Raw genomic sequence first — 144,179 nt, forward strand, 5'->3', positions numbered from 1 at the left:
TCCCCCGCTGGAGTTCCCACCCGAAACCTCTGTCTCTCCACCTTAAAATTCACCTCTTTAACCCGGTTCTTAATATCTTCTCCTTTGGCTCGACATCCTTTTTTGTCTGATTACACTTCTACAAAGCACCTTGGGATATTTAGCTACGTCAAAGCCGCTATATAAACGCCATTTGTTGTTGAATTAAGCAGGATCGTGATGTATGGGGAAGCAGTTGTGTTGGAAAAATACAACTTAACAACAGGTCAAGGTTATAAAGATTTTATACAATTATGGTGAACACTTATAAGATCAATGCACAGTAATTACAATTATTTAATCTTCTGGGGGGCCTCAAGATTTTCTGCTCGTCCTTGGGATCCTTCAGGAAGAAGGACATTTTCAATTGTGGCCAGTAAGTTGCTAGGTCTAAACACATCCTCAAAGAAAAATGGTTTGGAACAAGGGGGCACCTGGACCGGAAACGGACTCGTTTTCTTGGTTGAAATGCAGCAACAGCCATGTTATCATGGTTACTTTAAACAGGTACAGGAGCTTTCTGAGATACCTTGAGCTATACTTGGTAAATATATATTTCCTAGAGCTGCAGCTCTGAACTGCCAATGTTTTTTTTTTCCTGCTAGCATCCTGATCCAGGTTTTATATAGTTTTACTATCTTATATGCCTCCAGATGTTTGTCTGTCTAGGATACTGGGGTGCAGTTTTGAACACTCAATTTATATGATGTAAACAAAATACAGATAGAACATGACCATTTGAGTATCAACAATGGCAGAATTACAAGTGGTGAACATAGAACAACGATAAATAAGCTAGGCCACTGAGTGGGGTGCAGAGATTTTGTGGGGCTCTTGCCATCCTTACATTAAGGAGAAATGTACCTACAAGTCACAATGTTCAACTTCTGGTGGAGTCAGATATGATCCAGTAGGTTCATTACAGGATCAATAAATGCATAATTTTCTACAGTTTTAAAAGCTAATTGAATACATCAGGAAATGCTGCAGGTTAGATTCCAGATATGTGAAGAATCAGGTCAAGACTAGAGGACAAGAAAGGACAAAATACTTTATTCTTCAGCTGATAGTTCAAATGCAGCATAATTTCCACCTCAATGCTATGATGCAACTGTTAGTGTGCAGATTAACATTTTACTGACAAAAATGTCACTTCTGTATCTTTTGATCATTTTTCCCCCCAATTACAGATTCCAAACTAGAGTTAATATTTATTTTCCCCAGGGGAGAATTTTATTTTAACAATGGGAAACATTTTCCCCTTGTTTTGCAGAAGCTATACTTTATTTTGTAAGGTCAGCATTTTGTAATGTGTCTGTTGTACAGTTCAACTGACCAGACACCAATCTTCAATGATGTACAATACCTCTCCAATCAATGGACTTTGGTATTTCAGTCCAAGAGTATAATACATATACATCATTCACTTGTAGAAATCTTACTATAATCATTCATTCATTGTTTAGGTCTCCTAGTTAGTTCAATTTCAGTATTGAGCCATTTATAAGAAGCAAACGTGTCTTTTTTATTAGAAATACATGTGTTTACATATCTCAGTCCAGCTTTTTGCCACCAAAAAGTGTGCAATTTAAACATAATGATCCAAAAATTAAAGATTCATTACAATATACAACTAAAGTATATTACGATTTACATTTATTTAATTGGTCCCATGAGTAGAAATAATTGGTTTCCAAAATGCACACCTACAGGTTTCTGCGAGAAACAGAACTGATTGATGATCACCTTCCACCTGCCTGTAATTCCCAACATGGTGTCTTGCAACCTTCACATTGTTTAATTTCCATCCTTCAATTTCCTAGACTATATACTTCTAAAGGCTAACAAGAGTGTTTTGGCATATAATCATCTGTTCAAAGTACCAACAAACAATTCTATCTTACAATTGCTCAACAGATCCAAAAAGACAATCTGTTCCAGTAAACAAACAATCTATATAAGAAACTGCACACTCACTTTCTCAGAGTTCAGTGTAGTGTTTTAATTATACAAACACTGTTTCTTTAAACAGGAAACAAAACCCAATTTATAAGAGCACTTCTTTAAAGCTGTGGATTTACCCATATTGTAATGTATAGCATTTGTCTTTTTATTGCACCCTTTCCCCAAACTAACTAAAGCTCTATATATTTAATACCTTTCTGTCTGGTTTAAACTAGAAAAAAATCTCACTCCAATGACTGAAAAATAATTTCCTTCTCCTGGGTTTGAGTTTTTTCCCTCACTTTTTAAAGCACAGTATTACCTGAGACAGATTGACTCTGGGAAAACTCAAGTAGGAGCAAAGATAGATGTCAGCAGATGCATTATAAGCATCGAACTGTGACAAAAGATTTCCATCTTAAATGAATAATCCTTCAAAATATTTTGGTAATCAATGGTGTGTCAGACACCCAAATGTAAATCACTTCTGAAAGATTTCACATTCATTTTGTTCTATTGTTTGTATCCAGTTAGGAGCCGTACCGATCCTGCAAAAGACAAATAAATGGTCTGTTGAAAGGGGAGGTTTTTGTAACCATTATAAACTTACTGCTATCAAATACAAGTAGCACAAACAAACTACTTGTAGCAAGCCCAAGCACTAATCTTTGAACAATTATAGGTCTTAAAAGAAATAGATTCTGTCAAGCAGCTCTGAAACTCAACAACTCTTAACTACATAGTTGGAGAGTCATGCGTCAGAGATGCATAATGCCTGATGAACTGAATTCATGCCAAGGTGGGTCAGTTTCTGCTCATTGTCCGACATAGATCACTTAATATGAACTGAAATTTCCTCATTCGAGGAAGAAATTGAAGTGCTCTTACACCGCATTCAATGGCAACATTTCTACACTTTTAGATTGATTGAGACTACAAGTTCCTATGAATTACTAGAATTATTTTTCCTTTTTTATTTGAGACCAGCATTCACACAGTGCACTGGAGCAAAACCAAAAAGGAAGGTAGTGCACCATGAAAGCCAACTTTTATAGCTAACATCTACCAAATGTGCACTTGAAGTGCCAAATCCTGCAGGGTTACAGACCTAAAGCTGGAAAGTGGGATTAGGCTGGATATACTCTTGTTGGCCGGCACAGACACGATGGGCCGAAATGGCCTCCTTCCATGCTGTAAACTTCCATGAAATGAGTTAACACACAGTATAAACAAAAGACGTTGAACTTGTATTCCAATCAAGCTGCTGGTCATAACAACCTTGCATGGAAGATGTGCAAGTCCAATGTCTACCTATGTCTAACTGAGGAACAGTATATAGAGCTTAAAGGATGAACTATAGTTCATCAGTGACTCCAAATGTTCTGCTTATCACTGTGAAATTGACAGGAATCATTATTTTACAAGGTTATTCCAAACACAAGGATAAGATTTTCACAAAAGAGGAGGGAGAGGGAAGAGAGGGAGAGATTGCAATCTTGTTTCAATTTCTGTCAAATTATGGCCACGTTTGTGCTATAGTCAACCCATGACATAAATTGTGTTCAGACTACCCAAATTAATTCGACAAGAAACTGCATAGAAGCGTACCGCACATTAATCTGCTTTTCCCCCCCGAGCCCGCTCTTATCCCGGCATTTTTCCCCCACAGAGCCCGCTCTTATCCCGGCATTTATCCCCCACAGAGCCCGCTCCCTTCCTGGCTTTTTTTCTTTTTACACGGAATCCGCTCCCTTCCCGACTTTTTTCGAGTTTGCTCCCTTCCCGGCTTTTTTCCAACAGTCCCAAAGGCCAGCACCGTTCCCAGCTTTTTTCCCTGCAGTCCCGAAGGTCTGCTCCCTTCCTGGCTTTTTTTCGTCAGAGCCCGTGAGTCACAGCGAACGACCAAAAAAATACCTTAGACTGCACATGCGCAATTACTTCAACTTGGTTGGCAGCAGTCGCTGAAAATTAATTTCACCCTTGCCTCCTCCCACCAGTACAGCTGAATAAAAACCCACCGGTGTGAGGATGATGTGCTAAACTACTGCCTCACCCAGTCTCTCCCCACCATTTTTATTTAAAGGCATATTTAAATAGGTCACTGATAACATTTCTTTTCAATGTAATTCTTTAGCAAAATTAGTTCTCACTTTAGAGATTTGACTGAACATTTTTCCAAACTCCTGAAATTACAAATGAAGATTAAAGAATGTGCTTAATTTTCGCTCACAGATGTTAAAACTTGACTCAATTTGATTAAAAAAAAACAATTTTGATTAATACTGCTGGATTTCTTGATTGGAGCATGATTTTAGCTGCTTAACCTGACCAGTCCCTTTAAGGCCATTGCTTAAGTGCTTCCTGTTGGAATTAGGTAATTGTAGCTGCTTGTAATTGTAGTTGAACTCATATTGTTTGTAATCTTCAAACTCCAGAACACTGGTTTCCTGATTGATATGCATCTGTAACAATGTATGATGGACACATACCCAATGCAAGACTTTTAGATATAAAGATAAACACAAACAAAATATAGACAGATTGGGCACAAGAATTTACCTGAAAAAAGGTACCTAGAGATTATTTGTTATATAAATTATACCGACCTGAATGGAAGTCATCACTCCATTGGCCAGAACAGATAGCTTCCCGGCCACAGATCGAACACCTTGCTTAAACTGTGCCATGTCAGGAGCTGATGGCAGAACGTTGGTCAGAGACATGTTTGCTTAAGAGAATAACAAATCAAACCAAATAATGAACATTCAATCTTGATCAACCTTAAATTATTTACCTCTGTTAAATACAATCACTATAAAATAAGACTGAACACTCAAAATACATGGGCTTCTTGGTCCTATCCATCAGTGTGCTTGGTAGTGCATTCGTATAACGTAAATACACATGAAAGCAGGACTTTCCTTCAAACAAATCTGGTTCACAAGTTGGCAACACTATATTGCAAACCTGTTTAATCCAGCAAGATATGAACATTGTATGAAATGCTATTTTATTTTTCTCAGAGCAGGACTCCTTAACTGAAAATAAATCTCCCCTTTTACCAAAGAATACTCCCTGTGCCATGCACCAGCCAGTGACCAGAGTGGTTCGATGACCTCTATCTATGTCACCAAAAAGGCACAATAGCAATGTGGAAATTATACTGTTATAGCTTTGGTCTTGCCAATGAAAAGGACAACTAAACATTTTCACAAATACTCTGTTATACCCAGTGGAAAGTGGAATTTATTATTCGGGGGGCATTTAGTACCCATCCAGTCTCTTGCAGCCATTCACACTTCCTGTTTAGAATGAGCTTATTTTGTGTGAGTTGTAAACTGAATGTGGCACTAAGTGAAAAACTAAACAAATAAAAAGAATGCAGAGGAACATTACTTTAATGTGTTGTTTTAATTGTAAACCACATCAAAAGACACCAGGGAGACATTCAAGCCAAAGAGCTGTGGCAGTAAATTAGGAGAAACGACCAGAGAAACTTCAGCTTTTCAACTTTGAAAGAAGGCAACCAAAAAGGGATCTTATCCAAGCATATGATAGTAAATCATATAGAAAAAGTAAATCCAGAACATTGTCTAAAATTAAATTGTGATAGTCGGATGGGGGGGAGGGGGAACAGGTTCAAACTAGAAAAGGCAAATTTAAGACTTAATGTCAGGAAATCCTTCATGCAAAGGGATCAACATGTGGAATGGACTTCCAGGTAGGGTAGTGGAGGGAAAATTCCTGGACAGTTAAGTGCTGTGATGTGGGTATGTGGAGAGTAATCAGACACGTCTTCCTCAAACGTATAACTCGTGACTTTGTGAAGCTGTAATTCTACAATATCATGGGATTTACAGTGCTATACAATCTGCCCCATTTACACTACGAGCAGATTTGATTGTCAAACCACTCATGTACAAGCTTGCTCTGTTTAGTAAAGTCCTGATGTGTGATTATTTATGGCCGCTGGAGCTTCAATGTATGAGAGAAAGAGAATCTTTGTTTCTTTAAAAACAAATATTTTAAAATCCGACAACAGCAAATGGTAGATTCTACCCCTGACCTCGGTATCTATAGATAATAAAAACAGGAAATGCTGGAAATACTCAGTAGGTCAGGCAGCATCTGTGGCCAGAGAAAGAGTTAAGGTTTCAAATCGATCACCCTTTGTCAGAACTCAGTATCTATAGACTTTGCCAGGAACAGAAGTAGGTCATTCAGCCACTTGAGATTTCATTTAGAGCACGGCTGATCTGTACCTCATATCCGTTTACCTGCCGTTGAACCATATCCGTGACACCATTGCCTAATAAAAAAAATCTGATCTCAGTTTTGAAATTTTCAATTGACCCAGCATCCACAGCCTTTTGCGGAGGAGAGTTCCAGATTTTCACTACACTTTGTATGAAAAAGTGTTTCCTGATTTCACTCTAAATTATAATATTGTGCCCCCAACAGAGGAAAGAGCTTCTCTATATCTACCCTATTGAATCTTTTTATTATTATAAACTCAATTAGATTACCGCTCAACTTTCTATACCCAAGGGAATACAAGCCTAATTTACACAAGCTCTTCTTATTAATATAACCATTTAAGCCCTGGTATAATTTTGGTGAATCTGTACTGTACCCACTCCAAGAACAATACATCCTTTCTGAGATGCAGTGCCCAAAACTGAATACAGTACTCCAGATGTTCTCTGACCAAGGCTCTGTACAACTGAAGCAACACTTCTTTCTCTTTGTATTCCAGCCTCCTTGAGATAACGGACAACATTTTATTAGCCTTTCTGATTGTGTTTTGTACCTGTGCACGAGCTTTTAGTGATTTGTGAAAATGAACATTCAAATCCCTTTGCTCCTTCACACTTCCTAGTCTATCAATAAGAAAATTTTCCGATTTGTCTTTCTTGGATCCAAAGTGGATGACTTCACATTTGCTCACATTGAACTCCATCTGCCACATTTTTGTTAACTCACTTAATCTATGTAGAACTGTGAATTTAACAATTAGAAATAATGAAAAATTTGCATTTATATAGTGCCCTTCACATCCTCAGTGCATCCCAAGCTTTACAGCCAAAGAAGTACTTTTGAAGTGCAGTCACTGTTGTAATGTAGGAAGCATAACAGCCAAGTTGTACATAGCAAGCTCCCACGAACAGCAAATAAGATGAATGACCAGAAAATCTGTTTTATTGATGGTGGTTGAGGGATAAATATTGACCAGGACACTGGGGAGAACTCCACTGCTCTTCTTTGAATAGACCCATGGGATCTTTTATGTCTTCCTGAAAGGGAAGATGCGGCCTTGTTTTTTTAACATGTCATCCAAAAGGCAGCAACTCCATATTGCAGTTAAGTGTCAGACTGTATTAAATACACAAGTCTCTGGAGTGGAATTTGAACTCACAACCTTCTGACTCAGGTGAGTGTGCTACCAACTGAGTCAAATCTGACACCTGTTACCCACAAACCTGAGACAGAGTCTCATGCTCTACTGACTAAGCTAATTGCTCTTGTTTAATTTAAACCTTCATTCCCTTTGGTAATTCTGGATAGAAACAAAGTTCGAAGAACAAAAAATCTTTTTAATTTACATTTTACACATAAATCTCCTGTGGCAATTAGGGGATTTGACACCTGGTCTCTCCTACGTAGCAGCTTCAATCTATTTACCATGGTTCGATGTGGATCTCCCATTACATTGCTCACAGGTTCTCAGATGGCGGATTTGATGGCTAGCTACTGAAGGGAAGCTATGGTTAATCTGAGCACTCTCGAGGGACAATATGCAGATAATAAATTTATCATAGTTTATGTCAATCTCATGTTTTTAATATGAATATTTTCAGTTACCTTACAGGGTTTTGTGGCTGGGGAAGAATGGGTGAGGCTTACAAAATGCAAACCTGGCATATTCTGAAAATTACCAGTCTCGCTGTCAATCATGAAAACAATCTTGGATGTGTTAAAAGGCGTCCCCTAGTTCCTAAATGTAATGGTGCTCATTAAACTCAAGAGAGCAGAATCCTTAATCTGAATTCTGGAGTTAAAATGAAGAGGAAAAGACTGTTCTTTAATGATTGGAAAGAATCACAATTAATTGGGAAGAATCAAGGTATTTGCCGGGAGAAAAATAGTCAACAAAGACCAACCCAAAGGTTCAAGTTCCAGCCAAGCACTCCAAATTCAAGTTGAGTTTCACTAATCGATTTAGGGTTAGGCGACTGCAAAAAAATGTTTTCCAGAGACTTTATAACACTGTACACACAACTCTAGGAGTAAGAATAGCTTGTACATTATTTTATGGGGATCCCATGTTATAAATGCTAATTTTACTGCCACATTTTCAGCTGGGAGGAAAATTCAAGATGGTGGCTCAAGTAATTAATTGTTGATTAGTATTTCTTGCTTCTTGTCAGTTTTCAAAAAGAAAAATCGAGAGATTTGATTGTTCAGTGTTTTACTGCTCATTCTATCCTTGTCTGTGTGTACTGACTGAATTGAATGCCTTTGATTCATTGGGCTCAATTTTCCCCAGTATTTGCACCATTTTTTTGGAGCAAGCTGCTTTTTCTGGCTTAACTTAAAAATCCCCAGTTTCCCCAATCAATTTGCACCAGTGTAACTCAGTTAGTTACGAATTTTTTAAGTAAATTTTTTTTTTCAGCCAAAGGGGGCGTAACCAGCCACCTATGCCAATTCTGGCCATTTCGGGAAGTTTGGCTAGCTGAGAGTTCTGATTAGGCCAGCGTATGTGACCTGTCCTGAAAAACCTTCCCTAGAGTTAGGGAATTCGGCACGAGACAGAGACAGACAGAGAGAGAGAGAGAGAGAGACCGAACCGACAACTGAGAATGGGACCAGACCGGACATCCTTCAGGCGGGGTTGGAGGTAAGGTGGTGCTATGTGTTTTTCAATTCTTTTAATGTGTTGGGAGGTGGCTTCACTTTGCAGCCTCAGCTCGCATTGTGCCTTGGTTACCATGGCAGCCCGATCTTTTTGGCGCACACCAAAGCTCCACCCCCTCAGGTTAGGCCACGCCAAAATGAAGAGATCCAACGGCGAAACTTACAACACTTCTGTTTTGGTGTACTTGGGCCCCAAAAAATCGAGTGCGCCAAAAATATGCTTTAGGGAAAATTGAGCCCATTGTCACTAGATTTATGTAACATCCCCACATAACTACACCTGCATTCCAGAGGGCCTCCACAATTGCAGGACCACAACAGAAAAACACTACATGTAACCCAATGAAGACAATTTAAGCAATCGGATATTTGATTGCTGATTTAACAAGTGAAGTCGCATGACAGCCAATCACTCATTTTTGCCCCATGCATATAGTCTTAAGAAGGATGCCTCCAAGTTGTGGTGCAACAGACATGCACCAAGTGCAAGACTTGTATAGATTAGCGGATCTCCTGTGGCTCATAATAAATTGGATGATATGCTGTTTTGTAACAACAGAAGTGTTACGATATATAATGGTTGGTGTGGTTGTAGCGGGTGCTGGTAAGTGGGCTGCAGCAGGCATTACTTGGTGCGTGCAGTGGCAATGCAGTGTGAGGTCTACATTCACTTTGTATGTGACTGCCAAGGACTCGTGGGAATTTTTTTTGTGGGCTCAAGTCTTCATTGGGTTACATGTAGTGTTTTTCAGTTGTGGTCCTGCAACTGTGGAGGTCCTTTGAAATACAGGTGTAGTTATGTGGGGATTACATAAATCTAGTGACAATAACTATGGAAATAGTTCTAATGTAAACGTATTTGTATATGAGCCAGTCAATTGCAAAAAATTTGTTTCGACTTTACATCTGCTTATAAGTATGTGAGAAGTGGGTTAAATTGATCTATAGTTAAGTGTGACTGAAGGAGTGACACAGGAATCTGTGACCACACATATTGCCTTCATATTATTACTAGCAGATCTCCCATGATGTTGCTCACAGTAAACAACAGGCTTGTATGTAAATCAGCTGAAGGAAAGTTATCAAGAAGAAATTTCCCCATAATTGTGACAGAGAAATGTAACACAGAAAGTGTGAGGTGAAACAGTAAATGTGCACACATGTAACATTTTTAATATATTGATGTAACACAGATGGCTATGTCATTCCATTAGTTTAAGGAGAGTCCGAAGTTTGGAGAAGCAGCAGCAATTCAGGGACTTGATGGAAGAAAGTAGAAGTGCCGATTATCAGGGACACAGGGAGGCAGCACAGCGGGATCTCTGGTTAAGAGCTGGAAAGCCATTCCTCAGCATTCTGGAACACTTTAACCACTGGTATACAAAAAAAATTCAAGTGAAACTAAACAAATCTTTCAAAAGGAAAAAAAGAGACGAGGTGCATCAATTAAAAACACTTTCTGTAGGTGGAGATAGAAAATAATCACAATACAATCCTACGGTCAGTTTACATGTGTATCCAGTTTGGAAGAGTTAGTTTTTCTTCAGACATATACTGCTAGCTTCTTACCTGGTGTTTGCTTCTTTTCGCCCTCAAATAGATCAGCTGAGCTGATAGACGAACTTCCTGCAAATCGTTCCAGCTGAGTTTTGGCTTCATACTGCAGGCAAAGCAAATCCAAGTTTAAAAAAAAAAGGAGGATGCTTTGGGGCAATTGACACCATTAATTGTTGTTAAAAGAGGACTTAATACATATCAATTCTGGCCTTAAAGCTGAATTATAAAGCTACATAACATTTTATAGATACATAATCTGAATTTCAAATCTTTTTAAAAGGAAATGTTATTTATTAAAATAATTCCTGTTTCTCCACAGGAAAGTCTTCCAGACACAGGATATGGCTTAGTTTGCATCTGCAATAGCAAGAATTATACAACAGAATTCTACTGTAGAAAAAGCTAAGTTTGGAGCTCTTGGAATGAGGACCAAAAACTGGGTCAACTATATAAATATCTGACAGTTCCTGCATCAAGTACTTTCAAGCACAAGGCATTTTATTAGACAAAGATAAACTCCTATAACTTGCCTGACCCTAACCTCTGAAGAATATCGCAAATTGCCACACCAGGCATCCTTATTGGTTCTGAGTGAGATTGCCAAATTCAGTGCCAATTAGTAATGAATCAACTGCAGTTTTGCATTGTGGGCCCACACTCACTAAGTTCTGGGCTCAGAGTGCTTTAGCTCAATTCCCACAGGATCTTTGCATACGACAGAGGTGAAAGGTAGTGCGTTCACCCACTGTGACACTGATTTCTCAAAGACATCAATGTCCTTTTCTTTCAAAAAGACAAATGAGAACTTAATTATTTTAAATCTGTGGCTTGATATCATTATATGTAAATATTTCATTTCAAGTAAGTAATTGGAGGGTACAATTTTTTAATTAATGTTTCTGCTAGCACCTATACCAATCTCCATTCAAGGCACTGCAACCAGACATGTATTCTATTTGGTGCTGAGGTACCAGCATATTCAACAGGAATTTGTTTGCATAGTCACCAATTATACATGCCAGTATAATTCCTAAAACTCCATTAGGCACAGTTCAGAAGTCTCTCACCTTGAATTTCATTACTGAGAAACTGGTTAACTGGTTTGAGTTGTTCTCGACTGCTGAAATCTGTTCTTACAGGCAATCATTCAGTACGGAAATGTTACTGTTTCATACTGTCGGCACTGAATGCTGCATGCACCTGCACAGATAGTAAAATTTAACTCAATAGACTGATCACATATATTCAGAAATTGGAGATCCTCACCTCTGCAAAATCCTGTTTCCCAAAATACATATCCGAAGAAATGGCTTTGACATTGCCAAATTTCTTCTGCGCTTCCTCAGAGACCACTGCATAATCTAATTCTGGTTTACGACGTGCAGGCCTGGGGTAAGATGGGAGAAATTAGTCACCAACACTAAAACTAGGAGCAACAAAGAGAGTTACAAAACAGAAGCCTCTTGTATAGCATCAATCTTCATTACAGCCACATGTGTGTAAATATTTCTCGAGTTCACTTTAGAAACATAGAAACATAGAAAATAGGTGCAGTAGTAGGCCATTCGGCCCTTCTAGCCTGCACCGCCATTCAATGAGTTCAATGCAACTTCAGTACCCCATTCCTGCTTTCTCACCATACCCCTTGATCCCCCCTAGATCCCCTTAGTAGTAAGGACTTCATCTATCTCCTTTTTGAATATATTTAGTGAATTGGCCTCAACAACTTTCTGTGGTAGAGAATTCCACAGGTTCACCACTCTCTGGGTGAAGAAATTCCTCCTCATCTCGGTCCTAAATGGCTTACCCCTTATCCTTAGACTGTGTCCCCTGGTTCTGGACTTCCCCAACATTGGGAACATTTTTCCTGCATCTAACCTGTCTAACCCCGTCAGAATTTTAAACGTTTCTATGAGGTCCCCTCTCATTCTTCTGAACTCCAGTGAATACAAGCCCAGTTGATCCAGTCTTTCTTGATAGGTCAGTCCCGCCATCCCGGGAATCAGTCTGGTGAACCTTCGCTGCACTCCCTCAATAGCAAGAATGTCCTTCCTCAGGTTAGGAGACCAAAACTGTACACAATACTCCAGGTGTGGCCTCACCAAGGCCCTGTACAACTGTAGCAACACCTCCCTGCCCCTGTACTCAAATCCCCTCGCTATGAAGGCCAACATGCCATTTGCTTTCTTAACCGCCTGCTGTACCTGCATGCCAACCTTCAATGACTGATGTACCATGACACCCAGGTCTCTGCACCTCCCCTTTTCCTAATCTGTCACCATTCAGATAATAGTCTGTCTCTCTGTTTTTATCACCAAAGTGGATAACCTCACATTTATCCACATTATACTTCATCTGCCATGCATTTGTCCACTCACCTAACCTATCCAAGTCACTCTGCAGCCTCATAGCATCCTCCTCGCAGCTCACACTGCCACCCAACTTAGTGTCATCCGCAAATTTGGAGATACATTTAATCCCCTCGTCTAAATCATTAATGTACAGTGTAAACAGCTGGGGCCCCAGCACAGAACCTTGCGGTACCCCACTAGTCACTGCCTGCCATTCTGAAAAGTACCCATTTACTCCTACTCTTTGCTTCCTGTCTGACAACCAGTTCTCAATCCATGTCAGCACACTACCCCTAATCCCATATGCTTTAACTTTGCACATTAATCTCCTGTGTGGGACCTTGTCGAAAGCCTTCTGAAAGTCCAAATATACCACATCAACTGGTTCTCCCTTGTCCACTCTACTGGAAACATCCTCAAAAAATTCCAGAAGATTTGTCAAGCATGATTTCCCTTTCACAAATCCATGCTGACTTGGACCTATCATGTCACCTCTTTCCAAATGCACTGCTATGACATCCTTAATAATTGATTCCATCATTTTACCCACTACTGATGTCAGGCTGACCGATCTATAATTCCATGTTATCTCTCTCCCTCCTTTTTTAAAAAGTGGGGTTACATTGGCTACCCTCCACTCCATAGGAACTGATCCAGAGTCAATGGAATGTTGGAAAATGACTGTCAATGCATCCACTATTTCCAAGGCCACCTCCTTAAGTACTCTGGGATGCAGTCCATCAGGCCCTGGGGATTTATCGGCCTTCAAGCCCATCAATTTCCCCAACACAATTTCCCGACTAATAAGGATTTCCCTCAGTTCCTCCTCCTTACTAGACCCTCCGACCCCTTTTATATCCGGAAGGTTGTTTGTGTCCTCCTTAGTGAATACCGAACCAAAGTACTTGTTCAATTGGTCCGCCATTTCTTTGTTCCCCGTTATGACTTCCCCTGATTCTGACTGCAGGGGACCTATGTTTGTCTTTACTAACCTTTTTCTCTTTACATATCGATAGAAATTTTTGCAATCCGCCTTAATGTTCCCTGCAAGCTTCTTCTCGTACTCCATTTTCCCTGCCCTAATCAAACCCTTTGTCCTCCTCTGCTGAGTTCTAAATTTCTCCCAGTCCCCGGGTTCGCTGCTATTTCTGGCCAATTTGTATGCCACTTCCTTGGCTTTAATACTATCCCTGATTTCTCTTGATAGCCACGGTTGAGCCACCTTCCCTTTTTTATTTTTACGCCAGACAGGAATGTACAATTGTTGTAGTTCATCCAAGCGGTCTCTAAATGTCTGCCATTGCCCATCCAGTCAACCCCTTCAGTATCATTCGCCAATCTATCCTAGCCAATTCACGCCTCATACCTTCAAAGTTAGCCTTCTTTAAGTTCTGGACCATGGTCTCTGAATTAACTGTTTCATTCTCCATCCTAATGCAGAATTCCACCATATTATGGTTACTCTTCTCCAAGGGGCCTCGCACAACGAGACTGCTAATTAATCCTCTCTCATTACACAACACCCAGTCTAAGATGGCCTCCCCCCTAGTCGGTTCCTCGACATATTGGTCTAAAAAACCATCCCTTATGCACGCCAGGTAATCCTCCTCCACCATATTGCTTCCAGTTTGGTTAACCCAATCTATGTGCATATTGTTGTAAACAACTTTAATGTTGTAAATGGGATGTACATAAACTAATGAAGTACAGGATTAGAATTAAACATTAAAGTAACAAATAATTTGCTACCAAATATGTTGGTCAAAAATAACACTATTTGACGTCTAATAAATTTAGAGACTAAAAAGAAAATTAAATTTACGCTAACTCTAAGGTCGATTTTGGTACTGAGTTTAAATAGATTTAAATAAAACAAATGAAGAAAAAGGTCAGTTTCTCTCATCTGTTGAAATCATGTAGTGTGTTCAGCAATGAGGCACAATAGCAAATAAGATATTTTCATTAGAAGCTATACCCATCATTTAGCGATATCTTTGAAATAAATGTGTCCTTCTTTCTACTGCTGCTTTCTGCCTTCCAAAAGGAATCACTGCTGTCAACGTCCCATGTTGAAAATGTACTTCCCATATCCAGCGGATCATCAAAATACCTAAAGAGAGTTAGGGAAGAGGGAAAGTTACAGGTCTCAAAAAATATGAACTCTTTCACTGTAGGAACAGAATGGATTCTGGATGCATTAACCTTTTTGACCCCGCCCCCAAATTATTCTACCCTATCTGTATTTCAGTGTAGTCATCATCAGCAACTGCTGTGTGTTAAAGACAGAGAGTCATCATAACAACAACAAAATACCACTTCCTTTAAAATGTACATATGCACAAAATAAACTCAGTATCAGAAACAATAGGGGGAATTTTAACCTAAACAAACGGGTGGGTTGGGTGCTTGTGGGAAGTTGAAAGTGTTAAAAATGTGAATCCTGACCTGAACCCGCCGCCTTCCGGTTTTAATGGAGGTAGGACAAGACGGGCAGCCAATCCACTGCCAGGAGCTGGGCCATCTTTTTAAATCACAACGAGGCTGGAAGCCACTGCTTTAACCTTCATGTTGATTTTAACTTTAGCTGGTCAAGTTTTGCAGGCCCTGGGAAACCCGCCAGCTAATGCAAGGCGAGGACTGCTGGATCCAGGAGGTAAATGTACCTCCATGATCCAGGCTCTCTGCCTAACCCACCTTCTGCGACTGGAAACCCCCCTGAGGCCTCCGATCCTGTCTCAAGGCCTCCAATCCCCTTGCCATCCCATGCTCCTCAGCCCTCCAACGTCATTTGCCTCCAACTGCACCCCTACCCTGCTCATCCTCACCGTTCCTCTGGCCACCAATCATTGCCCCCACCCCCCATGCTTCTCCTGGCCCATGATCTCTGCCTGCCCCCACCCACCCCATGCTAGTTCCAGCCTGCGATCTCTGCCTGCCCCACCCTTGTGTTAGTCCCTGCCCACGATCCCTGCCTCCCTCCCCCACCCCCATGCTAGTATAAGCCCACGATCCCTGCCTTCCCCCGCCCACCCCATGCTAGTTCCAGCCTGCGATCTCTGCCCGCCCCACTCCCGTGCTAATCCCAGCCCCTGATCACTTCCGACCACCCCCCGCTCCCTGCTCCTCCAGCTTCCCCTGCGATCCCTCTCTCCCTCCTCTCATTAAATTCGGCAAGGCCTGCAGGAAACCAGACCACCTTGGAGCCGAACCCCCACACCCACACACCCGCTCGCCACTCACCTTCAGCACAGCGTCTGGCTGAAAGATATTATTTGTTTTCCCAGAGATCTTGTGTAATAATGATTGGAGCCACATATAAGCTGAGCTCACGTCTATGCCAGTAATTATCAAGATTCAATATTTAGAAAAGCCATGACTTTTTCAATGCAGAAAAGTCCCATTTAGTTAAAAAGAACAAAGTGCCAGTCCAGATTATGTGCTGGAATGAGACATGGACCCAAGACCTTCTGACTTCGAGGTGAGAGTAACATGGTCTGCATATCCTTTGAACATTTACAGGTCTGGTTTTACGTCGTAAATATTTTCAGTTTTTCCAGTTTAAAAAAAAAGCAAATTTTTATCGTGCTCTATCCCGTCTCGCTGAGACCTCGGAAAGCTCCTCACAAACAATCACTGAATCTGGTGCAGAAACAGTTGTTCAGTAAGCAAACATGGCAGAATCCCATAAACAGCAATAAATCTGTTTTTGGTGGTGTAGGTTGAAGCAGGAATGTTTGTCAATGGACTGGGAGAACTTCCTACTTTGCATTGAACAGTGTTATAAGATCTTGAATGCCCACCATCTCGGTTACTAATACACACCTAATTTGCTGCAGATTGGACTACTTTATAAAAATCTTCCTAACTTTAGTCCCACAAAATCTGACCATTTTCAGGACTTTGACCATGGCAATATGACAGACAAACCAGTGTCAATAGCTGCAATTAGGAACAAAGGATATTTTCATCAGAAATATGGGCTAGAACCTGTACTTTTTTTGCATGCTTAATGCCCACTTAACCACTGAAATGACATATAACACCCATATATTGCCCATTTTGGCACAAAATGGAAACTGATGGGCATTTTTAGGAAACTTATCGCCGAGCGTTACTTTCCCCATGTGCTTAACGCCGGGAAAAAATATTACCGCCTGTCCATTTTTTGGGGGCGGAATCATCAGAACGGGCAAAATCAATGCCCATATCGCCCAGCGTTACTTTCTGCACGGAATTAATGCCGAGATTCAATAATACTGCCCGCCCACTTTTTCTTGTCATAAAGAACACATCTGGCAAAACTAATGCCCAGGAGATCGCCCACCGTCACTTTCACCACCTCCCACACATATCGCCCACAACATCGCTCGCCCAAAAAACGCCCAGAAAAAGTGGAACGGTTCTGAACGAACGGCAGCGGTGCAGCTGGCATTTTTTAAATTGCAGGTCGCTTCATTCGGGGGAGTTTGCATTGACTCTGGAGTACTTCTCAGGTGAAGTGAACATCTCAACAGACATATTTTCAGACTCTGGACTATTGGGGGTTTACTCCAGGTGTATTTTAGTGAGGAAATCATTGCTTCTGATCAATCGCTATTATACCTTCAATGCAATGGGGCCACAAAACAATAACTGTGCTTCAGATGTCTTGACCACGCAGGAGGGGAGCAACAATACAACCCTGAGCAAGTAGGTAAATTCGTGGTCATGTGCTTGATGCTGCACAACTGGCTATCATGAGGGGCCAAGAATTGCCAGAATGCACTGATGCTCCACCTCATGAGAGGAAAAGGACGACGAGGGGCTGGACGCTGACCTAGGGCCAGACAATCAGGCCCATGACCCCCTCCAGACTGCAGGAAAGGGCCCGTAGTGGCTACATAGCTGCAAGACTCTTACGTGAGGAGCTGATATCTGAACGATTTGCCTGAAAGAGCGTTGATGTGAGTGACAACGCTGACACACTGCTGTATGTGTTCAGCTCAGACATCAATGGTGCCAGTTAAAGTTTACGTTGCTTGATGTTAAATTGTATTTAACCCTTTCTTCTTAAGGAATCACCAGTATGTAACGGTGCAGTTATCTGAGACAATGCACAACAAGGTTATGTTCAATAACAAAAATTTTATACCAACATTGTTCTGAAATCATAAGCATCAACACCCAACCCCCGCCCACACCCCACTTTTTCCACCATTGACATCAATCAAATGTTCAACATGTCCAGCAACACAGAATACAAAGGCAAAGCAGGAGGGTGGTCCCCAGCCCCCATACATTACCACAAATTGCATACACCCAGATGGAGATATAACACAGGCATCACCTGCGGACATGCACCTCACTTTCCTTCCCCCCTCCCCTTCTTCTCCCCAACTCTACCCCTTCCTCTCCTCGCTCCACGGCGCCTGGCCGAGGAGCTCCTCAGGCAGTGCCTCATTTGGGTGGCGATGAAGGCAGATGTGGTCGTTGCACGGGTACGGGAGCAGGGGGTGCCAAGGGGGCAACATTCTCTGATGCAGAAGCAGGATCTTGGTCCTTGCTCTCATCTGTCGTTCACAGTGGTGGTGTGGAACCTAGGGGTGGAGTGCCGCGCTCGGGGGCCACTGGGAGACCTTTGGCAGCAGTGTTCCTGGCTATCGCATCCAGGGCCTCCGCCATCTGCGGAATGTGCTCGGTCATGGTAGCCAGGTGTGGGGATATGCCCCCAATGCTTCGATTAGCTCGTCACCAATGTCTACAGTCCTCCTGGACAACTGTACCATCTCTCCGCTGTCAGCTGGCGCTCATGGAACAGACCTGCCGTGTCTACGAGGCCTCCGTGGGGTCAGTGCCGTCCTGGGGATAAATGGGGTGCCCTGTGGCAAGGTGCTTGGGGCCGGTACCTCCAGAGTGGAGGTGGGAATGACCAGAGGACCACTAGATGGCCTTGGGGTGGAATGGCTTCTGGAGCGTGGCGCTGCAGGTTCCTCGAAGTCCACGCTCTCATCCATGGAGAACAGACCCAGCGGATTGACGGGCGAGAATCGGAGCTCCTCAGCACCAGATGTAAGATCGTTCGGAGAGTCGGGCCCCACGCCCCCACCCTCTGGCCTCTGTGGTCTTGCCTTGGGACGCGTTGCTGGCTGAGCTGCAAGACACAAATGAGGTTGTTAGAGGAGAAGGGGGTGCTAGGGTCACAAGGGGAGTCCAGCGCTACACACAACATATGCACGACAAAAGCACTACCGCTCTCAAAATCATCGCAGACATCACATTTCATGACCATCAACATATTTGCATTCCAATAATTTTCATTAGGCCATCATTCATTTCTATGACAATTTTAGAAATCATCATATATGAGTGGGATATGAGTGGGTGTGGCATCTATTGATTTTACATCACGCAATGGTGTAAGCTTTACTCACATGGCTTCACTTCAGGATCTGTAGATGCATCCGTGGCTGTCCGGGGGTGCTTCCCCACGAATGTGAGCACCCGCTCCTCCATCTCAGTGATGTCGCTGGAGACTGGTGGCCCTCCCACCCGTTCGCCGCTGCATGGACCTCATCGTCGATAGCTTCCACTGTAAAAGGTGACAGGATGACATGGCATGAGATCATTGCGTGATATCATTGCTAGGTACTGTCACAGAGACTGATACAACACATAACTGACAGATGTAATCATGATTATTATGAAAATGATCATTCTTTACCCAAAGACGTGTACCTTGACCGCAGACTTTGAGTAAAACATTCCCGGTAAAAGTGAAAGACCTCACATCTGATGATAGTCACTCATGACTGTTACAAATCAAATTATATAAATACATAAGTACATGTAAATCAATGTAATACTTACTCTTGCGGATCCCACAAGGTCGTTCCATCGTTTGCGGCATTGGTTGCCCTCACAAACCTCGTTGGTTGCCAATGAGACCATCTCTGCTATCTCGATCCATATCCTCTGGTATGCCTTTGGGGTGAGCTTCCCACGCCCTCCCTGTGTCAAATCACCCCAGCGTAACTTGACCTCCTGTAGGAGGGAGGCATTTGCCTCGTCTGAAAACCTCCTGGCTCTTTTGTGTCCTCCAATGTGCTCCTCTCCCACCTCACTGCTCTCTCCAGCGTCCGCCTCCATAGCATGCTGTGATGCCTCCTCCTCCTGTCTCCATTATAGGCCAAATTTGGGCAAATATGTGGCTGGCAATAGCTAATTTGTTTGCCTACTTGCTGTGAAATTCTAAAGTCTCCCTCCTTCCTCCCAAAGCAGCCGCACCACACCCACACACGCTCCCTCTGTCTCCTCTTCTGCGCATGTCATGATGACCCTTGACCTCCTGAATCGCAGGAATCGAGCTTTGCCATGCCATTGCTAAGGACGGCCACACTTTACGGCAGAAGGTCAATAAAATGTTATGCTACCGCCCATTTTATATCATTCGTGCTAACACCCATTTTCAAAAATGGAGACTAGGTGCTTTGAGAATGGGCGAGAAGCCGGCGATCTGAAAACCTTTAACGCCCACGCAGGAAATATCGCCCATTTTTGGGTGATAACCACAAAAGTGGAGGTTCTAGCTCATGAAGGGAAGTATCTTAATGGGAATAAAGCACATTTTAAATGCACAATTTTGTGGGTAATTTCCCCATTACCTATAATTTGAAAATAAAAATAGATAAAAAGGTTATACTTTTGTTAAATAAAGCTCAAAATTATCAACTGGTTTAGTCCTCTAATCGCTGCTATTGACACCAAATTTAATAGACAATGCATCTTCATTACTGATGGGGCAGATTGTAATTTTATACTTTCATATGACCTTTCACACCACTTTATGGAACATTCATGCAGCCAGATCACGATGGAATATTTTCTGTGTTATAATGCTGTCCACTCCATATCATCCACATTTGTGGGAATTCACAATTTTAAACAATTAATATCCATCCTTACTGCTGGGTTTAATACTCAAATTAAAAAAGTATTGAACACATGGATGATAGCAGTTTACAATGATCTTGAATTATATTTGGGTAGAATACTAGTATATTTGTAAATAAATTGGCTGATGGAGACTCACTGTAAGTTATAGAAAACTAATGTTATATCTGTATATTCTAATACAAATGATACAACTAAGATAACCATAATTATGAAGATTACCTCTGTTCACTAATTGTATTGACATTGTAAATGAGAGTATAAATAATCGATTCTTGATTTCACTATTTCCCCATGTTGTTTACACAGCACTGAATAATCAAAGAACTTCACTCAGGTAGCTTGAAAGTACTCCTTGCAGCATTATTCTATTGGTAGTGGAGACGGGGGTGAAAAACAAGACTCACTGAGCCAGATTTCAGAGCTGCAAGTCCAAGTTAGCTGAACAGCATAATTCACTGTAATAACCATTAAAAATAATCATAACTTGCAAAAGTATCTGTTCAATGCAAGGTTAGGGTCAGAAAATGTTCGTGACTCTCCCTGAACTGCATTCCCGCTATTGTAGCCAGTTCTCGGGTTAGTACAACAGCTTAGTGTCATTTACCACGTGTTGGGTCAGATGTAATCTACCAAATTCAAAAGCCGAGCTTTATTATGCTTTATTCTGCTTGCTTCCTGCTCTAAATTAGCTTGCAGGGAAACCACTTACATAGATCAACAATTTATATAAAATGTCATCTCTCCTACACATAAAGCAACAAATTCACCAACTATCACTGTGGGCTTCTGGAATTCCACAAGCCGAAGAGTTTGCCACTGAAGCGGATCAGATCAAGCGTATTTGGATTGTTAGAATAGAGTGGCAGTTTCTGCTGTAAATGCTATAAAAACACAAGATAACATTTAGACGACAGGTAAGCTCAACCAGCAACAAGAGACATTGTTGGAAGTCCAGCAAAATGGTGCAGGTCACTACTTACACACAGCTATCAATTCCACTATTTGACAATGCACACTTCATGGACTGGGATAGATTACCTCTTGCTTTTAATTTCCCTGTTCCTGTGTAGTGCTACAACAGATTAGACAACAGGATCCAGCAAAATCTTCCCACCAAGGATAACAGAGTTCAATTCTCTCAGCTAGAATTTGAATCAGAGTCCAATGGCGCACTAGGATAACTTAGTTTTCTTTTCAAAAGAGTAGGGCATCATCAATCGTAATCACAATCCAGTGATAACTGACATAGTTCTAACTAATGTACCAAACAGGTATCACATTGACATCAAGAAAAGAGAGATTGAAGTTGATGGCGTAATGGTAGGGTGTACAGGCAGCCAGGATCAGGAATGCATGAAAATAAAAGTATTAACCCAAATGACCTGCTGATTGAAGATAGTGTTAATGACTTTTGAATACTTCTTTTCTGAACAGCAAGACTTTCATAAGTCCTTTTGTTTTCTTCCCCCTTCTCGTGTGTCCCTGCATCACACACTGTGTGCAGACAAGGTAGGTAGATGGGTGACCCGATTCCTAGTTTGCATCAATGCCACTCTGAAACCATACATTACTAAGACATGCACAAGAGCAATTCTCGGCTGAAGGGAGAATTAGAGGAAGAATTGATCCATGCTGTTGACAGGTCTCTCTCAGAATGGCATTAGCTAACACGTCACCTCCCTATCTGCTCTCAACCAAAGTCAGGTTTGTAACACCCATAGACTATTTGTTTATTCAGTGACTAAAATGTTCCAAAGGGAACAAAATTTACAAAACTATAAAAAAATTATTCAGGAAAAACATTTGCACCCATTCAACGATTTACAACGTGCTAAAAAAGTTTATTTGTACTTCAGGTTCTTGCATCGTAATCACTCGGGTTGCAACCTTCAATGTTTTGCTGAGGAAATAACCAGCAGCAGTTACTGCCCAAATACATTCTTTTTAATTTTATCTTTTTGGTCACATCATGTATTTTTTCCCCCAGGCAATATATTGTAACACTCTTTTCTTCAGGATCAAACATAAGACGACACTTCACTTACCTGGAATGAGAAGTAGTAAATACAGGTTCTTCATCTTCATCATACTTTCTCCTGGAAGATTTTGCAATAGTGGGTGTCTCCTGTTCTATAGTTTTCATATCTGATAATACAGAATGGGAAACTCCACTGCAAGGAATAAAAGTGAGAAAAAGCAGAACATTATAGGGTAGCACAGAGCTCTACTTTGTTGCATTCAGTACCTAACCAACAAGAATTGATAGGCAATTTCAACATGTAAAAAAAGACGACTCAGGCTCGAAACCTTTCGCAACATTATTAAAATATATTACAACGAAACCCTTCCCCATATAGTTTAGAATATTGACAACATTTCTACATACGACGCAATCACCTACAGCGCTCCACATAGGGAGCCAAGAACAGTCTTCAGTTAAACTGGGGTTAGAGGGCCAGGGACAACTGGAGCAGTGTGACCAGATGTACTTCAGTTCCTATTTTAAAGGCATACACTCTGTCCTTATTTTTATAAACAGCAAAATTCTCGGTTCATTTGGGAAACAGAGAAATAAAGTTGGTTCAAGAATAAGAGTTTCCTTGCAGTACAGGCTGAGGAGCTCAAAAGTGAGACACTACAAATCTCCAGTAGCTGGAGAATGTAATTACAACATGGTACATTTACAGAGGCAGTTTCCATTATAAATGTGAACATAAGAATGTATATGGAATAAAGATGGCATAAGTGTGCGACAAAAACAAAGTAAAGAAAATGTAGATAAGTGCATACAAACGAACATTTTTTTAAATAGATAACTGGACACAGCACGAAAAGACAAATTCGGATCTGGTGGAGTAAAATGACTCAAAAGCTGTGTTTCATAAGACCAAGTAACACACCAATTTTATTTTACACTTTTTTTAAACAAGCAATGCAGTTATTAAAATGCCCTTAACCTAAGTCAGTCTCACTGAAGATCTGAGCTGTGCAATGAAAAGGGACATTTGAACTATATTACTAAATGCAAACTAACTGCCTAAAGATGTATGAGTTGTTAAATTGGAGCTCTGCTGGGTAAAACAAACAGAGCGCTACTTTGTAAGTAGACCAAAATGTTTTATAGTTTAGGCATCTTCCATCATGTCTGAAAAACAGTACTACATAGCGTTTCAAGTCAGTTAATGTTAGTGGCAGTGAGGGTTTATTTTTAATGGCTGAGGGAGGAGATTAATCCCAATTTGTTTTAAGCTCAGTTGTCCTCAGCACGTTGCTGTATGGCTGTTGTAAGAGATTTGGGGGTTTTATTTAATCAAAAATTGATAGTGGTTCACTTTAACAGAAATCAAATAGAATAGAAACTCTGACCATAGTATTCTTGATATTGTGAGTATAAGGTTATGTGCAAGGCCAAACACTCGAGTGCTTGGGAGCAAGGCAATAATTAAAGAAGGGAGAAAGGGATAGACTGAGTAATTACAGGCCAGTCAGCCTAAACTCAGTGGCGGGAAAATTATTGGAAAAAATCCTGAAGGTCAGGACAAGTTTACACTTAGAAAGACACGGATTAATCAGACAGTCAGCACGGATTTGTTAAGAGAAGGTAGTGTCTGACTAACTTAATTGAATTTTTCGAGGAGGTAACCAGGAGGGTCGATGAGGGCAGTGCATATGATGTAGTGCATTTGGATTTTAGCAAAGCTTTTGATAAGGTCCCACATGGCAGACTGGTCACAAAAGTAAAAGCCCATGGGATCCAGGAAAAAGTGGCAAGTTGGATCCAAAATTGGCTGAGAGGCAGGAAGCAAAGGGTAATGATTGATGGGTGTTATTGTGACTGGAAGGATGTTTCCAGTGGGGTTCTGCAGGGCTCATTATTAGGTTACTTGCTTTTTGTGGTATACATCAATGATCTAGACCTATAGGGGGTATGATTAAGAAGTTTGCAGATGATACTAAAATCAGCTGTGCGGTTGATAATGAAGAAGAAAGCTGTGGACTACAGGAAGATATCAATCAACTGGTCAGAACAGTGGCAAACGGAATTTAATCTGGAGAAATGAGAGGTAATGCATTTGGGGAGATCTAACAAGAAACGGGAATACACATTAAATAGCAGGACACTGAGCAGTGTAGAGGAACAAAGGGATCTTGGGAGTGCATGTCCATAGATTCCTGAAGGTAGCAGGCCAGATAGATAAGGTGGTTAAGAAGGCATATGGAATACTTCGCCGAGGCACAGAATACAAGGGCTGCGTCTATTTGTACTAAATGAAAGACAGACGTTTCTGATTGGTCCCCTTGGAGGATAAGCCACACCCTGAAGTTCCTCTGGAATGTGTAACTGGAACCGCCCAGTCCAAGTTCAGAGTGACTTTCCAATTTGTAATTCGATCCATTTTGACTTCAGAAGTCACAGGGGATAGATCTCCCCAAGAGCCACCAAGTTCTAGCCGAAGTCCCTTACCCCAGCACAAGTGCATCCCTCCGCTAGCTGAAGTCTCTTATACCAGCACAAGTGTTGTCTCCACCAGATGAAGACCCTTACCCCAGCACATGTGCTGCCTCCCACAGCCGACGTCCCTTACCACCCCCCCCCCCCCCCCATAGATGGGGCATTGTGTGCGGATTGTTAACAGGTTTATTGGGTATGAAGTGAATAATGACAGTGTCGTGACTTCTGAATTTTATCCAGCCCAACGATGTCCCTTGTAACGCATGCACCAAACTTGCACACACCAGGGGGTTGGAAGAATGTGATCTGTCTTTTCTGAGTTCCCGATCTCCCCCCACCCACCACCCCACCCCCCCATGTCTCTCCACCATCCCCCTCCCCCACCCCACCCCCCTAAGCTCTCTCTCTTTCCCCCCACCCCCAAGCTTGCTCTCTCTGCCCACCCCAGGCTCTCTCTCTCACCCCCCAAGCTCTCTTTCTCTCTCTCCCACCTTCCCCCCACCACCCAATCTCTCTCTCCCCTACCACATCCCCCTCAAGCTCTCTCTCTTTCCCCCACGCTCTCTCCCCCCACCCCCCAGGCTCGCGCTTTCTCTCTCCCCCCCCCAACCCCACCCCTCCCCCAAGCTCTCTTATCCGCCATTCCCCCCCCCCCCCCCCCCTCCCACAAGCTCTTTCTCTCCCGCCGCCTCCCCCCCCCCTTCTTGCTCTCCCTGCGCTGTGGGAGGCTCGGGGCTCGGCGCTGTGGGAGGCTCGGGGCTCGGGGCTGTGGGGGGCTCGGCGCTGTGGGGGGCTCGGGGCTCGGCGCTGTGGGAGGCTCGGGGCTCGGCACTGTGGGAGGTTCGGCGGATGCGTTCGGCTGCTCAGTGGAGGAAACATGGTGTCGGACGCATGCACAGAAAAGGGTCAGTAGGAACTGCGATGGAGGGGGCGGAGACGGTGATATTTGTCCTAACTCTCGCTTCTGCACATGCGTCCGGAGACGCATGCACAGAAGGGAGACTTAGTACAAATAGTTACTCTGGAATATGAGCGGGGGGTTATGCTTGAACTGTATAAAACACTGGTTAGGCCACAGCTGGAGTACTTCGTGCAGTTCTTGTCACTGCATTACAGGAAGGACGGGATTGCATTGGAGAGGGTACAGAGGAGATTTACGAGGATGTTGCTGGGAGTGGAGAATCTTAACTATAAGGACAGATTGGATAGGCTGGATTCGTTTTCCTTGGAACAGAGGAGGCTGAGGTGAGACCTCATTGAGATGTATAAAATTATGAAGGTCAAGATATAATGGATAGAAAGAGCCTATTTCTGTTAGCAGAGGGGTCAACAAACAGAGGGCATAAATTTAAAGTAATTGGTAGAAGGTTTAAGAGGGGATTTGAGGGGAAATATTTTCACGCAGAGGGTTGTGGGGGTCTGGAACTCACTACCTGAAAGGGTGGTGGAGGCAGAAACCCTCACCACATTTAAAAAGTACTTGGATGTGCACTTGAAGTGCTGTAACCTGCAGGGTTACGGACCTAGAGCTGGAAAGTGGGATTAGGCTGGATAGCCTCTTGTTGGCCGGCATGGACACGTTGGGCCGAAAAGGCCTCCTTCCGTGCTGTAAACTTCTATGATTCTATTTACAAATTCCCGTTGCTCTCTATTTTAGTTCTCGCCTATCTCAAGTACCATTGGCTAAGGTAGGCAAGTGATGCCATCAGGTGTCTGCCATTCTTGAGTCATACATTGCGAATCACATGCAAGTAACCCAATATGATGCACCCTTCAATTTCCCCTGCACCATGACTCCCTCCATCCCCATGAGAAAAGCCCTTCTCTTAGCAGAATATCAGACGTTCTGGGTTTTCTATGCGAGTTCAAGCTCCATCGTTCAGTAGTGCAGTACCAGCTTACTGTGCCATTTAATTTAAATGTTCTTTCCACTTCGCTACCCTTTACCTCCCTTCTCCCAAATAAGCAGTGTTGTAGTTTAAGGTACTTACGCTCTGCTGCTGAAGCCCATGCCCAGTCTTTCTGCTTGTTCCTTCTTTTTGCCTTCCAGTTTCTTCATCTTCTCATCTTCCCTCTTTCTTTGTATTTCCAGGTCTTGGTATGCAAGCCGAAGAGATGAAACTCTGTAACAGAACATTTCTTTGCTTACGTTCTCCACTTTGAACAAGCACTTAACCAATACGTGAGAATCTATTTCAATACATCAACAAAATCCACAATTAGGCTGAATTTTAGAATGAGGAAATGAATACTACATGCAAACTACGTAGTCTCAGAAAACCAGAGAATGTTCAAAAATCTAATTGAATTAACAGATGGCTTGGTTACCTCGCTTCTTTGAAACAAGTACTGAAACTGTCTCAGACAGTCTCCAGTCAGGCATAACCTCTGATACAACACATGGGATGGAACTTTCTTTACCTGGGCGGGTATGGGGCGGACACTCGTGACCCCGTTGTTACTTCCATCCTGCTCCAGAATTCGAATTTGCACTAATGGGGCCTCTTAAGCCCATCTTGTGTGTTACCCTATTAAATGGTGCGGGTCTGATGATGTCATCAATGACTCGTTTTCAGCAGGGTATTTAAAAGGAGCCATGGCCACATTGCATTTGCTGGAGTGTGCAAGCAGAACACTGGACAAACAACTGCTGCAAACAGTTCCACAGATGACTGCACAGAGGCAGAGGGCTGCACTCAAGTTCTCCGATGACTCCCTCCATACGCTTGTGGAGGGAGTCAGAGCACGCAGGGAGGTCCTCTTCCCTTCGAATGGGTGGAAGGGACCGCCCCAGGTGACAACAAAAGCCTGGCTCCAAATTGCAGAGGAGGTTAACATCAGGGATGTTGCCAGGATAACCTGGGTGCAGTGCCGGAAACATTACAATAATCTCATTAGATCAGGAAAGATGAGTGCAAAGCCACACTCAACTTTATCCTGCTGTGCCTCTCATCACATCCCCATCACTTTGCCTTCCCTACCATACTCATGCACATCCTTATTCTCACTAACATACTTTGCACGTACACCCATCCCTCTCTCTCTTTCTACATTATCATATCTCCATCTGACTAGCCACACCTCACACTCACCCTCATCCTAATCCAATCATACCAACTAACAACACACAAGGAAGTCACTTGGCATTGGCATGACACTCCCTCATAGTCACCCTCTAAAGATCTAACACATCCATTCCTTACACTCATTCCATCACGCTCATTCAACCTTCGCTTCTTTCCCTCCTTTCAGCAAAAGAGAGCCCACAATAAGAGGGAGACAACCAGAGGTGACCCTCCATCATTTGTCACCATTACAACAGCAGAGGAGGCTGCCTTAGAAGTACCTAGAGTCGCCGAGCAGCTGGAGGTGGGAGGCAAAGAAAGGGGGACATTTCAGCAACCTGGTGACAGAATTACATATCATACAGCTACATGGCATACATCAGTCACTCACATGGGGACTGATGTCAGCAGCCACTGAATGGTCATCATATACATAATGGTATCTGTACCCATTCTTCATGACATATTTAACTCATCTCTTTACTTTCAAGAGCACCCTCCCACTGTCCAGGAGGAAGAGGAAGACGATCCCTCGGAGAAACCTCCAGCTCTAAGGGCGCACCACAAGCAGACATTAGCGCACCCAGCACCAGTGCAGATATGCACACCTGGGTGGAAGGCGAGATAAGAGTAGTGTTGTCACCTGGTGTCTCACAATTCACAAGTGAACAAGAGCAGATGGTGGAGACCGGTACAGCCAGAGGGCGCAGGACGCTCCCAGCTCTGCTCCGCTGCATGCAGACGCTGGACCTCGGGGGCCATCCAGAAAGAAGGCAATCCTGGAGATGCAGGAAGAAGTGCTGGAGGCTTTCACAAGTTTTGCGAGCGCGATGTGCAGAGAATGGAGGAGTCCACAACATGAGCAGGCGATGTAAGCTCTTCCATGGATAGGATGGCCACCTACCTGGAGCAGTTAATTAACCACTCACAGGAGCACATGGTATCTTTAGAGAATAGATGGCTATCTATGGAGGATAGATGGCAGAGGTTCATAGACCTCGTCTTTAGGAGGGTTGTCAGCATAGAAGTGGGTCCTCATGGCCCCACTAATGTGCAGCAAGGTGCTCTCCAGCTCCTTGCTAGCAGGAAAGTGCGGGTAGCCCATTAGAGGGATGACAGTGAGAGGGGACATGGAAGTGGGGGCTCCTCTCAAAGCACTCTCACTTCTCCCCCATGGCCATTCCCTCGGTAAGAGCCCCAGATGCCACATCAGACAGCAATGGCCGAGTCTGCCCCTACACAGTCGCAGGAGGAGCAGACTTTGGCGGGCCCTCAGAGGCTCCAAAACCCAGAGGACATCTGCCAAGAGTGTCGAAACAGTCGCAGCAGGGAAGGGAGCAGGCTGCCTCTACCTCTGCTGAAGCCACAGGGGTAGCACTTTGTAAAAGCACGTCCAAGAGAAAGATGACACAGAAGTAGATTCACAAGGGTAGCCAATTGGGTGTTTTTATTCAATGTTTATGTTTCCGTTAATGTGCTGTCAAACATAAATATCTTTATTTTCATCATGTTCCGGTCTTGGACAAATGTGTGTGCACCTTTGGAAGTGGCTTAGTGAGTTGCGAGACATAACGGTACCTCCAGCAATGGTGGTCAGTGTGAAAAGAACGGCTTGGTCATTGTAGGGATGCTTTATGGTGTTGCTGTGGGGTGATGCCAATCTGATGCACATGTGGCAGCCATATGGGTGTACTACGTTAAGACAGAGGATGGGACAACCTTGCATCTGGCCTGGAGGCGGCGGAGGTTGAACAGATTCCCATCTGTTCTCTAATTTAGCTCCACTTCGGTGGGGAGCGTGCGGAGGGCGCGATGTAGCATTGCAGCAAGGAAAATCGAAAAGAGCGTTGGTGCGATGACGCAGCCCTGCTTGACCTCAGTCCGGACGTGGATTCGGTCTGTGCTGGATTCATTGGTCAGGATCAAGGCTTGGCATGTCATCCTGGAGCAGGCGGAGGATGGTGACAAACTTTTGAGGGCAGCCGAAATGGAGGAGGACGCTCCATAATCCCTCACGGTTGACAGTGTCGAGGGCCTTTGTGAGGTCAAAGGCGGCCATTTGCTGTTTCCTGCCTTTCTCTTGTAGTTGTCACACGGTGAAGATCATGTCCGTTGTACCCCTCGGTAGACGCAGTACGCAGACTACAATATGCAGACGCTTGCGTCTATTACACTCGGAGGCCGAACTCCAAGCCATCGTCAACACCTTCACCGAGGTGTACGAGAGCATGGGCCTTATGCAAAACATCCGTAAGACAAAGGTCCTCCATCAACCTGAACAAGCCACACAGCACTGCCACCCGATGATTAAAATCCACGACGAGGCCTTAGACAAAGTGCACCATTTTTCCATACCTCGGGAGCCTACTGTCAAGCACCGAGCAGACATTGACGCTGAGGTCCAACACCGCCTTTAGTGCACCAGCGCAGCCTTCGGTCGCCTGAGGAAGAGAGTGTTTGAAGACCAGGACCTTAAACCCAGCATCACGCTCATGGTCTACAAAGCAGTAGTGAAACCCACCCTCCTATACGACTCAGAGACGTGGACTATATACAGCAGACACCTCAAAGCGCTGGAGAAGTACCACCAGCGCTGCCTCCGCAAGATCCTGCAAATCCACTAGCAGGATAGACGCACCAACGTCAGTGTTTTCACTCAGGCCAACATCCCCAACATCAAAGTAGTGACCACGCTCGATCAGCTCCATTGGATGGGCCACATCGTCCGCATGCCAGACACAATACTTCCAAAGCAAGCGCTCTACGTGGAGCTTCGACATGGCAAATGAGCCCCAGGTGGGCAGAAGAAACGCTTAAAAGGACACCTTCAAAGCCTCTTTGACAAAGTGCAACATCCCCACCGACTCCTGGGAATCCCTGGCTCAAGACCGCCCAAAGTGGAAGAAGAGCATCCAGGAGGGCGCTGAGCACCTCGAGTCCCATCACCAAGAACAAGCAGAAGTCAAGCGTAGACAGCGGAAGGAGCGTGCATCAACATAGGCTTCCCGACCACCCTTTCCTTCAACCGTTGTCTGCCCCACCTGTGACAGAGACTGTAGGTCCCGCATTGGACTCCACATTCACCTGAGAACTCACTTTTAGAGTGGAAGCAAGTCATCCTCGACTCTGAGGGACGGCCTATGATGCGTTAAGCTGGTTATGATGAGACCATCCCTGGCCTCCCAGGCAGCAATGTGCACAGGTGCTAGTGGGATCTGGCCCCCCCCCCCCCGATTCCTCCAGCTCTTCCTTCTGCTCTCGAGAGACTGTGCAATCAGTGCTTTGCTCCTCATGCAGTGCTAATCCTCGCTGCTGCGTGATGTTGTGCTAAGTGCAGCAGATCAAAACCATTCTGGGTACCCTGGCTGGTGTACACTGAAGGGCTCCTCCAGATCTGTCAAGGCATCTGAAATGCATTTTCAGCATGACTATTGTCTGCTCCATGACACATCTGGTGGAAATGTGGCTTTCATTATATCTCTCCTCGACCTCAGTACTTGACCTCAAGGGTGTCATGAGCCACGTCTTCAGTGGATAGCCTGTGTCTCCAAGCAGCCAGCCGGAAAGTCTGTTTGGAGGAGCCGAGGGATGGTGAACTGACGAAGGACGAAAGGGTCATGACAGCTAGCAGGGAATTTGGCACACACGTGCAGGATGATCTTCTTATGATTGTAGACCAGCTGCACATTGAGGGAGTGGAAGCCCTTGCAGTTGGCAAACAATCCTGGGTGATGATGGCGTGCCCTGATGGCCACATGTGTGCAGTCGATGATGCCCTGCACCCGTGGGAAGCCAGCCAGAGTGGCAAAGCTGAGCACCCGCTCAGTACCACTGGCTTCATCAGTGGCAAATTGATATCATTGGTTGACTTGTCAAAGAGGGCATCGGTGATCGTGTGATGCATCTGTAGGCAGACGACTGCAAGATGTCGCAAATGTCTGCTGCAGATCCCTGGAGGGAGGAAGTTGAGGGCACTGGTGACATTTACAGCCACTGGTAAAGCATGTCCACCTGCTCCTCTGGGCTATAGGTCTTCCTCCAGCAATTTGCAAATGTCTGCGAAGACCTGGTGGGATAGCCGCAGCCTCTTTTGGCACTGCTGCTCAGTCATGTTGAGGACACTCCTCCTTTGCCTGTGTACCCAGTGTTGGGAGTATCGCATCTGGCGTGGTGCTGCCGTGTGCTGATGCCCTCTGTCCTGTGCAGCATTGGGTGGTTGAGGAGAAGGTTAATGTTGTTGTTGGTGCTGCTAGTGTTGGGGCTCATTGTGATACGATTGAGGACCAAGATGAGATATTGGCCCTGAATTTACAGTCAGAGGCTTCCCACAGGAATTGCCTCCGATGCGCAAATAAATGGTCCGGGAGGTATGGAGTCACAGTTCTGGGGCTCTCCGGGTACATGCGGGAATCTCGGGGTGCACAGTTTGCAAGCACCCTTGGGATCACATGAGCTGGCCCAACAAATGACAGAAGGGAATCCCCTTCATACTCATAGGGATTCCATATGAACGGAAATCCCATAAATATGAATGGGAATACCTCCCAAAATTCACCTACACTTCAAATTTTAAAAAAGCATCACATATTTATAATGAATTAAAAAGGCATTTAATTAAACAAAAAATTAATTTACCTGCTGTAAAGGGGCTAAAAATAAACTTCTTATTTCACAGGTTTTTAAATGTATAAATTAATAAAATTTTATTTTTCTATTTTTTTAAAACTCTTACGCTGGTAAAAGTAGCCCTTACGCCTGCTTTTACCAGGCGTAAAAATTTCATGGGCATGCGCTGGGCAAATAGTCCAACTTTCCGCCTGCGGATGCCCTTTTCTCGGGGATGCGTTGGATCTGTCAAAAAAATTCTTGACAGATCGCAAGTTCTGGGTTTTTGCACATGCCTAAACCTGGAACTCGCGCAGCCCATACGGGCGCATGCGCACCTTGTACGTGCTTGTAGGGGCCACAAATTACGGCCCAGTACAAACGGCACCCATGCTGATGGAATAGATGGCAGGTTAAGTAGAGATGACAGAAGCAATCTGTCAATATTGTGATAGTTTCTACCAATGAGGTGAGACTGGACGGCGACTTTGTTGGAAACACTTGGCAACCTGTAGAAAGCTAAATCTGTGCTGGGAATGCAATCGGCAACAGCTTCTGCTTGAGGAAATTGATCCGCTGTGAGGTGGGAGCTTTTACAGTATATTTTATGCTGTCAACTAATCAGCTGGATCAATGGCCATTCAACTCCCATCTCAGGTTGACAGACGTGGTTGCCGAGCTGCATGAATCCCATGGTAATGCAGGGAAATTTGAAAGGTAGGCTAACAAAGGCGCTTCTTAAGGGTCCGATAACAAGCTGATAATGATTTCAATTCGGTCGTCCACCTCTGCTGTTCAGGTTGCTGCTGCACCGGTAAACGTGCCAGAGGGAAAGACGCGTGGGGGTGGGATGACGGCAGGTTCCCGACCCGTTCCAACTTATTTCAAATTTCCCACCTGACCCGCCTCTGATCGTGCCCGCATGGACCCCAGAAAATTTCAGCCCTAAAATTTTAAATGAAGAACTGCTTGTATTCGGAGACATATTGTTCTCTCTAAGCTTTGTGGGGTTGTTACTTTGTTCCTAGCCCCATATCAAAGAAAATACGCCCATAGACAGTATGAATATATTCAGTGCTACTTGCTATCAACTTTAATTAATCCACGGGCCAGTCATATTTAACAGACCACTACAGGAGTATACTTTAATGATATAAACTAATACACAGTGTCACAGTCACCCACAATGTCTGTGCCCAAGATAGGGAGGAATTAGGTTCATGTCTGTGAACCTCTACAGGTGAGTTACTGGATAATGCTTCGGTTTCAACCTTTATATTTGAACGATCACTTGGAGTAACCAGGTGAGTGGTACCCTTTCACATGCTAGACCACCAATTTTACTGTGCTATTTACATTACATTATGTAACAGAAGATCAGTAACTGGTTTTGACTGCTTAAACTTTGCAACAGATGCAGATGCTGGTGAATTTTCCTACAATTCACTGTGCAAAAACAAATAAGCTGGAAACACGCTGGTTCTTTTCAAAACGTTGATATTCCTTCAGGCGTTACATCACACAGCACCTACAAAACAGCAACAGAAGCATGGCACCACACTGATGGGAACACTCACCTCAATATTACATTATACACAATAATGTAATCTCAAGGGCAATTAGGGATGGGCAATAAAGGCTAGCTTTGCTAACAACGCCAACATCCCTGGAACAAATAAAAAAAATTATGGACACCTTTATTGAATTAACAATGGTAATCCAATCTCAGAGGTGCAAGTTACCAATATTAAATCTGGTACTTCGCACGGTTTATGTACACCAACCGAATACCTCAACTAGATTACCACTTTGCAATTCATCTAGATATCCATCAATGTTTATGCAAATGTTTTTTTACTTCTTAACTGACACTGTCTGTAACCCTGTACCACTTTTAAACCTTGGTGGTGTCTAGCATTATGAGGTTTGGCCCTTTAGTTTCTCAGCATATAAGAATTGATCACCTTCGAGATTCACTATACCTTACTTTGAGAAATTGCTCCTAAAACTAATTTTTAAACGCATGATTTCCTCGGGGTCAGAAACCATAGTATTGAGGAGATTCGAGACACCGGGACTATCAATTTTTGACCATTTTCACTGCAACAGAAAAGGCTAAGAAGGCTTAATGGAGGTTTTTATTAAAATTATGAAGAGTTTCGATAGGGGGATTGGGGACTTATCCAGTTGGAGTGTTAGTGAAAGGGGTCACTGAATTAAAATGGTTAGAAAGAGAGTGAGGATAGGGTTCAGGAGAAAATTGAGTTGTTGGAGCACGGAATACTTTGCCACATATTTTAAGGGAAGAAAGATAAATATTTGATGCTGAAAGTAATTACAGAATTATATGGAAACAGCAGAGCTGTGGGATTAATTTGGTGTTGTTAACACTTCCAAATACGGGACAGAAGGACCACCTTTTCTCATGGTGACCCAAGTGCCACCAAACACTGCTAAAATATCAAACCGACAAATGCACCGGAAGCAATGTGAAACACCACGCTACTCTGACATAAAACTAAAATACAACCGAGGTAAAACAAAAGCTCAAGTAGCTGAAAATTTATTTGGAAAACTGGTCAGCAAATTACATTCGGACTCCTCTGAGTCATGCCTCCATAATAAGAATGTTTGACTGGACTATTTCAGTTTGTTGACTTTACTGCCCTGTCGCATCATTCTTTCAACATGACACAATGCAGTTCTGCTATTATTTTAAAATAGACCTTCAGTTATTTTTATATGCTTAATACTAATAAAATAGGAATTTGTAGTACAGAGGAGTAAGATTTCGATGAGAGTTCAGTAATTTTTCATATTCTGAATTTTCAATTCAGATTCAAATGCTTTTGTAAACTAAAAGACCTAAATATTCATTTAGCCCTATTCATTTATTGTAAGTTTAGACTGTTTGTTAGCATATTTACTCCACTATCAATTTTTGACCATTATGGCATGCTTCTCATTCACCATCTTGTAAAACAATAAACCTCGCCACCCTATAACAGTTAACGGGCTAAGTAACACTTCTTTTTGGTCAAACTAAGGCTTGTTCAATGAACATACAAAATCAACGTACAGGAAAAGACCAGCTGGTCCAGCACGTATGTTCCATACTGCCACGGTGAAACTTATGCACATTATGGCCCCTATTCCCCCCTCAACCAGCCATGCAATCTCCTGGGAAAGGAATAAAAATTGGATGCTCCCGAGGTCAAAGTTCTGGGAAATTCCTCTCTTATCCCCACGTTGCAAGAGACCACAGTGACTGGAGTTGGCCGGCTCTCTTTTCTACATAGACTGGCTTAGGCCTAACCCATCTCTCTCAGCAGACATTATGCATGGGGTCTTCATTCTTTTGTACTCTACGTTGATAGGAAGTTGGTGGTTTGTCCTCTCTCTCCCTGTCCAGGGATTGGCCTATAGGGCCACCAACTAACTCAGTACTACCCTCACAAGTGAATTCCTACCAGATAACACCTTGTTATGTATGCAGGAACACAGATTAATCCACCATCCCCTGTGAGAGTGCACACTAGAAGTGCTTGAAATGAGATGATAAATTACCTATTGCCATAGATTATTATGGATACAAATTTCAAGTGATTCCATTAACATAGCAATACTTGGTCTTAATGGCACCAGTCTACCTCTCCATCATGGAGACAGAATTAACCTGTACAAATTCAAGTTCATATGCTAGTCAGAGTAGGAATCGCAGGATAGCTCAGGTGAATACGTGGCTTGAGGAGTGATGCAGAAGGGAGGGATTCAAATTCCTGGGACATTGGAACCGGTTCTGGGGGAGGTGGGACTAGTACAAACCGAATGGTCTGCACCTGGGCAGGACCGGAACCAATGTCCTAGGGGGAGTGTTTGCTTATGCTGTTGGGGAGGAGTTAAACTAATATGGCAGGGAGATGTGAACCTATGCAGGGAGACAGAGGGAAGTACAATGGGCGTAGAAGCAAAAGATAGAAAGAAGAAAAATAAAAGTGGAGGGCAGAGAAACCCAAGGCAAAAAGCAAAAAGGGCCACATTACAGCAAAATTCTAAAGGGGCAAAGTGTGTTAGAAAGACAAGCCTGAAGGCTCTGTGCCTCAATGCGAGGAGTATTCGGAATAAGGTGGACGAATTAACTGCGCAGATAGCAGTTAACGGTTATGATGTAATTGGCATCATGGAGACATGGCTCCAGGGTGACCAAGGCTGGGAATTCAACATCTAGGGGTATTCAACATTTAGGAAGGATAGACAGAAAGGAAAAGGAGGTGGGGTGGTATTGCTGGTTAAAGAGGAAATTAATGCAATAGTAAGAAAGGACATGAGCTTGGATGTTGTGGAATCGGTATGGGTGGAGCTACGGAATACCAAAGGTCATAAATCGCTAGTGGGAGTTGTGTACAGACCACCAAACAGTAGTAAAGAGGTTGGGGATAGCATCAAAGAAGAAATTAGGGATGCATGCAATAAAGGTACAGCAGTTATCATGGGTGACTTTAATCTACATATTGATTGGGCTAACCAAACTGGTAGCAATGCGGTGGAGGAGGATTTCCTGGATGTATAAGGGATGGTTTTCTAGACCAATATGTCAAGGAACCAACTAGGGAGCTGGCCATCCTGGACTGGGTGATGTGTACTGAGAAAGGACTAATTAGCAATTTTATTGTGCGAAGCCCCTTGGGAAAGAGTGACCATAACATGGTAGAATTCTTTATTAAGATGGCGAGTGACACAGTTAATTCAGAAACTAGGGTCCTGAACTTAAGGAAAGGTAACTTCAACGGTTTGAGACGTGAACTGGCTAGAATAGACTGGCAAATGATACTTAAAGGGTTGACGGTGGATAGGCAATGGCAAACATTTAAAGATCACATGGATGAACTTCAGCAATTGTACATCCCTGTCTGGAGTAAAAATAAAACGGGGAAGGTAACTCAACCGTGGCTAACAAGGGAAATTAAGGATAGTGTTAAATCCAAGGAAGAGGCATATAAATTGGCAAGAAAAAGCAGCAAACCTGAGGACTGGGAGAAATGTAGAATTCAGCAGAGGAGGACAAAGGGTTTAATTAAGAGGGGGAAAATAGAGTACGAGAAGAAGCTTGCCGGGAACATAAAAACTGACTGCAAAAGCTTCTATAGATATGTGAAGAGAAAAAGATTAGTGAAGACAAACGTAGGTCCCTTGCAGTCGGATTCAGGTGAATTTATAATGGGGAACAAAGAAATGGCAGACCAACTGAACAAAGACTTTGGTTCTGTCTTCACGAAGGAAGACACGAATAACCTTCCGGAGGTACTAGGGGACCGAGGGTCTAATGAGAAGGAGGAACTGAAGGAAATCCTTATTAGGCGGGAAATTGTGTTAGGGAAATTGATGGGATTGAAGGCCGATAAATCCCTGGGGCCGGATAGTCTGCATCCCAGAGTATTTAAGGAAGTGGCCCTAAAAATAGTGAATGCATTGGTGATCATTTTCCAACAGTCTATCGACTCTGGATCAGTTCCTATGGACTGAAGGGTAGCTAATGTAACACCACTGTTTAAAAAGGGAGGGAGAGAGAAAGCAGGTAATTATAGACCGGTCAGCCTGACATCAGTAGTGGGGAAAATGTTGGAATCAATTATTAAGGATGAAATAGTAGCGCATTTGGAAAGCAGTGACAGGATCGGTCCAAGTCAGCATGGATTTATGAAGGGGAAATCATGCTTGACAAATCTTCTGGAATTTTTTGAGGATGTAACTAGTAGAGTGGACAAGGGAGAACCAGTGGATGTGGTGTATTTGGACTTTCAAAAGGCTTTTGATAATGTCCCACACAAGAGATTGGTATGCAAAATCAAAGCACAAGGTATACTGACGTGGATAGAGAACTGGCTGGCAGACAGGAAGCAGAGAGTCGGGATAAACGGGTCCTTTTCACAATGGCAGGAAGTTACTAGTGGAGTGCCGCAGGGCTCAGTGCTGGGACCCCAGCACTTTACAATATACATCAATGATTTAGATGAAGGAATTGAGTGTAATATCTGCAAGTTTGCAGATGACACTAAACTGGGTGGCGGTGTGAGCTGTGAGGGGGACGTGCTAAGAGGCTGCAGGGTGACTTGGACAGGTTAGGTGAGTGGGCAAATGCGTGGCAGATGCAGTATAATGTGGATAAATGTGAGGTTATCCACTTTGGGGGCAAAAACGCAAAGACAGAATATTATCTGAATGGCGGCAGATTAGGAAAAGGGGAGGTGCAACAAGACCTGGGTGTCATGGTTCATCAGTCATTGAAAGCTGGTGGTGAAGAAGGCAAATGGTATGTTGGTCTTGATAGCTAGGGGATTTGAGTATAGGAGCAGGAAGGTCTTACTGCAGTTGTACATGGCCTTGGTGAGGCCTCACCTGGAATATTGTGTTCAGTTTTGGTCTCCTTATCTGATAAAGGACGTTCTTGCTATTGAGGGAGTGCAGCGAAGGTTCACCAGACTGATTCCCAGGATGGCTGGACTGATATATGAGGAGAGACTGGATCAACTGGGCCTTTATACATTGGAGTTTAAAAGGATGAGAGGGGATCTCATAGAAACATACAAGATTCCGACAGGACGGGACAGGTTAGATGCGGGTAGAATGTTCCCGATGTTGGGAAGTCCAGAACCAGGGGACACAGTCTTAGGATAAGGGGTAGGCCATTTAGGACTGAGATGAGGAGAAAGTTCTTCACTCAGAGTTGTTAACCTGTGGAATTCCCTGCCGCAGAGATTTGTTAATGCCAGTTCGTTGGATATATTCAAGAGGGAGTTATTTATGGCCCTTACGGCTAAGGGGATCAAGGGGTATGGAGAGAAAGCAGGAAAAGGGTACTGAGGGAATGATCAGCCATGATCTTATTGAATGGTGGTGCAGGCTTGAAGGGTTGAATGGCCTACTCCTGCACCTATTTTCTATGTTTCTATATCAGAAACAGTCATTTAAACCAAAAATCCCTACTTGGCATAATATCCAGTAATCCCTAGTTATGACAATGCACAAGGATACAGTGACTCATAAATACTGTACTCCAGAGCACAAAGGACACTAAAAACATTTAGTAGCTCTTAAGGAGCACTGAACCAACTATATGATCAAATCAGTGTGTGACTGAGTTGTTGGATAATCAGCATTTGAACCTTCACTGCTCTGTGCAATAGTAAAATCAATTTTACTGTTAAACTTGTTGGTGAGTAATTCATATTGATATAGAAATTGCACTTGAAAAGGAAATTCTAATTTTACATACACGGATTCTTCCTTCTCGAACTTTTTCTTGTTGCTCAACTCTTCTTGTTCTTTTATTCGATCTGCAGCCTGAGCCTGTTTATCAATTTCATTGAAGCTGCGGCTAGTCACTTTTTGTGCCCCTAAACCAGTCTTCTTAGCACCTAGCTGTTTAAAAACAAGAAAGTACAATTAACTTATTTTATAAATTGCTCCAATAGCACCTCATACAATTAAACCTGTCGCAATGAACTTTTTCTTTCTTTACATTGAGTTGGCTCTCATAAATGTTTTGAATTAGGAGTATTACAAAGATAACAATGGGCTTATTTCACACAAGCATTGGTATTACTCATGAGTCATTGGATGATAAACTATTTTTTAATAATGAGTGTGATACCATGTACTGTATTATTCTGCTATTCAGGTGTAGTTAACCAGAGTCCAATTCCTGTAAACAGACAACCTGAGGTCAATTAGAGATCAAATGCTGTAGATGATGAAAACTTGCTGATTGGCAGATGGTTGTAAATTCTCAGATCCAAGTCCCAGCATTAAATGACTGATTTTCTTAATTTCTGTAATACTTTGACATGTCTGAAGTGTGCCACTTCAATCCAGGATATGGAAGAGGATACCGGAAATGAACCAGGGTTCTCAGTTTGTGATTGGTAACATGTGATTTTTGCTGTTAAGTGCATCTGTGGTCGAGTTTAACCACAGCTAGTAAGGCTTTGTGAGAAAGAGGAAGAAAACACAGGATTCCAATTAAGACACAATAAAAATGCTCTATCAATCACAAAAGCACACAAGATCTTCAATTCAAAGCTAAAATTGTGCAATAGAAATAACTCAAAATACACACCATTTTCTTTGCTGCAGAAGGCTTCTTTTTTGTTATGATCGAGGACTTGACTTCTGTCAACAAATCCAAATTAGGAATTAATATATTTCCCTACTCCGAAATCACTTCAAGAAAACACAGGAAACATATTATGCCGAATATATTGAAATTGATCTTTTATCGTAAGTTATACAATTCCAAAATGCATTTCCATGCAATAGCAACTTTACTGTATTACAATGCTCAAGATAGTGTCCGAATTACAGATTTACAGGCCTATATTACCATTAAACTATACTATAAAATTGACTTCATAAAAGTATTTTGTTTTCTGTACAAGCTTATTGCACAAGCAATAATAGCACAATGAGAAAAGAACAGTGCTCATAGCTATGAAAATTAAGAGATGCAAATTACTACAGGTAAAAATTAAAATAAGCATTTCACCAGTTAGTTTTGTGGGAAGATAGAATGGGCAATGATACAAATGAATAAATTAACCCTTTCCAGCCACTTTTCAAGAGAAAGCCAGCTTATAACGGAAGCAGAGCTCACATGAATACCCTTTCCCGCACCTTTTGTTATGCCATGCAAATGAATGATGCTTTGCTTCAGTATTGATCCAGAGAAATTAATTACAAACATTAAAGTGTGAAATATTAGATGAAATAAATAGTGAGAGAGGAGATATTAGGGGTTTAGCAGCTTTAAAAATGGATAACTCCCCAGGCCTGGATGAAATGTATCCCAGGCTGTTAAGCGAAGCAAAAGAGGAAATAGCAGAGGCTTTGACCATCATGTTCCAATCCTCTCTGGCTTCAGGTGTGGTGCCAGAGAATGTTGTACCTTTATTTAAGAAGGGAGAAAGGGATAGACCGAGTAATTACCGGCCAGTCAGCCTAACCTTAGTGGTGGGAAAATTATTGGAAAAAATCCTGAAGGACAGGATGAATCTTCACTTAGAAAGACATGGATTAATCAAGGACGGTCAGTGCGGATTTGTTAAGGGAAGGTCGTGTCTGACTAACTTGATTGAATTTTTCGAGGAGGTAACCAGGAGGATCGATGAGGGCAGTGCGTATGATGTAATGTATATGGATTTTAGCAAAGCTTTTGATAAGGTCCCACGTGGCAGACGGGTCACGAAAGTAAAAGCCCATGGGATCCAGGGCAAAGTGGCAAGTTGGACCCAAAATTGGCTCAGAGGCAGGAAGCAAAGGGTAATGGTTGATGAGTGTTTTTGTGACCGGAAGACTGTATTTAGTGGGGGTTCCGCAGGGCTTAGTACTGGGTCCCTTGCTTTTTGTGATATACATCAATGATCTAGACTGAATATAGGGGGTATGATTAAGAAGTTTGCAGATGATACTAAAATCAGCTGTGCGGTTGATAATGAAGAAGAAAGCTGCGGACTGCAGGAAGATATCAATCAACTGGTCAGGTGGGCAGAACAGTGGCAAATTGAATTTAATCCAGAGATGTGTGAGATAATGCATTTGGGAAGGGCTAACAAGGAAAGGTAATACCTGTACACATTAAATGGTAGGACATTGAGAAGTGTAGAGGAACAAAGGGGCCTTGGAGTGCATGTCCACAGATCCTTGAAAGTAGGCCAGGTAGTTAAGAAGGCATACGGAATGCTTGCCTTTATTAGCAGAGGCATAGAATACAAGAATAGGGGGGTTATGCTTGAACTGTATCAAACACTTAGGCCACAGCTGGAATGCTGCGTGCAGTTCTGGTCACCACATTACAGGAAGGACGTGATTGCAATGGAGAGGATATAGAGGAGATTTACGAAAATGTTGCCGGGAGTGGAGATTCTCAGCTATGAGGACAGATTGGATTTGTTTTTCTTGTAACATAGGAGGCTGAGGGGAGACCTGATTGAGGTATATAAAATTATGTGAGGCCTAGATATAGTGCATAGAAAGGACCTATTTTCCTTAGCAGAGGGGTCAACAACCAGGGGGCATAAATTTAAAGTAATTGGTAGAAGGTTTAGAGGGGATTTGAGGGGAAATGTCTTCACCCAGAGGGGTGTGGGGGTCTAGAACTCACTGCCTGAAAAGGTGGTAGAGGCAGAAACCCTCACTATATTTAAAAAGTACTTGGATGTGCACGTGAAGTGCCAACCTAAAGCTGGAAAGCCTCTTGTTGGCCGGCACGGACACAATGGGCCGAAATAGCCTCCTTCCATGCTGTAAACTTCTATGATTCTATAAAGCATACACTGAAATGGTTATTCAACATTGAGGAGACACAGACAAGCAGAGAAAAGAGTAGAATTATTGTTAGTGACATTTGCAGATGAATACTGCATGTTTCACTTTGTGCTATTGTAGAGGACAGAAGCATGGGGTTAAATCACGTGTTACAAATCAAGGAATGTGATATGAAAGCTTTTGTCTGCTAATTTTGCCAACTTAAAGAACAGACAGACAGACAGACAGAGAGAGAGAGAAAGGGCGAACGAGAGCAAGAAAAGGGAACAGAAGACAGAAAGAATGAAAGAGAAGTGGAGGGAAGAAAGAGATGGGGAAAATGAGAGAAGGAATGTGGAAGTTAGTGAAATAGAAAGGGATTGTTTGATTCACCTGGATAAATAAACTATATAAGTGATAGTTGAAATGATTAGAACAGGAACAAAATGCAAGCTGGAAAGTGATAAAATAATCAGTTGACCCAAAAGCTTTATTTTTTTTAAACTAGCAAACACACTGCAAACAAGTTCATTTAGTGCTTTAAATCTTTGTGGTGTTAAATAGCAGTTCTCTCCCAATTCGTGGAATTGTGCCCAAGTCCATCTGTACACTTTGGCTCAGAAAATCGAAGCAGCCAATGGTAGATCACAAACACCTGAACAGTCACCTTTGTTAGGTGTGACTCCTGCAGAAACTAAACTCATTGAGTCAGCTAAAATAGGGAAAAACAAATGAGAATTTCTGAGTAACAGCCCAAAACATTTCTTTACCTTACTATTTTCCATATACGCTACATTACAGCATTTTTCAGAATTTAAAATCTTCAAATTACACATTAAAATGCAATATAAAATTTAACTTGAAAAAAAATCACAGTAAAATTCAGCACAAGCACCTGCCTTTATACATGCTTTTCTAAAATTTCTGTAATCTTTTGAGAAAAAAAAAAATCCCGATTTTAAACAACCAATTATCTTTTATCAGCTTCAATCCACGAGTGATGCAAAGATTTTCAGCAATATTCAATGTTCATTAGATCAAAGCTGGTAACCTTTCTAGCAGTTATGTTTTAATCCTGGAAACAATTTTTTTTGTCTGTCTCTACATCGCATGTTTTTATAATATACTAAGAAATTTAGTCCCACTTTTAGTCTAGTGTTTTGTTCCCAAATTTTTGTCATATTAGGGTACATTTTCATCTTTAGCACTCACAGCACAAAGCTGAAAATCAAGAGTTCAGGCATGCGCTGCCCGTGATGTTCAGTTCACAAAAATAAACTGACAGGAAATTGTATGAAGTGCCCGCCCAATTTTCTGGGGCATGAAGCTCTATGGCAGAAGACTAAATAGGGAAATTTATCCCATTCTTGTTATAATCAGAAATGTAGTTTTGTTTTTCCATATTTTTATTTTAGCCTCCCTGGAGGCTTTTTTTCCCCCCAAAATGATTTGTCAATTAATGATGGATTGAGAAAAATATAAACTGGTAGTTGAATATCAATTTCTAATAGCTGTTGTAAATATTGTACACTACTGACCAGTATATTTGCAGGCAGGGAAGTGGAGCTGAGCCCAAGAGCAGATCAGCCATGATCTTATTAAATGGTGGAGCAGGCTCGAGGGGCCAAATGCTGCTCCTATTTCTTATGTTCTTATTATTGTAGTGCTTGAAATAATTTTAGTTTTAGTCTTGGGGGGTAAAGGTCCTGAGTCAAAATTGAGACACGCACGCGCACACACATTCTCCAGCTCATATGAACTCAGCACATCCATCCCAAAATGCCTGGCTTATGTGGAGAAAGAATTCTACAGAATCCTACAAATTGTACTGGAAACCCTCGGCAAGACCCAGTCATGGCACTGATGTCATTAAGGAACCTTCCACTTTTAGAGTCATAAAGAATCTATGGAAGTCTAATACATGTGTGCATTTTAGAATATTACACATGTCAGACTTCCCATAAAAATATTTTTAAATATTTCAAATACATATTTAACATTAGTTATTCTGTTACTTTAAAAAATATACAGATCTATGAATCTACACCAGTTATGTACCATAATGCACTCAAACAATAAAGCAATGCAAAGGCTAAACAATGTACCTAATCGTTCCTTAGGAGAGACACTGAGGCAATCGACATTTGGCCCATGTTCAGGCTCACCTAAAAAAGAAACATACATTTAAAAGCACATAGCAGTTATGAATTACAAACCGGATAGGTTACAAGATCTAAATTGCCATAAAACAATTGCCTATCCGTTAGTTGCAACAACTGGTCCACCCTCACTAATTAAAATATACGGGTGAGGATAGATAATCATGCAATTGATGAATACATATATTTAAAGTGCAGTTCCTGCTGAGTGATGCTTTGATCGTCAATCTGTGGTGGTAACATCCTGGTCCGAGGCCACAATTTCCCAGACAGCAAGTTCATGATCTTGGTTGAATTGTAAGGAGGATCCAATCGAAGGCCAAGGAAGGAGAGGACGAACAGGTTTTGTGTTCGCACATGCAAAATTGGGTCAGTTTGTGTGTGTGTGATGGAGATGCATCTTGTGGTTGCAAGGTTTGAAAAAAACTAATTATTTTCCATCTGTTTTTTGAATTTTACAATTACTGCGTGGCCACCCCTAAACTCTACTGCCCAGTTTAAAAGGACAGGATAATCATCCCAATTGCAATTGGAGGTGAGGATCAAATAAAAAGGATGTTTCAGAAACTTCCCCCGTGGCACAGTTGGCAAACTTAGCCAGAGTGTAACAAAAGCCATACACGCCACAACATCATAGATTAAATTGCAGAAATTGCTGATCTCAGCCAGGGTGGCAGTAAGGATACTATAATTAGCCTCAGTGCAAATCTCTTTCTATATTTTACAGCACTATCCCAAAACCATCTAGGTCACACTTCTGTGAAAATGTTGCTTTGAAAGTAGGTTACCTAAAATGATTCACAATATTGTAAATGTGACCACTGTCAATGAGTTAATGAACTGCTTTGACATATAGGCAAATGTCTTTGAAATACCTCCTTATACTTTATTAGCCTTAATGACAGTTTCACGCTGATATCAATAATTGCTCTCAAGCTCTGCCAATGGACAACCCCAAAGCTTACCATCATTGTCTTCTTGCTGTGTTTTTTCAGAAGAGGATAGCTCTAGAAGGGTGGAATCAAAGGTTTGATCTGATGACTTGACACTGGCTGACTGGAATTAGACATAAAAATCATGAAAAACCACAGCAGGAGTGCAATGATACATTCAAGCAATTTTGAATTTTTAACAAAATTATTAAATGGCATAACAACAGTAATTTGCATTTATTTAATGACTTCAACATAGAAAAACAAACCAAGGTGCACCACAGAGGCATAATCAGTAAAATAGATACTGATCCAAAAGAGGAGATTTTAGGAAGCGTGACCAGAAACTTCAGCAAATAGATGGGTTTTAAGGAAGGCCTTATCCCACGCAACAGAGGAGTTTAAGGAGGGAGTTCCAGAGCATGGGGTCCAGGCGGCTGAAAGCACAGCCTATGGTAGGGGGAGTGAGGGGGGGGGGGGGCGGATGCAAGAGCTCAGAGTGAGAGGAACAGAGAGTTCGAGGACGGTTGCAGGGCTGGAGGAGGTTACAGAGATGGGGAGGTGCGAGGCCATGGAGGGATTAAACATTCCATGAGAAATTGAAATTTTAGTTGCTGAAGGACCAGGAGCCATTTAATAAACCTTGATGAGGTCTCTTCTTAACCACTTTCTTTTCAAATTGTAAAATATAAACATGTCTAATCTTTCTGTACAGCTCATTAATTTTATACTCGGAAAGAGTTTTCTTTTATTATATAGTCTGTCTAATGCAATTCTGCTTTTTTTCTACTATCCGAACAAACAACAGAGCTATTACAGGAGAGAAAGGCTGCATAAAAACCAAGCAGAGGAAGAAAGACATGTGATAACATTGAGGCAACAGTCGAGAATTATTTAAACTAGATGGTTGGGGTGGGGGGGAGGAAGCAGGATTGCAGGTGAGCAGGTGGGTGTGAACACAAAGACTCAGAGATACAGACATGAACCAGTGACCAGGGAAAGGCAGACATTGGGGAGAATAGGAGGAGGTAAATCTACATTAAGGTGTACATAAATTAACATTTTTTTACACTTTTTCTTTCTGTCTCTTTTATCTATCTCTCTCTCTCTCTCTCTCTCTCTCTCTTAATCCTATCTTTCTTTCCCAATCTTTATTTTGGCTTCTGTACATGATTAAAATCTAATTTATACTTCCTGGTTTAGATGCTGCGTAATTCAGTCAGGATTCTTCACTCTGATTGGTTGAAGAGCCAAGCTGTTGCTTGCTCTGCTCACAGACGCCACAGCCCCCTTTAGAGGGTGCGCGCCGGATCAGACACCCAATAACAGCACGTTGCCGCTCAAAAGCCCAGGAAAATTCTGATCAGCTATAGGCGCAATGAACGGCGAGCACCATTCCTTCGCTGCTGACCACAAAATCTGGCCCAATGATTCAGAATGCAATTTAATATGTTGCTGAGTTAGCATTCTGGTTAATACAGGATTTCAGTACATCAATCAACTGTCTACAATATTCATTAAAATACCTGAATAAAATATAGAACACTCCACCTTGCATTTATACAGTATTTTTAACATAGTAAACATTCTAAGGCACTTCACAGAGGAAAGCAGATGCTGAGCAGTAGGAGAGATGACCCAAAGCGTGGTCAAAGACAGATGTAGCAAGGCTGAGACAGGTAAAAGCTGATGCAGTTGGAAATGTGGATGGTGTAAAGTGGGGTGCAATGCTGAAGAAGTTAAAGAGGTATGGTGGAGAAAGATTGCGGAGGACTTTAACAGACAAAAGAATTTGCATTTATATAGGGCCTTTCACAAGTATACAGCTTAGACGCTCAAGTTACAAATTACTAGCAAATAACAAGGTATGAAGATGGAAAACATGCAACTTCATCCATGCTAAGTAACAACTTATTTCCATTTTTCAGAACTATCACAGTTGACTGCATTTGGACAACCAATTACTGGTGAAGAACCTGGAGCTTTTATTCTAGGAACATGCTAACTAGGGTGAAAGGAAAATGGATTATTGCAGGAAGCAGAGGGGACAGCTTGGGCAACAAATCAACAAGATCTTTCAAAAGATAGATACAATGAAAAAGGGCATTATACCTACTTTAGCTAATCTATCCAGAGAGGCCCAATAACACCTCCCCTCCATCACTACATCTTCCTGATATCAACCCTAAATTTGCCTTTCACGAATTTGAATCTGTGCCCCAGAAAGCTACTGTCATGATTTAGTTTGAAGTACTTTCCAGATTTACCCGTGACTATCTTTTATACCTCTGCAAGGCTACCTCCTTTCAAGGCTAAAAGGTCCAAGATTCATGCCTTTGACGCTCGGGATCAGAGTTGTGATTCTTTGCTACACTGCCTGGAATACTTTAATGTTTCCAGTGAGCCTCGGAAACCAGAACTTGACACAGGACTCAAGGTGTGGTCTGAGCAGATCACTATGCAGTTTAAGTACAACTTCCTTTGACTTGTGCTTGACTGTCTTGGCTATATATAGTTCAGTATTCTATCTGCTTTGTTGATTGCTCAACATGTCCAATCAGCATGGAGCCTCTCTCAAGTTCATCCTTGGGTATTTTCCCATCATTCATGGAGTGCACATGCCTCCCACTTTTTCCATCCATTGTGCAGTATTGCATTTATTTGCCATTGTTCTGTCCCCTTATATATTTTGCCTAGCTCATTTTCTGGATCCTCGACTGATCCTCAGGTTTAGCTTACCCTCCTAGTAATAGAAACATAGAAAATAGGTGCAGGAGTAGGCCATTCGGCCCTTCGAGCCTGCACCGCCATTCAATGAGTGCATGGCTGAACATGCAACTTCAGTACCCCATTCCTGCTTTCTCGCCATACCCCTTGATCCCCCCTAGTAGTAAGGACTTCATCTAACTCCTTTTTGAATATATTTAGTGAATTGGCCTCAACAACTTTCTGTGGTAGAGAATTCCACAGGTTCACCACTCTCTGGGTGAAGAAGTTTCTCCTCATCGCGGTCCTAAATGGCTTACCCCTTATCCTTAGACTGTGACCCCTGGTTCTGGACTTCCCCAACATTGGGAACATTCGTCCTGCATCTACCCTGTCTAAACCCGTCAGAATTTTAAACATTTCTATGAGATCCCCTCTCATTCTTCTGAACTCCAGTGAATACAAGCTCAGTTGATCCAGTCTTTCTTGATATGTCAGTCCCGCCATCCCGGGAATCAGTCTGGTGAACCTTCGCTGCACTCCCTCAATAGCAAGAATGTCCTTCCTCAAGTTAGGAGACCAAAACTGTACACAATACTCCAGGTGTGGCCTCACCAAGGCCCTGTACAACTGTAGTAACACCTCCCTGTCCCTGTACTCAAATCCCCTCGCTATGAAGGCCAACATGCCATTTGCTTTCTTAACCGCCTGCTGTACCCTGCATGCCAACCTTCAATGACTGATGTACCATGACACCCAGGTCTCGTTGCACCTCCTCTTTTCCTAATCTGTCACCATTCCGATAATAGTCTGTATCTCGGTTTTTACCACCAAAGTGGATAATCTCACATTTATCCACATTATACTTCATCTGCCATGCATTTGTCCACTCACCTAACCTATCCAAGTCACTCTGCAGCCTCATAGCATCCTCCTCTCAGCTCACACTGCCACCCAACTTAGTGTCATCCGCAAATTTGGAGATACTACATTTAATCCTCTAGTCTAAATCATTAATGTACAGTGTAAACAGCTGGGGCCCCAGCACAGAATCTTGCGGTACCCCACTAGTCACTGCTTGCCATTCTGAAAAGTATCCATTTACTCCTACTCTTTACTTCCTGTCTGCCAACCAGTTCTCAATCCATGTCAGCACACTACCCCCAATCCCATGTGCTTTAACTTTGCACATTAATCTCTTGTGTGGGACCTTGTCGAAAGCCTTCTGAAAGTCCAAATACACCACATCAACTGGTTCTTCCTTGTCCACTCTACTGGAAACATCCTCAAAAAATTCCAGAAGATTTGTCAAGCATGATTTCCCTTTCACAAATCCATGCTGACTTGGACCTATCATGTCACCTCTTTCTAAATGCGCTGCTATGACATCCTTAATAATTGATTCCATCATTTTACCCACTACCGATGTCTGGCTGGCCGGTCTATAATTCCCTGTTTTCTCTCTCCCTCCTTTTTAAAAAAGTGGGGTTACATTGGCTACCCTCCACTCCATAGGAACTGATCCAGAGTCTATGGAATGTTGGAAAATGACTGTCAATGCATCTGCTATTTCCAAGGCCACCTCCTTAAGTACTCTGGGATGCAGTCCATCAGGCCCTGGGGATTTATCGGCCTTCAATCCCATCAATTTCCCCAACACAATTTCCCGACTAATAAGGATTTCCCTCAGTTCCTCCTTCTTACTAGACCCTCTGACCCCTTTTATATCAGAGGGTCTAGTGAATCTGTCCAATTGCATTACATTTTTGGATCCAAGTAATTAAATTAGAAACCGTAGTGGTCCCAACACCAATCCCTGGGCACTCCACTCAACATTCTTCCCACCTCAACATAATTCTACTAAAAAATGCCTACTGTTTTCTAATCTTCAATCAATCTCTTATCCATTCCCACGTTCTGCTGGTCAAATCCACTAAAATTATTTTTGCTAGCTAGCTTCTGGCTGAAGTAGCTTCAAATTCAGAGTTCATCTAATGCTTGTCATATTATTTCTTTATCTCATTAATTACACTTGGATGAGGTAATCTTAATGACATTGCCCAGAATTTTCCCCTTAAAAAAAACAGGTGGGATTGGAGCGTGGGGGCAGTTAGTGTTAAAAACAGAATTCACAATCTGATCCCACCTCCAACCTGCCCACTTCCGATTTTGCTGGAGATGGGATGGGCAAACTGCTCCCAGGGGGCGTTACCTCACTTTAAATATTGCAGTGAGGCTGAAAGTCTCTTTTTCCCCTCCAATGTGAGTTTAACTGCCTGTAGACGGGTTTCACACAATTCATAAACCCAGCCGTTAAACCGTGGTAAGGACTGCTGCATCCAGGAGGTTAAGTGGCGTTATACCTCGCTGGCCGGCCCTAATCCTCTCCCATACCCCGCGCCGAACCCTGGCAGACCACCCTCCCCCCACCCCCCCAATTACTGACCCCTGCCGATGCTCTCTCTCCCCCCACCCGTGATCCCCAACCCCTGCCGATGCGCTCTCTCTCTTTCCTCCCCAAAATCCAAATCTTGCCGATGCTCTCTCCTTCTCCACCCACCCCTCAGTGATCCCCGATCCCTGCCTGTCGCCAAACCCCCTCCCGCAATCCCTCCTCCGGACCCCTTCGCTTCTAAGACCGACCCGCCCGCAGCCAGCTAGTCTCTTAGGCTGGCTGGCTACAGGCATGAATCCGAGGCCTCACATTCAAATCAGGCATTTCTGTCAAAGTCGGCAGGACCTACGGGAAAGCCAGACTCCCGGGTTTCCCACCCACCTCGGTGGCCCCCTGCCCCCAACCCGCCTACCTGAGGGAAATTCTGGTCATTCCGTTTACCCTTGCTACCCCCATCAAAAAAAGTACTGATATATTGTGAAATGGATTAAAAACTTACTGTAGCATGTGAGGCAAAGAAGTCTTCGTCTTTACTCTGAGGGGACAATGGTGGATTTCCTGAATCATCAATCCACAGCTGAACCATACAACAAAAAAAAAATACGTATTAGCTTCAAAAGTCGATGAGTTACATGTTCAAGACAGACATTTGCCTTTTTTCATGCTTGGAGTTTCACCTCCATTCTAGTTCTGATAGGCTTCATTGATGAACAGCAATCTCTTTGGAAATCTATTCGGATTAATTTTAAAATAAAAGCAGAAAATGATAGAAATGCACAGCAGCTAAGTCAATATCAATAAAGAGAAGAAAAAGGTTACAGCATTTAGGGTGTGCATCCTTCATCAGAATTGAGACTGAAAGATGAACAGGCATTTTAGTAAAAATGGAGAGAAAACCAACACATACAAAAAGCAGATCGGGACTGAATTAAATTACCTGCAAATTGCTTAATAGAAAACAGATGTTATAGAAGATCAGTGAGATGATGCATTCCGAATTTCCTAATTACACATGGGGTGCATTTACACTGCTAGTTTATAGTGTCAATGTAAATGCATTTCCACTTCACACCGACACTAAACTCTCAGAGTAAATCTGGAGTCGGGGCCTAACCTGACTCAAGTGAAGTAGAGACTCCCTGGAGGGGGTGGTCTCCCACCACTTTGGTTTGACATCACGTGGCGTGTAAATCTAGTGTGTCGTCAAACCTTGTTTGCAAAGTGCTCAGGTAACCCACTGAACCCCAGGCACACTTTGTAAATCTACCTGACCTTAATTTCAATGTTTAGAGAGAAGTTCTCCATTTCTGCACTTCCTAATCATTTAAATTTCTAACTTTTGGGAGCGAGCTTTCTCCTAAACAGGACCATTAAATTTCAGTCAGGCAGCAGTCAAGCAAAGTAAACACATTCTGCCTGTCAGGAACCCAAACTGTAGCCACAGGTCCCAGACTGGTAGTTTCAGTATTAATGCTCCTTTCACTAATGTGCACATCATCACCAACCCATTAAATTTCAACAGCCTCTTTCAAACTTTAATTTCCAAAGCATTTAGTGCTGTTCTGCATTTATTTCCTACAAATGTACATCACCACAATTGTCTGAAGTTGTTACAAGAAACAACAAACCACAGAACTTGTTTAAGAGGATACATAAATAGTGGTACCAGTTCATCTCTTCCACTTAAACCCTGAAACAATTATCCTCGTCCCACTGGTCAGTCTTGAACGTTCCTGAATTAAAGTGCCTCATGTACTAAATTACAGCCAATGACTTGTGCTTACCTCGGTTCCATATTTTCTTGTTGCAGCAACCGCCAGTGATCTGAGCTTCTCTCTATAAAGTTGGGCAGCACGGCTGTTGTATTTTGCATTGGTGTCATTAGTGTTGCAACCATGTTGACAGAAGAAAGCATTCTATTGAAAATAAAAATAAAGTTACTTCTGTACTATACGTACAAAGCTAAATAGGCAAAGTAAGGACAAATACAGACTTTATTTTCCAGTGCACTTAGTGGCTTTTGTGCATGTATTTCTGCAGCCTGTTATTACATATGTACATCAATGCCACTGTCCAGAATTGTTACAAGAAAAAACGATGTATTGAGCTTGTAAAGACACAATAGTATCAAGCTAACTATAGGTTTACAGCATTAAATATTGCCCAGTGGGCTTATCAAAGTGACTGGTGTGATTAGCTTGCTCACAAATTAAAATAAAGGGTACTGTTATCAAAGTTAATTGTGAACAACAAGACAATATTAGTCATTAGTTTTTGTTTTAAATTGATTTTGCCATATATTTGTTCAGGCAACAGTCACATTTGCAGAACACACAATTAGTATACAGTGTTATAATTCGCATTTAGTGGAGTATAATGAAGGATGGGTGAAATTTTCATATTTAAGTATAAATATGTGGAAACATCGCTGTTGAACAATGGTAGATTTTGTTATTTCAAATGTGAGTTGAGTCTAGAAAGAATATTTCCGGCTATAAAACACTTGGGTGAAGTGCTGGTTACAGATCTGTGCAGTGCTTATCAGTGTTTGCAGCAGCTCAATGCTGTCGAGCACTGACAGCACAAATGTCAAAATTAATTTGCACATGGTCCCTTTAAAGAAACCAGCTGATGACACGTCTAGTGACATCATGAGACTCGCTTCCTTCAATTGGTCGGCAAACGCTCTGGGCGGGCTTAACAAGCCCAATCAAAGTAAATCATTCTACACCGCAGTCTGGAGCCTGCAGCGAGGTCGGGACCAGCCAATAACCCCTGCCGCACCGGACCTGCAGTGGTAGGGGAAATCGAGGCCTTGGTATTTGAAGTATCCTGATTACAACATTACCCACTACTGGAATTAAATCAGCTCAAGTCCCTGAATCATGTTGAAGACGTTGAATTCAGATAGAGAAGATGGTAAAGATCTTGAATGACATTTCTATGATTATGCTGTGACCTAAGCAAACTATAAAGAACACAGCTGTGTGGATAATTCCATTTGAAGGTAAAACATAAACTGGCTGCAATCTTCTTACGTACTATAGTTTATTTTTGAAGTACCAGTGTTGTCGTTGGGCTTATTTAACTTATTGATACCAAAATACTGTAGGGAGAGAAAAAAAAATCATCCTCAAGATATTCTTTAATATTGTGTGTTATTCCTAATTCATTATCTAAAACTGCTCTCTCTACTATTGTCAATGACAGATCTGCAAATACTGATAAGCACTGCACAGAGCTGCACCCAGGCTCTCCCATTACTCCCTCTTTATGCTTATGAAGGAAGTCACGGCATGCAAGGAGGTTCTCTTCCCTTCCAATAGGCAGAAGAGACCTCCCCAGGACATCAACGCAGCCTGGTTGCACATTGCACAGGAGGACACAAGCAGGGATGTCGTCAGGAGGACCAGGCTGCAGTGGTGCAAACCTTTCAATGATCCCAGTAGATCGCAAAACGTTACTGCAAAGCCACACTCAACCTCATCCTGCTGTGCCACTTATCACAGCTCCATCACTCTGCCTTCCCCACCCTACTCCGGCACATCCTTACACCAACTTACCTTGCACCTCTATCCATCCCTCTCTCTTTCTATCTACATTAGCACTTCCCCATCTCACTAGCCACTCCTCACCCTCACCCTAGTCCAATTGTACTAACAACACACAGGGTAGGCACTTGTGTGTTTTAGCCAATGTTCATGTGAAGTTTCTATGAATGTGCTGTATAACATTGAAATCTTTATTTTCAACACTTTGTGTTCTTGGACAAATTTGTGTGCATCATTGTAAGCAGTGAATGGCGAGACATAACAGTACCCTCCCCCACAAAGGTAATGAGTGTGAAAGGAATGGCTTGGGTATTGTAGGAATGTGTTATGGTGTTGTGTGAGGTGGTGCCAACCTGACGCATCATGTGGCAGCCAGGGTGTACAGCATCAAGTGAAGTAAATCTGGCCATGGTGAAGCCATCCCTTGCCTTCCAGGCAAGCAATGTGGTCGGGTGCTGACGCCCTGTGGCCTGTGCAGCATTAGTTGATTGTGGAGAAGGTTGGAGTTGTTGTTTGTGCCGCTGCTGATGTAATAGATGGCCGTTGAACTTGAGATGACAGAAGCGATCTGTCAATGGTGAGAGCGGTTGTTCCAATGAGGTGACACTGGATAGAGAGTTTACTCCAAACACTTGCAACCTGCATAAAGCTCAATTTGTCTTCCAAATGCAGTAAGCAATTGCAGCTGTCAAGTAAACAGATGATTTCATGGTAACACAACTCCTGACCTCCTTATCTAACGTGATCCCCGAGCAGCGTGGACCCCTGGGCAACCTTGTAAAATTGAGCTCAAAATGCTTTTCAAGTGGCTGTTAACAAGGTCTTAATGACCTGAAATGCCTCTCCCGCCACTGCGCGTCCAGTCTGTTCAGCGCTGACAGAGCTGGGAAAGGAGCATGGCGGCAGGTTAACAATCTGTCAAAAAAAAAAATTCCCACCCGACCCGCCACCAAACGTGCCTGCTGACCTCCCCCTAAAAATCCTCCCCCCTTATTTCACACATTTGTTAAATATCCTTGTGCTACTGTTAGGCTTAACAAATTATTTACTGCCTCTCTACAAGGAAAGAATCAAGCTTTTAGGTGTTGCTGTTAACTTTTTGTAAAACACAAAGCCTCCAAAAAAGCACAAAATACAAACATTCACAAAACAGTCACATAACTGCCAATTAACCAATTGTAATGCAAGGCTTTGAAAGTGTTGACAGAAATTTTTACTTACAGCATTTGCATTTCCACCAAGTTGCATACATCTCAGCTGAAACCAGGACCAATTAGAATCCAGTTCTGTAGACCTGTAATGAAATAATAAAAAGGGAAAAAAATACAACAACAGGAAAGCAGCCAACATTGCTGAGAAGTGACTTTTCCATCATGGTTTGTTAAAACCACCAACCATGGACATTACATTTCAATATGTAGACTACTGGCTGTAAACATTCGGTTCTCAAGTGTACGACTATATATTGTAAAGAAGGATATCAGCATCAATGTCACTTAAAAAAATTATATAAGATTCAACATCCATATAAAAATCAAACACTGCAAATGTCAGAAATCAAACAAAAACAGAGAATGCTATTTCAATGAACAAGTTAACGTTTAGGGTATAACCCTATATCTATGTCGAGTACTTGTGGGGGAAATTTGTGCCGCTGCTTTTCTCCTCTTCAGGTCATCAGACCCCACCCAGTTTTGCCAGCTTTCCTGTTTCAATTTTGGACCCGATTTATCTCCTACTGCCCCAGCTAGTGACACGTTCTCAATTTCCCTTTGGTCCCTAATTTCTTCACATCGTGATGGAAAGATCATCTCAGCCATCTAACCATCTCTTGTCTTTCTTTTAAGCAGAGGACAGATCATTCCACCAATACTTCCTTGTGTTGTTCTTCTTACCCTTTGTTCTGGTTTCACTTAAACGCTTGCTTATTTTGCTCAAATATAAAAATAAGCACATTTTAAAATATACAAGTTTATGTTCTTAATGCTTTAAGCTACTTCTTCAAAAAATCATAAATTTATATGCAGACTTAGTCCAGAGGTCCAGGAACCATGGTGCAACCACAAACTTTGCTTCTTCCACCAGACCTGATCTGACTCCAGGATGCTTTCTTTCACCTCCTCAACATCATCCTCTTCAACCACCACCAAAACTCTAATCCACTCTGTTGTCACCTGGTGCCTGGAGTTCTACAGTGCTCTCCATCTGAGTAAAGCTCTCTTTACTCTGCCCAAAAATGTATTTTCATCCCAAAATCAAAGGTATACTACCTACAACAGCATAAGTATTTCCCTTTTGCACAGCGCCATCCTGGCCTCTGAGTGAAATTTCCAACTTAAGGCTAACAGAATACATCCTAAAACAGATGATTAATTTTTTTATACCTCATTACTAAGTAACTAAAACATTCACATGAATACAGAAAATCCCCAACTTGAAGATTCATTGATAATTATGCTGTCAATGTGATTCAAAATACTACAACCAAAGTTTTAAAAGCTATTCTATTTGAACCATATCCCAGTGAAGAAGATACTTTGCCTAATATGGTGACCATCTGGGAGCACCTTCTCAGACAATGCAATATCAGCTTCCATGAAACTGGAGGTCTAATCGCAAGGCCTGGCACAAATACCGATATGTTTTAAACATTGTTCATTTTTTAAAATTTAAATATTATGGTTAGGAAGGAAACTAGAAGATAAAATCCTCGTGAAGCTTCTTCCTGGTGCTTATCTTTTAACTACAAATTTAGCATTCATTCTTTTAACACCCAGATCCAGTGGCTGAAATGACTTGAAACTAGTATATTCTGTAGGCTGCAAATATATAAACAGATCGGCCATGATATTATTGAATGGCGGAGCAGGCTCAAGGGGCCAAATGGCCTACTCCTGCTCCTACTTCTTATGTTCTTACCACAACACACCATGATTTTTACATCAGGCAGCCAGATAGCACATTCCAACAGATCCAGTCCCTGTTCTCCTCCCCTCCAGACTTGCAGATCATAAAATGATTTTCTCAGTTTCTAACTACAAAAGTAGATTCTACAGTATTCAAAGACTTCACTCTACCAATTCCAATTGAGCACTTCTAGAATTTACAAGAAACAACCGAGTGGCAAATTTAGTTGGACAACTCCCAGTCAGAGCAATAGGTTGTATAATGAGGTCAGTAATGAGTACAGTTTTCATTGTAGGTGATAAAGACTATCATACCACAGAGCTCTAATGCTTCATTACCAGGGCGTTGGCACCACTGGAGATAATGAGAGTATTTGCTGACATTCTGTACTATTATATCATACCCAAATCTATTGGAAGCATTACAATAGATATCTGTTCAGTCTACAGCAAAGCAATATTTTTTACATAAGTCATAATCATTACTTACAGAAAAATTACTGAATGTGCAGACACGTGAATTTTAAACTTCTCAATCAAGCTTATAATGCTTTTGTGTTATAATTGAAATGTCATCAACAGCTTAAAGTATATGTAGTGTTTCAAGTCCTTTATTGCACGTATTTGAAATTGCACACATTATTAATATCTGGATATTGAAGAAAGCAAAAATATACTCCAATACACATCTTAAAAAGACAAAGGTCACCCTTTATATTTCATGATGAAGCTACAGTACCTGATAAAAGTCAAGTGAACACCAAGCGATCGATGCGTCCCTGAACAGTCAATACAGAGAAAGACGCCATAGGTGATACTCGCCCAGCTAGGGTTCTTGGCTGAACAGTCAAAGCAGGCCTGCAAAATTAAATTTAAAACAGTCAACACTAGCCATTAGGTTAATATGTATTTTAATCCGCCCTAGTAAACATTTCAATAAAATCTCAGGCCGATGTTCCCATAAACAAAAATAGTAAGAACTAGCTCAACAACAATACTAGCAGAAGCCTTGAGGGTTATCTGCTTCCTCCCAGACAATGAATACATTATATGCGTGCACACAGACCAAAAGAGAGAAATAATTCTTTTTGGTTAGAGGACGTCGTTATTTTTTTTTAAGTTATATTTAATCTATTATCTCAAAAGAATTTGGTTATACCTAATTAAGTCAAGACAACTGACATTTTGTGTTAATGTTTATCGATTCATGGGTAGTGCTAGAAAGTATTAGGTGTGAGATGAACAAATCTCTCATTGATTGCAAATTTAAGTTACTGAGATGAAGTATTAGTGCTGAGATACAGAACATAGACACAGGGCTCAACACATGGAAATGAGAACACAAATCACATGCCAGGATCCATAAAATCCATAAAAAGCATTGTTTTTGTCTTTCTTTAAGTCTCCCTCAATTTGCTGATCCAGAAGGCAGAGACTACATGTTCTCCGAGGCCAGTTCCACTTTGTAGCCATCTTTGAGGAAGCTCACAAGAAAATGGCAGATTGATTTGTACTCCCTCCTCATTGAGAAGTATCTTGCATCTTCTCAACTCCTCTCCCATATTTGCATGTCAACAGAGTAAGCCACCCAAAATACATTGTACATACCGAGGAAAAAGGTAAAATAAAACAGCAAAAATTGGAATTAAGGCCAGCTCCCAGGAACTCCACAGAATACATAACTTTACAAGTATTACATATTGAAGTAAGTTCAAACTTAACAGCTTGAGTTTTGTTTTCACTGTTTGTAGCATTATATGAAGCCCTTGATGAGATGACTATTTTGTAATCATCTGACTTTATTATTCTGTTACTTTTATCATGCAAATTGTATTTTCCTTCATTAGTAAATTCTTCAATGAACACTGTAGCAGCAGAGCATTGCCAGAATCTGTTCAAATTTCAAACCTAATTTTAGTTTAAGAAGCGGAGTTTACATTTTCAGACTGCTCAGAGTGTACAATGAACATACACAACTTCATTTTTGCCTGTATAATGCTACCTTATTTTCTTATCCTCACCTTTAAATCTCTATGGACTTGCCCCATTTCTGCAACCTCCTCCAGTCCTACAGGCTGAAGTTTCCCCAGGAGTTGCTCCTTTTTTTTGGATCAACTTGATTTTTCTGGACTATCTTTTTAGTTGCAATTCTGGCCATTTAATTTACGCCAGTGTAAGTGAGTTAGTTAGGCTTTTTTTTAGTTCAGTTTTTTTTCCCAAAAGGGGACGTTCCCAGCCACTTACCCCTGTTTTAGGTGTTTGGCCAGCAAATAGTTGCTCCAAACTAACTTAGGCCAGCGTATGTTGCCACTTCTGTCCGCACAGTAAAACCTTACCGAGAGTTAAGGAATCGCGCCAGTAACTACATTTAAAGCACCAAGCACCAAACAAAGCACAAAAAGTAATAAGCAATTAATTAATAAAAATAGAAGGAACCCTGCACCTAAATGCACCAAGACAAAAGTAATAAGCAATTAATTAATCAATAACAAATAGAAGTCCTACCAAAAGATGGCCCGGGAAGGCAGCAGGCCGCCGATGAGAGAGACCATTCGGCCAGGGCTGGGGGGGAGGAGGGGGGCAGAGAGAGGAGGAGGGGGGCAGAGAGAGGAGGAGGGGGGCAGAGAGAGGAGGAGGGGGGCAGAGAGAGGAGGAGGGGGGCAGAGAGAGGAGGAGGGGGGCAGAGAGAGGAGGAGGGGGGCAGAGAGAGGAGGAGGGGGGCAGAGAGAGGAGGAGGGGGGCAGAGAGAGGAGGAGGGGGGCAGAGAGAGGAGGAGGGGGGCAGAGAGAGGAGGAGGGGGGCAGAGAGAGGAGGAGGGGGGCAGAGAGAGGAGGAGGGGGGCAGAGAGAGGAGGAGGGGGGCAGAGAGAGGAGGAGGGGGGCAGAGAGAGGAGGAGGGGGGCAGAGAGAGGAGGAGGGGGGCAGAGAGAGGAGGAGGGGGGCAGAGAGAGGAGGAGGGGGGCAGAGAGAGGAGGAGGGGGGCAGAGAGAGGAGGAGGAGGGGGGCAGAGAGAGGAGGAGGAGGGGGGCAGAGAGAGGAGGAGGGGGGCAGAGAGAGGAGGAGGGGGGCAGAGAGAGGAGGAGGAGGGGGGCAGAGAGAGGAGGAGGAGGGGGGCAGAGAGAGGAGGAGGGGGGCAGAGAGAGGAGGAGGGGGGCAGAGAGAGGAGGAGGGGGGCAGAGAGAGGAGGAGGGGGGCAGAGAGAGGAGGAGGGGGGCAGAGAGAGGAGGAGGGGGGCAGAGAGAGGAGGAGGGGGGCAGAGAGAGGAGGAGGGGGGCAGAGAGAGGAGGAGGGGGGCAGAGAGAGGAGGAGGGGGGCAGAGAGAGGAGGAGGGGGGCAGAGAGAGGAGGAGGGGGGCAAAGAGAGGGGGGGTGGTAGAGAGGTGGGAGGCAAAGGGGAGGTGGAAGTACCCTCTTGATCAAACGGTACAAATCCTCTGGAAGGTCTGGAGCCAGCCCCTTGGACCAGTATCCTGAGGATCTTGTTCGCCCGAGATACGGTGGATGTTCCCACCGCTCAGGCGCATCTGTTCCTGCTATCGGGGAGGGCTTTGGTGATGACTGCTTGCTGATGACAATGGTCCACAAACCCCTTCAGAGTCATGTCAGAGTTTGGCATGTCTAGACTGATGTCCGGCATGGCATCAAACACCCGCATAAATCCCCAGTTCATCTGGTCGAGAGTTACAAACCCAGATCCCCAGAAACTCTTCAGGAGTTTTACAATCAGGTCAGAGTTGACACAGCCTGCAGAGCACACTCTGGCCGCCGATGAGGGAGCCCATTTGGCCAGGGCTAGGGCCAGACTTTAGCGCGCATGTGCAGAGGTCCCAGCACTGTTTTCAGCGCTGGGACCTGGCTCCGCCCACCACGCGTTCTGATGTGCTGCGCCACAGGCCACAGGCCTGGAACCGGAGGAAAGAAATCGACGCCGTTTCTGTTCTACAAAGTCGCCACACCTCATGGGGGTGCGCCGTACTAGTAGAGAGGGCAAACTTGGGCCCTACAACTCTGCCCCCTGCCCCAGCCTCCAAAATCCCCATTCGTCTGACTCTGGCCTCTTGTACATCCAACCCTCTTTTCATCCCACCATTAGACGCCACGCCTTCACCTGTCTCGGTCCCACTCTCTGGTTGCCTTCCTTAATCCCTTTCATCTCTCCACCATCCCCTCTTCCTTTAAGACCCTCTTTAGAATCCACCTCTTTGGCCAAGCTTTTACGTAACCCTCCAAATTACTCCTCGTTTTACTTGGTGTCCATTTTCCTCACACATCTTAGGTAATTTTTCTATGTTAAAAGCACTACATAAATGCACATTTTATCTTAGAAGCAACAGGTTAAGTTGTACTTACACGACCCAAATTAAAACCACTTCGTACAACATTAACGTTTTATAGAGCAAATTCGGAGTCAGGGCCCGGCTCGACTCTGGATTCCACAACTTCAGCACATTGTTGAAATGTAAATTCACCATTTAAAACCCTGTTTGTTCTAAGATTATAGCATTCAAGAACAAAGTTAATTGTGCTACGCATTTTCCCAAATGTCGCCGTTTTAACTAAAGGTCAAAAGCAAACTCCAGCACAAAACACTGGCATGCCAAAACAGTACATAACTGAAATGATTCAAATCATATCATCCTAGGCAGTCCCTCGAAATCGAGGAAGACTTGCTTCCACTCTAAAAGGCGAGTTCTCAGGTGGCTGTACAGTCCAATGTGGGAATTACAGTCTCTGTCACAGGTGGGGCAGACAGTGGTTGAAGGAAAGGATGGGTGGGGAGCCTGGTTTGCCGCACGCTCCTTCCGCTGTCTGCGTTTAGTTTCTGCATGCTCTCGGCGACGAGACTCGAGGTGCTCAGCGTCCTCCCGGATGCTCTTCCTCCACTTTGAGCAGTCTTGGGCCAAGGATTCCCAGGTGCCGGTGGGAATGTTGCACTTTATCAAGGAAGCTTTGAGGGTGTCCTTGAAATGTTTCCTCTGCCCACCTGGAGTTAGCTTGCCGTGTAGGAGTTCTGAGTAGAGTGCTTACTTTGGGAGTCTCGTGTTGGGCATGCGAACAACGTGGTCCGCCCAATGGAGCTGGTCGAGTGTGGTCAGTGCTTCGATACTGGGGATGTTGGCCTGAGCGAGAACACTGACGTTGATGCGTCTATCTTCCCAGTGGATTTGCAGGATTTTGCGCAGGTAGCGCTGGTGGTACTTCTCCAGTGCTTTGAGATGTCTGCTGTATAGAGAGTCCACGTCTCTGAGCCATATAGGAGGCTGGGTATCACTACTGCCCTGTAGACCATAAGCTTGGTGCCACATTTGAGGTCCTGGTCTCCAAACACTCTCTTTCTCAGGCGAGCAAAGGCTGCACCAGTGTACTGGAGGCGGTGTTGGACATCGTCGTCGATATCTGCCCTTGCTGATAGTAGGCTCCGAGGTATGGAAAATGCTCCACGACACGAGGGTCCTCGACTCCATCGCGCAGCATGCTACCTGCCACCCTCTCAGCAAATACCCAGCCCTGCACGAGGTAGAAAAGGCCATCCATCAGCTCAAGAATAACAAGGCATCAGGAGCAGATGGAATCCCCGCTGAGGCACTAAAGTATGGTGGAGAAGCACTATTGGCACGAATGCATGACCTCATCTCTTATCTGGAAGGACAAGAGCATGCTGGGAGATCTCAGAGATGCCGTAATCGTGACCATCTTCAAAAAAGGTGACAAGTCCGACTGCGGCAACTACAGAGGAATCTCCTTGCTGTCGGCCACAGGGAAAGTCGTCGCTAGAATTCTGCTCAATCGACTTCTCCTTGTGTTGTAATGCGGATACAGTCCACTAAGGGGTACAACGGACATGATCCTCACCGCGCAACAACTACAAGAGAAATGCAGGGAACAGCACCAACCCTTGTACATGATAACCACATAAGGATTGGAATTGAATCACTGAGGAGCTGTACAAGCAATGATCAAGACAATAGTGACAACTACTTTCATTTATATAGCGCCTTTAAAGTAGGAAAGCATCCCAAGGTGCTTCATAGGAGTGTTATAAAACAAAATTTGACTTCTAGCCACAAAGAGATATTAGGAAGATGACCAAAAACTTGGGTAAAGGGGTAAGTTTTAAGGAGCATCTTCAAAGAGGTGGTCAGAGATCCTTAAGGAGGGAATTCCAGAGCTTAGGGCTTAGACAGCTGAAGGCACGGCTATCAATGGTGAGGCAAAGCAAATCGGGGAATCTACAGAATTGGAGGATGGCAGAGTTCTCGGAGGGTTGTAGGGCTGGAGGATGTTACAGAGATAGGAAGGGGCGAGGCCAATTAGGGATTTGAACACAAGGATGAGAATTTTAGATTTGAGGCGTTGCTGGACTGGTAGCCAGTGTAGGTCAGCGAGGACAGGGGTGATGGATGAACAGGACTTGATGTGAGTGAGGATACAGGAAACATAATTTTGGATAAGCTCAAGTTTACGGAGAGCGGAAGATAGGAGGCCGGCCAGGAGAGTATTGAAATAGTTGAGTCTGGAGGTAATAAAAGAACGGATGAGGGTTTTAACAGCAGACGAGCTGAGGCAGAGGTGAAGACGGGCGATATAACAGAGATGGAAGGAGGTGGTATTGCTGATAGAGAAGTTATGGGCTCTGAATCTCAGCTCAGGTTCAAATAGGATGCCAAGGTTGCGAACAGTCTGGTTCAGCCTTAGACAGTGGTCAGAGAGGGGAGTGAAATTGGCAGCTAGGGAATGTAGGGCCCAAGTTTCCACATGATAAAAAACGGGCGCCCCTCCGAGCTGGGCGCCCGTTTTTTGCGCCTAAAACGGCGCCGGAAAAAAAACGAGCGATTCTGGAGCGCTTTGCAGCTCCTTGTCTGCTTGGCACGGTGCCCAGGGGGCGGAGCCTACACTCGCGCCGATTTTGTAAGGATTGATTGTAGAATTTAATGAGTTCCCTTCCCCCCCTCCCCCCACCTCGTTCTGGACGCCTGATTTGTAACCTGCGCCTGATTTTTTTATGTGTAGAACAGGTTTTTTCAGTTCTACAAAAATCTTCACTTGCTCCATTCTACTTTAGTTTGGAGTACATTTTCACTGTGGAAACTTTCAAATCAGGTGTCAGTGGCCGGACACGCCCCCTTTTGAAGAATAAATTCTGTTCCAAAGTAGAACTGTTCTACCTGACTAGAACTGCAGAAAAAAAAATGTGGAGAATTGCGAATTCTAAGATAGTCCGTTCTCTACCAGTTGCTCCTAAAAATCAGGCGCAAATCATGTGGAAACTTGGGCCCGTAGTGTGGGGCAGGGGCAGACGACAATGGCTTTGTTCTTCCCAATATTTAATTGAAGGAAATTTCTGCTCATCCAGTACTGGGTGTGGGAAAAGCAACTTGACATATCAGAGGCAGTGAGTGGAGTGACTCCTGTTTGACAGGATTTTTGATGTCCCAGTTATTCAAAACATTGACTTTAGTCAACACCTTTGACATGGCTTTAATCATTTTACAAGAGGGAGGTGTTTCAAAGGAAAATAGCAGTCGTCATCACATGACCAGTAGGAACAGGCCTACTATACATATCCTGTTTTACCAGGATATTCACTATTCTATATACATAGTATTAGAGCGATTACTCAATGTTTCTAAAGGGTATCTGATTACAGGATTTGAAGATACAGAATTCTGATTGAATGAGTGAGTTTAATATTCAACCAACAAAGGATACCATCACAAGACAACCCAAATTGGAATGGTGATGGAGGGGTGGGGGAGGGTAAAAGGAGAGCGAGCTGGTTAATGCTCTTTCTGTGTCAGTAGTACCAGAACATTTCCTGATACTGTCTGAGCCCAGGCTGCAGCTTTTGAAAGCTGCAAACCAGAAGAACTAGATAGATGTTAAAACAGTAGCATTAGCTAGGATTGAAGAACACCACAAGTTGATAAGGCCTTAAAAGAGTGCAAAGTATTGGGGATCATTTCTAGAGGAATAGGATACAAAAGCAGGAAGGTAATGCTAAATGTATACAGAACCTTGGTTTGGCACATCTGGAGTACTGTGTGCCAATGTTCCCCCTAAGGTGCGAGGTCCCGCACAGACCACTCACCAGCTGCTACTGCTGGAAGAGATACTGCGCAAACACGGCCACTATAGGACCCGCACAGGGGGAAAATTAGAGGGAACATTGCTGTGCGCAGTTCTGGTCTCCATACGACAAAAGGGATATTGAAACACTGGGGAAAGTGCAGAAAAGCTTTACAAGGATGTTACCAGAATTGAGAGGATGCAACTATCAGAAATATTGAGCAGGCTGGAACTCTTTCATCTGGAAGAGCAAAGACCAAGAGGAGAGTTGATGGAAGTCTTTAAAATTATGAGGGAGTTCGATAGGGTGGATGTGGAGCACTCGTGGGCGAGTCCAGACAAGGGGGCATAAATATAAGATAGCCGCTAACAGATCAAATATAGAATTTAGGAGGAATTTCTTTACATAAAAAGTGGAGAATGTGAAATGCACTGCCACATGGAGTGGTTGAAGCAGATAGCATTGAAGCAGTTAAGGGGAGGCTTGATGCAGACATAAAGGAGAAGGGAATAGACAGATATAGTGGGCGGAGTGGGAAAAGGTAATTAGAGTGGGAGGATGGTATCTTTAGCAGTAAATGCATCAGCCAACAGGAGGAATGCTAATGGTGGAAATGGTCTTGTAGAACAGATTTTGGATTGGGTGGTGAAGGAAGAAAGGATGGAGCGCTGCAACATAGAACCACATCTGATAGAACAGCAAGAGTGGGCCAAGCTCGCCCACATCCTGACTCTTGCTGGGATATTTTGCTCAAGTGATCAGAAAGTTTCTCAAGTTCTTTGAGGTTGTAACGAGCAGGGTGGATAAAGGAGAACCAGTAAATGTCGTGTATTTGGATTTCCAGAAAGCATTCGATAAGGTGCCACATAAAAGGTTATTGCACAAGATAAGAGCTCACGGTGTTGGGGGTAATATATTAATGTGGATAGAGGATTGGCTAACTAACAGAAAGCAGAGAGTCTGGATAAATGGGTCATTTTTAGGTTGGCAAACTGTAATTAGTGGGGTGCCACAGGGATCAATGCTGGAGCCTCAACTATTTACAATCTATATTAACGACTTGGGTGAAGGGACTGAGTGTAATGTAGCCAAATTTGCTGATGATACAAAGATAGGTGGGAAAGCAAGTTGTGAGGAAGACGCAAAGAATCTACAAAGGGATATAGATAGGCTAAGTGGGTGGATAAAAATTTGGCAGATGGAGTATAATGTGGGAAAATATGAAGTTATCCACTTTGGTAGGAAAAATAAAAAAGCTAATTATTTAAATGGGGAGAGATTACAAATGCGGTGGTACAGAGGGATCAGGGGGTCCTTGTACATGAAACACAAAAAATTAGCATGCAGGTACAGCAAGTAATTAGGAAGGCAAATGGAATGGTGGTCTTTACTGCAAGGGGGCTAGAGTATAAAAGTAGGGAAGTCCTGCTACAACTGTACAGGGAGTTGGTAAGACCACACCTGGAGTACTGCATATAGTTTTGGTCTCCGTATTTAAGGAAGAATATACGCACTGGAGGCAGTTCAGAGAAGGTTCACTCGGTTGATTCTTGAGATGAAGGGGTTGTCATATGAAGAAAGGTTGAGCAGGTTGGGCCTATACTCATTGGAGTTTAGGAGACTTAGAGGTGATCTTATTGAAACATATAAGATTCTGAGGGGGCTTGACAGGGTAAATGCAGAGAGAATGTTTCCCCTCGTGGGGGAATCTAGAACTCAGGGGCATAGTCTCAGAACAAGGGGTCACCCATTTAAAACAGAGATGAGTAGGAATTGCTTCTCTCAGAGGATCATGAATCTTAGGAATTCTCTGCCCCAGGGAGCTATGGAGGCTGGGTCATTGAATGTATTGAAGGTGCAGATAGTCAGATTTTTGAAAGATAAGGGAGTCAAGGGTTATGGGGAGTGGGCAGGGAAGTGGAGCTAAGTCCATGATAAGATCAGCCATGATCTTCTTGAATGGCGGCGCAGGCTCAAGGGGCCAAATGGCCTGCTCCTGCTCCTATTTCTTATGTTCTTATATATAGTACAGTGAAATACCAACCCAGAACACCAACCAGAGTGGTGATAAATGAGTTTACTCCTACAGTTATACACAGAACAAATCCTGAACCATCAGCACAAGGTATTGGAGAGAGACCAGCACCTTCTCAAAACAGAATTTTTTATAAAACACTTTTTAAAAAAAAAAATCATGTTGAAAATGAAGATAAACTGAAAAGTATCACTAATTGATGTAGTGCAAATCTGGCCATCCTAGACTGGGTGATGTGTAATGAGAAGGGACTAATTAGCAATCTTGTTGTGCGAGGCCCCTTGAGGAAGAGTGACCATAATATGGTAGAATTCTTTATTAAGATGGAGAGTGACACAGTTAATTCGGAAACTAGAGTCCTGAACTTAAGGAAAGGTAACTTCGACGGTATGAGGCGTGAATTCGCTAGAATAGACTGGCAAAGGATACTTAAAGGGTTGACGGTGGATAAGCAATGGCAAACATTTAAAGATCACATGGATAAACTTCAGCAATTGCACATCCCTGTCTGGAGTAAAATTAATACGGGGAAGGTGGCTCAACCGTGGCTAACAAGGGAAATTAAGCATATAGTGTTAAAACCAAGGAAGAGGCATATAAATTGGCTAGAAAAAGCAACAAACCTGAGGCATGGGAGAAATTTAGAATTCAACAGAGGAGGACAAAGGGTTTAATTAAGAGGGGGAAAATAGAGGAAGAGAGGAAGCTTGCAGGGAACATAAAAACTGACTGCAAAAGCTTCTATAATGGGGAGAAATTACAACATGCTGTGGTGCAGAGGGACCTGGGGGTCCTTGTGCATGAAACTCTTTTAGGAGTAAACAAAAAACATTAAACCGTGTCCCCCGATCTGGGGGAAATACCAACATTTACAAGGCCCTTTTTTTTGTTTTTTTGGGGACAGAATCAAATTTTTTTTCCAAGTGCTCCCTATAAAAGGGGAGGGGGACACTAAAAGCACCGGCAATTAAAACAAATTAACTTAAAAACATAAAATCAAATTAAAATTTGGTTGCCGGGCGTGATGATGCACTCCAGTCCCTCCGGTGCCCACCTCTCGCGGAAGGCCGCGAGCGTACCGGTGCATGAAACTCTTTTTGGCCGCGAGCGTACCGGTGCATGAAACTCTTTTTGGCCGCGAGCGTACCGGTGCATGAAACTCTTTTTGGCCGCGAGCGTACCGGTACATGAAACTCTTTTTGGCCGCGAGCGTACCGGTGCATGAAACTCTTTTTGGAGTTCACCTGCAAAAACATAAAACATTGAACCGTGCCACCCGACCTGGGTGACACACCAAAAATTCTACGATTTGAATTAACTGCCTCCCCGTCGGGGAATTGAACCCCGGTCTCCCGCGTGACAGGCGGGAATACTCACCACTATACTAACGGGTGCATGAATCCCAAAAGGTTAGTTTGCAGGTGCAGCAGGTAATCAGGAAGGCGAATGGAATGTTGGCCTTCATTGCGAGAGGGATGGAGTACAAAAGCAGGGAGGTCTTGCTGCAACTGTATAAGGTATTGGTAAGGCCGCACCTGGAGTACTGCGTGCAGTTTTGGTCACCTTACTTAAGGAAGGATATACCAGCTTTGGAAGGGGTACAGAGACGATTCATTAGGCTGATTCCAGAAATGAGGGGGTTACCTTATGATGATAGATTGAGTAGACTGGGTCTTTACTTATTGGAGTCCAGAAGGATGAGGGGTGATCTTATAGAAACATTTAAAATCATGAATGGGATAGACAAGATAGAGGCAGAGAGGTTGTTTCCACTGGTAAGGGAGACTAGAACTAGGGGGCACAGCCTCAAAATACGGAGGAGCCAATTTAAAACCGAGTTGAGAAAGAATTTCTTCTCCCAGAGGGTTGTGAATCTGTGGAATTCTCTGCCCAAGGAAGCAGTTGAGGCTAGCTCATTGAATGTTTTCAAGTCAAAGATAGATAGATTTTTAACCAATAAGGGAATTAAGGATTACGGGGAGAGGGCGGGTAAGTGGAGCTGAGTCCACGACCAGATCAGCCATGATCTTATTGAATGGCGGAGCAGGCTCGAGGGGCTAGATGGCCTACTCCTGTTCTTATGTTCTTATGTTCTTATGTTCTTATGTTCTTATGTTCTTATGTTCTTATGTTCTTATAAATATGTGAAGAGAAAAAGATTAGTGAAGACAAACGTAGGTCCCTTGCAGTCGGATTCAGGTAAATTTATAATGGGGAACAAAGAAACGGCAGACCAACTGAACAAATACTTCGGTTCTGTCTTCACGAAGGAAGACACAAATAGCCTTCCGAATGTACTAGGGGACAGTGGGTCCAGTGAGAAGGAGGAACTGAAGGATATCCTTATTAGGCGGAAAATTGTGTTAGGGAAATTGATGGGAATGAAGGCCGATAAATCCCCGGAGCCTGATAGTCTGCATCCCAGAGTACTTAAGGAAGTGGCCCTAGAAATAGTGAATGCATTGGTGATCATTTTCCAACAGTCTATCGACTCTGGATCAGTTCCTGTGGACTGGAGGATAGCTAGTGTAACATCACTTTTTAAAAAAGGAGGGAGAGAAAGCGGGTAATTATAGGCCGGTTAGCCTGACATCAGTAGTGGGGAAAATGTTGGAATCAATCATTAAGGATGAAACAGCAGCACATTTGGAAAGCAGTGACAGGATCGGTCCAAGTCAACATGGATTTATGAAAGGGAAATCAGGCTTGACGAATCTTCTGGAATTTTTTGAGGATGTAACTAGCAAAGTGGACAAGGGAGAACCAGTGGATGTGGTGTATTTGGACTTTCAAAAGGCTTTTGACAAGGTCCCACACAGAGATTAGTGTGCAAAATCAAAGTGCATGGTATTGGGGGTAATGTATTGACGTGGATAGAGAACTGGTTGGCAGACAGGAAGCAGAGAGTCGGGATAAACGGGTCCTTTTCACAATGGCAGGCAGTGACTTGTGGAGTGCCGCAGGGCTCAGTGCTGGAACCCCAGCTCTTTACAATATACATTAATAATTTGGATGAAGGAATTGAGTGTAATATCTCCAAATTTGCAGATGACACTAAACTGGGTGGCGATGTGAGCTGTGAGGAGGACGCCAAGAGGCTGCAGGGTGACGTGGACAGGTTAGGTGAGTGGGCAAATGCATGGCAGATGCAGTATAATGTGGATAAATGTGAGGTTATTCATTTTGGGGGCAAAAACACAAAGGCAGACTATTATCTGAATGGCGGCAGATTAGGAAAAGGGAGGTGCAACGAGACCTGGGTGTCATGGTTCATCAGTCATTGAAAGCTGGCATGCAGGTACAGCAGGCGGTGAAGAAGGCAAATGGTCTTCATAGCTAGGGGATTTGAGTATAGGTGCAGGGAGGTCTTACCGCAGTTGTACAGGGCCTTAGTGAGGCCTCACCTGGAATATTGTGTTCAGTTTTGGTCTCCTAATCTGAGGAAGGACGTTCTTGCTATTGAGGGTGTGCAGCGAAGGTTCACCAGACTGATTTCACGGATGGTTGGACTGTCATATGAGGAGAGACCGGATCAACTGGGCCTTTATTCACTGGAGTTTAGAAGGATGAGAGGGGATCTCATAGAAACGTATAAGATTTTGACGGGACTGGACAGGTTAGATGCGGGAAGAATGTTTGCGATGTTTAGGAAGTCCAGAACCAGGGGACATAGTCTTAGGATAAGGGGTAGGCCATTTAGGACTGAGATGAGGAGAAACTTCTTCACTCAAGAGAGTTGTTAACCTGTGGAATTCCCTGCCGCAGAGAGTTGTTAATGCCAGTTCATTGGACATATTAAAGAGGGAGTTAGATATTGCCCTTATGGCTAAGGGGATCAAGGGGTATGTAGAGAAAGCAAGAAAGGGGTACTGAGGGAATGATCAGCCATGATCTTATTGAATGGCGGTGCAGGCTCAAAGGGCCGAATGGCCTACTCCTGCACCTATTTTCCATTTGACTCAAATACTAGCCCACTAAAGACATGTTTGCTTCGCTCTTAATTTAGAAAAAAAAACCTTCTCTAAAGATTCCATATGACTTTACAAGTTTCACTTGTTCTCTGTAAAAGCAAACAGAGATGAATGATCTTTTCATGGTGTCTCCACAGTTGTTTAGCCTGCCAACACCCATTGTCCACACTCCCACATCGAGAGCGGGTGAGGAACCAGCATGAGCCGGAGAAAATTGCAAAAACATGTATTTATTCTACACATTCATTTTTTAATACTAGTAACGGAGGTTATTGTTTTCTACTTATATAAAAAAAACTTTCACGGCTACCAGACGTCTCAAAATGCTTTACAGCCAATGAAGTGCTTTTGTCGTGTTGTCACTGTTGTAATGTAGGATGGTAATCATTCAGGAGGACAAGGGTTAGGAGATAGGGCTGATAGATATCAGATGAATTTTAATATGGAGAAATGAGATAATATATTTTGGCAGGAAGAATGGTATACTACATGATAACATTTTAAAAGGAGTACAGAAGCTGAGAGACTTAGGGATTCAGATACACAAACCTTCAAAATAGCAGAAGAATTTAATAAAGCAAGAAAGTGTATGGGATCCTAGGTTTTATAAACAGGGGCATAGGATCCAAAATCAAAGAGGTAATGCTAAACCTATACAAATGATTGGTTAGGTCACAGCTAGAATATTGTGTCCAGTTTTAGGCACTCTGCTTTAGAAAAGATGCCAAGGCCAGGGAGATGATGCAGAAGACATTCACTAAGGTGATACCAGGGAAGATTATGAGTTCGGATAGGTGTGTTCAAAATTATAAGAGGCTTTGATGAGAAAAATAAGAAAAAAAATATTTTCATTAAATCAGTAACTGATTAGGGTTAAGATCATCAAAAGAACAAAGGAAGAAGTTAAGGAAATGTTATTTTTGTAGAGGGTAGCTAGTACATGGAATGCCCTATTAGAACATTTTGTGAAAGCAGAACAGCTTTTGAGAAAGCAGAATAGCTTTTGAGAAGATAGTGAACTAATATTTGAAAAAGAAAAATGTTAAAAGGTATAGGATAAAGGCAGGCAACTTGGACCAAGTGGATAGCTCTTTCAGAGAGGCACGATGGGCTGAATAGCCTCCTGTGTTGTAACATTCTATTTTAATGGTAACTATTACATATCACAAACTTGGTTACCTGGTGTGGTTTTCAACAACTGCTGGCCTCTGCTCTGAGCAGCTGTCGTGTTGGTGCCCCAAAATAACACTCAGCATGATATCTTGTACAGTATCACATGGAACACATGATACTGAGAAGTGATGACCCAGACTGTTAAGGCTCGGCTACTGTGAGATTGTTTTTTTCCCAGGGTATTTTCCCTTTCCCGTTTTTCTTGAATTTTCTTGCGACATCTCTGGCTGAGGGAGTAGTCTCTGCCACTTTGAGACCATCTCAAGGGGATACTGACCCTCACCCTGTGGGCAGCACCTGGTCTGCTCTCCATACGCTTGTTTCAGAGCATGAATATAATCTTCGACTGCTTCTTTCAACTGCAGACTGAGAGATGAATCAGTCACATAAATAAGGAGGCTAAATAATGGATATAATAACCTTTCAGAAATGTAAACAAGACTATGATGCAACATGTTTGGGCAGAAAGCCCTTTAAATATGAACCAACTGGTTAGGTGAACTGACTCAACTCTTAGCAAAGATGGCTGGCTGCCATCATGTATAGGCCCCGAGATGGAAACAGGTACAACCATATAAATATTTATTATGGTTATTCCAAACTAATATATTTCTAGCTTATTTGTGCACACACGGTACAATATATTTAATTGAATGTCAAAGCTACATAATTGTAACGAGTACAACAATGCTGATCATTCATAGAAACATAGAAACATAGAAAATAGGTGCAGGAGTAGGCCATTCGGCTCTTCTAGCCTGCACCACCATTCAATGAGTTCATGGCTGAACATGCAACTTCAGTACCCCATTCCTGCTTTCTCACCATACCCCTTGATCCCCTTAGTAGTAAGGACTACATCTAACTCTTTTTTGAATATATTTAGTGAATTGGCCTCAACAACTTTCTGTGGTAGAGAATTCCACAGGTTCACCACTCTCTGGGTGAAGAAATTCCTTCTCATCTCGGTCCTAAATGGCTTACCCCTTATCCTTAGACTGTGACCCCTGGTTCTGGACTTCCCCAACATTGGGAACATTCGTCCTGCATCTACCCTGTCTAAACCCGTCAGAATTTTAAACATTTCTATGAGATCCCCTCTCATTCTTCTGAACTCCAGTGAATACAAGCCCAGTTGATCCAGTCTTTCTTGATATGTCAGTCCCGCCATCCCGGGAATCAGTTTGGTGAACCTTCGCTGCACTCCCTCAATAGCAAGAATGTCCTTCCTCAGGTTTGGAGACCAAAACTGTACACAATACTCCAGGTGTGGCCTCACCAATGCCCTGTACAACTGTAGCAACACCTCCCTGCCCCTGTACTCAAATCCCCTCGCTATGAAGGCCAACATGCCATTTGCTTTCTTAACCGCCTGCTGTACCTGCATGCCAACCTTCAATGACTGATGTACAATGACACCCAGGTCTCGTTGCACCTCCCCTTTTCCTAATCTGTTACCATTCCGATAATAGTCTGTCTCTCTGTTTTTATCACCAAAGTGGATAACCTCACATTTATCCACATTATACTTCATCTGCCATGCATTTGCCCACTCACCTAACCTATCCAAGTCGCTCTGCAGCCTCATAGAATCCTCCTCGCAGCTCACACTGCCACCTAACTTAGTGTCATCCGCAAATTTGGAGATACTACATTTAATCCCCTCGTCTAAATCATTAATGTACAGTGTAAACAGCTGGGGCCCCAGCACAGAACCTTGCGGTACCCCACTAGTCACTGCCTGCCATTCTGAAAAGTACCCATTTACTCCTACTCTTTGCTTCCTGTCTGATAACCAGCTCTCAATCCATGTCAGCACACTACCCCCAATCCCATGTGCTTTAACTTTGCACATTAATCTTTTGTGTGGGACCTTGTCAAAAGCCTTCAGAAAGTCCAAATATACCACATCAACTGGTTTTCCCTTGTCCACTCTACTGGAAACATCCTCAAAAAATTCCAGAAGATTTGTAAAGCATGATTTCCCTTTCACAAATCCATGCTGACTTGGATCTATCATGTCACCTCTTTCCAAATGCGCTGCTATGACATCCTTAATAATTGATTCCATCATCTTACCCACTACCGATGTCAGGCTTACCGGTCTATAATTCCCTGTTTTCTCTCTCCCTCCTTTTTTTAAAAAGTGGGGTTACATTGGCTACCCTCCACTCGATAGGAACTGATCCAGAGTCAATGGAATGTTGGAAAATGACTGTCAATGCATCCGCTATTTCCAAGGCCACCTCCTTAAGTACTCTGGGATGCAGTCCATCAGGCCCTGGGGATTTATCGGCCTTCAATCCCATTAATTTCCCCAACACAATTTCCCGACTAATAAGGATTTCCTTCAGTTCCTCCTCCTTACAAGACCATCTGACCCCTCTTATATCCGGAAGGTTGTTAGAGTCCTCCTTAGTGAATACCGAACCAAAGTACTTGTTCAATTGGTCTGCCATTTCTTTGTTCCCCGTTATGACTTCCCCTGATTCTGACTGCAGGGGACCTACGTTTGTCTTTATTAACCTTTTTCTCTTTACATATCGATAGAAACTTTTGCAATCTGTCTTAATGTTCCCTGCAAGCTTCTTCTCGTACTCCATTTTCCCTGCCCTAATCAAACCTTTTGTCCTCCTCTGCTGAGTTCTAAATTTCTCCCAGTCTCCGAGTTCAATGCTATTTCTGGCCAATTTGTATGCCACTTCCTTGGCTTTAATACTATCCCTGATTTCCCTTGATAGCCACGGTTGATCCACCTTCCCTTTTTTATTTTTACGACAGACAGGATTGTACAATTGTTGTAGTTCATCCATGCGGTCTCTAAATGTCTGCCATTGCCCATCCACAGTCAACCCCTTAAGTATCATTCGCCAATCAATCCTAGCTAATTCACGCCTCATACCTTCAAAGTTACCGGACCATGGTCTCTGAATTAACTGTTTCATTCTCCATCCTAATGCAGAATTCCACCATATTATGGTCACTCTTCCCCAAGGGGCCTCGCACAACGGTATTGCTAATTAATTCTCTCTCATTACACAACACCCAGTCTAAGATGGCCTCCCCTCGAGTTGGTTCCTCGACATATTGGTCTAGAAAACCATCCCTTATGCACTCCAGGAAATCCTCCTCCACCATATTGCTTCCAGTTTGGTTAGCCCAATCTATGTGTATATTAAAGTCACCCATTATAACTGCTGCACCCTTATTGCATGCACCCCTAATTTCCTGTTTGATGCCCTCTCCAACATTACTACTACTGTCTGTACACAACTCCCACTAACGTTTTTTGCCCTTTGGTGTTCTGCAGTTCTACCCATATAGATTCCACATCATCCAAGCTAATGTCCATTCTAACTATTGCATTAATCTCTTCTTTAACCAGCAATGCTACCCCACCTCCTTTTCCTTTTATTCTATCCTTCCTGAATGTTGAATACCCCTGATCATCCTGGAGCCACGTCTCCGTAATCCCAATCACATCATATTTGTTAACATCTATTTGCACAGTTAATTCATCCACCTTATTACGGATACTCCTTGTATTAAGACACAAAGCCTTCAGGCTTGTTTTTTTAACACCCTTTTTCCTTTTAGAATTTTGCTGTACAGTGGCCCTTTTTGTTTTTTGTCTTGGGTTTCTCTGCCCTCCACTTTTTCTCATCTCCTTTCGGTCTTTTGCTTTTGTCTCCTTTTTGTTTCCCTCTGTCTCCCTGCATTGATTCCCATCCCCCTGCCATATTAGTTTAACTCCTCCCCAACAGCACTAGCAAACACTCCCCCTAGGACATTGGTTCCGGTCCTGCCCAGGTGCAGACCGTCTGCTTTGTACTGGTCCCACCTCCCCCAGAACCGGTTCCAATGCCCCAGGAATTTGAATCCCTCCCTGCTGCACCACTGCTCAAGCCATGTATTCATCTGCGCTATCCTGCGATTCCTACTCTGACTAGCACGTGGCACTGGTAGCAATCCCGAGATTACTACTTTTGAGGTCCTACTTTTTAATTTAGCTCCTTAAATTCGTTTCGTAGGACCTCATCCCTTTTTTTACCTATGTCTTTGGTACCAATGTGCACCACGACAACTGGCTGTTCTCCCTCCTTTTTTAGAATGTCCTGCACCCGCTCCGAGACATCCTTGACCCTTGCACCAGGGAGGCAACATACCATCCTGGAGTCTCGGTTGCGGCCGCAGAAACGCCAATCTATTCCTCTTACAATTGAATCCCCCAGCACTATCGCTCTCCCACTCTTTTTCCTCCCATCCTGTTCAACAGAGCCAGCCACGGTGCCATGAACTTGGCTGCTGCTGCCCTCCCCTGATGAGTCATCCCCCTCAACAGCACTCAAAGCAGTGTATCTGTTTTGCAGGGGGATGACCACAGGGGACCCCTGCACTACCTTCCTTGCACTGTTCTTCCTGCTGGTCTTCCATTCCCTATCTGGCTGTGGACCCTTCACCTGCGGTAAGACCAACTCGCTACACGTGCTACTCACGTCATTCTCAGCATCGTGGTGCACCAGAATGAATCCACCCTCAGCTCCAATTCCGCAACGCGGTCCGTCAGGAGCTGGAGGCGGATACACTTCCCGCACACGTAGTCGTCAGGAACACTGGATTCGTCCCCGAGTTCCCACATGGTACAGGAGGAGCATAACACGCGACCGAGCTGTCCTGTCATGACTTAACCCTTAGATAGGCAACAACAATGCTAAAGTTTACTCACTGTTATAGAAGAAAGAAAAACTACTCACCAATCACCAGCCAATCACTTACCCCCTTGGCTGTGACATCACCTTTCTGTTTCTTTCTACTTCTTTTTTGCCTTCTCCCTGTAGCTGCACAAGTACGCCTTTTATAGGCCGCTCCGACACCACGCACTCCCGCCGCCTCTCGCTGCCGCTGGGCCTTTTATAGGCCTCCAACCCCGGACACGCGCCTCACCAACTGCCCATACATTTAACACCTCAAGGAAGACCATTGGTCACATTCGTAATAAGATCAGGAAATTCAGCTTCAAACTCTTTATATGAGTGAGTTTTGGAGCTAAAAATCTTCTTCCACCAATTAAAACCTATAAAGGAATCTGTCCACTCTCTGGGTCTCGCTCTACTCCTGGACATTTATTCCCATGTCTCTTGCAATGTTGTTTATTAACTAACCTGTATGAGTGTGTGGATGCAATGCAATCATCAGATTTTTCCTCTCTAACTCTGGGCAAATACAGCATAAAATATAAAAAAAAATGTAAATGCAAGCCGATTCAGTGTTCGGGCAAGAGAGCGATTCTGCCGGCCTATCCTCGAGCCCGACGAGAAGACGTTTGGTCGGCGGTGGGGTGCTACTTTGAAAAAAAATCTAAAATTAAAGAATTGCATTAGACTTCGTTGCCCCAAATGTCCTCATTTGAATGCCTAGCTTCCCGATCTAAGCAAGCCAATTGCACATGTGCAGACCAGTGTGGTCCATACTAGGGCATCGACCTTGGGGGGTGGGGGTGGGAAGAGACAACAAAGAAACTTGTCCTGCTGTTTTGAGCTTCTTGCAAAGGTACAATTTAATCATGGGGCAATACTGACAACGCCATACCTCGTGCAAGCCTTCTGCATGATGGTGCTGCAGAGGAGATGACTGATTCGATGTCATCGCATGAGGAATCTCAGACCACGTAGGATGATGGGCAGGAGATCTTACCCACGTCGGGTATATCGAGACAGGCGTTCATACCGGCACCTGAGTGATGCAGACTGTGTGAGAAGGCTGCGTTTCCGCAATAAAGTTGTAACTGAGATCTGTGAGTTAGTAAAAGCAGACCTGCACCCTAGAAGCATCAGGAGGACTGCTTTGTCAGTTGAAGTGAAGGTTACAGCTGCACTTTTATTCTATGCATCTGGATCATTCCAGGCCACAACTGGGGATGTGTGCGTCATTTCTCAACATGCAACACGTATCTGCATTCGGCAGGTGACTGCTGCACTATATGCCCAGAAGAATGACTCCATAAAGTTCTCTATGGCCGCCCAGGCAATGCATGAAAGGGCTGTGGGCTTCTCCAGGATTGCTGGTTTGCCAAAGGTAGAGTTACATTGATTGTACCCACATCGCCTTGCAAGTACCTTTGGAGGATTCCGAGATGTACAGGAACAGAAAAGGCTTCCACTCTGTTAATGTGCAGCTCGTGTGTCACATGCATCGCATCTTGTCAGTTGATGCAAGATACCCTGGGAGCACCCATGATGTGTTCATCCTACACGACAGTATATCTGCCATGTTTCAGCAGCAGCCAGAAAGGCAGAACTGGCTGCTGGGAGACAAAGGGTACAGCCTCGCCACCTGGCTCATGACGTCCCTACGTGGAACCCGGACGGAAGCTGACCAGGAATACAACATATCACACATTGCGATGCGCAGCATAATAGAGGTCCATTGGCATCAGTGTTTCCGATGCCTGAACCATTCCGGAGGCTACTTGAAATACTCCCCTGAGATTGTTGGTCAGTTCACTGTTGTGTGCTGCATGCCTTAGCCATCATGAGGCAGCAGCAGCTGGTACTAGAAGGCCCACCTGAGGTGAGAGAGGCTGATGATGAGAAGGAAGATGCAGATGACGACGAGGAGGAGGAGGAGGAGGAGGAGGACGAGGAAGCCATGCTTCTATCTGAACCCGGAGCACGACGGCGGAGGAGGGCGGGCTGACGTGCCCCTTTAACGATTGCTCGAGCCTTGCACCAGCACTCATCCATGAACGCTTTGCTTCCTGAAGGCTCAGCGGCAACTATTCCAAATGGACCATGTTTACTGTTTGGACCTGTTCTGTAATGTTGTGTTGTGTTAATTGAACAAATAATGGAAATGATTCAGTTATAATTTAAAATATATTTTATTCAAAAGTTTAACACTTGTTTGTACTTAACTCAAATAAAAATATTCTTGTATCAAACTTTAAAGTTTTCAGTTAAGATCACTTACAAACTTTTATACTTGTAAATTTAATAACTTACAAAAAACTTTTAATTTGAGAACAGTTACAACAGTAACAATAATAACAGCAGCAAAGAAAGGCTGCATACATCTCTCCTCCTTATTCTAAGACTGCCCGCTGTGCTTGGTCTTGGTGACTCCACCCCTGCCCGCAGGCGGTGGCGCAGCGTTTCTCGGGTTGGTACCAAGCTTATTCTTTCGAACATCTCGGGTAATGCGCACTTCTTGATTTTGGGGGGGGGGGGGGGGTGCAGGCAGCAATGTGGAGGGCCTGGCTTGGGCCTCTTCAGAGGCTGGTCTGGGGATTGGAGTGGGAGTGGCAGTTGATTCTGTCAATGGGCGCGGGGTCTGGGCGTGTTCCCTTATTGCAGCAGCTAACTCCGACATTCCCTCGCTCATGCCCTGACAGTGTCTCAACTACATCCAACATTCCCTCCCTCATGTTCGCCGACAGTGTATCAGCTACCTGTGACATGCCCGCCTCATGTTGACCAACAATGTGTCAACTATCTACAACATTCCCTCCCTCACTCATGTTCACATTGACAGCGCATCAGCTACCTGTGACATTCCCTGCCTCATGTGCCCCGACATTGTATCAGCTGCCTGCGACATTTCCCTCCCTCATGTTCCCGGACAGTGTTCCAATTTCTCGTGAGAGTGTTGTTACTTCTACCGACAGTCCCGATACCTCATCACTTACCCCAATTATGGTGTCCAGGAGTGATCGCGTAAGGTCAATGCCATCATCTGAACCACATCTGTTAGATCCTACACCTCAGGATAGTGCTGTTGAGCTCTCCTTCCCCCCTTCACCCTGGGTGTGGTTCGCTGCATCCCACTGGGACCTGTAGCCTCGGACAGTGGGGCCCTGGGAGTGCCTCACTGCATCCCACTGGGACCCGCAGCCAGAGACGGTGGGGCCCTGGGTGTGCCTCGCTGCACCCCACTGGAATCCCCAGCCTCGGACTGTGAGAAACCATGGAATGTCCCAACACTCGGACCACTCAGGAATGGGTGGCACCTGCACCTCCTCCAGAGTGAGTACTACAGTGGGGGCTTCATCCATCACCTCCATGCTCTTGGTCTGGAAGGTGTGATTGGAAGATGTTCTCCTCTTCAGGCTCGTCCGCGACTGAATTTTCTTCTGCATCGGCTTCAGCCCCGTCAGGGTTGGCCTCAAGTTCTGCAAAATATAACAGAACAGACAAATGGTTAGCAGCAGAGAAGGAGGCAGGGTGGCATGAGTAGGCTCACATAGCGCAGGCAGCAGGCTGATTTGAAGGTCCACGATGAATGATATCACGTTGCATCAACGAAGCATAGCTGACGGAGACATCCCCATGAACCGAAGCATGGCTAGTCATCGCAGTACTTAACATTGAGGAAAACCAGACTGTGGAATATGCAAGACTTACCCTCTCCCTCGAGTGTGGGCCTAGCTTGTGCAGTGGTGGTTGCTTTTCTCCAGGCAGGACCCATCAAAGCAGTGACCCTCTCTTCCAAGGGTGTCAGTGGTGCAGATTTGCTGTGCCTCCTCCTATTCGAGTTCTTTCCCTTTTGTTGTGTGCCACCTTCCTCTGCAAAGATGAAAATATAACCTTTTAAGAGAGGGTGTCTTTCTGCTGGGTGGGACATATACAGATGGTCACATTTACAATTTCAATTCCAGTGAATAAATGAAAATATTACTTACACTAACTACTTGATCAAGGTCCAGCCACTTCTTTTTGCACTAGCCTCCAGACCTCAGGGTGGTCACCATTGGACAGTAATCTTCTGCAAGTTGGTTCCAGCCTTGTTTCTTTTCTTTGAGTGAAACTTTTATGTGACCTCTGTTGGTGTTCATCTGGCCTCAATTACAGTAACCAGTGCCTTCACTTCATCCTGCAAGAAATTCTTGGTCCTTGAGCCGCTTTGCATCTTGTATTGCAGCTCCGATTTTTCCACTGAGAATTAAAGTTCTAACACACAACTGGCTCTTTAAAAGTGGCCAAATACAGACCGGGGGCTGTACTGGGCATGCATGTCCATAGCAATCACGTCAAAAATGTCCTTTTTTTTCGCGCAGACGCAGAAGGGGGGGATATCATTTTCTCGGTGCAGGCATTAAGCTCCACCCCCCGAAGCTAAAGGACAGGCTGCGCGTAGCCAATTTCAAAAAACAGAACAGGGAAACTTGCTGTTATTTTTTTGGAGTAGTCGGGGCCAAAAAAAACAGGTGTAACTCTTGCAGTATGTCAAAAAAATGGCATTGGGGAAAATGGAGCCCAAAATAACTGAGTTAATGCATAAACAGATGAAAACTGAATTTTATACATGCTGAACAGAGTTTATTTCTCATGGTTAATTTAGAAATCAATATAATACAAATAGTATACAACTTGGACGTTCAATCTCTCTACACTTCCATGCCCCACCAGGATGGCCTGAGGGCACTCCGCTTCTTCCTTGAGCAGAAGTCCAACCAGTCCGCATCCATCACCACCCTCCTCCGTCTGGCTCAACTTGTTCTCACATTGAACAATTTCTTTTGACTACACTAACTTCCTCCAAATTAAAGGTGTTTCAATGGAAACTCGCATGGGTCCTAGCTATGCCCGCCTGGATGTGGGATATGTGGAACATTCTTTGTTTCAGTTCTACTTGGGTCCCCTCCCTCACCTTTTTCCAGTACATTGATGACTGTATCAGTGCCATTTCCTGCTCTTGCCCTGAACTAGAAAATTTCATTCACTTTGCATCCAATTTCCATCCTTCCCTCACCTTCACATGGTCCATCTCCAACTCTTCCCTTCCCTTCCCTTCCTGGACTTCTCTGTCTCCATTTCTGGGGATAGTCTATTGACAAACATTCACTATAAGCCCACTGACTCCAACAGCTACCTGGACTACACTTCCTCCCACCCCGTATCTTGTAAGGACTACAATCCATTCTCCCAGTTTTTCTGTCTCCGTCACATCTGTTCTGACGACACCACATTCCATATTAGTGCCTCTGATGGCTTCCTTTTTTCTCAATTGAGGTTAACATGGCCCGTGATCCTGTCCGTTCTATTTCCCGCACCTCTACTCTCACCCCTTCCTTTTTCTCCCAAAACCATGATAGGGTTCCCCTTGTTATCACCTTTCACCCCACCAGCCTCCACATTCAACAGACCATCCTCCGCCATTTCCGCCACCTCCACCTCTCAGCATTCTGAAGGGACCGCTCCCTCCGCGACACCCTGATCCACTCCTCAAATCACCTCCACACCCCCTCCCCTGCTTGCGTAAGCGCAGGAGATGCAACACCTGCCCTTTTACTTCCCCCCCCCCCACTTCCCAGGGTCCCAAACACTCCTTTCAGGTGAAACAGCGATTTACTTGTACTTCTTTCAATTTAATATACTGTATTCGCTGCTCATGATGTGGTCTCCTCTACAATGGGGAGACCAAACGCAGATTGGGTGACCTCTTTGCAGAACATCAGTGCATAAGCATGATCCCGAGCTTCCAGTCGCCTGTCACTTTAATTCTCTGCTCCACTCCCACTCTGATCTCTCTGTCCTCGGCCACCTACACTGTTCCAATGAAGCTCAACACAAACTCGAGGAACAGCACCTAATATTTCGTTTGGGCACTTTACAGCCTTCTGATCAACAATTTCAGATCATAACCTCTGCCCATATTTTTCCCTACAAACCCCCTCCCCTTTTTCTCTCTTTTCCATGGCAGCTGGTGATGATTCCGCCATTCACACCCCATCTAGACTCATCTTTTGTTTCTTAACTTGTGCCATTACCATCTCATTTTGCCCATCATCCCTTTTGTCTCTTAATCCCTTTGTCCTATCACAGACCTTCCCTTTTGTTCTTTCCTCCCCTCCCCCTGCCCTTGCCTCTGCACTTCCTTAAGAATCTGTAGCATCCCAAACTTTTCCAGTTCTGACGAAGGGTCATCGACCTGAAACGTTAACTGTGTTTCTCTCCGCAGATGCTGCCTGACCTGCTGAGATTTCCAGCATTTGTGTTTTTAATACAAGTAGTTTGTGTTTGAAAGGGAGAAAACAAGTTGTGGTGGCATGACACCATGGGGCAGTTCAACACACAGTAGGGTTTGGGCATGAGGCACCCATTCTTTCTTCCCACGTGACCGCCACCAAAATCTGGAACTCTCACTCACAAGCACCCGCCCAGTCTATAGCACAGTACACTAATGCACCAATTCAATCTCTATTGGATTATCTCAATAAATTGAATGCATTCCAATTTTGCAACTGATGTTCTGAGGAATTTTAAGCAGAGGGAAGCGAGGCTTGGCCAATGTTGAGAAACCATATTTTAAATCGACCTGCACTACCTATGGGATTTCTAACTGGTTCTGCTCAAAATTAAATTTTAAAGATAGTACTAGGTAAACAAGGGCATATACTGTCAACATCACCACCTTTATTGCCCTTTCATCTAAGCCAGGTCGCCTTTATCATTTTCATTCAAGATAACAGTAACAAAGTTTGAAAAGCATTCATTGGCATCCCAGTGACACAAGACTAAAGTGGTCAAATTCCAACTGCTGATTTTTGCTGGCATCTTCATTTGTTCCAAGTTGTTTGTAACACCACGATCAAACTGAATAAACATCCCAACTTGTGTACATAAAAATATACAATATATATATCCACTAAACCATCATGTATCTTTCATAGAAATATACAGCAATAAATTTCAACTGCTATTTTGGAACCAATGACCAAAAATACTCCAAGACAACAAGCATCTCTCCTTCTCAGGAATTAAATACCTTTTTTAGGTCAGTCCAAACGGTACTTTTGCAAAATACAGCAAAATTATTTGTCTGTGATTATGTTACCCAGCCCTCAAGCTCATCTTGAATATACGATGAAACTCAGTAATTTAACGTGATCGAACTGGATCCTTCAGATTTGTACTATAAATATATATCGTTTTTAGGATAATAAAATTTATTTTCTTTCTTTCCAAGCCACATGCCATCAAAAGCTAAGTGGTGAGCTGGGCAACCTGCTTACCCAGCCTGTGCCAAAGCAGTTCCAAGGCTGTTGTACCTCAACGATGTACAAATCTCCTTTCAAATTTCCCTTCCCACCTCAGGGAACTATTCAGCAACTACAAAAGCACAACCTAGATCATAAACTCAAAAGTGGGAGAAATCCAACCTGTAGTTCCCCCCCACCCACCCCAGTCCATAGCATGAAGAAGTTTGTGTTCCGTATGATTCATTTCCACTGGTTAAACTTAAAGCAACATTCATTGACTTAAATTCTACTTTAAGAAAATTTGCAATTTACATTTGCTGAGAGCCAATTAACATAACTTGATATTCCAGTATGACGTTCAATAAAATTTCCTAGATGGTACAAATGCATAACTGCATCAATCTTACGTTCACAGATATAACTAGATTTCTTTCCCACACCCACCCCATTTTCTTTCTCATCAAGACACTGGTGCATGAGCATATCATTCCACAGTGCCAGCAGCCAATCTTTGTGTGCGATAGAGTTTAGACAGTGACTGTGTTTGCAGGTATTCAATCGTGGAAGGCATCAAGGCCAAACATGAGTTTATCTATGCCTAATCGCCACACTTTCTATCAGAAGTCAGTGGATTGCAATTGGGAGATGAACCCGGACTGTTTTTCCCTTCCCGAGCCAGGGGCCTCAGTCATTGTCCCAACTGGGATTGAAACTCAGATCTTCCTGGTCTTTATGGTTATTTGGCTGTACAATGGAATACATGAATTATTTTTCAGTCGATTTCAGTTGCATGCAACAGATTTAGAGGAACAGATGATTCAATATCTACTGGATTTGTCACTAGAGCCAGTGCAGTACAGAAAAATGTGGCAACAATTTAAGCAGATTTTCATAAACAGATTTTACTGCATTTGCTATTCAGTTTTCCATATGGGACTTCTCATTGCAAAAAGGGCATTATTTAAAGATCACCATTAAATAAAGTAATTCAATTAAAATTTCCCAGCAAAGGATCCCAATACCATCAGGCACCAACCTTATACGCAGGATGAAATAATTTCTAAAGGGTGCATGCCAACATACAATAGTTCAGAACGCATATATTGGGGCAAGCGTCTGCACAGATTAAACTAATACATCTGAGTGAAATCTGTATATTTACATTTTAAACTATAAAACGCAAATTTCAATCACCACACAAACTTTATACACTTACATCCCAGCAGCAGTAATATACAGGGTTTGGGGATGATCTTACATCCCAGTAGCAGTAATAGTCAGGGTTTGGGGATTATTTTACATCCCAGCAGCAGTAATATACAGAGTTTGGGAATGATCTTACATCCCAGCAGCAGTAATATCGAGGGTTTGGGAATGATCTTACATCCCAGCAGCAGTAATATCCAGGGTTTGGGAATGATCTTACATCCCAGCAGCAGTAATATCCAGGGTTTGGGAATTATCTTACATCCCAGCAGCAGTAATATTCAGGGTTTGGGGATTATCTTACATCCCAGCAGCAGTAATATCCTGGGTTTGGGAATGATCTTACATCCCAGCAGCAGTAATATCCTGGGTTTGGGAATTATCTTACATCCCAGTAGCATTAATATACAGGGTTTGGGAATGATCGTGCCGTTTATCGCGATCATTCATCTTAAGTTTTCCCTCAATTCCATAATCCCACCCCGCTTCATTATTCACAACAGCTGTGAGAGCACAGCCTGCCGAGAACAGACCTACACACAAAACCCTGCCCAGTTTTTCCACTATTGGATATAAATGCTGGTGTGGGCAGCCAGGGGTCAGCTGCTGATTCCCATTAATCCCTGGCCTGTGCCGCCGCGGCCTTGGCCCACTCCTGCCCAGCCTCCGCAGGCCCAGTCCAGCCTCAGTGTGCGACGTGTCACTTCAGGCCGGGTCCGAAGCGACACCGAGCACATAGCCGCGCTGCGGCCAGGCGCCGCTCCCTCGGCCGCCCGGCACCCCTCACCGCTCACCGCTCGCCGGCCGCCCGCTGTCAGGTCTCACCTTGTTGCTCGCGACGGAGCGCAGCCGCTTGAAGATGGAGGTGATGTCCTGCTTCCCCGGATCCGACATCTTGCAGTGAGACCGAGCGGCGCTACCTGGGGACGTCAGCACTTCCGGGGCAAACAGGCAGCGGTTGGGAGAGCAAGTGAGGCAGTGCACTGTCATCCAATCATTAAGAGTAATCAATAGTGAACCAGACACTGGGAGCAATAAATACAGAACCAGGCATTGAGAGTAATAAATACTGAACCAGGCACTGAGCGTAATAAACACTTTACAAGACACTGAGAATAATAAATACTCAACAAGGCACTGAGTAAAAAATACTGAACCAGGCACTGGGAGTAATCAATACTAAACCAGGCACTGAGAATAATAAATACTGAACCAGGCACTGAGTAATAAATAATGAACAAGGCACTTGAGAGTAATAAATACTGAACCAGGCACTGAGTAATAAATAATGAACCAGGCACTGAGAGTAATAAATACTGAACCAGGCACTGAGTAATAAATAATGAACCAGGCACAGATAGTAATAAATACTGCACCAGGCACTGAGAGTAATAAATAATAAACACGGCACTGAGTAATAAATACTGAACCAGGCACTGAGAATAATATATACTGAACCAGGCAGTGAGAATAAATAATACTGAACAAAGCACTGAGAGTAATAAATACTGAACCAGGCACGCAGTAATAAATACTGAACCAGGCACTGAGAGTAATAAATAGAGAACCAGGCACTGAGAGTAATAAATATTGAACCAGGCACTGAGAATAATAAATACTGAACCTGGCATTCGGACCAATAAATACTGAACCAGGCAATGCAAGTAATAAATACTGAACCAGGCACTGAGAATAATAAATATTGGACCAGGCACTGAGTAATAAATAATGAAAGAGGCCCTGAGAATAATAGATACTGAACCAGGCATTGAGTAATAAATAATGAACCAGGCACTGAGAGTAATAAATACTGAAACAGGCACTGAGAGTCATTAGTATTAAACCATGCACTGAGTAATAAATACTGAGCCAGGCACTGAGAAAAATAAATACTGAACCAAGCACTGAGTAATACATACTGAACCGGGCACTGAGAGTAATAAATACTGAACCAGGCATTGAGAGTAATAAATGCTGAACCAGGCACTCAGAGTAATAAATACTGAACCAGACACTGAGTAATAAATAATGAACCAGGCACTGAGAGTAATAAATACTGAAGCAGGTACTAAGAGTAATCAATACATAACCAGGCACTGAGAGTAATAAATGCAGAACCAGGCACTGAGTAATAAATACTGAACCAGGCACTGGGAGTAATAAATACTCAACCAGACAGAGAGTAATAAATAGTGAACTAGGCACTGTGAGTAATAAATACTACACCAGGAACTGAGTAATAAATACTGAATCAAGCACTGAGAGTAATAAATGCTGAACCAGGCACTGAAAGTAATAAATACTGAAACCAGGCACTGAGAGTAATAAATACTCAACCAGGCACTGGGTAATAAATACTGAAGCAGGTACTAAGAGTAATCAATACATAACCAGGCACTGAGAGTAATAAATGCAGAACCAGGCACTGAGTAATAAATACTGAATCACGCACTGAGAGTAATAAATACTGAACCAGGCACTGAAAGTAATAAATACTGAAACCAGGCACTGAGAGTAATAAATACTCAACCAGGCACTGAGTAATACATACTGATCCAGGCACTGAGAGTAATAAATACTGAACCAGGCACTGAGAGTAATAAATACTGAAACAAGGCACTGAATAATACATAAGGAACCAGGCACTGAAAGTAATAAATACTGAAACCAGGCACTGAATAATAAATAAGGAACCAGGCACTTGCGAGCAATAAATACTGAACTAGGCACTAGTAATAAATAATGACCCAGGCACTGAGAGTAATAAATAATGAACCAGGCACTGAGTAATAAATACTGAACCAGGCACTGATAGTAATAAATACTGAACCAGGCACTGAGAGTAATAAACACTTTACCGGACATTGAGAGTAATAAATACTGAACCAGGCACCGAGAGTAATAAACACTTTACCGGACACTGAGAGTAATAAATATTCAACCAGGCACTGAGTAAAAAATACTGAACCAGGCACTGGGAGTAATCAATACTGAACCAGGCACTGAGTAATAAATACTGAACCAGGCACTGAGAGTAATAAATACTCAACCAGGCACTGGGTAATAAATACTGAAGCAGGTACTGAGAGTAATCAATACATAACCAGGCACTGAGAGTAATAAATGCAGAACCAGGCACTGAGTAATAAATACTGAATCACGCACTGAGAGTAATAAATACTGAACCAGGCACTGAAAGTAATAAATACTGAAACCAGGCACTGAGAGTAATAAATACTCAACCAGGCTCTGAGTAATACATACTGAACCAGGCACTGAGATTAATAAATACTGAACCAGGCACTGAGAGTAATAAATACTGAAACCAGGCACTGAATAATAAATAAGGAACCAGGCACTGAAAGTAATAAATACTGAAACCAGGCACTGAATAATAAATAAGGAACCAGGCACTTGCAAGCAATAAATACTGAACCAGGCACTGAGTAATAAATAATGGCCCAGGCACTGAGAGTAATAAATAATGAACCAGGCACTGAGTAATAAATACTGAACCAGGCACTGAGAGTAATAAATACTGAACCAGGCATTGAGAGTAATAAACACTTTAACGGACACTGAGAGTAATAAATACTCAACCAGGCACTGAGTAAAAAATACTGAACCAGGCACTGGGAGTAATCAAGACTGAACCAGGCACTGAGAGTAATAAATACTGAACCAGGCAATGAGTAATAAATAATGAACCAGGCACTGAGAGCAATAAATTCAGAACCAGGCACTGAGAGTAATAAAAACTGAACCAGACACTGAGAGTAATAAATACTCAACCAGGCACTGAGGAAAAATACTGAACCAGGCACTGAGAGTAATCAATACTGAACCAGGCACTGAGTAATAAATACTGAACCAGGCATGGAGTAATAAACATTGAACCAGGCACTTGGAGTAATAAATATTCAACCAAGCACTGAAAGTAAGAAATATTGAATGAGGCACTGAGAGTAATAAATACTGAACAAGGCACTGAGAGTAATAAATATAATAAATAGAGAACCATGCACTGAGAGTAATAAATACCGAACCAGGCACTGAGTAATGAATACTGAAACAGGCACTGAGAGTAATAATTACTGAACCTGGCATTGAGAGCAATAAATACTGAACCAGGCACTGAGAATAATAAATACTGAACAAGGTACTCAAAGTAATAAATACACAACCAGGCACTGAGTAATAAATGCTGAACCAGGCACTGAGAGTAACCAATACTGAACCAGGCACTGAGAGTAATAAATACCGAACCAGGCACTGAAAGTAATAAATACTGAATGAGGCACTGAGAGTATTAAATGCTGAACCAGGCACTGAGAGTAATAAATGCAGAACCATGCACTGAGAGTAATAAATACTGAACCAGGCACTGAGTAATAAATACTGAAACAGGCACTGAGAGTAATAAATACTGAACCTGGCAATGAGAGCAATAAATACTGAACCAGGCACTAAGAATAATAAATACTGAACCAGGCACTGAGTAATAAATAATGAAGCAGGCACTGAGAGTAATAAATACTGAAACAGGCACTGAGCATCATTAGTACTGAACCAGGCACAGAGTAATAAATACCGAACCTGGCATTGAGACCAATAAATACTGAACCAGGCACTAAGAATAATAAATACTGAATCAGGCACTGAGAGCAATAAATTCAGAACCAGGCAGTGAGAGTAATAAATACTGAACCAGACACTGAGAGTAATAAATACTCAACCAGGCACTGAGGAAAAATACTGAACTAGTCACTGAGAGTAATCAATACTGAACCAGACACTGAGAATAATAAATACTGAACCAGGCACTGAGAATAATAAATACTGAACCAGACACTGAGTAGTAAATAATGAACCAGGCACTGAGAGCAATAAATTCAGAACCAGGCACTGAGTGTAATAATTTCTGAACCTGGCATTGAGAGCAATAAATACTGAACCAGGCACTGAGAATAATAAATACTGAACAAGGTACTGAAAGTAATAAATATTGAACCAGGCACTGAGTAATAAATGCTGAACCAGGCACTGAGAGTAACCAATACTGAACCAGGCACTGAGAGTAATAAATACCGAACCAGGCACTGAAAGTAATAAATACTGAATGAGGCACTGAGAGTAATAAATACAGAACCAGGCACTGAGAGCAATAAATAGTGAACCAGACACAGAGAGTAATAAATAATGCACCAGGCAATGAGAGTAATAAATACTGAACCAGGCACTGAGTAATAAATCATGAACCAGGCATTGAGAGCAATAAATACTGAACCAGGCACTAAGAGCAATAACTACGGAACCAGGCACTGATTAATAAATACTGAACCAGGCACTGAGAGGAATGAACACTGAACCACGCACTGAGAGTAATAAATACTGAACGAGGCACTAAGAGTAATAAATACTGAACCAGGCACTGAGTAATAAATGCTGAAACAGACATTGCGAGCAATATATACTGAACCAGGCACTGTGAGTAATAAATACTGACCCAGGCACTGAGTAATAAATACTGAACCGCGGCACTGAGTAATAAATACTGAACCAGGCTCAGGGAGTAGAAAATACTGAACCAGGCACTAAGAGTAATAAATACTGAACCAGGCACTGAGAGTAATAAATAATGAACCAGGCATTGAGAGCAATAAATACGGAACCAGGCACTGAGAGTGATAAATACTGAACCAGGCACTGAGTAATAAATACTGAACCAGGCACTGAGAGTGATAAATACTGAACCAGGCACTGAGAGTAATAAATACTGAACCAGGCAATGGGAGCAATAAATACTGAACCATGCTCTGAGAGCAATAAATAATGAACCAGGCACTGAGAGCAATAAATACTGAACCAGGCTCTGAGAGTATTAAATACTGAACCAGGCACTGAGAGCAATAAATACGGAACCAGGCACTGAGAGTGATAAATACTGAACCAGGCACTGAGCGTAATAAATACTGAACCAGATACTGAGAGTAATGAATACTGAACCAGACACTGAGAACAATAGATACTGAACCGGACACTGAGAACAATAAATACTGAACCAGGCATTGAGTCATAAATACTGAACCGGGCACTGAGAGTAATGAATACTGAACCAGGCACTCAGAGTAATAAATAATGAAACAGGCACTGAGAGCAATAAATACTGAACCTGGCACTGAGAGCAATAAATACTGAACCAGACACTGAGAGTAATGAATACTGAACCAGACACTGAGAGTAATGAATACTGAACCAGGCACTGAGAGTAATAAATACTGAACCAGGCACTGAGAGTAATGAATACTGAACCAGGCACTGAGAGCAATAAAGACTAAACCATGCACTGAGAGTAATAAATACTGAACCAGGCACTGAGAGCAATAAATACTGAACCAGACACTGAGAGTAATGAATACTGAACCAGACACTGAGAGTAATGAATACTGAACCAGGCACTGAGAACAATAAATACTGAACCAGGCACTGAGAACAATAAATACTGAACCGGACACTGAGAACAATAAATACTGAACCAGACACTGAGAGTAATGAATACTGAACCAGACACTGAGAGTAATGAATACTGAACCAGGCACTGAGAGCAATAAATACTGAACCAGTCACTGAGAGTAATGAATACTGAACCAGACACTGAGAGTAATAAATACTGAACCAGGCACTGAGAGTAATGAATACTGAACCAGGCACTGAGAGTAATGAATACTGAACCAGGCACTGAGAGCAATAAATACTGAACCACGCACTGAGAGTAATGAATACTGAACCAGGCACCGAGAGTAATAAATACTGAACCAGGCACTGAGAGTAATGAATACTGAACCAGGCACTGAGAGTAATGAATACTGAACCAGGCACTGAGAGTAATAAATACTGAACCAGGCACTGAGAGCAATAAATACTGAACCAGGCACTGAGAGTAATAAATACTGAACCAGGCACTGAGAGTAATAAATACTGAACCAGGCACTGAGAGCAATAAATACTGAACCAGGCACTGAGAGTAATAAATACTGAGCCAGGCACTGAGAGTAATAAATACTGAATCAGGCACTGAGAGTAATAAATACTGAACCATGCACTGATAGTAATAAATAATGAACCTGACACTGAGAATAATAAATACTGAATTATGCACTGATTGTGATAAATACTGTACCTGGCACTGAGTAATAGATATTGAACCAGGCATTGAGAGTAATATATACTGAACCAGGCACTGAGAATAATAAATACTGAATCTGGCACTGAGAATAATAAATACTGAACCAGACACTGAGAATAAATACTGAACCAGGCACTGAGGGTAATAAATACTGAACCAGACAATGAGAGTAATAAATACTGAACCAGGCACTGAGTAATAAATACTGTACCTGGCACTGAGAGTAATAAATACTGAACCAGGCACTGAGTAATAAATACTGAACCTGGCACTGAGAGCAATAAATTCTGAACCAGGCACTGAGAGCAAACAATATTGAACCAGGCGCTGAGAGTAATCAATAATGTACCAGGCACTGAGAGTAATCAATACTGAACCAGGAACTGAGAGTAAGCAATACTGAACCAGACATTGAGAATAATCAATACTGAACCAGGCACGGAGGGTAATCAATATTGAACCCCAGGGACTGAAGTAATCAATACTTAACCAGGCATGGAGAGTAATCAACACTGAGACAGGCAGTATGGGTAATCAATACTGATCCAGGGACTGAGAGTAATCAATACTGAACCAGGCATTGATAGTAATCAGTACTGAACTAGTACGAAGAGCAAACAACATTGAACCAGGGACTGAGAGTAATCAATACTGAACCATGCACTGAGAGTAATCAATACTGAACCAGGCATTGAGAATAATCAATACTGAACCAGGCACTGAGAGTAATCAATAATGTACCAGACATTGAGAGTAATCAATACTAAACCAGGCAGGGAGAATAATCATTACTGAACCAGGCACTGTAATCAATACTGAACCAGACACAGAGTAATCAATACTGAACCAGTCACAGAGGGTAATCAATACTGAACCAGGGACTGAAGTAATCAATACTGAACCAGGCACTGAGATTAATCAATACTCAACCACACACGGAGAGTAATCATAAGTGTTGTATATGGAGAAAGAGTCAGACTGAACACTGTGAGCTCAAAGTAAAGTGTGAACTTAGTCTTTTATTATAGGTCTCCAAAGTGCCTCTCCAACCTGTGAAGCCTCCTTAAATACCTGTGCTCCCAAGGAATTATGGGATCCCTTGGGACTTCTGAGGATGAGCCTTCTGGTGGCTGTACAGACCAAATCCAAGTCCACATATATAACAACACTCCCCCCTCAAAGTCAATGGTGTAACTATTTACAATGTGAGTCGATCTGGGGCCTGTCTTGCCCTGGTTAATCATCTCGGTGTGAAAGCTGGTGTTGTTGAATCATTTGTTGGGCTCTCGCTGGCTTGCGGTGCAGCTGGCCTTGCTGGGCTGCCTGGTGTGTTGGGCCCTGCAGGCCTGCTGTGGATGATGGGTTCTGCTTCGTGGTCAATCATGGTGCCGATTGCCACTGGTGTGTATGTTGGGGGATCAAAAAAGGTAGGGTCCAAGGTGGGTTGCTCAGGATAGTCCGTGAATCTGAGTTTGATTTGGTCCAAGTATTTCCGGTGAATGAGTCCATTTGAAAGTTTGACCCGAAACACACTGCTCCCATCCTTGGCCACGACAGTGCCAGGAAGCCACTTGGGGTCTTGTCCATAATTTAATACAAATACAGAATCATTGATTTCAATCTCGCGTGACACATTTGCACTATCATGGTATGCACTTTGTTGAAGCCGCCTGCTCTCTACCTGTTCATATAGATCAGGGTGAACTAACGAGAGCTTTTTCTTAAGTGCTCCATTCATGAGCAGTTCAGCAGGTGGGATCCCAGTGAGTGAGTGGGGTCTCGTGCGGTAACTAAGCAGGATTCGGGATAGGCGAGTCTGCAATGATCCTTCAGTTACCCTCTTGCTTGATGGTTTGCACTGCTCTCTCTGCCTGACCATTTAACGCCGGTTTAAACGGGGCAGATGTGACATGTTTGATCCCGTTACAGGTCATGAATTCTTTGAACTCAGCACTGGTAAAACATGGCCCGTTGTCGCTCACCAGGACATCGGGTAAGCCATGTGTGGCAAACATGGCCTGCTAGCTTTCAGTAGTGGCAGCGGACGTGCTAGCCGACATTATCTCACATTCAATCCAGTTGGAGTACGCGTGTACAACCACAAGGAACATTTTACCCAAGAATGGGCCTGCATAGTCGACGTGTACCCTAGACCAAGGTTTGGAGGGCCAAGACCATAAACTTAGTGGCGCCTCCCTGAGTACATTGCTTAACTGTGAGCATGTATTACATCTGTGAATGCAGGACTCTAAGTCTGCATCGATACCGGGCCACCACACGTGGGATTTGGCTATCGCTTTCATCATTACGATGCCTGGGTGGGTACTGTGGAGGTCATTGCTGAAGGTGTCTCTGCCCTTCTTGGGGACCACAACTTGATTGCCCCACAGAAGGCAGTCTGCCTGGATAGACATTTCATCTTTGCTCTGCTGGAACGGCTTTATTTCTTCCTGCATTTCCACTGGAACACTGGTCCAGCTCCTGTGAAGCACACAGCTTTTGACTAGAGATAATAAGGGGTCCTGGCTTGTCCAGGTTTTGATCTGCTGGGCAGTGACGGGTGATTGCTCACTCTCAAATGCTTCCATAACCATGGCTAGATCTGCGGCCTGCGCCATTTCCACCCACGTAGTGGGCAATGGCAGCCTATTGAGAGCATCGACGCAGTCTTCTGTGCCTGGCCTGTGGCGGATGGCGTAGTTGTATGCGGACAACGCGAGCGCCCATCTCTGGATGCGGGCCGATGCGGTGATATTTATCCCTTTACTCTCGGAAAACAGGGATATAAGTGGCTTATGGTCAGTTTCCAATTCAAATTTTAGCCCAAACAGGTATTGATGCATTCTCTTTACCCCATAGACACACGCTAATGCTGCTTTTTCAATCTTGCTGTAGGCTCGCTCAGCCTTAGACAGACTCCTGGATGCATAAGCAACCGTTGCAGTTTCCCGAAATCATTAGCTTGTTGCAATACACACCCGACGCCATATGACGACGCATCACATGCTAGTACGAAACACTTACATGGATCATACAACACAAGCAATTTGTTTGAGCATAACAATTTTCTCGCTTTTACAAAGGCATTTTCTTGGCTTTTGCCCCAAACCCATTCGCCCCCTTTTCGTAGTAAGACATGTAATAGTTCTAGCAGTGTGCTGAGATGCATTAAGAAATTACCAAAGTAGTTCAAGAGTCCCAGAAACGACCGCAGCTCCGTTACGTTCTGTGGCCTCGGTGCGTTCTCGATTGCCTCCGTCTACGCGTTGGTGGGCCTGATGCCGTCCGTCACAATCCTCCTTCCCAAGAACTCCACTTCAAGCGCCAGGAAAACGCACTTCAAGCATTTTAATCTGAGCCCCACGCAGTTGAGTCGATTAAGAACCTCCTCCAGGTTCTGCAGGTGCTCGACTGTGATCCGACCTGTGACCAAGATGTCATCCTGGAAGACCACAGTATGCGGGACCGACTTCAGTAAACTTTCCGTGTTTCTCTGGAATATCGCCGCCGCTGATCAGATTCCAAATGAGCATCTGTTATAAACAAAAAGACCTTTGTGCGTGTTGATGCAGGTGAGGGCCTCCGATGATTCCTCCAGTTCCTGCGTCATGTAGGCTGAAGTCAGATCCAGCTTCGTGAATGTCTTTCTTTCCGCCAGCGTTGCAAAGAGGTCATCGGCCCTTGGTAGTGGGTATTGGTCCTGCAGGGAGAAACAATTGATAGTTACTTTGTAATCACCACAAATTCTGACGGTGCTGTCTCCCTTGAGGACTGGGACAATAGGACTGGCCCACTCGCTGAACTCGATCGGTGAAATGATGCCCTCTCGTTGCAGCTGATCTAGCTCGATCTCTACCCTCTCTCTCATCATATACGGTACTGCTCTCGCCTTGTGATGGATGGATCGTGCCCCCGGAATTAGGTGGATCTGAACTTTTGCTCCTTGGAATTTTCCAATGCCTGGTTCGAACAGCGAAGGAAATTTGTTTAATACCTGGGCACACGAAGTGTCGTCAGCGTTCCAGCGTATCTTTCCCAACCAGCTCCTGCCGAGCAGTGTGGGACCATCGCCCGGTATCACCCAGTGTGGTAGCTTGTGCACCGCTCCATCATAGGAGACCTTTACAGTAGCACTGCCGACTACAGGAATCAGTTCTTTCGTGTAAGTTCTTAGTTTCGTGCGAACTGGAGTTAAGACTGGCCTTGAGGCCTTGTTGCACCACAACATTTCGAAAGTCTTTTCGCCCATGATGGACTGGCTCAGGTCTGTGTCCAGCTCCATTGACACCGGGAGTCCATTTAGTTCAACATTCAGCATTATCGGGGGACAATTCGTGGTGAATGTGTGCACCCCATGTACCTCTGCCTCCTCGATCCGAGGCTCTGGTTCGTCGTGATCCTCCATGGATCTGTCCTCCTCTGCAACATAATGGTTTGCAGGTTTAACAGCCTTGCAGCTTGCCTGCACACTCATTGGAGGTTCCACAGCCCTTGCAAATGTACTCTTTGAATTGGCATGAATGGAAACGATGATTACCTCCGCAGCGCCAACAAGGTGTTAATGGCCTTGCATTCATCACCCTTGATGGTGGACTCTGAGTCATCTGTGAACGTGCAGCTGCAGGTATGTTTGACCTGCCCTGTATGTTATGATTCGAAAACAACATCACTTTGTTCACAGTACTTGTAGCAGCACTTGTGTGCTGAGAGATTTGCTTCGTATTGTCACTGGTGGCAATGAACGCCTGGGCTATCGCTATGGCCTTACTGAAGGTTGGGGCCTCTACAGTCAAAAGTTTGCAAAGTATGGTTTCGTGGCCAATGCCAAGTTCGAAAAAGTCTCTGAGCATGTGCTCCAAATGCCTTCAAATTCGCAATGTCCTGCAAGGCATCTTAGCTCGGCGACATAACTCGCCACTTCCTGGCCTTCAGACCTTTTGTAGGTGTAGAACCGGTACCTCACCATCAGAACGCTTTCCTTCGGGTTCAAATGCTCTCGGACCAGTGTGCACAAATCGTTGTACGATTTCTCCGTGGATTTCACTGGAGAGAACAGATTCTTCATGAGGCCATATGTCGGTGCCCCACAGACGGTGAGGAGGATCGCCCTTCGTTTGGCAGCGCTCTCTTCCCCATCTAGCTCATTGGCCACGAAGTATTGGTCAAGTCGCTCCACAAAAGTTTCCCAATCATCTCCCTCCGAGAATTTCTCCAGGATGCCCACTGTTCTCTGCATCTTTGGGTTCGCTATCTGTATCTCGTCGCCAGTTGTTGTGTATGGAAAAGAGTCAGACTGAACACTGTGAGCTCAAAGTAAAGTGTGACCTTAGTCTTTTATTGCAGGTTTCCAAAGTGCCTCTCCAGTCTGTGAAGCCTCCTTAAATACCCGTGCTCCCAAGGGACTATGAGATCCCTTGGCTCTCCAGGGGATGAGCACCTTGGTGGCTGTACAAGGCAAATACAAGTCCACATATATAACAATAAGAACATAAGAACACTAGAAATAGGAGCAGGAGTAGGCCATACAGCCACTCGAGCCTGCTCTGCCATTTAATGCAATAATGGCTGATCCGATCATGGACGCAGGTCCACTTCCCTGCCCGCTCTCCATAACCCCTTATTCCCTTGTCGCTTAAGTGACTGTCTATTTTTTTCTTAAATTTATTCAATATCCCAGCTTCCACAGCTCTCTGATGCAGCGAATTCTACAGATCCACAACCATCTGAGATAAGAAATTTGTCCTCGTCTCAGTTTTAATGGGCAGCCCTTTATTCTAATAAATACTGAACCAGGCGATGAGCGTACTCAATACTTAACCAGGCACTGAGAGTAATCAATATTAAACCAGGGACTGAGAGTAATCAATACTGAACCAGGCACTGAGGGCAATTAATACTGAACCAGGCACGGAAAGTAATCAATAATGAAGCAGCCACTGGGAGTAATCAAGTATTAATGCTTGGGGGTCACCAGACACCAGAGGGTGTTGCGGTCAGAGGTCATCGGGCTGTACGCATGTGGCATGTGTGCTTGGTCACCTGTATATAAGCTGGGTGTCTTTGTCACACAGGCACTTTCGGACTGGAATAAAGATGGATCAGGTTGCACCTGAGTGACTTTACAGTAACCAGACTTGAGTCATGACAATTGGCGACGAGGTAATTTAAGAACCTTCACATGCACAACAGGCACGGTTGGAATCCTGGAGAGATTCGTGGAGGATGAGGATTAGGTGGATTTTGTCGACCACCTGGATCAGTATTTTGTGGCTAACGGCATGGAGGCAGAGGCCTACGCAGTTAAGCGCAGGGCAGTTCTCATCACCGTTTGTGGTCCGAAAATTTACAGCCTGATGAAGAATCTTCTCTCGCCTGCACGTCCGGCGGAAAAAGGGTACAAGGAATTGTGTACCTTGGTGGGTAACCATCTGAAGCCACAAGAGGGGATCATCATATCACACTACTGTTTCTACACGCATGTTTGTGCTGAGGGCCAGGACGTGTCGTGATTTGTCGCTGACCTGCGACGTCTTGCTGAGCCGTGTAAGTTCGGGAACATGCTGGAAGACATGCTGCGTGATGTCTTCGTGATAGGCATCAGCCATGATGTGATCATCAGGAAGCTGCTGGCTGCAGAGGCGCTGGGTTTGAAAAAGGCCATCGCGACTGTCCAGGCATGCATGAGGATGGATGATAATCATCGACGAGTCGGAGTTCCACGGCAAGTACTGTAAACAAGATGGCGTCGTTTTCGGGCAGAGCTGCTTACACAAAACCTGCCGCTGCTCAGAGCCCGCCAACTGGTTCGAACCAGATTTCACCCAGTTGGCATTGTGGGGGCAATCATCGGCCTCATCAGTGTCGGTTTAGACAATACTCATGCAATAGATGTTCGAAAGTGGGGCATCTTCACAGGATGTGTCCACAATGGAGCAAGCATGGTGGGGCTCACCACATGATTGATGAGGACCAGTTCAGTGATGGTCCAGATATGCAACCCGAGGAGGAAGTGAATGGATTCTATTCATTCCTGAACAAGAGGCAGCCGATAGTCATTAATGTGAAGCTGAATGGCGTGCCTGTATCAATGGAGCTGGACACGGGTGCGAGCCAAAGGACATTCGACAAGCTGTGTGACACTAAGGCTGCGAAACTGAAGCTGAGTCCAGTCAATGCCAGGTTGCATACTTACACTAAGGAACTCATACCGGTGCTCGGCAGTGCAGCAATCGAGGTGTCATATGACGGTTTGGTTCACGAGCTACCATTATGGATCGTCCCAGGTAATGGTCCAATGCTATTCGGCAGGAATTGGCTCGAGAAAATCAAGCTGAACTGGAATGATATCAAGATGTTGTCCTCGGTGGATGATACTTCGTGTGCTCAAGTATTGAAAAAGTTTCCTTCTTTGTTTGAACCGGGCATTGGTAATTTTATGGGCGCCAAGGTGCAGATTCACTTGGACTCCAATGCAAGGCTTGTGTATCACAAAGCTCAGTCTGTTCCGTACATGATGAGGGAGAAGGTTGAAATTGAACTTGACAGACTCTAGCGTGAAGTGATCATATCACCGGTCGAGTTTAGTGAGTGGGCTAGTCCCATTGTTCCTGTGTTGAAGAGTGATGGCACTGTCAGGATTTGTGGAGACTACAAGGTTACGATTAACCGATTTTCGAAACAGGATCAGTATCTGTTTCCGAGGGCTGACGACCTGTTCGCCATGCTAGCTGGTGGAAAGTCGCTCATGAAACTGGATCTGACGTCGGCCTATATGACCCAGGAGCTTGCCGTCACTTCGAAGAAACTCACCTGCGTCAACACCCATAAAGGACTGTTCATCTACAACAGGTGTCCTTTTGGAATTCGTTTGGCTGCAGCCATATTTCAGAGGAATATGGAGTTTACTGAAGTCCGTTCCTAGAACTGTCGTGTTTCAAGATGACATTCTGGTCACAGGTTGCGACACTGCTGAACATCTGAACAATCTTGAAGAAATCCTACAGTGTCTGGACAAAGTGGGACTCAGGCTGAAATACTCGAAGTGTGTATTCATGGCACCTGAAGTCGAATTCCTGGGGAGGAAGATTGCTGCTGATGGCATCAGGTCTACTGATTCAAAAACCAAGGCCATCAAAAATGCACCCAGGCCTCAGAATGTGATGGAGCTGCATTCATTCCTTGGGCTACTCAACTACTTTGGTAATTTCTTACCTAGATTGAGCACTTTGTTAGAGTCATTGCACGTGCTACTTAGAAAAGGTGACAACTGGGTCTGGGGTGTGTCTCAAGATAGAGCCTTTGAGAAAGCTAAGAATCTGCTCTGTTCAAACAAGTTGCTTGTTCATTATGATCCGTGTAAGCGTCTTGCATTGGCCTGTGATGCTTCATCATATGGGGTTGGCTGTGTACTCCAACAAGCAAATGAATCGGGCAAGCTACAACCTGTTGCGTATACTTCGAGAAGTCTGTCTAAAGCGGAAAGAGCTTACAGCATGGTAGAGAAAGAAGCTTTGGCCTGTGTGTATGGGGTAAAAAAAAATGCACCAGTACCTGTTTGGTCTTCGTTTTGAACTAGAAACAGATCAAAAGCCACTCATTTCATTGTTTGCGGAAAACAAAGATATTAATACCAATGCATTGTCTCGTATTCAAAGGTGGGCGCTGACATTGTCTGCCTATGATTACGTCATCTATCATAGACCTGGTACTGAGAATTGTGCCGATGCACTGAGTCACCTGCCCTTACCCATCAACTTGCAGATCTACTGTTAGTAATAGTAATTGAGAGTAAAGGAACCCCTGTCACTGCTCAACAAGTTAGGATCTGGACCAGCCATGACCCTATTTTGTCGGTTGTGAAACAGTGTGTACTCAGTGGTGATTGGTCTGCCATACCTATGGAGATGTGTGAGGAGACCAAACCTTACAACTGTCGCAAGGATTGAGCTGTCTATTCAGTCAGACTGTTTACTGTGGGGTAATCGTGTAATCATGCCTAAGAAAGATAGAGAAAAATTTGTATGTGAACTTCATAGCAGTCATCCTGGTATTGTCATGATGAAATCCATTGGTAGGAATTGACTCTGATCTGGAATCATGTGTGCATCAGTGCAATACTTGCATGCAGCTAAGTAAAGTACCAGCGGAATCTCCGCTGAGTCTTTGGTCATGGCCATCCAAACCATAGTTGAGGATCCACATTGATTTTGTGGGCCTGTTCCGAGGAAAGATGTTTTTTGTCATAGTAGATGCATATTCTAAGTGGATAGAATGTGTTATTATGTCATCTAGCACGTCTACACCTACCATTGAGAGCCTTCGTATCATGTTTGCTACTCATGGTTTGCCTGACATTGTTGTGAGTGACAACGGATCTTGCTTCACAAGCCTTGAGTTCCAGGAGTTCATGAAACTCAATGGCATCAGGCATGTGAGATCAGCTGCATTCAAGCCTGCTTTTAATGGTCAAGCAGAGCGTGCCATTCAAACAATCAAGCAAAGTATGAAACGTATAACTCAGGGCTCATTACAGAGACGGTTGTCATGTATGTTGCTCAGTTACAGGTCAAGACCTCATACGCTTACTGGAGTTCCTCCTGCTGAACTACTGATGAAGAGAAATCTCAAGACAAGGCTTTCTCTTGTTCATCCTGATTTGAATGATGGTGTTGAAAACAGACGTCAAAGTCAGCAATGGTGTCATTATTGTGTTGCCATGTCACGTGACATCTCGGTCAATGATCCGGTTTATGTACTGAACTATGGCCAAGGTCCAAAGTGGATCGCCGGCACTGTTACAGCGAAGGAGGGTAACAGAGTGTTTATTGTCGTGCTCAAGAATGGGCAAACATGTAGGAAACACCTTGACCAGGTTAAACTACGGCACATGGATGAACTGGAACTGAGTGAGAAAGATACAGTAAGTGACCAACCAACCATTGTTCACTCATCAGAAGACTCTGCTGACATTACCGACTCTGAACCTTCAGTCTCTGATGTGGTTATGACCACTCCCATCAGATCGGCTACTCAGCCCTCAGTCTCAACAGACTCTGAACGCTTGCCCAGAGCCAAAGTTAAACTGAGACAATTAACTCGTGAGAGGAAAGCCCCAGACTGTCTTAATTTGTAAAAAGACTGTTGTTAAGATTTTAAAAGCGGGATGTTGTTATGTATTAATGCTTGGGGGTCACCAGACACAGAGGGCGCCGCGATCGGAGGTCATCGGGCTGTACACATGTGGCATGTGTGCTTGGTCATCTGTATATAAGCTGTGTGTCTTTGCCACGCAGGCACTCTCGGGCTGGAATAAAGATGGATCAGATTGCACCTGAGTGAGTTTACAGTAACCAGACTTTTGAGTCATTACAGAATCACACATAGAGAGTAACCAATATTGAACGAGACAGTGAGAGTAACCAATACTAAACCAGACACTGAGAGTAATCAAAACTGAACCAGGAACTGAGAGTAATCAATACTAAACCAGAGGCAGCAAGTAATCAATACTGAACCAGACACTGAGAGTAATCAACACTGAACCAGACACTGAGACTAATCAATACTGAACCAGGCACTGAGAGTATTCAATACTGAACCACACACGGAGAGTAATCAATACTGAACCACACACAGAGAGTAATCAATACAGAACGAGGCACTAATCGTAATCAATACTGAACCAGGGACTGAGAGTAATCAATACTGAACCAGGGACTGAGAGTAATCAATACTTAATCAGGGGCTGAGAATAATCAATACTGAACCAGGCACTGAGTAATTAATACTGAACTTGGGGACTGAGAGTAATCAATACTGAACCAGGGACTGAGAGTAATCAATACTGAACCAGGCAGAGAGTAATCAATACTGAACCAGGCACTGAGTAATTAATACTGAATTTAGGGACTGAGAGTAATCAATACGGAACCAGCCACTGAGAGTAATCAATACTGAACCAAATACTAAGAGTAATCAATACTGGACCAGGTTCAGAGAGTAATCAATACGGAACCAGAGATGCAAAGTAATCAATACAGAACGAGGGACTGACAGTAATCAATACTGAACCAGGCACAGAGAGTAATCAATACTGAACCAGGTACTGAGAGTAATCAATACTGAACCAGGCGCAGAGAGTAATCAATACTGAACCAGGCGCAGAGAGTAATCAATACTGAAGCAGGCACTGAGGACAATCAATACTGAACCAGCCGCAGAGAGTAAACAATACTGAACCAGGCACTGAGGACAATCAATACTGAACCAGGCGCAGAGAGTAATCAATACTGAAGCAGGCACTGAGGACAATCAATACTGAACCACACATGGAGAGTAATCAATACTGAAACTAGGAGTTAAATTAAAAAGTAGGACCTCAAAGATAGTAATCTCTGGATTGCTACCAGTCCCACGTGCTAATCAGAGTAGAGGGAGCAGGATAGTTAGAATAAATATGTGGCTTGAGCAGTGGTGCAAGAGGGAGGGATTCAAATTCCTGGGACATTGGAACCAGTTCTGGGGGAAGTGGGACCTGTACAAAAGGGACGGTCTGCACTTGGGCAGGACTGGAACTGATGTCCTGGGGGTATCATTTGCTAATGCAGTTCGGAAGTGTTTAAACTAATATGGCAGGGGGATGAGAACCAATGCAGCGACAGAGGGCAAAGTAATATGGAGTCAGAAATAGATGGTAGAAAGGTAAAAAGCAATAGTGGAAGACCAAGTAAACAAAGGCAAGAAACAAAAAGAGCCACACTACATCATAATTCTAAAAGGATAAAGGGTGTTAAAAAAACAAGCCTGAAGGCTTTGTGTCTTAATGCAAGGAGTATCCGTAATAAGGTGGATGAATTAACTGTGCAAATAGATGTTAACAGATATGATGTGATTGGGATTACAGAGACATGGCTCCAGGATGACCAGGGCTCGGAACTCAACATCCAAGGGTATTCAACATTCAGGAAGGATAGAATAAAAGGAAAAGGAAGTGCCGTAGCATTGCTGGTTAAAGAGGAGATTAATGCAATAATTAGGAAGGACATTAGCTTGGATAATGTGGAATCTATATGGGTAGAGCTGCAGAACACCAAAGAGCAAAAAACGTTTGTGGGAGTTGTGTACAGACCTCTAAACAGTAGTAGTGATGTTGGGGAGGGTATCAAACAGGAAATTAGGGGTGCATGCAATAAAGATGCAGCAGTTATCATGGGTGACTTTAATATGCATATAGATTGGGCTAACCAAACTGGAAGCAATACGGTGGAGGAGGATTTCCTGGAGTGCATAAGGGATGGTTTTCTAGACCAATATGTCGAGGAACCAACTAGGGGGGAGGCCATCTTAGACTGGGTGTTGTGTAATGAGAGAGGATTAATTAGCAATCTCGTTGTGCGAGGCCCCTTTGGGAAGAGTGACCACAATATGGTGGAATTCTACATTAGGATGGAGAATGAAACAGTTAATTCAGAGACCATGGTCCAGAACTTAAAGAAGGGTAACTTTGAAGGTATGAGGTGTGAATTGGCTAGGATAGATTGGCGAATAATACTTAAGGGGTTGACAGTGGATGGGCAATGGCAGACATTTAGAGACCGCATGAATGAACTACAACAATTGTACATCCCTGTCTGGCGTAAAAATAAAAAAGGGAAGGTGGTTCAACCGTGGCTATCAAGGGAAATCAGGAATAGTATTAAAGCTAAGGAAGTGGCATACAAATTGGCCAGAAATAGCAGCGAACCTGGGGACTGGGAGAAATTTAGAACTCAGCAGAGGAGGACAAAGGGTTTGATTAGGGCAGGGAAAATAGAGTACGAGAGGAAGCTTGCAGGGAACATTAAAATGGACTACAAAAGCTTCTATAGATAAGTAAAGAGAAAAAGGTTAGTAAAGACAAACGTAGGTCCCCTGCAGTCAGAATCAGGGGAAGTCATAACGGGGAACAAAGAAATGGCAGACCAATTGAACAAGTACTTTGGTTCGGTATTCACTAAGGAGGACACAAACAACCTTCCGGATATAAAAGGGGTCAGAGGGTTTAATAAGAAGGAGGAGCTGAGGGAAATCCTTATTAGTCGGGAAATTGTGTTGGGGAAATTGATGGGATTGAAGGCCGATAAATCCCCAGGGCCTGATGGTCTGCATCCCAGAGTACTTAAGGAGGTGGCCTTGGAAATAGCGGATGCATTGACAGTCATTTTCCAACATTCCATAGACTCTGGATCAGTTCCTATCGAGTGGAGGGGAGCCAATGTAACCCCACTTTTTAAAAAAGGAGGGAGAGAGAAAACAGGGAATTATAGACCGGTCAGCCTGACATTGGTAGTGGGTAAAATGATGGAATCAATTATTAAGGATGTCATAGCAGTGCATTTGGAAAGAGGTGACATGATAGATCCAAGTCAGCATGGATTTGTGAAAGGGAAATCATGCTTGACAAATCTTCTGGAATTTTTTGAGGATGTTTCCAGTAGAGTGGACAAGGGAGAACCAGTTGATGTAGTGTATTTGGACTTTTAGAAGGCTTTCGACAAGGTCCCACACAAGAGATTAATGTGCAAAGTTAAAGCACATGGGATTGGGGGTAGTGTGCTGACATGGATTGAGAACTGGTTGGCAGACAGGAAGCAAAGAGTAGGAGTAAATGGGTACTTTTCAGAATGGCAGGCAGTGACTAGTGGGGTACCGCAAGGTTCTGTGCTGGGGCCCCAGCTGTTTACATTGTACATTAGTGGTTTAGACGAAGGGATTAAATGTAGTATCTCCAAATTTGCGGATGACACTAAGTTGGGTGGCAGTGTGAGCTGCTAGGAGGATGCTATGAGGCTGCAGAGTGACTTGGATAGGTTAGGTGATTGGCCAATACATGGCAGATGAAGTATAATGTGGATAAATGTGTGGTTATCCACTTTGGTGGTACAAACAGAGAGACAGACTATTATCTGAATGGTGACAGATTAGGAAAAGGGGAGGTGCAACGAGACCTGGGTGTCATGGTACATCAGTCATTGAAGGTTGGCATGCAGGTATAGCAGGTGGTTAAGAAAGCAAATGACATGTTGGCCTTCATATGGAGGGGATTTGAGTACAGGGGCAGGGAGGTGTTATTACAGTTGTACAGGGCCTTGGTGAGGCCACACCTGGAGTATTGTGTACAATTTTGGTCTCCTAAGTTGAGGAAGGACATTCTTGCTATTGAGGGACTGCAGCGAAGATTCACCAGACTGATTCCCGGGATGGCGTGACTGACATATCAAGAAAGACTGGATCAACTGGGCTTGTATTCACTGGAGTTCAGAAAAATGAGAGGGGATCTGATCGAAACATTTAAAATTCTGACGGGTTTAGACAGGTTAGATGCAGGAAGAATGTTCCCAATGTTGGGAAAGTCCAGAACCAGGGGTCACAGTCTAAGGATAAGGGGTAAGCCATTTAGGACCGAGATGAGGAGAAACTTCTTCACCCAGAGAGTGGTGAACCTGTGGAATTCTCTACCACAGAAAGTTGTTGATGCCAATTCACTAAATATATTCAAAAAGGAGTTAGATGTAGTCCTTAACTACTAGGGGGATCAAGGGGTATGGCGAGAAAGCAGGAATGGGGTACTGAAGTTGCATGTTCAGCCATGAACTCATTGAATGGCGGTGCAGGCTCGAAGGGCCGAATGGCGTACTCCTGCACCTATTTTCTATGTTTCTATGTTTCTATGAAACAGGCACTGAGACTAACCAATACTGAACCAGGAACTCAGATTAATCAATACCGAACCAGCACTGAGAGTAATCAATACTGAATCTGGTTCGGAGAGTAATCAATACTGATCCAGGCACTGAGAGTAATCAATACTGAACCAGGTATTGAGAGTAATGAATACTGAACCAGGAAGAGAATAATCAATACTGAACCAGGCACTGAGAGTAATCAATATTGAACCCGGTTCGGAGAGTAATCAATACTGAACCAGAGATGGTGAATAATCAATACAGAACTCTGAGGGGAGGAGATCAGATGGGAAGAAGGTCAGTAGATTGGAGGGGGGAGAAGATTGGAGTGGGGAGAAGATTTGGAGATCTGGGGGGAGGAGGTCAGGGAATCAGAGGGGGGAGAAGGTCAGGAGGTCGGTGGGAGGTCATGGGATTGGAGGGGCTGAAGGTCAGTAGATCAGATGGGAGAAGAAGGTCAGCAGATCGGAAGGGGGGGAAAAGAAGGTAAGGAGGTCAGACAGAAAGAAGGTCAGGAGATCGGAGAGGGAGAGAAGGAAAGAAGATTGCAAGGAAAAGATCAGGAAATCGGAGAGCAGAAAATGCCAAGAAATCGGAGGGCAGAGGTCAGGAAATCAGAGGGATGGAAGGTCGGGGACTTAGAGGGGGAGATGATATTGGATTGGAGTCAGAGAATGTCAGATGATTGGACGGTCAGGGGATTGGATGGTGGAGAAGGTCAGTAAATCAGAGGGGGAGAGAATGATAGGCGATCAGGGGGAGGTGGGGAGAAGGTCAGGGGGCAGGTCAGGTAATCGGGTGGGGAGCTCTGGGGGGGGGAGGCGGGGGGGTGAGGAAGATCAAGTGGTTGGAGGGAGTGAAGGTCAAGGGATCGGAAGGGGGAGAAGGACATGATTGGGGGGAGGGGGGTGGGAGAGAAGCCCAGGAGATGGGACGGGAAGGTGGTCAGGTGAATCTGTGTGCGGTGGGGGAGTTGGGGAAAAGGACAGGAGAGCAGGGGAGAAAATCAGGAAGTCAGAGGGGAGAGAGGATCAAGATCTGGTGATGGGGTTGAGAAAGGTCAGGAGATTGGACGGAGAGAAGGTCAGGAAATCGTAGGGGGGAGGAGTTACCACGATCACAGTTGGCAGAAGGATAGCAGTGGGAGAGAATGTCTGGGGATTGGAGGAGAAGATCAGGATCTCTGGGGGGCTGGGTACAAGGGGCTAGGTTTTCCATTATTTTTGCATGCATAACGCCCACTTAACGTCCATTTTAATGCTGAAATGATGTGTAACGCCCAGATAGTGCCCATTTAGTCACAAAATAGAAACCAACGCCAATTTCTTGGTCACTTATCGCCGAGTGTTACTTTCCACATGTGCGTAACGCTGAGAAAAAATAATACCGCCCGCCCACTTTTTTGGGGCGGAATCATCAGAATGGGCGATCCCAACGCCCATATCAGCCAGCTTTACTTTTGGCACGTAATTAACGTCGAGATTTAATAATACCACCCGGCCACTGTTTTTTGTGGTAAAGGTCACATTTGCCGAAACTAACATCCAGTACATTGCCCATCCTTACTTTCGGCACCTCACGCACATCTCGCCAACAATATCGCTCACTGTAAAAATCGCTGGGAAAAAGTGGAACAAACCGGAACTACTCACAAAGGTATGGACGCCACGTTCTAAATCGCAGGTCGCATCATTTAAAAGGCTACTGTGCTTCAACCTCGTGGGAGTTCGGATGTACTCTGGAGGTCTTTGGAGATGATGTGAACATCTGAACAAACATCTTATCATACTGTGGACAATTGGAATTTACTAGGTGTCTTAGTGGAGACATTCATTCCTTGTGAACAATCGGTGGAAAACAGATAGCTATTGGAATGGGGCCTGTCCTTTCTCACCCTCTCTTGATGACCACTCACGTGCTGCAGATTCGAGATGGCAGAAGGTACGCTCGACAGCATCATGTGCCCAATGTAAGACGTGACAGACTGATGAGGAGGACCAGATGTTAGACCCCCCGCAACTTTTGCGACACCACCTGCCTTCAGAGACTGTGCTCCACAAAGAGGTTATCAGTGAGATATGCCAGCTCATAAGGGGAGATCTGCAGCCTGCCAGCACCATCAGGACTGCACTGTCCGTCGAGGTCAAGGTCACCGCGGCACTGTCGTTCTACGTGTCGGGTTCTTTTCAGGCCTCAGCTGGCGACATGTCTCAGCAAGCCACACATTGCTGCATTAGACAGGTCACTGAAGCCCTGTACGCACGCAGGATGGACTTGATCAGCTTCCCTATTACCAGGGAGGCACAGATTGAGAGGGCTTTAGGATTCTACCGAATTACTAACTTCCCCAAGGTGCAGGGATCAATAGATTGTACGTACATCGCGATGTGGGCACCTTTTCAGGATGCAGAGGTTTTCTGGAACCACAAGGGATTCCATTCCCTGAATGTGCAACTCATTGTCAACCACCAGCAAATTATTATGGCAGTGAATGCTAAATTTCCGGACAGCATTCATGATACTCACATCCTGCATGAGAGCTCTGTATCTGACTTGTTTAACAATGTAAGATTACTAATCTTCAGAAAAAACACAGAACCATGAACTAAAAATTGATTGATACAAGCTTTGGAATTAAACTGGACAATTAAGGACATCCTGTGCTCAGAAACTAAAACTGACTTCATGCATAACAACAATGGAATTGTTACGTGAGACCCAAACTTGTATTGTATGTCTTAAGTCAATTTCTCTCAGCAGTCTAGTCCTGTAGTTTTTTGTCGGTTTTTGTTGCGTAATAAAACGAGCAATGGGTTAAGCCTAAAATTTTGTGTCACGTGTTGTCCTTTTTCCCTCTATAAGTTCCGAGGTTTAAGAATCAGAGTAGAGTGAAAAACAAACACCCTACAGAAGTGGTGACCAATGGCAGGACCTTGGCATTGGGAATAGAATCACGGACACAAAACCAGGGCAAGAACCCCGAGGGAGGCTTGGTTAAGTCTAAGGTCGGCTAAGGTAGTCGAAAAGTTATCTTCTTGGAGGCAGCTAGGGCAGCCAGCAGAAGAAGGAAGGAAACAGTCTCGGATAGGCTGGAGTAATCCTGGTTGACTAGGGTAGCCAAAGAGAGAAGCCTGAGTAACAGGAACCGCAGATCACTGCGAGGTGGTCTCAGGGGAGACCAAGGTAGTCAGGGAGAATTTCTCAGCCAGAGGCACTGGAAATGGACTCACCGCGGCAAAACGCAGTAGAGCCCGCGGCTAAGAGCAGTCGTAGAAAGCCCATGGAGGCTACGATAACTACATATATAGGCAACAAATTGGACATTTCAGAGCCATGGGCATGGGAAATGCTGCACTCGGAGGATCCACAGGAAAAAGCGGCAGAGTGGATAGTCAGTAGCAACCACAAAGGGTCAAAAGAGAAGGCGGTTTGGCTCATGCAGGCACAACTGTTAAGAGAAAAGGCAGAAAAGCTGGAGGAGGAGAATGAAAGGTTAAAAGACGAGGTAGCCAGTTCCGAGAAAGAAAGGCAGGACCAGGGTAGGAAGGAAGAAACGGTGCAGAATCACTCAGAGTATTTACAATGCCAGGTGACCGAGTGCAAAAAGCAGCAACAGACCTACATTAAACAAAGTAAAAGGCATTTAGAAAAAGCCAAAGAGACAGAGGAACATTTCACGTGAATGAAGATAGCCTAGCAGGTAGCGCAGAAAAAGGGTTACGAGAAAGCAGATTACGGACCTTGTAAGGAAAAGATCCGAAGTTAACGGCAGAGTTAGACGGGGCCAGTAGCACCCAGAACAGGCGAGGAAGGTTGGGATCCAGAAGCAAAAGAGTCAGACGATGGCCCGCGTATAGCGAGCATCGGCCGGCTCCCGAGGCACCGGGACCCCCGAAACCGATGTGTCCTTTGAGACAGCAGAAACTCGGCCTACTCCCACCAAATGGTGGTCCGGCTCAATTACAGAGCGACTATGTGATCCCGTACACGCCGCTTCAGCTGCAGGAGATGTTGACAGGTGTAGTAAAATTAAAACAAGGAGGAGATGCTTCCGTTCATTTTGTTAATATAGAGCAGATAGGGGCTATAAATAACTGCAGCGAGGAAGAGAAAGTGAAGTTAACACTGCTCTCTCTGGAGGGGAAGCTTTATCAGAGCTTGTCGACAGCCACCAAGTTAGGTGGAGGAACCCTACAGGGCTTAAAGGAGGAAATCATGGCAGCCCTTGGGTACAGTCAGGGGAGTCCGTTCGAGCAGGTAGAACAGACTAGGAAGCAAGTAAACGAATCGCCCAATATGTTTGGGCCTCAGACTGTGGCCGACTTATTTAAGGGCCATTGGAAGGAATATGGTACGGGCAGACTTAATAGGGAAACCCAGAAACCATTGGCTGAGAACTGTAATGGTTAACAGTTTGCCACAGCTCAGAGCAAAGGTCGAAGCATGGGGGGGCTGACCCAGATGGCCTCCAGAATACAGAGGCAGGGGTGTGACGAAGATTAACTCTAGCTTTTAATTCTGGGCAAGGGGCGGAGAAAAAACTAAAAGGGAAGGCGCACAAAGTTAAAGGAGAGGTTAGGCAAAAGAAAGAATGGAGACAAGAGGAAGGTAGTGTGAGTTAATCCCAAGAGTGTTATAACTGTGTTATAACATTGAACACCACAGATCCCCTATAGATGGTGCCAGATTGAAAGTCACATCGGAATTGGGGAAATCGACACTAATTCTTTGTGGGCAGCTTTTTTTTAGGTCAGCGGTGAGCACCATCCCTTCGCCGCTGACTGCAAAATCCAGGCCATTATGTTACTATTGTCCATTTACTGGAGAAATCTCCCTGCTTTTGTCGTAGTTTCGGTCATGAGTTCTGTTTGCTGCAGTTTGTAGAGACTCTTTTTACATTAACTCTGTAAATAGGCTTTGCTGAGTAAATAGACTGTGTTTGTCAGTGGCTGACATAGTGGTGTCAATAGACACAAGATTTATTACCTGTCATAGTTGCTCTTGAGAAGGTGGTGGTGAGCCGCCACCTTGAATTGGTGCAGTCCTTATGGTGAAGGTGCTCTCACAGTGCTGTTAGGTAGGGAGTTCCAGGAATTTGACCCCTTAAAGCATGTAACACAACTTATATAACAATTAATCTCCTCTACATTATTCGCAAATGAAAAGAAAATTATATCTTTCCCCTCTCTCATTATTTTTGTGTCATTCTCTGCCTTTGTTTTCAGTCCTTTATTCTCTCTCTCAGAAGCAGTCCTGGAACAGACCCTGTGGGGTATCATCAGCCACTTCCAACCACTCTAAGGATCCAAATTTCCCCAACTCCTTTTTTCGGCGCAGTAACCCGAGATGCGCTGACTTTGTGTGCTCAAAATGGTGCCAAAAAACTTACTCGCTATTCTGGCCGCTCTGCTGTGTGTCCCGGGTCCTGGTGCAGCATATATAGTGCAGTGGTGGCGGGGGGGGAAGCTACAGCCCTGTGCCGAAAACAGTGCCGGCAGCTGTCCGCATGCATGGTGGCATCTGCACACATGCACAGTAGTTTCTCACCCTCCCAACGCGCCCTACAGGCTGTGAGCAGGACCCGATGCTCGCCGCCCCTATCCCCGGATGAATGGTCTCCCGCACCGGCCCGCGAATTGAACAGATGGAAACCTGCTGTGCTAACTTGTTTCTGGCAAAAATATGGGAAAGTTGTTTCTATTTTACACATCTCTCGGCATACAGCCTTTGGAGCCAATTGGAGAATGGAAACATCGCTCGGCTTAATTTGTTTTAGGGAGATCCCTGAACAGGTAAAAAAATGTTTGTGAAGGAGACCTGTAAAAATGTGCAAAGTAATGAGTGACATGAAAAAAGCCCTGTACATGTAAGCAGCTGCTTGTGTTGTTTAAACTACTGTGATTGTGTGTTTGCAGAGTTCCTTTATTTTCTTTTCATCTTTCCTTAAAACTTTGTAAGTCTTGGTGCTTTAGGTGCAGGTCTTCTCCGCTTCCTTCTATTTTTTATTTGTTATTGAATGCTTTTTGTGCTTTGTTTAGTGCTTTGTAAGTCTTGGTGCTTTAGAATGTACTAACCTGCGCTGATTTCTTAACTTTCCGCAAGGGTTTTCTGTGCGGCCACAAGTGGCCACATACGTTGGCCCAAGTTAGTTTGGAGCAACTAATAGCTGTCCAAACTGGCTTAAGTGGCCAAAACGGCTGGTAATGCCCCCGATTGAAAAAAAAAACTAAACTAAAAAAAATCCTAACTAATTCGCTTACACTGGCGCAAATTAAATGTGCAGAATGGGGATTTTTAAGATACTCCAGAAAAATCAAGTTGCTCCAAAAAATGCAGAGCAACTCCTGGGCAAATTTGGGCCCTAAGAAACTGCTAATCACTGTTCCCTCCTTTCTAATCACTTTTTAGTCCAATTTTCTGCCCTGTCCCTAATTCTATACTCTCTAATCTTCTCCAATAATCACTAGTATGGTACCTTCTCAAAGGCTTCCTGAAAGTCCATGTATACCGCATCCATCATATCTGTCACCTTCTTAAAGAACTATTGGGTTTGTCGAGCACAATCTTTTTGAAATCAGTGTTGGCTGCGCCCAATTATTTTCGCTTTATCTAGAGGGTAGTGTTGTTTCACTTAAGAAACACTAGATGCAGCAAAGGGAGTGTGAAGCATTTTTCTGTATGAATGAATTAAGAAGGGCCGAATTGCCTTCCATATTCATGAGTATGTTTTAAATGCAACAGATTCTTATTTATATTAATGGATCTCCTGTGGTGCCACTCATGGTAAGTTGTACAATACATTGGCCCAGAATTTGCTGGCAAAGTAACGGTGAGTTTAACACCGCTCACCATTATTAATGTGGAAATCGTCCAGCAACTTGTGACGAGGAATCGTGTGAATCACCACAAGTTTCCGGATGATTTGCGACGCTCCACCGTTAGCCTCATGAAAATGGCAGCTCACCCTCCACCTGCCCGTTATTTTTCAGAACTTGCTGGATTTGCATGTTAAATTCGAATTAACCGCGCTGCAGAAAGTTGGAGCTAGCACTTAACAGTGTAAGTACCCTTTTAACAATGTTATAATTGTTCATGCAATCATCCTCTCCGGCCTAGATAGGGAACAATTTAAACTATTACATGTCATTCTTGCAGGTAGTAAATTCTTCTTGGAGATTTCATTGCTCTTTTTTTTTGTCTTGCTTTTCCTTTGTCTTTTTCTGCTCTCTGAATCCAATGTTTCTTTCCCCTCTCTTTATTACTTTTTCTGTAGCTGATTTGACTCGAATTCACCCTATTTCTTTCACTGTCCGTCCTCTGTTTCTTCCTCAATCCTTAAATCTGATTGGTTAAGGAGATAGACTGTTGGCCCTGTCATTCACCGAGATCCCAGATGCCCCGTTACCCTCACCGCGCCGTTATCAGCTCACACTTCAGGGCAAAAAACGTTTGAGCAGAAAGGTGAAGGAAAATGTCTAATGCGTCCCACCACACGATGCTCCGCTCCAGCAAATTTTGGGCCTTTGTTATTTTATAAAGAGCATTATAAGCTGTCTTGTTTTTATTGCCACCTGCTAATAGATTTGCATATTGGCCGATCAGCTGGAAGAAACTTGTATTGCTGCTAGAATAAATTTCATATCAGTCAATAAACTGCAAGAAATTTGCATATAGTTAGTCCATGCCAAGGATGACACCAAAATATGCTCAAACACAGGAAGTGCATGCAATCATGCTGGTTTTACAACAGATCTCTGACTAATGGGAGGGAGAGTCCTGGGACGGCAGCACAGGAGGGCGTCCAGGAAGCAGTTCATAATCATTTTAATGTGAAAAATATTTGCTCGATTGCTTTCTTACCTTTACTTACTGCAGCTGGATAAATAAATAGCTAGAAAGAAAAAGAAAGAAAAAACTGCTAACATTGGAAATGTGAAATAAAAACAGAAAATGCTGGAAACAAATTGAAGACAGCACAGTTGCATAATTAAATGCTTCTGCAAACAATGCGTTGTTGATGACTCCCTTCAGCTGTGTGTATTTCTGAGGTGTAGCCCCTTCGAAACATTACTGTTGTGTTCCTAACACAGATGAGACTGCACACATGGAGGTTAAAGTCTTTATTAAGACACTCCAGAGTGAGGAACAGGTTTTAGGGGTTGGCTTATGTACAGTGCTCCCAAGGGATGCTGGGATCCCTTGGGACTTCAGGGGATGCATTCTCTGGTGGTGGAACATGGGAGTGCATGCTTTACAGATACACAACATCACTCACCCCCAAAGTCAAAGTGTAAACTATTTACAAGGTGAGGCGGTCAGGAGCCTTTCTTTCCCTGGTGGACCGCCTCGGTACAAATGTCTGTTCTGGTGTGTTGGCTGTGCCCTCGCTGGGCTGACGTGTTGTTGGCACTGCAGGGCTGCTGGGTGAGCCTCGCCTTGCTGGGCTATTGGGCGTGATGGGTTCGATTTCCTGGTCCGGCATGGTGTCGTTGATCCTTTGGGTGTGTGTTGTGGGCTCGAAAAAGGTGGTATCTGCTGTGGGTTGTTCAGGGCAGTCTGTGAACCGCAGCCTCGTTTGGTCCAGGTGCTTTCTGCAAATTTGTCCATTTTCTAGTTTGACTACAAATACCCTACTCCCTTCTTTAGCTATCACCGTGCTGCGATCCACTTAGGACCATGTCCATAGTTTAGCACATACACAGGATCATTCAGATCAATTTCCCGTGACACAGTGGCGCGACCATCGTTTACATTTTGTTGCTGCTGTCTGCTCGCTACCTGATCATGCAGGTTGGGGTGAACCAGCAAGAGTCTGGTTTTAAGTGTCCTTTTCATGAGTAGCTCAGCCGGGGGCACTCCTCTGAGCGAGTGGGGTCTCGTGCGGTAACTGCGCAGTACTTGGGACAGGCGGGTTTGGAGTGAGCCTTCTGTGACTCGTTTAAGGCTCTGTTTGATTGTTTGTACTGCCCGCACTGCCTGCCCATTGGAGGCTGGTTTAAACGGGGCCGAGGTGACATATTTGATCCCATTGCGGGTCATGAATTCTTTAAATTCGGCACTGGTGAAACATGGCCCGTTGTCACTGACCAGTATGTCAGGCAGGCTGTGGGTGACAAACATAACCCTCAGGCTTTCAATGGTGACGGTGGCGGTGCTTCCCGACATTATTTCACATTCAATCCATTTTGAAAAAGCATCAACTACGACCAGGAACATTTTACCGAGAAACGGGCCCACATAGTCGACATGGATCCTCGACCATGGTCTGGAGGGCCAAGGCCACAAACTTAATGGTGCCTCTCTGGGCACGTCGCTCAACTGAGCACACACGCTGCATTGCCATACACAGGACTCTAAGTCAGAGTCGATACCGGGCCATCACACGTGGGATCTGGCTATCGCTTTCATCATTACTATACTTGGGTGTGTACTGTGGAGATCCGAGATGAACATCTCCCTGCCCTTTTTGGGTAGCACTATGCGGTTACCCCACAACAGGCAGTCTGCCTGAATGGACAGCTCATCCTTTCGCTGCTGGAATGGCTTGATTAGCTCTTGCATTTCAACGGGGATGCTGGCCCAGCTCCCATGCAGTACACAGTTTTTTACGAGGGACAGCAGAGGATCTTGGCTGGTCCAAGTCCTAATCTGGCGGGCCGTGACAGGTGATTTATCATTTTCAAATTCTTCCATGACCATCAACAAGTCTGCGGGTTGCACCACCATCAACAAGTTTGCAGGCTGCGCCATTTCCACCTCCGTGGTGGGCAATGGTAGCCGACTGAGAGCATCCGCACAGTTCTCGGTGCCTGGCCTATGGCAGATGGTATAGTTATACGCTGATAGCGCAAGTGCCCACCTTTGTATGCGGGCTGAGGCATTAGTATTTATCCCCTTGTTTTCAGTGAACAGGGATATGAGGAGCTTGTGATCGGTTTCCAGCTCAAATTTGAGGCCAAACAGGTACTGATGCATTTTCTTTACCCCAACACACACGCTAATGCCTCTTTCTCAATCATGCTGTAGGCCCTCTTGGCCTTAGACAAGCTCCTGGAGGCATAGGCAACAGGTTGCAACTTCCCCGCAACGTTAGCTTGTTGTAATACACACCCGACTCTGTACGACGATGCATCACATGCTAGCACGAGTCTTTTACACGGGTTATATAATACAAGCAGCGTGTTGGAGCATAAAATGTTTCTGGCTTTCTCAAAAGCAATTACTTGTTTTTTTCCCCATACCCAGTTCTCACCTTTACGCAATAACACATGTAGGGGTTCTAAGAGGGTGCTTAACCCCGGTAGGAAGTTAACAAAATAGTTGTGGAGTCCCAGGAACGACCGCAGCTCTGTGACGTTCTGTGGCCTGGCCGCATTCCTGATAGCCTCTGTCTTGGCGCCTGTGAGCCGAATGCAGTCCGCCGCGATCTTTCTCCCCAAAAACTCCACTTCTGTTGCCATGAAGACGCATTTCAACCTCTTCAGCCGCAGCCCTATGCGATCCAGTCGCTGGAGGACCTCCTCCAGGTTTTGTAGGTGCTCGACGGTGTCCCGACCCGTGATCAATATGTTGTCCTGAAAAACCACCGTGTGTGGTACCGACTTGAGTAGGCTCTCCATGTTTCTCTGGAAGATCGCTGCAGCCGACCGAATTCCAAACGGGCATCTTTTGTAGATGAACAGTCTCTTGTGCGTGTTGATGCAGGTGAGGCCCTTCGAAGACTCCTCCAGCTCCTGCGTCATGTAGGCCGAAGTCAAGTCAAGCTTGGTGAACGTCTTGCCTCCTGCCAGCGTCGCAAATAGGTCATCTGTCTTAGGTAGCGGGTATTGGTCCTGTAGCGAGAAAAAATTAATAGTTACATCATAATCGCCGCAAATCCTGACCATGCCATCACTTTTGAATACTGGAATAATCGGGCTGGCCCACTCGCTGAATTCCACTGGGGAGATGATGCCCTCGCATTGCAGCCTGTCCAGCTCGATTTCCACTCTCTCCCTCATCATGTGAGGTACCACTCGTGCCTTTTGGTGAATGGGTCATGCCTCTGGGACCAAGTGGATCTGCACCTTCGCCCCGGAAAAGTTTCCAATGCGTGGCTCAAAAAGGGAAGGAAATTTGATAAGAACCTGGGTACATGAGGTCTCATCGACATGTGATAGCGCTCGGATGTCATCCCAGTTTCACCGGATTTTGCCCAGCCAGCTCCTTCCAAACAGTGTGGGGCCATCGCCCGGGACAATCCAGAGTGGCAGTTCGTGCACCGTGCCCTCATAGGTGACCTTGACCATGGCGCTGCCCAGGACAGTGATGAGCTCTTTGGTGTACATTCTCAGTTTCGTGTGGATGGGGCTCAGGGCTGGTCTGAGTGCCTTGTTGCACCACAGTCTCTCAAACATCTTTTTACTCATGATGGATTGGCTAGCGCCAGTGTCCAGTTCCATGGCTACGGGCAAGCCATTCAATTTTACATTTAGTATTATAGGTAGACATTTCGCCGAAAATGTGTGCACCCTGTGTACTTCAACATCTGCTTCCTCTCTCTCAGGCTCGAAATTGCTTTGATCCACCATGGACCAATCTTCCTCTGCCACGTGGTGGTTAGCAGGTTTTGCAGAGCTTGCAGCTCATCTGCAAGTTCGTTGGAGGTGCCCCATTGTTCCACAGCTCTTGCAAACATACCCTTTGAAGCGGCATGAATAGGCTGAATGGAAGCCTCCACAACGCCAACAAGGTGTGAATTGCCTTGCATTCATCCTTTGTTGCAGACTCTGAGTCATCTGGGTCACCTGAGGCCTGCTGGCAGTTGCAGACTCGTGGTTTCTGCCCTGTACATTTCTACTCGCAAACACAGATCCATTTAATTTATGAACATTGCCAGCACTTGTGTGCTGAGAGATTTGTTTGGTGCTATTACTGGTGGACATAAATGCCTGTGCTATCGCAATGGCCTTATTGAGGGTCGGTGTCTCTACAGTCAAAAGTTTTTGTAGGATGGTCTCGTGGCCAATGCCCAGTACAAAAAAGTCTCTGAGCATCTGCTCCAGGTAGCCATCAAACTCACGTTGTCCTGCAGGTCACCTTAGCTCGGTGACGTAGCTCACCACTTTCTGACCTTCAGATCGCTGGCACGTTAGAACCAATACCTCGCCATCAGCACGCTCTCCCTCGGGATAAGATGCTCCAGAACCAGTGTACACAGCTCCTCATACGACTTATCTGTGGGTTTCACTGGAACCAGAAGATTCTTCATGAGACTGTAGGTCGGTGCCCCGCAGACCGCGAGGAGGACCGCTCTCCTTTTTGCAGCGCTTCCTTCTCCGTCCAGCTCGTTGGCTACAAAGTACTGGTCTAGCCGTTCGACATAGGCTTCCCAGTCCTCACCCTCCGAGAACTTCTCCAGGATGCCCACAGTTTGCTGCATCTTTGCGTTGGATTCGTTTCCTCATCGCCAGTTATTGTGTTCCTAACACAGATGAGACTACACACAGGGAGGTTAAAGTAACAGTGACCTCAGTCTTTACTAAGACACTCCAGAGTGAGGAACAGGTCTTAGGGGCCGGCTTATGTACAGTGCTCCCAAGGGATGCTGGGATCCCTTGAGACTTCAGAGGATGCACTCCCTAATGGTGGAACATGGGAGTGCATGCTTTACAGATACACAACAGTTACCAATAAAAACTTTAAAAAATTCATCTTATACCTTTTTCAAGTCGTTTGGGGAAAAATAAGGATAACACTGGGAAATCCTGTCATTGATGTGGAAGAACAGGAACTGAAAAAAATAAATCAATTTCAGCATTCTTTTTGAACTTTAAATATCTTTCTATGAATTCTTGTTTTTGAATGCAACGGTGAACAAATCAGATGTTTTGATCGCATGTGTGTCTCTCACAGTCTCGTTCTGAATTTAAAGAGTATTCTATATTGACTTTCAATGGATTTTATTTTACCGCAAATAACTTAAAATTCTTATTTCATCTGGTTTTCTAATTAGTTGGAAAAACAAATTGATAAATCTGTAATAATTTGCAGCAGTGTAGTAACCGGTACCTCAGAAAAGTTGGGCTTCAGTTCTGAGAGAATCATACTGATGTGTGATGGGTTATCTTCTCACTTAGAATCTCAGGCTAGGGCTTTACAGGCACAACTTAGTTGGAAGCTCCATCAAGTGTTCTGAAAGGTGTGGAGGAAAATATTAACCTCAACCCCAGCCTTTGAAGCAAGTCTAGGGCCTCCAAACAAAAATGTTGTTGAAGGTACTCAAACCTATACCGACAGCGACAACTTGTATTTATACCGAGGCATTATAGGAGTGATTGTTGAGCACTTACTGTGGGATAGGATGCTGACAGCAGAATTTTGGATGAGCTGAAGTTTATGAAGGGTGGAGGATAGGTGACTGGCAAAGAGAGCATTGGAATAGTCGAGTCTAGAGGTGAAAAGTGCATGGATGAGGGTTTTAACAGCACATGAGCTAAGGTAGGATGGAGGTGGAAATAGGTCTTTGGGGTGGAGAGGATATGGGATCAGAAGCTCACCTTGGGGTTGAATAGGGTGCCGAGGTTGCCAACAGTCTGGTTCAACCTGAGATGGAGCTGGGAGGGGCTGGGCTTGGTGATAATGGTGTGGATATTTGTGGAAGGGGCTGAAGTCAATGACTCTAGTCTTCCCAGTGTTTTACTGGAGAAAAGTGTGGGCTGGACAGCAGTCTGACATTACAGAGGCAGTGAAAGGGCCAAGAGAAGCGTTGGAGAGGGAAAGTTGGGTGTTATTGGTGTACAAGTGGAACCGGACCCCCATGTCTATAAATGAGGGCGAGAAGGAGGGGGGCAAGGATAGATCCTTGAGAGACTCTGGAGATAACAGTGCAATGGCGGAATGAGAAGCCATTGCTGGAGATGCTGTGGCTACAATTGAACAGGTAAGAGTGGAAGCAAGTGGGCAGTCCCACTGAGCCAGACAACGGAAGGGAGATGTTGGAGGAGGATGGTGTGGTTGACGGTTTCAAAGGCTGCAAAGACTTGAGAAGGACAAGGAGAAATAATGCACCAGAGTCACAGTCCCAACGGATGCCATTGATGACTTTGATTAAATTGTAGCTAGTGGAAATCTGGAGGACTCTTCCTCCACAAGGCTGCGTATGCTGGGTCAATTGAGATTTTTGTTAGGTAAGGGTTTCAGGATATGGATCAAAGGCAGATGAATGGAAATGAGGAGCAAATCAGCCATGACCTGATTGAATAGAAGACCAGGCTTGAGAGGCTGCATGGTCTATTCCTGTTCCTATTTTTCTCTGCTACTGCCTGTCTTTTGCACATCCTCTCTCTTCTTCACCCCTCTTTCTGTCTTGTTTGCATTCTTTATTGCATGAGCTGACTGGTTTGTGTCTCTTTTTTATATATAGGTTACAGACTTGCACCAACTTAGTTGAAATTCTCCCCTAATCTTGATATTTCAGTCCGATTACTAGCTCAGAGCATTGTATCACAGGCGAAAAAGCTGATGATCATTTCCTTTAAATTAAGGAAGGGTGACTCACTGACAATGCTATGATAGTGTGCCCTGTAAACCATATCTGGGCTCCTGGTCCTTCACTCTTCTGTCTGTAAGACAGTACCATTGTTCTACCTCAGTCGGGCCAGGGGCCTGGGGGCAGCACGGACTGGCCCACACTGCGATATGTGTGCACACTAGGTCCGTGCAGCAGAGCTGGTCTCCAGTCGTCTTGGGTAATCCTTGCCACTGGAGCAAGATCTAGCTCTGTCAAGCCCGTGTGGTGGCTGGTGTGCAAAAAAAATCTGTTAAAAAAATCCACGCACAGGCATCTTCCACCCGATGTAGTTCAGGTTCTTCATTGAAACACCTGTGAACTCATCCTTTTTTTGGCGTGGAAGCAAGTCATCCTTGATACGAGGGACCACTTATGATGATGACAACTGTGGGAAGTTGGGACACTGGAGCAGGGATTGTAGGCTCCTGAAAGGAGGGAAGCCAGGTTACGAGGATGCTGAGGCAAAACAGAGCCACAGGAAGGCAGCCGACGACCCAGTACAGATTTTAGTGGCCGCATTACAGCAGGTTATGGGCACGGGTGGAGGAATGCTGGACTAAAAACCTCTGATGTTTCAGTGTGAACGGTAAAGTTAAAAGCTTGTGGATGGTTTTTAACTTGTCTTTAAGTGTGTGTGTCTGTATAGTTTTCTTCTGTCATGTATGTAACCATCATGCAACGGTAATCTTCCTGTAACTGTAACCTTCATGCAACTCCTGTACAGTGTACTTATACCCTAGAAATGCACACCCTGACCACAGGGGGTGAACTTGTGGGAGACACTCCTCACCTGGGTTTCCAGGTATAAAAGGGGAGGTCCCACCCAGGGTCAGCACTCCTTGGTCCTGGGAATAAGGTTAAGGTCACGCAGTGACTGTGTCTGCAGTACATGCCTTCTGTGGAGTTTGTAGTACGGTGCAGGGACACTACATTTGGCGACGAGAAACAGAAATCACCGAACCACGAAGATGGCCACCGGTAGCACAGAGGAACGTTGCTGTGTGGGTGAGGACTGGGACGACTTCATGGAAAGACTCCAGCAGAGCTTTGTCACGAAGGACTGGCTGGGAGCGACAGTGGCTGACAAGCGGAGGGCGCATCTACTGATCAGCTGCGGACCACAGGCGTATGCGCTGATGAAAGACCTGCTCGCACCCCAAAAGCCAGCGGACAAGTCCTTTGAAGAGCTCAGCCAGCTGATCAGTGAGCATCTCAAGCCGGCAACTCATGGCCCAGCACCGGTTCTACACAAACCGGCGTCAGGAGGGACAATACATCTCGGACTTCGTTGCGGACCTGCGGCACATGGCCAGTCTCTGTAAGTTCACAGACGCCTGCAGGGGGCAGATCTTAAGGGACTTTTTCACTGAAGGCATTAATCATGCCGGGATTTTCAGGAAGCTCATAGAGGCCAAGGACTTGACTTTAGATGGGGCGACGTTGATAGCTCAGACCTTCATGGCAGGGGAAGAGGAGACCAAGCTAATTTACGCACGCAGCCCTAGTCCCAACATGGCGATGGACCAGGGAGTTAACATTGTGAACGCGGCTAGGGACCCCACAGGCAGACAAGGGCATTTTGAAACTGCCCAGGCAGCAACAGACTCTAGGGTGGGCCCGCAACAGGGACAATGGAAAGGGGATCAGCAATTCACGCCATCACGAGGAACAATGCGTCCCACGATGGGACCATTAACACCCACCATCAGAGTGCTTAGAAACAACCAAATGGGCAATCAGAGAGGAATGCCTGGTAACAGTCCCTTTGTTAACAACAATCTCAGCTCATGCTGGAGATGCAGGGGTAGACATACTGTGAAAAGCTGCAGGTTTCAGCAATATACCTGTAGGATTTGTAACATCAGTGGACACTTGGCCAGGATGTGCAAAAAGGCTGTGGCGAGGCTAATCTGCGAGACAGAGGAACCAGACGAGGGGTCTGCAAGGCAGGATGATGCCTGGGGAAAAGCCATGGATGCTGAAGTTCAGAGAGTTCACGTGGCTGGCGTCCACGGCTCATACACTAAAACGCCACCCATGATGATGAAAGCTTTATTGAATGGCATCCTGGTGCGCATGGAGCTAGATAGGGAGCCAGCCAGTCACTTATGAGTGCCCAACAATTTGAGAAACTATGGCCACACAGAGCTAGCAGGCCCAAACTGGAACGCATTGACACGCAGCTATGGATGTACACCAAAGAGATCATCCCAGTGCTAGGCAGTGTAAACTTGGGTGGTAACACATAATGGATCACAGAACCGGCTGCCACTCTGGATCGTCCCGGGAAATGGCCCCATGCTCTTGGGGAGGAGTTGGCTAGCTGAGATGAATTGGAAATGGGGGGATGTGCACGCCATTTCATCTGTGGAGCGAAGTTCATGCTCACAGGTCCTACAAAAATTCAGGTCACTGTTTCAACCCGGTGTCGGAATGTTCAAGGGCACTAAAGTAGTGGTACGTATCACTCCGGACGCCAGACCAGTACACCACAAAGCCAGAGCGGTACCGTATGTGATGCGTGAGAAAATTGAAAGTGAATTGGACAGGCTGCTCAGAGAGGGCATAATTTCGGCCGTTGAATTCAGCGACTGGGCAAGTCCCATCGTTCCTGTCCTTAAAGCAGATGGCTCGGTTAGGATTTGTGGCGACTACAAAGCCACCATCAACCGAGTGTCGCTGCAAGACCAATACCCACTCCCGAGAGCGGAAGATCTTTTTGCCACGCTGGCAGGTGGCAAGCTGTTCACGAAGCTGGAGCTCACTTCGGCCTACATGACTCAGGAACTGGCTAAAGAATCCAAGCTTCTGACTACCATCACGACGCACAAGGAATTATTTATCTACAACAGGTGTCTGTTTGGCATTCGTTCGGCGGCAGCTATCTTTCAGCGGAACATGGAAAGCTTCCTCAAATCCATTCCTGGAACAAGCATATTCCAAGACGACATCCTTATAACGGGTTGAGACACCGAGGAACACCCGTAGGCTTGGCTGAAAACGGGTAGGCTTGCAGCTGAAAAAGGCCAAGTGTGTGTTTTTGGCCCCAGAGGTCGAGTTTTTGGGCAGGAGGGTTGCCGCAGGCGGGATCCAGCCCACTGATTCAAAAATGGAGGCGATCCGCCGGGCACCCAGGCCCGGCAACATGTCGGAGTTGCGATCATTCCTGGGACTTTTTAACTATTTTGGGAACTTCCTGCCGAACTTAAGCAGATTGTTGGAGCCGCTACACATGCTCCTGCGTAAAGGTTGTGAATGGCTTTGGGGGGACTGTCAAGAACGGGCTTTCAATAAGGCGAGGAACCTGCTGTGTTCTAACAAACTGTTGACTTTGTATGACCCCTGTAAAAAACTGGTTTTAACGTGCGATGCATCGTCCTATGGGGTTGGGTGTGTGTTGCAGCAGGGTAATGACGACGGCCGTCTCCAACCGGTGGCTTATGTCTCCAGGTCACTCTCCCAAGCAGAGCATGGATACGGCATGGTCAAAAAGGAAGCACTCGCTTGTGTTTACGGTGTGAAAAAGATGCACCAGTACCTTTTCGGTAGACGGTTCGAGCTAGAGACGGACCACAAGCTGTTAACATCCCTGTTGTCCGACAGCAAGGCTGTCAACGCCAATGCGTCAGCTCGCATACAGCGATGGGCTCTCACGCTGGCTGCGTATGACTACACCATACGGCACCGGCCAGGCACCGAAAATTGCGCTAACGCGCTCAGCAGGTTCCCACTGGCCACCACTGAAGGGGCAGCGGAACAGAGCGCTGAGATGGTCATGGCCGTTGAGGCTTTTGACATCGCAGGCTCCCCCATCACAGCCCGCCAGATCAAACTCTGGACCAACAGAGATACCCTCCTATCCATGTTAAAGAAATCTGTTCTGACTAGGGATTGGGCGCCCGCGCACAGGACGTGCCCCAAGGAGGTCAGACCATTTCAGAGACGGATGGATGAGCTCTCCATCCAAGCTGACTGCCTGCTATGGGGCAGCTGGGTCATCATGTCCCAGAAAGGCAAGGAACCGTTCATCAGGGAACTCCACAGCGAGCACCCTGGCATTGTGTTTATGAAGGCCATTGCCCGGTCACATGTATGGTGGCCGGGGATTGACTCAGACCTAAAACACTGGGTTCGCAGGTGCACGACGTGTGCCCGGCTGGGCAATGGCCCCAGGGAGGCCCCACTCAGCCCGTGGCCCTGGCCCACCAGGCCATAGTCACGTATTCACGTAGACTATGCGGGCCCGTTCATGGGGAAAATGTTCCTGATCGTTGTCGATGCGTACTCGAAATGGATCGAGTGCATCATATTAAACTCATGCACGCCATCCATCATCATGGAGAGTCTGCGTACGGTTTTCGTGATCCACGGCTTGCCGGACATCCTGGTCAGCGACAATAGCCAGTGTTTCACCAGCCATGAATTCCAGGAGTTTATGTCGGGAAATGGTATCAAACATGTCCGGACAGCGCCGTTCAAGCCGGCTTCCAATGGCCAGGCGGAACGTGCAGTCCAAGTCATAAAACAGGGCATGCTATGCATCCAAGGACCCTCCCTTCAGTACCGCCTATCGCGCCTCCTGCTGGCCGACAGGTCCCGCCCGCACTCGCTCACGGGAGTCCCACCAGCGGAACTCCTCATGAAACGCACACTTAAAACACGGCTGTCCCTCATTCACCCAGCCCTGGCAGACATTGTTGAGGGCAAGCGCCAGTCCCAAACCGAGTTCCATGATCGAAACTCAAGGGGGAGGTATATAGAAATGGATGACCCGGTATTTGTTCTTAACCATGCTTTGGGACCCAAGTGGCTTGAGGGAACAGTAATTGGCAAAGAAGGGAATCGGGTCATAGTGGTCAGACTAAACAATGGGCAGATATGCCGCAAACACTTGGACCAAGTAAAGAAAAGGTTCAGCATAGACACGGAGGAACCTGAAGAAGAGCATGAGATGTCACCCACACCACTGACAGTGGATGAGCAACGAGGACAATCCACAGCATGCACAATCCCTGCGGCCAGCCCGGACAGGCCGGAATCGCCTCAGGTGACAGAGACGCATGCCGAGGCTCGGCCACCAGAGCCACAACTGCGGCGCTCCACGAGAGAGCATCGACCACCTGAAAGACTTAACCTTTGACACAAAAAGACATAAGTGGGGGAGGTGATGTCATGTATGTAACCATTATGCAATGGTAATCTTCATGTAACTGTAACCTTCATACAACTCCTGTACACTGTACGTATACCCTAGAAATGCACACCCTGACCACAGGGGGTGAACTTGTGGGAGACACTCCTCACCTGGGTTTCCAGGTATAAAAGGGGAGGTCCCACCCAGGGTCAGCACTCCTTGGTCCTGGGAATAAAGGTTAAGGTCACGTAGTGACTGTGTCTGCAGTACATGCCTCATGGGGAGTTTGTAGTACGGTGCAGGGACACTACATCTTCAACTGGCTAGTTTGAAATTGGCTTGAATTTATTTGGCATTATCGAGGTTAATTAACCTGTGAAAATCAGATTTTTACTATGGCCATGGTGAATTTTTGGTTGGTTTAAATTGTGTGTCTTGTGTCTAGTTCCGGACATGAGACAATCACATATATTAGGTATTTTAAAATAAACATTTTCTGACCAATTCGAGAATGAGTGACCAATGGAGAAAAGGCTGTGTGCTGCTATTATACATGAAAGAGAGAACCATTGTAATGTGTAAGCTATTGGTATGTGTAGTACCACGCATTAGTCTGTGCACTTGTCGAACTTCTAAAATGCAAAAATAGGTAACACTCTTCAAGACTTCAGACAGCAACACCTTGTCAAGAGTCAAATAATTATTCTGAACATTTGTAAAATTTTAAAGAAAATTTTAAGTTTGGAATTTGAGTGGATGATTTCCCTCAGTAACAGAAAGGGAAAATCAGCTTGATGAATTAACCCATTGGGCTGACAGAAAAGCCATAAGGGATATTCTTTTTCTTTTCTTTTAAGCAGGCAATTACCGAGAGAGGTCCTTTAATATGGAAATGACCTCAATGTGTTACTGAACTTGAATTTGATGAGACAGTGCCGTGTGAACTCCAGTAAGGGTAATACCACAAAGGCTGGTCATAGGGTTCTGTGAAATTAAAATTTGACTCAGCTAAATTGATTTAAGGATGATAAATATGTGAATAACTGAAGAAGGACCTGTGAGGGGGTGGCCCCAACAAAGCACAATCATTTTCTTTCATTTTTTGTCTTAATAGGAGCGAATCGAGCCAAAGATATGAGATTGTGTTGGGAAAAGTGGTGGAAGGAGAAACAAGGGATCCATGTCATGTCTTGTCTGTGTGGGTTTGAGACCCCACATACATTGTTTGTCTGCATGGGTTTGAGGCCCAACGTCTGTGTGGGTTTGAGGCCTAATGTCTTGTCTGCATGGGTTCGAGGCCCAGCGAATGTGTGGGTTTGAGGCCCAATGTCTTGTCTGCATGGGTTTGAGGCCCAGTGTCTGTGTGGGTTTGAGGACCAATGTCTGATCTGTGTGGGTTTGAGGCCCCACAAACATTGTGTGGGTTTGAGTCCCAATGTCTGTGTGGTCCCAGATCCTCCAAAAACTGTCAATGCAACCGAGCTGATCGCGAGCAAATTAAAACCTCTCCCTAAAATGCTGGCGATTCCAAACCAAAAAATTCCATGTCCTGTCCTAAAGCCCGGGCCTAAGAACGGGCTGGTGTTAATCTCAACAGGGAAAATGTTGTATCATTCTGTATATTATGTAGTAGCGTCGGTTATTCTAAATTTAACAGAGTTACAATTACCCCGGTGGTGCACGCCAGAAACGGAAAAGTTATATGAAAAATGATTAAAGGAAATGTTCAAACAATTCTATCAAAAGAATTACGGAGACGAGAGTCAGGGGGAAGCATACAAACTGAGGCAGAACAGGGGGCTAATGAGTGATGTAGCTACAGCATTTAATACTGGGACATCACTGGTAAATAGTGTGGACAATGCGCAGTTGCAAGTCCAAGTGAATACCTTAAGGGACCAGTTAAAGAAAATACTGGAGGAGGGTAGCGACATAGAGGGTAATGAATTACAGGAGGACCAGGCAATGACAATTCATTTGAAAGAGATGGTAGCTGAGGTGGAAAAACACGCTCAGACCATCAATGCTTTAATCAAGGCGGGTAGAAACGCATCAGATCAAACTGCTCAGAATGACGTGTGTGTTATGTACGGAGTTTGGTTGTTAAATGAAGGACACAGTAATTTAAAGGATTTAAAACAAGGCCACGTACTGTTATGGGTCAGCAACAAGCATCTAAAAGCATTGAGTGTCTATAACAACCTCCTGAATTCGTGCCAGCTACAGTCAACCTCCGAAGCGTATCCAGTCCCGGTCAACTGTGGTCAAAGTAAACAATCCATAATGGGGATAGTGCTTCGAATACCAGTGTTGGATCAGTCACAACGTCCCGTACTGGTATACCGAGTGGAAAACATTGGGGTAATTCGGAACGGGATACATGTGAAACATCATAAAATCCCGCAGTATGTGGTAAAATTGGGAGACTCAATAACCGGTGCTAGTCTGGAGGGATGCCAGAGAGCGGGTACGCATGTGATATTGTGCCCTTATCATCTGAATAGTTCCGACCAGCCGATATGTGGGTTCAAGTACGAGGACGAGCCGCCTATAACCTGTATCATGGAAGTGACGGCTCACGACCATGTTCTGCCACAGGTTGCGTATAAGGGAAACGGGACTTACTGTGTCCCCACCAACGAAAGTCGGTATAGAATACATTAGGACACTTGGTGTCCAGTGAGGGATTCTAACTTATGTTTCAAACCCCAGGTAGAGATACAAGTAGCACAAGAAAGGATAATTCCTATTTCAGACCACAAACACATAAGTATCACAGTCAACAATACTTTACCAAACCTCCAGGAATACATATCGCATTTTGGATACAATATCCCGCCATTACCCGAACATCTGACTGAACTATTAAAGAACATCGAGCTGTCCCACAAACATTATTACACGTTACACCAGGAGAATGATAAAATAAGGGGAGAAAGCGAGGAAATGATGGCCCCTCCACGATGGGATCGGGGACTTAATATTGAAATCCCCCCATAGGTTTGAATCGTATCATGCTCATTAGTAGTTGTACAGTTGATAATAGTGTTGTATCTACTTGTCCTGTCCTGTAAATTAAAGAAAAGGATGAGGAAAGGGAATCTGGAAAGTTTATTAAGGTAAACCCAGGCCAAAGTGTTTGTAAAAATGGTATAAACCGGTCAGAATAAGGCCAAATATGGTTTTGTTGTAAGAAACACTGTTGTATTGTAAAAACATTGGGTTTTGTGTGTAAAAAGAAATGTAATGGGGAGATTTGACTGAAGGCTGCAATCACCCAGAAATGCTCGTGGAAAAATGAAGACGCCACCCAGAATAATGTCTCTTGAGTTTATTATAAGAGACATTAAAAGTAGGGATATTGTAAGGTTACTAATCTTCAAAAAAAACACAGACCATGAACTAAAAATTGATTGATACAAGCTTTGAAATTAAACTGGACAATTAAAGACATCCTGTGCTCATGAACTAAGACTGACTTCATGCATAACAACAATGGAGTTGTTACGTGAGGTTCGAACTTGATTGACCAGGGTGGGAAAAACAAGCTCACTAGAGACACAAGTCTGTAAAAGATCAGACAAAAAAGGACCAACCAGTTAAATGGATCGTTAAATTGAATCTCGTCACAGTGGGAAACGTATTCAAAACGTGGATATATAAACAGACACAGACAGGCAACTAGAGCAGAGAACACAGCTAAACAGATGCAGGAGGAAGAGCAGAAGAAACAACAGCTAAAGGAGGAAGAGCAGAGAACACAGGAAGAAAGCAGCAAGAAGCTGCAGTTAACTGCCAGAAGAAAAACATGAACCTACAATAGCTACAGCCAGGAATGGTGATTGTATGTCTAAAGTCAATTTCTCTTGGCAATCTAGTCCTGTAGTTTTTAGTCGGTTTTTGTTGCGTAATAAAACGAACAATGGGTTAAGCCTAAAATTTTGTGTCAAGTGTTGTCCTTTTTCCCTCTATAAGTTCCGAGGTCTAAGAATCAGAGTAGAGTGAAAAACAAACACCTTACAACAATCAGCCACAAGGTCAATGCTGGATGTTTGGTGACAAAGGATATAGCCTTGCCACCTGGCTGATGATCCCCCTGCGTGACACCCACACAGAAGCCGAGAAGCGATATAACGAGAGCCACAGATCCACTCGCAATATTGTCGAGAAAGGCATTGGAGTGCTTAAGCAGTGCTTTCAATGCCTGGACCACTCAGGAGGTGAGCTCCAATACCACCCTGAGCAGGTAGCTCAATTTGTGGTGGTGTGCTCTATGCTGCACAACTTGGCTATCTGGAGGGGAGAAGAATTGCCAGAAGGGTCTGACGGTCCACCTCAGGGAGAGAGAGGAAGAGGAGGATGAGGAGGTGGATGCTGACCTCAGGCCAGACAATCAGGCTGACGCTGAAGCCATGCCCCCGCCCCCCTGTAGACCGCAGGAAGGGGCCCATGATGGCTACATAGCTGCAATACTTTTACATCAGGAGCTCATAAATGAAAGAACGTTGGTGGTATTTACAAGGCTGACACACTGCTGGATGTGCAGGTCATACATCAATGGTGTGCATCACCTTGGTGACAGTTACACTTTAAGTTGATTCAAGTTAAGTATAATTATACCCTTTGATGTTAAGGAATCGCCAGTGTGTAACGGTACAGCTATCTAAGCCAATGTGCAACAAGGTTATGTTAAAAAAAAACATTTAAACCAACCATTTGTCTGAAATCATAAGTATATCTGTTAAAACCACCCGACCCCACCCCCGCCCCAGCCCACAATACATTTATCACATTTACATCATTACCATGGTCCCCATTTCCCGAAATACAGAACACAAATGCAAACCCTTGCCCCTTGCCCCGACCCTCCCATCAAAATAGCAGCAGCCACCTAAAAATATGCACCAGACAACACCTGTGGCCTGCACCTCACTTTCCTTCCCACCCCCCGCTTCTCCTTCCCATCTCTACCCCTTCCCCTTCCCCTCCTGACTCCAAACCGCCTGGCCGAGGAGTTCCTCAGGCGATGCTTCATTGGGGGGATGACGGCAGAACTACTGCTTGGACAGATACGGGAGAGGACAGTCCCGAGGTGGCAACGTGCTCCAAGCCAGAAGCAAGATGTTGCTCCTGGCTCTCATGTGTCATTGGCAATGGGGGTGCAGCACCTTGGGGTGCAGTGCTGCGCTCTGGGACCACAAATATGTATTATTTGTTGGACAAAAACTCGGTGCCAACTATGTTCTTGGTGCTTAGTAGGCTTTTTGCTGCTGGTGAATCTCCCTCGTGCCTCCCACTACAACCAAACAAGCACACACCACACATGCTTTCAGTCCCTCTCTGCTCCCTCTCTCTGTGTCTCCTCTTCTGCGCATGTAATGATAACCCCTGACCTCCTGAATCGCGGGAAATGAGCGTTGCCATGCTGTTGCTAAGAACGGCGACAATTTACGGCAGAAGGTCAGAGAAATTTAATGCTAACGGTTAATGGGCTCACGGTAATGCCCAATTTTAAAAATAGAGACTAGGTGCTTTGAAAATGGGCGACAAGCCGGCGATCTGAAAACCCATTTTTACTGCCCACGCTGGAAATAATGTCCATTTTTGGATGATCTGCACAAAAATGTAAAATCTAGCCCAAGGTCAGGAGCCGTGGCGCTGTGCGTGCGGGGGGAGAAAGTCTGTAGATCGTAGACAGGTGCAGGTCAGCAGCTTGAAGGGGAAGAGAAGATCAAGGGATTGGAATGATGGGAAAGGTCAGAGGTTCAGGGTGGGAGAAGGTCAGGAATACGGAGTGGGGTATAAGGTCAGGAGATTGGAGTGGGGCGAATGTCAGGGAATCCGGGGAGGGAATAGGTCAGTCGATCGGAGGGGGAGAGGACTGGGGAAAAGGTCAGGAGCTCGGGGTAGGAAGCAGTAGGTCAGGATTACGGAGGAGAGAAGGTTAGAAGATTGGAGCAGCAGATGGTCAGGATCTCGGCGGGGGTGGGGGGGGGTGCATTGAGGAAGGTCAGGAGCTGGTGGGGGGGGGCACAGAGGGAGAAGGTCAGGGGATCAGCAAGGGAGAAAGTCAGGGGATCAGAGGGGGGGAGGTGGTCGAGGGCATAAGAGGGAGAAGGTCAGGATCTCGGGAGGCGGGGTGAAGGACAGGAAATCAGAGGCAGGAGAAGGTCAGCAGTTCGTAGGGGGGAGATCATGGGATCGGGTTCTGGCGATGGGAGGTAGGGAAGGACAGGAGCTCAGAAGGTGGAATGAAGTTAGGATCTCGGAGAGGAGTAAAGATCAGGATTTCGGATGTGGGTGAAGGTCAGAGGATCGGAGGCGGGAGAAGGAATGGAGTTCAGGGGGTAGAAGGTCAGTAGCTCGGGAGGTCCGGAGATTGGAGAGGTGTACAAAGGCAAGAGCTCGGAGGGGAGAAGGTCGGAAGGTCAGACGGAGAAAAGATAGGAAATCGTGTGGGGAACGGGGAGGGAGGTGAGTAGGTCGGGAAGTCAGGGGGAGGGAGAAGGTTAGGAGATCGGAGGGGGGAGGAGGCCAGGGGGATCAGAGCGGGTCAGGGAATCGGAAAGGGAGGAGGTGAGGAGATCGGAGTGTGGAGACGGTTGGAAGATCAGAGGGGGGAGAAGTTCGGGGGATCAGAGGATGAGTAGGTCAGGAAATCGGAGTGGAGGGGAAGTACAACACTGGATCAGAGTGGGGAGAATGCCAGGTGGTCACTGGGTGGCTGGAGAAGGACAGGGCATCAGGGCGGTGAAGGTCAGGAGCTTGGAGAAGGAAGACATTTAGGAGTGGGGGATGAGTAACTCATGGGAACGGAAGAGTGAGAAGGTCTTATCAGGGAATCGGGTTCTAACGATGGGAGGGGGGGGAAGGACAGGAGCTCGGAGGTGGGGTGAATATCAGAACATAACAACATAAGCAATAAGAGCAGGCATAGGCCATTTGGCTCCTTGAGCCTGCTCCGCCATTTAATAAGATCATGGCTGATCTGATCATGGACTCAGCTCCACTTCCCTGCCCACACCCCATAACCTTTTATTCCCTTATCACTCAAAAATCTGTCGAACTCCGCCTTAAATATATTCAATGACCCAGCCTCCACAGCTCTCTGGGGCGGAGAATTCCACAGATTTATAACCCTCTGAGAGAAGAAATTCCTCCTCATCTCTGTTTTAAATGGGCGGCCCCTTTTCTGAGACTATGTCCCCTAGTTTTAGTTTCCTCTATGAGTGGAAATATCCTCTCTGCATCCACCTTGTCGAGACCCCTCATTATCTTATATGTTTCGATAAGATTACCTCTCATTCTTCTGAACTCCAATGAGTATAGGCCCATCTTACTCAACCTATCTTCATAAGTCACCCCCTTCATCTCTAGAATTGACCTAGTGAACCTTCTCTGAACTGCCTCCAATGCAAGTATATCCTTCCTTAAATTCAGAGACCAAAACTGTACGCAGTACTCCAGGTGTGGTCTCACCAATACCCTGTACAGTTGTAACAGGACTTCTCTGCTTTTAAACTCTATCCCCCTTGCAATAAAAGCCAACATTCCATTTGCCTTCCTGATTACTTGCTGTACCTGCATACTAACTTTTTGTGTTTCATGCACAAGGATCCCCAGGTCCCTCTGTACTGCAGCACTTTGCAATTTTTCTTCATTTAAATTATAATTTGCTTTTCTATTCTTTCTGCCAAAGTGTATAAGCTCACATTTTCTCACATTGTACTCCATCTGCCAAATTTTTGCCCACTCAATTAACCTGTCTATATCCCTTTGCAGATTTCTTGTGTCCTCCTCACAATTTGCTCTCCCACCCATCTTTGCATCATCAGCAAATTTGGCTACATTACACTCGGTACCTTCATCCAAGTCATTAATATAGATTGTAAATAGTTGAACCCCAGCACCAATCCCTGTCGCACCCCACTAGTTACTGTTTGCCAACTGGAAAATGACCCATTTATCCCGACCCTCTGTTTTCTGTTAGTTAGCCAATCCTCTATCCATGCTAATATATTACCCCCAACCCCGTGAACTTTTATCTTGTGCAGTAACCTTTTATGTGGCACCTTATCGATTGCCTTCTGGAAATCCAAATACACTACATCCACTGGTTCCCCCTTATCTACCCTGATCGTTACATCCTCAAAGAACTCCAACAAATTTGTCAAACATGATTTCCCTTTCATAAACCATGCTGACTCAGCTTGATTGAATCATGCTTTTCCAAATGTCCCGCTACTGCTTCCTTAGTAATGGACTCCAGCATTTTCCCAATGACAGAAGTTAGGCTAATTGGTCTATAGTTTCCTGCTTTCTGTCTGCCTCCTTTTTTAAATAGGGGTGTTACATTTGCGGTTTTCCAATCCGCTGGGACCGCCCCAGAAGCCAGGGAATTTTGGTAGATTACAACCAATGCATTCACTATCTCTTCAGTCACTTCTTTTAGGACCCTAGGCTGCAAGTCATCAGGTCCAGGGAACTTGTCCACCTTTAGTCCCATTATTTTACTGAGTACTACTTCTTTAGTGATAGTGATTGTATTAAGTTTCCTCCCTCCCTGTAGCCCCTTGATTATCCATTATTGAGATGTTTTAGTGTCTTCTACTGTGAAGACCGATACAAAATATTTGTTCAACGTCTCTGCCAAATCCCTGTTCCCCATTATTAATTCCCCAGTCTCATTCTCCAGGGGACTAACATTTACTTTAGCCACTCTTTTCCTTTTGATGTACCTGTAGGAACTCTTACTATCTGTTTTTATATTTCGTGCTAGTTTACTTTCATAATCTATCTTCCCTCTCTTTATTATTTTTTTAGTCTTTCTTTGCTGGCTTTTAAAAGTTTCCCAATCCTCTGGCCTCCCACTAGTCTTGCCCACATTGTATGCCCTTGTTTTCAATTTCATACCATCCCTTATTTCTTTAGTTAGCCACGGGTGGTTATCATTTCTCTTACAGTCTTTCCTTCTCATTGAAATATATTTTTGTTGAGAGTTATGAAATATCTCCTTAAATGTCTGCCACTGTTCATCAACCGTCCAACACTTCAATCTATTTTCCCTGTCCACCCTAGCCAAGTCTGCCCTCATTCCCCTGTACTCTCCTTTGTTTAAGCAGGGTGAAGGTCAGGGGATTGGAGGGAGAGAAGGAATGGAGTTCAAAGTGGGTAGAAGATCAGCAGCTCGGGGGAGAATGTCAGGAGATCGGATGGGTGGGGCGATGGTCAGTAGATTGGAGGAGGTAAAGGTCAGGAGCTCGGAGGGGGGCGAAGCTCAGTAGATTGGAGGAGGGTAAAGGTCAGGAACTTGGAGAGGGGCGAAGGTTAGGAGCTGGGAAGAAGGCGAAGGTCAGGAGCTAGGAGAGGCGCGGAGGTCAGGAGCTGGGAGGAGGGTGAAGGTTAGGAGCTTGGAGAGGGGCGAAGGTCAGGAGCTGGGAGGAGGGTGAAGGTCAGGAGCTCGGAGAGGGGCGAAGGTCAGGAGCTGGGAGGAGGGTGAAGGTCAGGAGCTCGGAGAGGGGCGAAGATCAGGAGCTGGGAGGAGGGTGAAGGTCAGGAGCTCGGAGAGGGGCGAAGGTCAGGAGCTGGAAGGAAGGCGAAGGTCAGGAGCTCGGAGAGGGGCGATGGTCAGGAGCTGGGAGGAGGGCGAAGGTCAGGAGCTCGGAGAGGGGCGAAGGTCAGGAGCTGGGAGGAGGGTGAAGGTCAGGAGCTCGGAGAGGGGCGAAGGTCAGGAGCTCGGAGAGGGGCGAAGGTCAGGAGCTGGGAGGAGGGTGAAGGTCAGGAGCTCGGAGAGGGGCGAAGGTCAGGAGCTGGGATGAAGGCGAAGGTCAGGAGCTCGGAGAGGGGCGAAGGTCAGGAGCTGGGAGGAGGGTGAAGGTCAGGAGCTCGGAGAGGGGCGAAGGTCAGGAGCTGGGAGGAGGGTGAAGGTCAGGAGCTCGGAGAGGGACGAAGGTCAGGAGCTGGGAGGAAGGCGAAGGTCAGGGGCTCGGAGAGGGGCAAAGGTCAGGAGCTGGGAGGAAGGCGAAGGTCAGGAGCTCGGAGAGGGGCGAAGGTCAGGAGCTGGGAGGAGGGCAAATGTCAGGAGCTCGGAGAGGGACGAAGGTCAGGAGCTGGGAGGAGGGTGAAGGTCAGGAGCTCGGAGAGGGGCGAAGGTCAGGAGCTGGGAGGAAGGCGAAGGTCAGGAGCTCGGAGAGGGGCGAAGGTCAGGAGCTGGGAGGAGGGTGAAGGTCAGGAGCTCGGAGAGGCGCGGAGGTCAGGAGCTGGGAGGAGGGTGAAGGTCAGGAACTCGGAGAGGGGCGAAGGTCAGGAGCTGGGAGGAGGATGAAGGGCAGGAGCTCAGAGAGGGGCGAAGGTCAGGAGCTGGGAGGAGGGCGAAGGTCAGGAGCTCGGAGAGGGGCGAAGGTCAGGAGCTGGGAGGAGGGTGAAGGTCAGGAGCTCGGAGAGGGGCGAAGGTCAGGAACTGGGAGGAAGGCGAAGGTCAGGAACTCGGAGAGGGGCGAAGGTCAGGAGCTGGGAGGAGGGCAAAGATCAGGAGCTCGGAGAGAGGCGAAGGTCAGGAGCTGGGAGGAGGGTGAAGGTCAGGAGCTCGGAGAGGGGCGAAGGTCAGGAGCTGGGAGGAAGGCGAAGGTCAGGAGCTCGGAGAGGGGCGAAGGTCAGGAGCTGGGAGGAGGGCAAAGATCAGGAGCTCGGAGAGGGGCGAAGGTCAGGAGCTGGGAGGAGGGTGAAGGTCAGGAGCTCGGAGAGGGGCGAAGGTCAGGAGCTGGGAGGAAGGCGAAGGTCAGGAGCTCGGAGAGGGGCGAAGGTCAGGAGCTGGGAGGAGGGTGAAGGTCAGGAGCTCGGAGAGGGGCGAAGGTCAGGAGCTGGGAGGAATGCGAAGGTCAGGAACTTGGAGAGGGGCGAAGGTTAGGAGCTGGGAAGAAGGCGAAGGTCAGGAGCTTGGAGAGGCGCGGAGGTCAGGAGCTGGGAGGAGGGTGAAGGTCAGGAGCTCGGAGAGGGGCGAAGGTCAGGAGCTGGGAGGAGGGTGAAGGTCAGGAGCTCGGAGAGGGGCGAAGGTCAGGAGCTGGGAGGAAGGCGAAGGTCAGGAGCTCGGAGAGGGGCGAAGGTCAGGAGCTGGGAGGAGGGTGAAGGTCAGGAGCTCGGAGAGGGGCGAAGGTCAGGAGCTGGGAGGAATGCGAAGGTCAGGAACTTGGAGAGGGGCGAAGGTTAGGAGCTGGGAAGAAGGCGAAGGTCAGGAGCTTGGAGAGGCGCGGAGGTCAGGAGCTGGGAGGAGGGTGAAGGTTAGGAGCTCGGAGAGGGGCGAAGGTCAGGAGCTGGGAGGAGGGCAAAGGTCAGGAGCTCGGAGAGGGGCGAAGGTCAGGAGCTGGGAGGAGGGTGAAGGTCAGGAGCTCGGAGAGGGGCGAAGGTCAGGAGCTGGGAGGAGGGTGAAGGTCAGGAGCTCGGGGAGGGGCGAAGGTCAGGAGCTGGGAGGAAGGTGAAGGTCAGGAGCTCGGAGAGGGGCGAAGGTCAGGAGCTGGGAGGAGGGCGAAGGTCAGGAGCTCGGAGAGGGGCGAAGGTCAGGAGCTGGGAGGAGGGTGAAGGTCAGGAGCTCGGAGAGGGACGAAGGTCAGGAGCTGGGTGGAGGGTGAAGGTCAGGAGCTCGGAGAGGGGCGAAGGTCAGGAGCTGGGAGGAGGGTGAAGGTCAGGAGCTCGGAGAGGGGCGAAGGTCAGGAGCTGGGAGGAAGGCGAAGGTCAGGAGCTCGGAGAGGGGCGAAGGTCAGGAGCTGGGAGGAGGGCAAAGGTCAGGAGCTCGGAGAGGGACGAAGGTCAGGAGCTGGGAGGAGGGTGAAGGTCAGGAGCTCGGAGAGGGGCGAAGGTCAGGAGCTGGGAGGAGGGCAAAGGTCAGGAGCTCGGAGAGGGGCGAAGGTCAGGAGCTGGGAGGAGGGTGAAGGTCAGGAGCTCGGAGAGGGGCGAAGGTCAGGAACTGGGAGGAAGCGAATGTCAGGAGCTCGGAGAGAGGCGAAGGTCAGGAGCTGGGATGAGGGCAAAGGTCAGGAGCTGGGAGGAGGGTGAAGGTCAGGAGCTCGGAGAGGGGCGAAGGTCAGGAGCTGGGATGAAGGCGAAGGTCAGGAGCTCGGAGAGGGGCGAAGGTCAGGAGCTGGGAGGAGGGTGAAGGTCAGGAGCTCGGAGAGGCGCGGAGGTCAGGAGCTGGGAGGAGGGTGAAGGTCAGGAACTCGGAGAGGGGCGAAGGTCAGGAGCTGAGAGGAGGGTGAAGGTCAGGAGCTCAGAGAGGGGCGAAGGTCAGGAGCTGGGAGGAGGGCAAAGGTCAGGAGCTCGGAGAGGGGCGAAGGTCAGGAGCTGGGAGGAGGGTGAAGGTCAGGAGCTCGGAGAGGGGCGAAGGTCAGGAACTGGGAGGAAGCGAATGTCAGGAGCTCGGAGAGGGGCGAAGGTCAGGAGCTGGGATGAGGGCAAAGGTCAGGAGCACAGAGAGGGGCGAAGGTCAGGAGCTGGGAGGAGGGTGAAGGTCAGGAGCTCGGAGAGGGGCGAAGGTCAGGAGCTGGGAGGAAGGTGAAGGTCAGGAGCTCGGAGAGGGGCGAAGGTCAGGAGCTGGGAGGAGGGTGAAGGTCAGGAGCTCGGAGAGGGGCGAAGGTCAGGAGCTGGGAGGAATGCGAAGGGCAGGAGCTCAGAGAGGGGCGAAGGTCAGGAGCTGGGAGGAATGCGAAGGTCAGGAGCTCGGAGAGGGGCGAAGGTCAGGAGCTGGGAGGAAGGCGAAGGTCAGGATCTTGGAGAGGGGCAAAGGTCAGGAGCTGGAAGGGACAAGGTCAGGGGCTTGGAGGAGGGTGAATGTCAGCAGACCGGGGCGGGGGGTGGGGGGGGGGCACACATCAGGAGCTCTGGGGGGGGTGAGGGGGCAAAGGTCAGGAGCTCTGAGGGGGTCGAAGATCTGGAGCTCGGGGCAGGTATGAAAGTCAAGAGCACGGGGTCTGGGGTGAAGGTCAGGAGCTCGACGGGTTGAAGGTCAGGTGCTCGGAGAGAGGAAAAGGTCAGGAGTTTGGAAGGAGGAGAAGGTCAGAAATAGGAGCAGGAATAGGCTACCCGGCCCCTCAAGTCTTCTCCCCCATCCATCAAGACCACGGCTGATCCTCCACCCCAACTCCACCCCCTGCACCATCCCCACATCCCTTAATGTCCATCGATCTGTCCCAAATACACTCAAAAACTCAGCCTCCACAGCCCGCCAGGGCAGAGAACTCCAAAGATTCACCACCCTTTGAGTGCAGAACACCCCCGCCCGCCCCCCACCCTCTCGTCCCAAACGGCCGAACCCCACTTGGAGACCATGACCCCTGGCTCCAGACAGCCCAGCCAGGGGAAACATCCCCCCCGCAGCAACTGCGCCAAGCCCTGCATGAACCCCGCACGTTTCAATGAGATCACCTCCCACTCCCCCAACCTCCAGAGAATACAGGCCCAGTCCACTCAATCACCCCCCACCACATTTCCCCAAAGGTACGCACATCCCTCCCTAGGCAAGGAGACCAAAACTGCACACAACACTCCAGGTGTGGTCTCATCAGGGCCCCACACAACCGCAGGAAGCCATCTCCACTTCTATACCCAAACCCCCCTGCAACACAGGCCAACACACCATCTGCCCTCCCAAGTGCTCGATGCACACGCACATCAACCCCCAGTGAGTTGTGCACAAGGACACCCAGGTCCCTCCAACACCTCCCAATTTCGCACCATCTGAAAAACACTCTACCTTTCAACCTCTCCCACCAAAGTGCACAACCGCACAACCCTCCACACCACACTCCACCCGCCATGCTCCTGTCCACCCACTTAGCCCATCCACAGCCCCTCGAAGCCTTCCCGCACCCTCCCCACAACCCACACTCCCACCCAGCCCTGCACCAGCAGCAGACCTGGACACACTACACTTGGTCCCCTCAAGCACTGAGAGTAATAAATACTGAACCAGGCATTAAGAGCAATCAATACTGAACTAGGCACAGAGAGTAATCAATACTGAACCAGGCACAGAGAGTAATCAATACTGAACTAGGCACAGAGAGTAATCAATACTGAATCAGAAATGGAGAGCAATCAATACTGAACCAGGCACTGAGGGTAATCAATTCTGAACCAGGCACAGAGAGTAATCAATTCTGAACCAGGCACTGAGGATAATCAATACTGAACCAGGCACTGAGGGTAATCAATACTGAACCAGGCACAGAGAGTAATCAATTCTGAACCAGGCACTGAAAGTAATCAATTCTGAACCAGGCACAGAGAGTAATCAATTCTGAACCAGGCACTGAAAGTAATCAATTCTGAACCAGGCACAGAGAGTAATCAATACTGAACCAGGCACTGAGAGTAATCAATTCTGAACCAGTACAGAGAGTAATCAATGCTGAACCAGGCACAGAGGGTAATCAATTCTGAACCAGGTACAGAGAGTAATCAATACTGAACCAGGCACTGAAAATAATCAATTCTGAACCAGGTACAGAGAGTAATCAATACTGAACCAGGCACAGAGGGTAATCAATACTGAACCAGGCACAGAGAGTAATCAATACTGAACCAGGCACAGAGAGTAATCAATTCTGAACCAGGCAATGAGAGTAATCAATACTGAACCAGGCACAGAGGGTAATCAATTCTGAACCAAGCGCAGAGAGTAATCAATTCTGAACCAGGCACAGAGAGTAATCAATTCTGAAACAGGCACAGAGAGTAATCAATTCTGAACCAGGCACAGAGAGTAATCAATTCTGAACCAGGCAATGAGAGTAATCAATACTGAACCAGGCACAGAGGGTAATCAATTCTGAACCAAGCGCAGAGAGTAATCAATACTGAACCAGGCACCAAGAGTAATCAATTGTGAACCAGGCACTGAGGATAATCAACACTGAACCAGGCACTGAGGATAATCAATACTGAACCAGGCACAGAGGGTAATCAATTCTGAACCAGGCACAGAGAGTAATCAATTCTGAACCAGGCACAGAGAGTAATCAATTCTGAACCAGGCACTGAGGATAATCAATACTGAACCAGGCACTGAGGATAATCAATGCTGAACCAGGCACTGAGGATAATCAATACTGAACCAGGCACAGAGAGTAATCAATTCTGAAACAGGCACAGAGAGTAATCAATACTGAACCAGGCACCAAGAGTAATCAATACTGAATCAGAGATGGAGAGTAATCAATACTGAACCAGAAACTGAGGGTAATCGATACTGAACTAGGAAATGAGAGTAATCAATTCTGAACCAGGCACTGAGAGTAATCCATTCTGAACCAGGCACTGAGGATAATCAACACTTGAACCAGGCACTGAGGGTAATCAATTCTGAACCAGGCACAGAGAGTAATCAATACTGAACCAGGCACTGAGGATAATCAATACTGAACCAGGCACTGAGGATAATCAATTCTGAACCAGGCACTGAGGATAATCAATACTGAACCAGGCACTGAGGGTAATCAATACTGAACCAGGCACAGAGAGTAATCAATTCTGAACCAGGCACTGAAAGTAATCAATTCTGAACCAGGCACAGAGAGTAATCAATTCTGAACCAGGCACTGAAAGTAATCAATTCTGAACCAGGCACAGAGAGTAATCAATACTGAACCAGGCACTGAGAGTAATCAATTCTGAACCAGTACAGAGAGTAATCAATGCTGAACCAGGCACAGAGGGTAATCAATTCTGAACCAGGCACAGAGAGTAATCAATTCTGAACCAGGCACTGAGGATAATCAATACTGAACCAGGCACTGAGAGTAATCAATTCTGAACCAGTACAGAGAGTAATCAATACTGAACCAGGCACAGAGGGTAATCAATTCTGAACCAGGTACAGAGAGTAATCAATACTGAACCAGGCACTGAAAATAATCAATTCTGAACCAGGTACAGAGAGTAATCAATACTGAACCAGGCACAGAGGGTAATCAATACTGAACCAGGCACAGAGAGTAATCAATACTGAACCAGGCACAGAGAGTAATCAATTCTGAACCAGGCAATGAGAGTAATCAATACTGAACCAGGCACAGAGGGTAATCAATACTGAACCAAGCGCAGAGAGTAATCAATTCTGAACCAGGCACAGAGAGTAATCAATTCTGAAACAGGCACAGAGAGTAATCAATTCTGAACCAGGCACAGAGAGTAATCAATTCTGAACCAGGCAATGAGAGTAATCAATACTGAACCAGGCACAGAGGGTAATCAATTCTGAACCAAGCGCAGAGAGTAATCAATACTGAACCAGGCACCAAGAGTAATCAATTGTGAACCAGGCACTGAGGATAATCAACACTGAACCAGGCACTGAGGATAATCAATACTGAACCAG

General features: G+C 44.9%; 1 protein-coding gene, 1 long non-coding RNA gene and 1 other non-coding gene across 6 annotated transcripts; all 3 read right to left on the reverse strand.

Moving 5' to 3' along the window:
- Nucleotides 1-245: 245 nt before the first annotated feature.
- On the reverse strand, nt 246-87,148 carry LOC139280786 (ADP-ribosylation factor GTPase-activating protein 3-like). Of its 4 annotated transcripts, none has more exons than XM_070900478.1 (17): nt 87,045-87,148; nt 58,531-58,649; nt 56,107-56,179; nt 53,119-53,250; nt 51,834-51,911; nt 46,267-46,357; nt 45,248-45,307; nt 43,810-43,854; nt 40,960-41,012; nt 40,117-40,262; nt 27,165-27,296; nt 22,766-22,891; nt 14,764-14,898; nt 11,704-11,824; nt 10,450-10,540; nt 4,569-4,657; nt 246-2,510 (listed from the first exon to the last, which is right to left on the reverse strand). In XM_070900478.1, exons 1-17 carry the CDS (start codon nt 87,111-87,113, stop codon nt 2,493-2,495), a joined length of 1,578 nt encoding a protein of 525 aa, XP_070756579.1. In that variant the 5' UTR covers nt 87,114-87,148; the 3' UTR covers nt 246-2,492. The 4 variants fall into 4 exon arrangements, with proteins under 4 accessions (XP_070756579.1, XP_070756578.1, XP_070756580.1 ...); XM_070900477.1 differs by having other exon boundaries at nt 4,569-4,690; XM_070900479.1 differs by lacking the exon at nt 43,810-43,854 and having other exon boundaries at nt 4,569-4,690.
- LOC139280788 (uncharacterized) lies at nt 18,156-20,758 on the reverse strand. Its single transcript, XR_011596766.1, has 3 exons — nt 19,635-20,758; nt 19,199-19,356; nt 18,156-18,918 (listed from the first exon to the last, which is right to left on the reverse strand). It is a non-coding gene; the product is annotated as an uncharacterized lncRNA (long non-coding RNA).
- trnad-guc (transfer RNA aspartic acid (anticodon GUC)) lies at nt 69,212-69,287 on the reverse strand. The gene has a single exon. It is a non-coding gene; the product is annotated as a tRNA-Asp (tRNA).
- Nucleotides 87,149-144,179: the final 57,031 nt, after the last annotated feature.

This window comes from Pristiophorus japonicus, chromosome 15 (assembly GCF_044704955.1).
Source record: "Pristiophorus japonicus isolate sPriJap1 chromosome 15, sPriJap1.hap1, whole genome shotgun sequence".
Classification (NCBI taxonomy): Eukaryota; Metazoa; Chordata; class Chondrichthyes; family Pristiophoridae; genus Pristiophorus; species Pristiophorus japonicus.

Coding starts and splice junctions, on each gene's coding strand:
- LOC139280786 (XM_070900477.1), bottom strand. CDS start 87,113: ATGTCGGATCCGGGGAAGCAGGACATCACCTCCATCTTCAAGCGGCTG. Junction 45,308..46,266: donor ACAGCAAGAAGACAATGATG/GTAAGCTTTGGG, acceptor TTTCTTTTTTAG/GTGAGCCTGAACATGGGCCA. Junction 11,825..14,763: donor AAGATATCGCTAAATGATGG/GTATAGCTTCTA, acceptor ATCTTACCCCAG/GCCTGCACGTCGTAAACCAG.